Source organism: Eptatretus burgeri, chromosome 14, assembly GCF_056783735.1.
Source record: "Eptatretus burgeri isolate ZD-2024b chromosome 14, Ebu_testis_v1, whole genome shotgun sequence".
NCBI classification, from domain to species: domain Eukaryota; kingdom Metazoa; phylum Chordata; class Myxini; order Myxiniformes; family Myxinidae; genus Eptatretus; species Eptatretus burgeri.
Genome location: NC_140974.1, coordinates 70,615,326 through 70,748,942, shown reverse-complemented (window position 1 = coordinate 70,748,942; position 133,617 = coordinate 70,615,326). Strand labels below are relative to the sequence as shown.

At 43.6% G+C, this 133,617-nt stretch overlaps 1 protein-coding gene across 1 annotated transcript; it reads right to left on the bottom strand.

The window, feature by feature from the left end:
• Positions 1 to 12,842: 12,842 nt before the first annotated feature.
• Positions 12,843 to 112,889, bottom strand: LOC147013564 (membrane-bound glycerophospholipid O-acyltransferase 1-like). The gene is given in 14 exon segments (XM_085855476.1): positions 12,843 to 13,419; positions 13,422 to 13,669; positions 19,297 to 19,448; positions 39,502 to 39,634; positions 40,807 to 40,871; positions 42,202 to 42,305; positions 48,143 to 48,335; positions 48,863 to 49,040; positions 57,234 to 57,288; positions 63,592 to 63,647; positions 75,602 to 75,697; positions 78,619 to 78,696; positions 90,474 to 90,619; positions 112,726 to 112,889. Coding segments are annotated over 14 exon segments (1,602 nt in total). The 5' UTR covers positions 112,798 to 112,889; the 3' UTR covers positions 12,843 to 13,393.
• Positions 112,890 to 133,617: the final 20,728 nt, after the last annotated feature.

Here is a 133,617-nt window from a genome sequence, read left to right as displayed (position 1 = left end):
GTTATTGAGGGGTGGTTCTGTGTTCCCGAAGTCGTCCCGCAGAAATCGCTACTTACACTTGGTTGTTTGCCATTGTGTTCCCAACGGTGGTCATGACATTAATTTGTAATTTGTCGCAGGTGCCGGTGAAGGCTCACCTACTCTTCGTCAAAATGCTTCAAGTAGGATCTCCCTTGTTGATCAAGTAATGAGAGGAGCTCAATCCTCAGCCTGAAATCTTCTTCTTCGTTTTTCTTGTGCAGCACATGGCTGCGGGTGGCATAATTGGTTGAGGGTGCGGCTGTGCTGCTGATGCAGTGCCCTCTGTCGCATCAGGAAGGAATTTGGCCAGGGTGCAGGCGACAGCTCACCTCCTCTTCGCGAAGGTTGAAGTCCACTCATCGGTTGATGTACTCGTTGATGCGACACCTTGCCTGTAAAGCACCAATGCATCAGTTCATAGCGATAGGTTCAGGAATCTAACCATAACTAGATAAGACGACTCAAAGGTAGATGCGCTACTGCGGTACCATCCCGTCGGACACCCAGAGGTCAAGGGCAATCTTAAACATCAACAATCGTCTGATACAGGACATAACTCATCCATTTGTTGGAACTAGCGATCAGTTTATCCATTTCAGATCAGATCAACACATCGATAGCATGTCCGTACATGGTGTGAACACGCTTAAATAACTATTCGTGGAGTAACTGATGAAGTGTCAAAGAATATGAAGATGAGAAAAAGCAAATTGGGAGGAATTAATTAAAGCATGTGAGAAGGTGAAAGATGGACGCCATCACTATGATGCTTGCAGCTCCAGTAACATCAGTTCTTCAAGCCTGTCTGTGTCGCCAGGATTGAAATTATATCCTTTGTGTAATGCATATAGAAACCTATTTGGGGATTAAAATGACTCCTTATCCCGAGGGAATGGAGGAAGGTAAGCTTTCATGGTTAACAATCGAACACAATTGCATTTAACTGCAGCAAATGAATCATATCCCGGACATAAACCAAAGTGTCAGTGTCAGCAATGGCATATCCTATAAGAGGTAAGCCACATCGTACAAGAGGCAGGCCACATCCTATAAGAGGTAGGCCACATCCTATAAGAGGTAAGACTATAACCTATAAGAGGAAAGACTATACCCCATAAGAGGTAAGACTATACCCTGTAAGAGGTAAGACTATAACCTATAAGAGGTAAGCCATATCCTACAAGAAATATGAAATATCCTTTAGGAGGGAGGCCATATCCTATAAGAGGTAAGAATATCTGATAGGTTCCCATCGTGTGCTGCCTTTTTGCTTCTGGTTGCATCATTGGTTCAGGGCATAGCTATGCCGCTGATGCAGTGCCCCTATTACCAGTATACTGGCGCTCATTTCACCGACCTTGGAAGGATGACAGGCTGAGTCAACCCCCTTAGTGTTAATTCAGTGGCTAACGATGCTCGAACTCAGGACCCTAGGATCCCAAGCAACCACCCTATCCGCTAAGCAATCACCAGGCTCAATAAGAGGTAAGCCATATCCTATAAGAGGAAGGTCATATCCTTTAAGATGTAGGCCATAATCGCAGGAACAACAGAGCTCGGCCACATCCTATAAGAGGTAGGCCTTATCCTACAGTAACGATCCCTTGAAAAAGATCTTCCAAGACTTTTCATCAGCATCTGATGAGAGTCCCATCAAACTTTACAAAAAAAAAAAATCACGAAACGTTTGGTAACGGATGCTTCCTTGACAGTGGTTTAGCTTGGATTGGTTGTCCGAGTCTTGCGGTCTATCACAGGCATGCGTTCACCACCCTCTCCCGAAAAATGCATTTAAGATTCAAGCACACGTGATGGGTTTTAGACCCTGACAAAGGCTACTCTCTGTGACTGAATCAAACTTTCCAAGCCTTGGACCATTTTTTGAGAGTGGGGAGAGGGGGGTGGGGGGGGGTGAAATCCTCAAGTTCATTTCACCTTTATCATTCTTCATGCTCCGGTTCTCGGGTCTTTATTTGATTTTTTGAAGTTATGGATTCTCTCAACTATAAACTGTCACTTGTGGCAGTTGTGAAATGAAGGATCTTACAGTTAATAGGACCACCACGATGTGGGATTTCCAAAACCACGTGATGCCATATACTGTACAAACATGAGGAAGGAATTTGCTGCAACAATGACTTCAATGCAAAGGTAATCAACCGAAATGTGTCACGGGAACAAAAGGACAGTCGTTTCGCTTTGGTTCTTGGGACATTATATCCAACATGATGCTGTCTGGATCATGGAGATGTCCGATTGTATGAAGTCGTATTGTCTTCCTCAAATCCAGATCTTATTTTTCATGATGTGTTTGTGTTGAAGATAACCAAGAAAAAAACAGTAAAGTTCCTTTTTGTGTCACGACCACTCGCAAAACTCGATCTAACATACGGCTTGATACCTGGCACTCTGCATTGAGCGAATATTCGTCAAAAGGACATATATATATATATATATATATATATATATATATATATATATATATATATATATATATATATATATATATATATATATATATATATATATATATATATATATATATATATATATATATATATATATATATATATATCACGAAAAATAAATAAATGAAAAACGTACCTTGGCTGTTCAAGTCTGTTCATGGAAAAGTGATATTCATGTCTCTGCTGGATGAGTCAGAGGTCAATAGATGTCTGGGTCGGGCCTGGGGAGTCATGGATTCACTAGACCATGGGGTGTGGCGCTGCCGGTACCTGTGCGGGAGGACGAAAGTCCGAGTCTTCAGGTCCTTGGTACTTCCAGTCTTACTCTATGGATGCGAGACTTGGACTCTGACCAAGGATCTGAGACGGAGACTTAATTCCTTTGGGACCAGGTCTCTTCGGAGAATCCTTGACTATCGCTGGTCGGATTTTGTGTCCAACGAGCGGTTGCTGAGAGAGACTCGGATGAGATTTGTTACCTGCATAGTCCGTGAGCATCAGTTGCGGCTGTATGGACATGTGGCTCGTTTTCCTGACGCTGATCCTGCTCACCACATTCTCTCAGCGAGGGAGTCTCATGAGTGGAGGAGGCCAGTGGGCCGACCACGTGCCTCGTGGTTGCAGCAGGTTGACCATCATCTCAAGGAGATGGGGATGGGCCTGGCATCTGCCTGGGGGATGGCCAGACGGAGGCCCCTGGAGTACCGGCGGAAAGTGGACGCAGCGACGCGCTGTTCTGGCACATGCTCCCATACCTGACACTGACCTGTACCTTGGCCTTTGGCCAAAGGTTATCTTGCCAAAAGACCTTGATTTGAGAGTTTCATTTTTTATGAAAAATCAGTTTTTTCGTCATGACGTCATCAAATGACATCAGAACGACGAAATTTTTATATATCTGAGAAACACTCTTCTTGGGCTTCAATTTGAGGTCCTACTCCATAGTGTTAGTCATAGATTTAAAAATGACCTTCATGAAGGTCAACTTCGACCTCAGGCGCTAACCATGTCAGTCAAGGCCAATCGCCACCAAAAACTAATCAGCTGAGCGCCTATCGATATGCTATATATCCACGAAGTTTGGAGATGATCCGATAAAACTTACTCAAAAGCTAAGGGTTTCGTTGATTTTGATGTTTGACCTTCTGGTGACCTTGACCTTCGAAATTTTGGGCGTCGAAAGCTATTGCGCTCACGAGTATACATGTCAAGTTTGAGAGCCATTGCTTTAGAACTGTGACTTCGAGAGCAAGTTGAAAGTTGAAAATCAATTGTAACAGACAAATATATAAATATATAAACAAAAAAAACAAACAAACCGATCGAGTGACGTATCTTGCAATGGCAAGATAATAAATATATATGTCTATATATCGAAATATATATATATATATATATATATATATATATATATATGTCTATATATCAAGAAAAAATATATATATGTCTATATATATATGTCTATATATATATGTCTATATATATATGTCTATATATATATGTCTATATATATATATGTCTATATATATATATGTCTATATATATATGTCTATATATATGTCTATATATATGTCTATATATATATATATATATATATATATATATATATATATATATATATATATATATATATATGAGGCGCCGCGAGGAGGAGTGATGTCAGGGCCACATCGGCCATTTTGGAGTTAATGCCATATAGCACTATTTTAACCCTTCCCCTATCATCCGAGCCTATCATCATTATATTAAAAAATGTCGCTTGCATCACTCCTCCTCGCCGGACCTCATATATATATATATATATATATATATATATATATATATATATATATATATATATATATATATATATATATATATATAAAAAGCTTGGTGTTGGCACAGTGGTTCGGGCAGCGGCTTGGGATCCAAAAGGTCCTGAGTTCAAGCTCCGTTGGGCCACTGAATTAATACACCAGGGGGTTGACTCAGCCTGTCATCCTTCCGAGGTCGGCAAAATGAGTACCAGTGTACTGGCCCAGTGTATACCCCGGTTAAAATAGGTGTACCATATCCCTGCGTCGTAAGAGGCGACCAGGGTTGTGTCAGGAAGGGCATCCGGTGTAAAACATGTGTCAAGTCACGATGCGGATCATACGGATGATCCGCTGTGGTGACCCCTAATGGGAGCAGCCGAAAGAAGAAGAAGAAATATATATATATATATATATATATATATATACATATATATATATATATATACATACATATATATACATACATATATATACATATATATATACATATATACATATACACATATATATATATATATATATATATATATATATATATATATATATATATATATATATATACATATATATACATATATATACATATACACATATACACATATACACATATACACATATATACATATACACATATACACATATACACATATATATATATATATATATATATATATATATATATATATATATATATATATATATATACATACAGATACATATATATATATATATATATATATATATATATATATATATATATATATATATATATATATATACATATATACATATATACATATACACATATACACATATACACATATATATATATATATATATATATATATATATATATATATATATATACATATACACATATACACATATACACATATATATATACATATATATATATATATATATACATATATATATATATATATATATATATATATATATATACATATATATATATATATATATATACATATATATATACATATATACATATATATATATACATATATATATATATATATATATATATATATATATATATATATATATATATATATATATATATATATACATATATATATATACATATATATATATATATATATATATATATATATATACATATATATATATATATATATATATATATATATATATATATATATATATATATATATATATATATATATATATATATATATATACAGATACATATATATATATATATATATATATATATATATATATATATATATTTCTAACCACTCACTCATTAACTGATATTAAAGGTTGGAACCTTCCAGGTGACGTAGAAAGCTGAAATTTGTGTGCCGATGGACATTGAAGCCGATACACTGGGGAAATCGCAGAATCGTTGGACAACATCCATAAATGAAGATATAAATACTGTAAAAGAAAAAAAAATGAAAGATATTTTAAAAATAAAAATAAAAATAAAAATCTACTTTCAGGTTGTCCCCTGGTCCTATTACTGCCCATTTTGCTGAAAAACTCTTCCACAATGATTTTGTCTATTCCCTTCATTATCTCAATCAAATCCCATCGTAAGAGAATCACCTCCTTTCTAACGTGTAAACCCTGTTGTTGGTGTGCTTCCCCACTCCCTCTCTCCACTGATCCTTTTGTTCTGTTCTCTACTGATCCGTTCTCTGTTGTCGCTCCTTTACGATCCTCCACCTTTTACTAAAAAGAAGTCACATCTCCTCCAGCCACTCCTCACAGCTTAGTCTAGCAAGGCCTATAATCAATCTCACCATTCTCTGCTGAGCCTTCTGTATCACAGCTATATCCATCCGAAGACGTTGTGACCAGAACTGTATACAACATTTGAGATGAAGCAATCACTGAATTCCTATACAATGTTAACCTCTTTGGAAGGGGTGGTGGAGGATGGTAAGGGGAAGGGTTTGGAAGGATTGGGGGGGGGATTGGAGAAGGGTTGTCCTGCCATTAATCTCCAGATGACCGGAGACAAAACCATCAAAGTTTAAAAGTCAATGACTGGAGGTTAACTGGGGTGAAGCCAAAAACCAAAATTAAAAGACTCACGTGACATCTCAGGAAGAGGATAGCAGGCAATTTGTCCTTCTTTTTTAAACCCCAAAACGTGTATTATATATTGATGGGATGTCCCCCACACATAGCACGAGAGGGGTTGTGTATATTTCAAGACATTACTCAAACCTTTCCTATGAAAGTGACATAAATATTCTGTAAACAAAGTAATGAGAACCCATTCCAGCTGTGAAAATATCACACACACACACACACACACACACACACACACACACACACACACACACACACACACACACACACACACACAGACACACACACACACACACACACACACACACACACACACACACACACACACACACACAATCACCCCTTGGGGAAAACACCATCATGAAAGTGGAAAACTAGAGGCCACATCAACTCTGACGATCAATCTGCAAAAACAAACCTTTTTCAACACTGTCTGAGGCTCGTATGGGATTTGATACGCAAATCGCAAACACACCTGGACAAATACACGAGACAACACCAGACAGCTTCAGACAAACACAGCCAGTGAGCTTGCGGTAGTGACATCACTTCCTGGAGCACTCTGGGTACTCGCAACGGCATTTTCATGACGTCACTTTTCTCTCCACACTCAGTGGAGACGTGAAAGAGGAATTTCCTCCTCCCCATGGAAACCAACCTTTGGGGTTTGTTCACTATCTATCCTTTAAATGCTGAGTGTCAAGCAATGTTGAGAAGCAGCACATTCTATTTTTTAACGTCTGGGGCATGAATCGGCTGGAGTGGGAATCGAACCACTGACCTCGCAGACTCAGAGCGGGTGCCCTAACCAATATGCCACCGATTCTGACAGCATAGGAAGAGAACCATGCGAAGGAGCACATCAAAGGAAACGTGACGTTCCTCGCATCAAATCTCGATGTAACAATAGTTTGCTATCATTGGGACCTCAGGCAAAAACCAGCTCGATTCGTCAAGCCTCGCATTCCAGGCAATACAATGGACGAACAGCTGCGTACAATGCTTTGCTCAATGTGGTCAACGCACAGGTATCCTGGGGCTTTGAATGATGGAAACAGATTTTGTGGGACAATGAATCCAAACACACATTGTTCAGGTTTTATGGCTGGGATTGTGCGACGGGTTGGAACACCATTATGCTTACAAGCTTGATGACGACAACGATGACGACGACTACAAAACTCCAAACCAATCAGAAAAAGAAAACTATGTGAGGAATGGAAGAGAAATTGATCAAAAACCAGGAGCAGATGTTGGAGTAATCAGGTTGTGACGGGATCAGGCGATGATTAGACCACAGGGAGGCCCCAAATAAAAGTGTCCCAAGAGTTCAGTGAGACATATGAAGCTTGTCAACAGGAACTTTTAGAAATTGTTCACACTGGTTGCAACAATATGTTCAAGCGAGATGAACGACCATCCCATAGGAATGACCATTTTCAAATTTTAACCTCCCATTGTTGCGAGTCTTCGCGCAATCCTGGCTCATCATCTTCACCATCTTGGGTCATCCTCCATCCCTCCCTCCTGTGATATTTTCTGTACTCATTAACCTCCCTCTCCATTCCCCAGTCCAAGTTCATTCATTTATTTATTCATTTGCTCACTGCACGTACGTACACGTTGTCCCACTGTTGGTGTTACCCTCTGTCACAAGGTAAGATTTTCGCCAAAAAAGGCAAAAGAAGAATGTTGAGAGTGAAAAGGTAACGATGCTGCCAATTTAGCTTCTTTTTTCATAAAATATCTACATGGAAAAATAAATATATATAACCTCAAAATTTAATTTTTATAATAAAAAAAACAAATAACAACCAAGGCCAACTTTGGGTATGACTTTTGCCCATGCATGTACTTAATAATAATAATAATAATAATAATAATAATAATGATAACAGTAAATTGTTGGAGTATCCTCCTGGGCGACCGTTACCTGTTCGACTCCGGCCACACAATACGCAGGGGATGTTGTGGTGAACGATCTCCCTCTAGCGGCAGGTGCGGCGTAGAGTACGTGATGGGAAACATGCTGATCGTGCATTCAGGGGAAAAGAAAAGGGCATTGTAGTTGTGGATGTGGAACTGCTGCAAGGAATGAATAATTCACTGTCAACGGATAACAAGTGTGAATGGGAAAACTTTCTTGTTGGAAACAAATGCTTGGACAAGCAGAATGTCAGCACCTTACGATCCACTTAAAATGCAGAAACCTTAGAGAAGAGACGAGGCCTTTTGGCCTTCATCAATAATTTTTCTTCATAAGTTCCTTATTTCTGCCTCTTCATAGTTTTAATCACAATCCATTGTCGTAGGCACCTGGCATTTTACAAGCCGTGGATTTTTTTTCAGGTTCCTCCACTACTCTCATCGCACGATTGATGTTTTTTGTATCTTGTGTTTCATCGATTCAAGAGTGGAAAATAATAAACTGAATTGACCTTTATTTAAAGGGTTACAAAAGGCAGGTGCAACAGGGCTGAAAATGAAATGAAATTAAAAAAAAAAAAAAAAAAATCGCCAACGCACAAATCCTCTTGACGGAAGGCAAAACATGGCGTTTCCCCGTGTGATCGATGAAAGCAGACAGCCGTTAACAACAGCAAAGAGTAAAATGAAAAAGAGGGGGGAGAGAAGTGGAGAACTGAAGAATCCTTCAACCTTTCCGACACCGAGACAAACAACTGCAACTATGACTTGTGAATAATACAAACAATTACCATTCTTAAGGCAAACTTGCATTTATACCGATATCCAATAACTATGACACCCAGTAGAGTGCATACCTCCACCAGGCTGAAAGGTTAACATTTTGTATCACACTGATTGGTCGGATCTGGATCCGGATCTTAACCAAAATCCAATCAGCTTGTTCTCGTCACCTACCCAACTCATCGACCAAGTTTCGTCCGAATCCATCAACAACTTTTTGAAATATCTTGCTATACTAGTGCGTGCCCGTACGTGCAAAAAAATTAAATAAATAACAATTTCAAAACGCATGCCAGAAGCTACCACACAGGCCGTTCCTTCGCTCTCGCATGCCCGTACGTGCGTGGCTGTACATGCGTGCCCATACGTGCATGGCCTTATGTGCAAACCAAAAAAAAATTCAAACAACCACACAGGCCGTTCCTTCGCTCTCGTAAACGACGACTGGATTGGGGCATTGTGCTTATCTATAAATGCACATAAGAAATCGAGAAATTATTAGAATACAGTCAGTCATCACTATCCGGAAGTGGTGCGTGCCCGTACGGAATGTTCACATACATTCCACGAATTATCGCTTGCATTGAAGTAACAACTGCTGTGATACTTTCACACACAGAGGTAATTAAAATCCAAATTAAAATCAAGTTTACCTCCCTGTCTTTGCTTGCCATGACATTCGCTGCCATCGACCATTGCCACCCCTACGCCACGGTAACTAAATGGCGCCCTTTCCCCATCGGCCACGCCTACGCAGCAACGTGTCTTGTCATTGGTTTGGTAAATAAATGGCCGCAGCAACATGTCTTGTCATTGGTTTGGTAAATAAATGGCCATAACTTGGGAAGCACTTGTCCGATTGATATCAAACCTTGAAAAGGCACATTCACAGGTCCCCGCAATATAGCTGGCAAGTTTCAATTAGATCGGACCAGTGGTTGTCGAGAAACAGCAGAGACACACACACACACACACACACACACACACACACACACACACACACACACACACACACACACACACACACACACACACACACACACACACACACACACACACACACCTGGAATTATAGATAGATATCGTTTTGGGCTCCATCTCAATGGTGAAGAATCACTTAAAAATAAAAAATTAAATTACAGCATCTGGATCTTTACCAAAATCGAATCAATTCGTCCTCGTCACAAACCCAACCTGTCCACCAAGTTTCGTCCAAATCCGCCCATAACATGTTTTTTTGAGATATCCTGCTCACAGACAAACAAATGCACAGGGGTGAAAGCACGACCTCTGTCCACCTCCGGTGGCGGAGGTAACAATTAATCGGCCTGGGCAATTGACTTACTGTCCGATTGAATGGCTCATCGGATCAACATCTGGAGACTGTTCATCATCGAGGTTTCAACCAATTAATCCCAAACCATTTCTAAGTGGGTCCACAACCTGAGGTTGTGTTAAAAGTTTTTTTTCCAATCAGGCAGCGGAGTGAAACCAGAGACAGTGAGAGAGCTCGGTGCTTTCATTTCGAGGATAAAGTTGGATTTTCACATCGCAAACATTCACTCAGATTTAATCACTGTGCTCATAACAACCACCAAGCACGTCCCTCCTCCTGGGTACCACCGCACCGAGCAAGTGTGGCTCACATACCAATCACAATGCCCTCAAGGACACACGATGAAGGCATCAAATGAGACAGTTAGTTCATAGCAAATTGGATGGGTATGACTTTACACTCAAATTGCACAAGTTCTTCTTCAGCATCATCTTTACATCAGTTATCAACACCAAAAACCAAAAAGAAGTGCAAATTATCAATAATTATTAATTTTGATATTTCATAATGCTACAACAATAACTACTTTAATTGGCCAAATTTTCCCACTTTCCTTGTAAGGTTGGCAGGGGAAAGTTTCTGGTCAAAGTCTTTCACTAACCAGCTGGCCGTGCCCAAAGTTCGACTGAAAGTGATTTGGGAAGAGATTGGTAATTTGCTTCGGGTGCCGGCGGTAACTTGCCTCCTCTTGGCAAAAGACAACGTGAGCTCTTTAACATCCACCAGTTGATGCCAGCAAACAGGATACCCAGCTCGCTTAATGTCCATTCAACGGACGGCACCCTTTGTGATGCAAGACTCCATCTGAGACGCGCCGATCTGACAGTTTACAGTTGGATCGGTAATAATCAAACACAAACTAGACAGCTCAGAGCTACGTATGCAACCTCTGCACCAATGTGTCAAGCCCAGCATCAACAAAGGAAAGCTGCGTTCGCTTTCCTGACGACTAAGCTCACACGATTCGTAATCAAATACAAGAGGCCCTTTGTTGTCATCTGATCAGCGTAAACAGAGTTGTCCATTGCTGCTCCTTGGAACCATCGATGTTGACCCAACCCGACTCGTATCGGAAGACGCTTTGCATTCAATATTTGTAAGGTGGCTTTGATTTGAGGCCAGTGATTTATCCCACTTCAACAACAAAAACAAAACAACAATTTCGCTTGGAAAATCCCAAGTGTTCAAGTTAGTACTTGTTGCACAAAAGGCCACAATTGCGACGAAGAAAAGATGCACATGCATTCGTAATTTGATTCAGCGAGTTCAACGACAAAAATGCACCCTGATGATTATTACAACCCAAACTAGAACGGTACTCAGTGGAGCACATACCTCCGCCAGGCTGAACAGTTTATGTTTTGTATTCTACCGATATACCGGATCTGGATCCGGACCTGAACCAAAATCGAATCGGCTTGTTCTTTTCACATATCCAACTCATCCACCCAGTTTTGCAATCATCCCTCCGTAACTTTTGGAGATATCATGCTACATATCATTTTTGGCCTCATCTCTCAATGGTGAAGAATCACTTTAAAAAAAAAAAAATTGTTTCCATATCTTCGACAAAATCTAGTCAATTGATCCTTGTCAAACACCCAACCTATCCACCAAATTTCATCCGAATCCGAAAATAATTTTTTGAAATATCCTGCTCACAGACAAACAAACAGACAAACAAGCGGGTGAAAACACAACCTCCGACCACCTTCAGTCTGAGATACAACCTTCGGTGGCGAAGGGAATTAGACTGATGTTTAACGGTTCAACAATGAAATTTGAACTTTTCCTGTTCCTTTAAGAGAATATCCAGTAAATATTGGTTTGCTATCATCGGTTAATTTTTTTAAGATCTTTCGGTGACTCGGTGACCTCACCTGGGAACATCACAAGTGAAAATGTGTGACACGGCTTCCTTGCCTTGGTTGCCAATTTGGTTTACAACCATGCACTTCCTGAAGTTTCCGTTCGATATTGCTCATGAAACAGACAAATTTGATTATCTCAATAAAGCATTAGGTAAAGGGCATCTCCAATCTCTTACTACCGCCTATTCAACGACTGCCCAAGGGGAACCAAAGGAAATGGGATAGAATGAAAAAATAAAAATCAAGATGGCCAATTATGTCATAAAAGCTGATTCTCGAAACAGAAATGAGATGAAAGTCTTTCTCCCCATAAAAGTAATGCCAATATATCTTGTTCATAAAACTTTGTCAGCAGACTCGCACACCGCTTCAAGCTTCTGCCCATGGTGGCAAACTCGCACGTGCAGTAAAGAGGTTTGGGAGTTTCCTTTACGTCCTCGACTCCGCGGCGATTTCTTGGCCACAATCCTTTAACATAGATCTGACTGTTGTTTCGGCACCCACTACTACCTCCACCCAACTTCAAGAAGAAAAAAAAACTTCAACTTCCGAAAACGTTCCAAAGATGGAGACCAAAACGACCTTTTTTTATCATAAACACAATCTTCATGCTTTATCCAAAGTGGTAAAAAAAGGTACAACCTCCAATTCATGGTTTCCACCGTGAGCAACAAACAACAAACCTCAAGATGATGCACAAAGTGAGCATTCCAAAGTGAAATTTGCCAAATTCTTATGAGCCACCAATCTTCTCTGCACCAAGTTCTCATGTGTCAATGGAACGCACACTACGCAGCTTGTACAGCATTCTATTCAAGTGCGAAGACATGACGTCATAACTGTACCGCGCCTTGATACGCCGGCGCACTTTTGAAATAGCCGCTATTTTTTTTATAACATTCGGTTTTTGATTTCCAAGAAGTTTCTTTAAAGTTGGGCATCATGTTATGAAACAGTACCTGGATAGAACAGCAGTGTTCACTCTGAAAATACAAAAGTGATAAAAACAAACAAACAAAGCTTTCAAACCTTAACCCAACGGACAGGATGCGAACAGATGGAGGTTCTTTTCTTTTTTTTCCCAAACAGTTGTCAAAAAGGATATCACAGCTTCAACCTTGAGGCCAGGCACTTCCATTATGGCTGCTGGCACACACCTCTACATCTTGGTTACTGTGTGTACAAAGCTCATCGTCATTGTGGATTGGGCAAGGCCTGGTATCCACAGGTGAAGGCCCAGTCACAGAGTCTTTGTGTTTGCCTAGAATAGTGGCCTTCGTTACTGGCAGCTGTGAATGTGTCGAGCCAATATGTCCAAACGTCCTTGGCAGCAATAGCAGGGTCAAGACCACCATGATGTGGAGGAAAAAATTCAATGAGCTGGGAAGACAAGGAGATAAAGGAAGAAATTAAAAATGCAAAGTTTCAAACCTGCCATGCAGTCAAGGATGAAAGGTGAAGTCAGTCATTTGCATAAGGCTGACAGGATGGCCTAGAGGTATGCGCACTCGCCTCGAAGCTGTCTAGCCTGGGTTGGAATCCCGACCCAGCGATAAACTGTATTCCCAGTGTTTCACAGGCAGCGTGATTCAGCAATGTGTGTACCGTTCCTCGGATGGACGTTAACCGCAGGCATCCCGTCTGCCAGCATTCGTTGGTGGATGGAAAACATCCCACGGTATCCTTTGCGAAAAGAAGCTGAGCTTTTGCTGGCACCATGAACAAATTCCAAATTCCTGCCCGAACCAGCAGAGGGCACTGCACCAGTGGCACAGCCGTGCCCTCAGCCAATGATGCTACCCCGCAGCCATATACTGCATACGAATGAAGGAGTAATGTCCATTGAAGGGATACATGTTTTGCAGTTTGATTGTCCCTTCAACAATGCCTTATTCTACCAAACAAGAATGCAACTACACATTATGAAAGAAACAATCAAATTCAGAGCATATAAGCAACAGTTCCATGTAGAGTCCTCAATTTGACGAAGACAAGCACTGTGACCGTCCATCCCATATTTTACGAGATCATCCCATTTTATACCAGTCTCGCTTCCTGTGTCATACCTTTCTGGGGATGCCATTTGTCACGTGCTTAATATTTTGGCTTATTTTTGGTCGTGATTAAAATATCCATGATGAACAATATTTCTGCAACAAAAACTTCACAGATTTCATCAACAACAAACCAAAACAAATTTCAAACAAATCTGACTGCCTAAATCTCAGTCAGTACTTTCTTCATTTGTAATTTCTTCAAGATGGTAGCGATAACTTGCCAACTCTTTGTGAAAAAAAAAACACTGTGGGCTGTTTAACATCCAGTTACGAGCAAACCAGTCACAAGGCTTAACATCTATCCGATGGAGAGCATAAACATTGATGTATCACCCTGCATAACTGGGTCGAGATTAAAACTCAGGATAAAGAGCTTGAAGGCGAGTGCACATACCTCCAAGCTATCCTTGCAGCTATTTCATCTCTATATACAATGGAGTAGATGTTTGTATGTATGTATGTATGTATGTATGTATGTCTGACTGTATGTGTGTAGGTAGTGGACAAAAAATAAAATAAACCAATGTCACCCACAGGGTGACCCGTATCTTGCCAAAAGGTGACCACGTGTGACTTCTTTAAGGTCACACTGAGGTGAACAGAGCTGCTATCCACCAGGAGCGACTCCTTGAGGAATATCTGCCTACGAGAGATTCCGATGAGAATCGTTCTACAGAGTAACCATGAAAAATATGCTTTTGCCTCATAACGTCACCAAATGACATCATAATGTCTCAAGCTTGACATATCTAGAAAGCACTCATCGAGGTGTTCAATTTGAGGTACTACACGATATGGTTCCTAAAACTTGAAAATTTGACCTTGGGGTCAAATATGTTTGACCTGAGGCACTAACCATGAAGGTCAAGGCCAATCGCCACCAAAAATTAATCAGCTGAGCGCCAGACCATGAACTATATTCCCATGAAGTTTGAAGACGATCCGATCAAAATTACTCAAAATATAAGGGTTTCGTCGACTCCCCTGATTTGCGACAAAGTGACCTTGACCTTTGACCTTGACCTTCAAAATTTTGTGCACTGAAAGGGACCTCTATAGGCCTCTGATATGCGAAGTTACAAAAAATTTCCAATGATAACTGTGCTCTGCAGAATTTTTTATACGTGATTACAGACAAACAAAAAAAAAAATAAAATAAAAAAAAACATACAAGCTGACTAACATATCATGCAAACACTTCGTTTTGGCAAGATAAAAATGGAGACACCAATGTAAAGTCACTTAATAGGGCATTGGGCCACCACTTCCAGCCAGTACGGCCTTTATGCACCGTGGCATAGAGTCCAACAGCGTCTGGAATTTTGCAGGAGGGATACGGAATCATTCTTCCACGAGAAAGTCAATTAACTCACAACTGTTTGATGGAGGTGGAAAACGCTGTCTCAAGCGTCATTCGAGAATATCGTATAAATGTTCGATTGGGTTCACATCTGGTGATTGAGAAGGCCAAGACATATGGATAACATCAGTGTCATGCTCATCAACCCATTGAGTGACCCACAAATGCTCTGGATGGGGGCATTGTCATCCTGGAAGACACCCTCCCAACAGGAAAGAAATGCTGCAACATGGGGTGAAGATGATCACTCGATACTATTTAGTAGCGACTAGTATTGACCTTGCCTTTTAAAGGAATGACTGCACTGAAATCATGGCAGGAACATGCACCCCACAACATTACCGAACCAACCGAACCCTTCACTGTTGGAACCAAGCACTCAGGGTTGTGGAGTTCTCAAGGTTGATGCCACACGTGCATTCGTCCGTTTGTCGAGAACATGGTGAAGGATGATTTATCTGACCATATCACAATTCTCCACTGCTCGGTAGTCCATTGCCTGTGCTCTTTGCACCACTGGATTCGCAAACATGCATTGCAACCCAACTATGTTATCCCGGTCTGTGGAGTTCTCGGCAGACCGTTTCGATGAAACTGGCTGCTCGCACCCCAGGTTGAAATGTCGTCGATTGATCTGCAGTTGCTCACCTGCTTTGCCTTGCACTTCAACTTTATGCATGGCTATCACAATCCTGGAGTATGCGCTTCTGCCCCCCTGTTACCCTTTGCTGATGATGTCTTTCCCTCGGAGTTCCATGCCGACATCACCTTACCCACCGTTGCTCGTAAACCATCAGTAGGTAGTGTTTGGCAGGAGCCTCGGTGACAGACGGCTCATCCCAACAATCACCCCTCTTTCAAAATCACTGAGGTCTCTTCTTGCAGCCATGCTTGCCACAATTATAGGCAAACAGGCCTGTGCAGCATTTTTATACACGACTCAAAACATGCTGGGATGTTATTTGCTTAATTAACACATGGACCACACCTGTGTGGAAGCTGTTGCTTTCAATATACGTAGGGGCTCTCATTTACCTCGGTGTTTCCATTTTTTCCACTACCTGTATGTATGTATGTACGTCTGTATGTCCACTCGATACCCATTGGTTGGACAGCTGATCTGACACCACCCACAAATGTAACCTGCAAAAAAACAAAACTTATACGTCCCGCATTTTGGTGTGATGGTAATTCTAAGACATCGTGGGAAGTGTCTTATTCACAATCGCCATGCCCTCCATACAAGTTTTCCGTTCAATGTAAAACAACCTAAGCGACTGTTGGAAGGATCATCAAATATCAAAAGGTTGGAGCTGATACGAGTCACGGAACTTGTGAAGGTGACAGTACATGTCGGCCTTAGGCTTCAGGTATTTGGTGTCAGCCTATGACCAAGGGCAATGGGAATTATCCAAGCTCCATAACCACGATGTATTATATATGCACATAAACGGTACGCATGTTTCTACTTCATGTACGTAATCTGGGGGTTTTTTTTGTATTGTCGGGAGTGATCGAGGCGGTGGTCTGAGCCTATACATCACCCAAATAAAAAGAGATGCGTCAGAAGAACTTGTTGCATGCTTGGAACAAGATTGCCCGTAGGATGGGTATTCTGCTAGTTTAGATAATACTGGCGAATAACCTGTCCTTATATATGGGTTACTTCCTTAACTTCTATGCCTGATGTTGGCTTAGTAGTTCGGATCCCAGGGTCCTCAGTTCAAATCCCGCTCAGCTGTTGAATTAATACCAGGTGGGGTTAACTCAGCCTGTCATCCTTCCGAGGTCGGCAAAATGAGTACCAGGATGCTGGTATACCGTCAGAGCGGCGACCCATCCAGGATTGTGCCCAACGGCCAAGGAGACTGCTTAAGCAGCACCAACGCTCTGCACAGAGTATGGTCCCAATCTCCTCCTATGGTTTTCATGCAAAGAACTGAACTACCCACTCCCATCAAGTGGTGCTATTTACATAGAATTGGAATATTCACCCCACCCGAACACTGGGGGCTATGAAATTAGATTTTTCCTCCTTAAAACCTTCCCAAGTTAGAATGATACAATGAATGGAATGCAAGCCTTCACCCATCATTCGTTGACTTTGAAAAGGAATTGGACAGTGTGGAGAGAGCAGCAATGTGGGAGATACTGAGACTATGGGGTACATGTTGTCTGCATTATTGTGTTAGTGGTGTTGGACTGGGTGTTGCGGAAAAACAACTGAGCAGAGAAGGAACGGGACGTGCCACGGGGGAACCAAGTAGAGCAGCCAGAGGAACTCTGCTTTGCAGGTGATACAGTATACCTGATATCACAATTCTTACACAGCATGCAGGAGAAAGTAAATAAGCTATTGGAGTACGTAGTGTAAGTGGGGCTGAAAATTAACAAGGTCAAAAGAGAAAGCATGAACGTCCAACAATTCACCAATTATAGAGGTTAACAAGTTCAGATATCTGGGGTCCATGGTTAACATAACAAGAGGGGAGATGCAGATGTACTACAACGGATATAAAAGGTAAGGAGGTACATTAATAAAAGTCAAGGAAATTTGGAAATCAAAGTAGTGTAAAACGAAAACTAAGCTGAAGATCTTTGACAGCAACATGAAGTCAGTCCTCTTATTTGGAAGTGAATGTTGGAAAATGCCATAACAAATAACATGGAAACAGGATGCTTCATCTACAGCAGCCTGAATAAAATATTGAGAATCTTCTGGCTTGACACCGCGAGTAAAAAATTGGAAGGAAAAAAACATCACCGAAGAGATCAAAATATACCGAAAAGAACAATATGCTCGGCACCTGATGTGAAAACTAATAAAGCCAAGAACACCTTTCACCCATGCAATGGAATACAACCCCCCCCCACTCCCTCTCAAATACAACCAGCAGTTTTCAACTCATTACATCCAACGGTTTAGGAATGCATAAAAGTCAAACACAAAAACCCCACAAAAAGAAACAAAACAAGCACTTCACAAATTATACATACTCGCAGAGTATCCGCCCTACGTGCGATCTCGTTCCAAGCATGCAACACATTCTTCTGACACCCACCTTCATTTGGGTGGTGCTGCCTCAATCATGTCTGAAAATAATAATAATAGAAAATAACTCGGGCTACGTACATGAAGCGAAAACATACAGCTACTGCTTGTAATTCAAAACACCCGGCTGCACTGGAAAACGTAGGGAAAGGAATACGAAGGGTGGAACTTGTAATACTCTTCCCCCACCTGGAGCGGCACTACGCGATGCACATTTACATAGAGAATTTGCATCCCCGCCCCCATCCCCGCCCCCATCCCCTCCCCCTCCAAGATCACTGGCAAAGATAAAAACACCCCTATACATTAATTGAGGTCATGCTGATACTCTGCAGCAAGTCTGGATGTAATTGGCCCAGAACTGGAGGAGAAGTAGCGCGACAAACAAACAAACACACACCAGTCCGTGAATTGCAGTAAGGATAATGATTACACTTACATTACAAGATCATTGAAAGGAGATAATGTACATAGACAATGAAAGTTGGAAAAGAAGAGGAAAGCAAAACAGAAGCTGATAAAATATTTCCTCATTCACCTGTAAAATCGAAGACTTGGTTCCACTGCTAGAAGTAGAAACGGAAGGACCACGTACGCAACTGTGAACTGTGTAACCAACCAGCTAACGATGACGCGAGAGAGTTGTGGGGGTGTCCAACCTAAATGCAATTGCCTGAAAAAATGGCGTGCCTGGGAGGAAGATCAAAACAGCAGAAGTCAGCATCATAGACACCAGTTGTCAGTCATTCTTCAATATTCTTTAAGATTGCTCAAGTTAATTAATCAAATTGTTGGACTGAGTTGTGTCAAACCTAAATACCTTCGTCTCACAAAACATCACGACATCTTTTCTCAAATGTCCTAATAAGTGCCGATTTGTAAGTTGGCAAAAGCCTTGGAGAGAGGGACGATAGATATGAAATTGTTGTTCTCACAACAGAGCGCCACAAATTTGATGCAAACATTTTTTCTTGAGTCTGAAGTCAGCGATTGTAAAAATGTATCCTGTTGGCTGTTAGAAACAATGATGGAAGGTCCTCATTGAGGACACAGCAGCCACCAACCGCACCTTAAAAATGGAACGTCCATTTTTTACATTTATATAAATCTCCAAATACATAAATAAATAAATAAATGTAGAAAAGTGAATGGTATTTAAATAAATAATTGAAGGTAAAATGTAGGGACCAATGATGGATGGTAAGATCCCCATGGATTGTTATGCCGTTGAGTGACTGAGGATAAGCTCTAAATGTGCATGAAATACTCCAATGGCTCAGCATGCCTGGTGTTGCCTTAATGGTTAGGGTGATGGCCTCGGGATCCTCGGGTCCTGAGTTCAAATGCCATTCGGCAATTGAATTAATACCAGGTGGGGTTGACTCAGCCTGTCATCCGTCTGAGGTTGGCAAAATGAGTACCAGCTTGCTGGGATGATTGAGCCATTTGAGTATCCTGCATTGGAGTGGTGACCCATCCAGGATTGTGCCCAATCGCCCAGGAGACTGCTTAAGCAGCACCAACGCTCTGTACAGAGTGTGGTCCCGATGGAGGGAATTGCTCAGCGTCTCAAACAGCCTCCGATAGTGTAGCCTCACACTGCCATTCTCCTGGCGGGGTTGTTTCTACTAATGGGTGTAGAGATGAAAGACGAATTACTGGCACCTTAAAACCAGTTACTTTGGGCAGATGAGGCTCCTCAACCTTGGTTGGCCATTCATCGAGGAGAAGAAACTCTGAATCCAAATCCGCCGCTGCCTTGCGGTTCAGGTTTTGAAACCAAGGGCTAAGGGTTTAACGGGGTAAAGGCAACAATCCTTCAAGGAGGTGGAATTGCATTTGTTAACCCATGGGCCACTCTAGGGCAAGGTGTACAACCCCATTCTAGCCTCCCAATCAGGGTTACCTGAAGCGAGCAGGTGGTGGATAGCCATATCGGCAGCTGGCAATAATGGCGGCATGGCTTTGATGCTAGGCAGTGGATTCTCTTATGGAGAACAATGCCTAGGATCACCCATCAAGTAAAGACAGTGTGGAAGAAGGCAGTGGCAAAACCACTTCCGTACTTGCCAAGAAAACAATGATAAGATGGGGTAAAGGCTGCAACAAAGCTGTTTCTGTCAGAGCTTCAGGAAGAATCACAGGATAGGGATGTTTTGAGAAATCTGATAATGAATGTCACCAGAAGTTGGACATGACTTGATTAGTGATTAAGTGTATCTAAATAAAGAATTCAAGGTTTTATGTGGGTAGCGGTGATGGTGTATATAAATAAATAAATAAACAATTTAATGTTGCGTGTTGGTAGTGGAGATGGTAAAGTGTATATAAATAAATAAATAAATAAATAAATAAATAATGGTGCCCCCCATAAAATTAAAAAGGAAATTGCCAAAATTCAGAAAAAAAAAAATTGTGTCCCCGATGATTTTGACCCAAATCCCCAAAAAATTTGACGTGCCCGAGAGTGGCCCATATGTTATTGCACACACGTGCCAAATATGAAAGGAATGTGTCCAGTCATTCGAGTCGAGGCTCCGGATGGAAGGACGTAAAGCAGACAAAATGAAAGTCTCCAGCCGGGCCGACGCTGGGGTTAAAAAAAAACAAAAAAACATTTAACTTCAAAATAACAATCTGAGTGAGAATGTTAAATTTCAAGGATCCAGAGAAGAAATGGGAAACTATAGACCTGTTTGTTTGACTTCAATTGTGGGGAAGGTGTTGGAGATATTCATTAGGGACAAGATGAGGAACCATTTAAACAAATACAAACTAATTAAAGGTAGTCAGCATGGGTTTACCAAAGGTAGTTCCTGTTTAACAAATCTTTTCGAGTTCTATGAAGCAGTGTCCGATTGGATGGATGAGGGAAAGGCAGTGGACATAGTATATCTAGACTTTAAGAAGGTATTTGATAAGGTACCACATATGAGGTTGTTAACCAAAGTGAGGGCTTGTGGAGCGGCTGGTCAGGTAGATAATTGGATTGTAAACTAGTTTAGTGATAGGAAGCAAAGAGTGACTGTGAGTGGGAGGATGTCTTGCTGGGAGGAGGTAGGTAGTGGGGTAACTCGGGGATCAGTTTTCGGACCATTACTATTCATTATTTTTTATCAACGATTTGGATAGTGGGGTAAAGAGTAAGCTTTCAAATTTGCAGATGATACAAAGGTTGGAGGTGAGGTGGATAGCAGAGAGGGTGGTGATCAGATTCAGGAAAGTATTGATACTTGTATAGATTGGGCAAAATATTGGCAGATGGAATTTAACCTGAGCAAGTGTCAGGTGTTGGTGATGGGAAAGAACAATGAAAATAGAGATTACAGGATGTAAGGGGTAATTTTGGAGCGTGTCACACAGGAGAAGGATCTGGGGGTGGCCATAGATACGGGAGGTAAGGAGGCAGCACAGAGCCAGGCAGCTATCAGTAAAGCAAATTGGGTTTTAGGCTGTATCAGGAGGGGGATCAATTATGAATGAAGAGGTGGTGTTAACATTGTATAGGAAGTTAGTGTGGGCCACATCTAGAATATTGTGTGTAGTTTTGGTCACCATGACTCAGGAAGGACATAGATGCCATAGGGAGGGTTCAGTACAGGGATACGAGATTGATTCTGGGCCGAGCTAGACTCAGCGATGAGGAGCGGCTGAAGGAGACAGGGCTTTATTCATGAGAAAGGAGGCGGTTACGAGGAGATATGATAGATATGTTTAAGATAATGAGGGGTCGAGATAAAATCAGTGAAGATGAATTCTTCAACAGAGTAGACAGTGACAGAACCAGGGGCCATAGCTTGAGAGTAAAGAAGAGGAGAGTTAAGACGGTAGTAAGGTAGGGGACTTTTACTCAGAGAGTAGTTAATGCATGGAATGGCCTGCCTGGAAAGGTAGTGGCAGCAGAAAAAGTAGATAACTTTAAATTAGAATTAGATAGGTACCTGGAAGTTATGGAGATGGAGGGGTATGGGGATGTTGACATGACTTGTAGGTAGTTTGAGCATTGATGGGTGATTGTGTACGGAGTGCTGTTGGTGAGGGTCTTGTCAAGGGGGGTTGTGTGGTTGATGTCGTGTGTTTTTATCCAACCCCATGCCCCCTCCCTAAGTAGAAGAAAAGAAAAAAAAAGAAAAACATACAAAAACTACAAAAACAAACAAAACAAAACAACCCTCCCCCCCCAAAAAAAACAATTTTTTTATTTCATTAATTAAAAACTTTTTTTGCATTTTCTTCCTTGGATCTTGTGTAGATGGGTTAGTATGGTGTTTGCACATGCATGATGGGGTGAATAGCCTCCACCTGTGTTAGATTTCGTTTGCTTGCAATAAAAACGTAAAATCATAAAATGGCACAAAATTAAATAAACAGAGGCACAATATATTTATTTCCCCATTTCTCTCCCCCACCCCCCCCACCCACACACACACACCCAAAGTATTAGTTTTACCCCAAGCCCAGAGTCTAAAATAAACAAATCAATATTTACATGCACTGCCTCTTTCACCATTTAAGTAACAGCAGAGCAAAGTCGATGGCATACCATTGCAAATCCCCACGATTCCCACCTAAAGCAAACATTGAAAGGTGACAAAAAGTTCCAACAGGAATGACACGATTCCCAATGACACAATATTAAATTTTGAGTATTAAAAACAAAAAAAAATCTGCTGTTTTGACACCTGTGACCCTATGGGGCATGAACCCGGGGGTCAAATCCAAAACATCATCACATATTTCATGTGACCCAAGGTTGATTGCATATTCTAAGTTTCATTTTAAAATGTTTAAAAATGTACCCGTGCTTGCATTTTTTGGTACTTGACCTTTTGGCCCCACCCCAGGGCAGGGCCAAAAATGATACTGCTCTTGTGTCTACCTGCCATGTGGTGATGATAACCACCAAGTTTGGTGATTTCCTGCACAACCGTTTAGGAAGACATAGCGTGACGGACAGATGGACGGAGCCGATTACAATATCTGCCCGTTTATTATTTAAAGGAAGGTGAAAAGATGGAAGGTTGATATATGGGGAGGCCACCAGGTCATTCATACCTGTACATTTTAACAATATCCCTGTACCCCACTAACCCCAAAGCTTTGAGGTACCTATCCAATTCCAATGTAAAACTATCTATCCCCTCTGCTGCCACTGTCTTTCCAGTGAGAATATTCCATTCATCAAGTGCTCTCTGAGTGAAGGTCCAATGTCTTAATGTGGTTCTAACCTCCTCTTCACTCTCAAGATATAGATCCTCGTCATATCATGGTCTATTCTGCTGAAAAACACTTCCACACATATTTTGTTGATACCCTTCATTATCTGAAACATCTCAATCATCTCCCCTCGTAATCGCCTGCTTTCTAATATATAAAGTCATGTCTCCTTCAACCGCTCCTCATCGCTAAGTCCAGCTAGACCTAGAACCAATCTCGTAGCTCTACACTGAACCGTCTATGTAGCAGCTACAGTGACCTGCAAAAGTATTCACCCCCTCCCAATAATGCCACATTTAGATGAATTATGAATTACGTCGAACCAATTTTTCCAAATTAACTATTTTATTCATAACGGAAGAAATAAACAAAACACTGCGTTAGTTGAAGAAGGTTACGTGTCAGGAATACCTGCAAAAAAACATGTGCAAATCAAAATTCACTGGTTGTAAAAAATATTCAGCCCCTTAAGTCAGTACTTGGTGGAAACATATTTTACAGCAATGACTCATATGAGTCATTTTGGCTCAGTCTCTACCAGCTTTGTTCAGTGACATGGTGAAATCTTTGCCCATTCTTCACGTGAAAATTGCTCAAGTTCTGCCAAGTTTGATGGGGATCGTCGATGGACTGCAATCTTCAATTCTCACCATCAATGTCCAATTGGGTTCAAGTCAGGACTTTGACTGGGCCACTCAATAACATTTATTTTCTTCTTATTCAGCTACTCCAGTGTGGCTTTAAGGCCCTGTCACACCTTGACGATTTAGCCAGCGTATACCTGACGTATGAAAAATTTGGCTAAAACGCTGGCATACGTCGTAGTACGCTGGCATTCGTCGTAGTATGCCGAGCTGTTAGACAAATTTTCCATGCTTGAAATTTTTCGACGTATGCCAGCGTATGACTCACACGCTCCGCATAACGCTGGGCATAAGTTGTAGGCACGTTACGCGATCGTTGACACACGTCGACAAAAGTTACTTGTAAGTTATTCATAAGTCGAAACACGTCGAGGTAATGTTTAGCGTACCTGAAACTTATTTCTAACCGATGAGTAATGTGTCGTAGGCACGTTACGCGATCGTTGACACACGTCCACACACGTTGCTTGTAAGTTACTCATAAGTCGAAACACGTCAAGGTAATGTTTAGCGTCAATGTTCCAGACTCCATGTTTTTTTTTGTTTTTTTTTTTCCTTCGGTATGACGGTGATGTTGACACTTCGATTTCTAGTGCGGTTATTATATAATATAATTAATAGGCTGCCGCTCAACGATTTACATCATAACCGCACTAGAAATCGAAGTGCCAACATCACTGTCATACCGAAGAAACCCCCCCCCCAAAAAAAAACCAGGGAGTCTGGAACACTGAGGCTAACCATTACCTCGACGTGTTTCGACTTATGAGTAACGTACAAGTAACGTGTGTCGACGTGTGTCAACAATCGCGTAACGTGCCTACAACTTATGGCCAGCGTATGCGGAACGTGTGTCATACGCCGAGTACGTCGAGAAATTTTCAGCATGCTGAAAATTTCTCGACGTACTCGGCGTATGCCAGCGTACTACGACATATGCCAGCGTGCTATTAACGTACACACATTAACTTACTCATAACGTATTCGACGTGTGCCAGCTTGGTTCGGCAAATTTTTCATACGTCGACATATGCTGGCTAAAACGTCAAGGTGTGACAGCGGCTTTACACTTCGATGTCTAGTGCGGTTATGATTTGAATCGTCGAGCCGCAGCCTATGAATAGCCTACGCCACGTGATCGTCGTGATGATGCCTACGCCACGTGATGCATAAGTTAGACTATCGTTGGGCATAGGTTGTGAACGCTGACAACACGCTCAGCATTCATTGGTATAAGTTATCTATATGTGATTGAAACGTTCTGTGTGCGTTACTAATACATTATGCATACGTCCAACACGTTATTATATGCCCAAAACTTAAAAAAACATCAATAGTTCATCGTATGCCAGCGTTTTACATACATTTTGAGACCTTGCCATACGCTGGCTAAAACGTCAAGGTGTGACAGCCCCTTTAGCTTTGTGCTTCGGATAATTGTCATGCTGAAATGTGAATCTCCTTCCCAGTTTCAGATTCATGGCTGACTCAAACAGGTTTTCATCAAGGATTCTCCAGGACTTTACACTGTCCATTGTCCCTTCTATCCTGACTAGTTTGCCAGTCCCTGCTGATGAAAAGCAGCCCCATAGCATGATGCTACCACCACCATGCTTGACAGTAGGGATGGTGTTGACTGGGTGATGTACAGTGTTAGGCTTGCACCAGACGTAATGCTTTGAATTTAGACCAAAAAGTTCAATTTTTGTCTCGTTTGACCACAAAACGTTCCTCCACAAGCCTGCAGTATCATTAAAGTGCTTTTTCACAAACTCCAGATGAGATTTTAGACGAGTCCTTTTCAGTAATGGATGAGTCCTTGCCACCTGTCCATAGAGACGAGCTTTGTGAAGGGAATGGGATATTGACCCCCATCTCGGACATCGATGTTTCTCAGACATAAAGCCTTGCAGATCTTTCAAAGTCATTGTTGGATTCACAGTGACATCCCAAACCAGTTTCCTGCTTGCCCGGCTGCTGAGTTTGGACTGGCGACCTGATCTGGGTCGAGTCTGGGTGGCATAATATGTCTTCCACTTCTTAATGATGGATTTCACCGTACTTAAAGGGCAAACGAGTAACTTTGAAATCTTCTTATAACCCTCTCCTGAACGGTCCTTCTCCACCACTCTATTCTGTCTTCTTTGGAAAGCTCCTTGGTCTTCATGTTTGCTTTGTTGGTTGATCAAGTAGGTTTCACCATAAAACTCCTTAGATAAGTGGGGGAGTTTATTTTTTAAATTAAACCACTGGGATTACATACAGGTGAAACATATTACACTTATTTTGTAACCTTTCAAACAAATAATATGCTCCGGAAGTGATTTAGGGTTAATTAGGCAAAGATTTCATCGAATACTTGTGAATCATTCGATTTTTCTCTTTTAATCTATTTAATTCACATTTTATCTTCATTTTTTAGCTTTATCACTTGAGTAGTTTGTGAAGACTCTATCCTATATCAAGAATGATTGGAAAGCATCAGGGAATAAGCTCAGGTGGCATCAAAATGTGACAACTTTGGGGGGGGGGGGGTGGGGGGATGAATATTTTTGCAGGCCACTCTACATCCCTCCTGAGCTATGGTGACAACTGCACACAATATTCTGCATGAGGCAATCAGTGAATTCCTATACAGTGTTAAACTACCTCTTTTGATATATAATTTACTCGGAAAAGTATCCGTCCCCAGTGAAGGGAAAAATTTAGCGTAATCTATAAATTTAAATTATTTAATGGACTTTCAGAAGGTCAATTGTGTTTCACTCTTGGTTTTACTCAGAGCCAAAGCTCTGAGCTACTTGCACCGCTCATCACAAAATGGTGGTGCAACATCGGGTGGTTGGATTTGTCTAAAAAGAGAACAAAATATTGACTAGGAAATCAAAGTTGGAATCAACATCATTCATGCCTGTTCTCTTCTTCATTTCAAAAGTGAATGATCAGCTATTTAAACGCAGGGCGGGAAGCGGCTGCCAAAAACCGGAGACAGAGGAACACATACACAGATAGCACAGTTTCCAATATGTAATGGAGGACGTCCCTTCCACGGAACTTCAACAAAGAAAGAGACCATTCAGTCCATCAAGCCTGCGCAACAGTTGCCAACCTATGATAGTTTTTTTATTTTGTATACAGTCAAGGCTTGTGGAAGAAGTAGAACAATGAATGGATAAATATGCAACAGGACAAAAGGAACAATAGAGAGAGGACACCAACACGAACAGCAGGGACACCAACAGCAGAGTTGAAGGACAAAATGGAGGGGGACTTTGGGCAAACAATGGAGTGGGTAGGATGGATACAGAAGGAAACTTGTTCCACCTCCCTCTCCCTCCCCCCTCCTCCCTCTCCACAATCTCCCCCCCCCCCATCCCCTTCCCCTGTCTCCCCCTTCTCTCTACATGTCAGTGCTCTATCCTTTTGAGTGGATGCTTTAACTCTGAAATTACATCAGAGTCCACCAGGTCAGGTCAGGTATGGGAGCATGTGCCAGAACAGCGCGTCGCTGCGTCCACTTTCCGCCGGTACTCCAGGGGCCTCCGTCTGGCCATCCCCCAGGCAGATGCCAGGCCCATCCCCATCTCCTTGAGATGATGGTCAACCTGCTGCAACCATGAGGCACGTGGTCGGCCCACTGGCCTCCTCCACTCATGAGACTCCCTCGCTGAGAGAATCTGGTGAGCAGGATCAGCGTCAGGAAAACGAGCCACATGTCCATACAGCCGCAGCTGACGCTCACGGACTATGCAGGTAACAAATCTCATCCGAGTCTCTCTCAGCAACCGCTCGTTGGACACAAAATCCGACCAGCGATAGCCAAGGATTCTCCGAAGAGACCTGGTACCAAAGGAATTAAGTCTCCGTCTCAGATCCTTGGTCAAAGTCCAAGTCTCGCACCCATAGAGCAAGACTGGAAGTACCAAGGACCTGAAGACTCGGACTTTCGTCCTTCCGCACAGGTACCGGCAGCGCCACACCCCATGATCCAGTGAATCCATGACTCCCCAGGCCCGACCCAGACGTCTATTGACCTCCGGCTCACAACCTGCGGAGACATGAATATCACTGCCAAGGTAAGTGAATCTATCCACGACCTCAACATCCTCACCACAAACAGACACAGACAGGACAGCAGCATCCAAGATGTCACCGAAAGCCTGGATCTTTGTTTTGACCCAAGAAATCCGTAATCCCAACGGCTCCGACTCCTCATTCAGCACCTCGAGGGCCCTCAAGAGGATGTCTAAAGTCTCCGCAAAGATGACTGCATCATCTGCAAAATCAAGGTCCGAGATCTTGACATTGCCAAACGATGCACCGCAACTTGATCTCTCCGACATCCTCCCAAAAATCCAGTCCATACAAGTGCTGAAAAGTGTGGGGGCAAGTACACATCCCTGACGAACTCCAGTAACAACTGGAAATAAGTCAGAGGCGGTACCACCACACTTCACAGCACTCTCAGTACCAGAGTAGAGTTCAGACATCAGATCGATCAGTTTCGGTGGCACCCCACGAAGACCAAGAATCCTCCAGAGGACATCCCGATTCACTGAATCGAACGCTTTACAGAGATCAACATAGGCTGCAAGCAGCCCCTGCCGAAACTCTCGTCTGCGTTCGGTGAGGACACGAAGTGCAAGGATACGGTCAATCGTTGACCTCTTTGGTGTAAAGCCTGACTGCTCTGGACGCTGGTGCTCAAGCAGATGGTGGCGAACCCTATCAAGAATTATCCGAGCAAAGACCTTGCCCGGCACTGAGAGCAGCGTCACCCTCGGTAGTTGTTGCAGTCTTGGCGATCACCCTTCCCTTTCCAGAGAGGGACAACAAGGCCCCTCTTCCAGTCAGTTGGGATGATGCCTGTGTTCCAGGCAGAGCACAAAACTGCATGCAACGGCGCGAGTGCAGCATTTCCACCAGCCTTGAGAAGTTCGGCATGGATGCCACAGATCCCTGGAGCTTTGCCCCGTTTCAACTGGTTCACCGCAGCCCGTGTTTCCACAAGCGATGGTGGACCACAGTTGATTCGAGGGTCAGCAACAGGGATTGTAACACCCTTGACGTCCAACTCGACAGCTGGGGGATCAGCCTGGTACAACCGCTCAAAGTAACCGGCCCAGCGGGCCTTCACTTCAGACTCCTCTGTCAAGAGCCTACCACTCTCTGCTCGAACTGCAGTGCTCCGAGGGATGGGCTTGGATGAACGTAATGCGCGAATTCCCCTGTAAGCGGGACGAGAATCACCTGTCCACAGGTGATGCTCTACCCCTCACAGATTCCTCGCACATAGGCCTCCTTGTCCACCCTCAGTGCACGTACAGTTTTACGCCTCAGCTCCCTGAACAGCTCAGCTCTGCCATTCAGCCTGGCCCTGCGACTCTGGTCAATGGTATCCAGTGTCCCTTGAGAGACAAAATTCTTCTTTGCCCTGCGGTGAACTCCAAGGCATCCACCGGCAACATCAAGGACGGTGGTCTTGAAGGTGCTCCACAACTCTTCAGGACCCCCCAAAGCACCCAGACCCCCCAAGTGTCCACTCAGCCTGTTCGCAAACTCCTCAGCTACTCTCTCATCCCTGAGCTTGGCAACATCCAGCCTAGGCTGGGATGGTACCATTCTCCAGGATTTAAGGTGCAGCTTTAGAGTTGCTACAACAAGCCTGTGGTCAGTATTGAGGAACTGAGCACTCCGGTAGACCCTGCAGTTCTGGATCATCCTCCAACGACCGTCAATGAGGACATGGTCAATCTCCTTTGCCACACCGCCAGCGTTGGAATACCAAGTCCAGCGATGAGCTTGCGGGCGCTGAAACCATGAACCAGCCACCCTAAGTCCCTGACTTCTTGCAAAGTCAAGGAACTTAGTGCTATTCTGGTTCATAGTTCCTGACCCATGGGGACCAACACACACCTCATAACCATCCCTATCAGTTCCAGTCGATGCATTGAAATCCCCCAAGACTAGAAGTGTATCTCGTCTGGGGCACTGATCAACCACAGACTCGAGTGTGGCGTAGAATGTGTCCTTCACGGTAAGATCACTCGCCTCAGTCGGAGCATAAATAGAGACCAGGAAAATGACACCTAAGGAGTGACGAATCCTTAATCTCATAATACGCTCGTTTTATGAGATCTCATAATACGAGTCCACCAATAATTACATTTAAGTTTATTTTGGACCTTTTGAAGTTTATTATTAAACAACTATTTTTGGGTTGCAATGTTAATTGAAGGTTTTTCTTCCCTTGCATTGATAGCCTTGCACTGCAACCTTTGTTCCAAGACTTTGCATCTAGGGTACTGATATTAACAACGTCGATATGGTTTGTTCACCTTTGTGATAATCTGTCACAGAGCATCGGTGCCGCCAAAGCAGCTGCCTGAGTAAAGGTTATAGCGGGTGGTTTGCCATTGCCTTTCCAGCAGTAGTTTGGGCAGGAATTTGCAATTTGTTAATGGTGCTGCCGATAGCTCACCCACTCTTCGTGAAGGACACCGTGGGGATTTTTAAATGAGTACTGTTGGCCACGATCGTGGCCCACATCATTGTTCAACAGTCTGTGTTGTTTTTACTGTATTAGCGTTTGTTTCTATAGTTGCCTCCTATGGCTGTCTTATAAATAATACAGACATTCTATTCAGTTTTCCTGAAAAATACTATATTTCCATATTGCATACTGGAAAAATTCAGCAGTCAAACAGTTAATGTCCACCAACTAATATTGGTAGATGGGACAAACAGCTTAACATGCATTGGAGGAACAGCACACACATTGATGATTTACCCCATTTGCAAAACATGGGGATGACAGTTTATAGCTGGGCCTAGATTTGAACAATGGCGAGACAGCCGAGAGGAGAGTGTGCATATCAAGAGGCCATCCTGTCAGTCTCGGTCATCTCTTAACGCACTGTTAAGTGAACTGATTCCATGTTGTATTTATACATTTAAAATGTATCTCGTTTTGTATCATGTTATTCTTCTGGCTGAATGGTGAGCTTTGCCAGTGTGAAATTTTTTCAAATGCAGGGTGGGAAGTGTGAGATGGCCGAATATACTGTTACGAATTCTGATCCGCCTGGGGTGCGATCGGCCGCGTACCTCTAATGGCAGCCGCGTCGCCCACCGGACGAACAATTCAGTCATGACCCTCCTGGAACTACCGCCAGGAGCTAGTCATGGGTGGGGGTTTAACCTCATCACAACCCAGTCCACATTCCACCCGCGCGAAATAGGGTGAATCGCCGAATGTTGATATACCTAAATACCCGCGCGGGTAACCTACCGAGGGGTTGCACCATGCTGCAGGTCGGCTTAGGACACGAACTGCTTAAGCGGTTCGTTCCGTGCTACAGGGATAATCGAGCGGTGATATCGCCGACCTCGACGGTTCAGATTATTTATCGGGTGTTTAAAACCCACTACCAATCATTCCACGATTCAAGATGGCCCTTTCAAAAGAGAGGGAAGGACGCAATGAACGGGAAACATTTCACAAGCACATTTATTACACATATAACACAAATAAGCAAGGGCAGTCATGCAATATGTACAGCAAGAAATGAAAGACGTTGCGACCAACTATAGCATTAAATGTACAGGCACTTAAACAGGTTTACTTCATGGACTGGAGCCACAAACACACATACAAAAGCCCAAAGAAAAGAAAACCTCCCTTCTGAGGCCGGTGAACCCTCTCCGGCACTCTCCTCGTCCGCACACGCAGGTTCACCACAGACCGCCTGCGGCGCCTCCCGTCCGCGTCTCCGAGGCGTCGCCCGGACTCGCCACCGGCCCGCGCCTTCACCGACAGGTCGCTCAACGCCAAGACGAGAGGGAGAGAGAGAGAACTCGACCTCGACGACAAAGAAAGAGAGAGATCCAGCATGACCCCGACAAAGAGGATGACATCGATGACCCAGACAAAAAAAGGACTTGACCTCGACCACCAAGAGAGAGAGAGCCCGACCCCGACCACCAAGAGAGAGAGAGAGAGAGAGCCCGACCCCCAAGAGAGAGCGAGCCCCACGTGCGGTCCGCCTTATATAGCGCGGGGCTCCACCCTTCGCTCCTCCCCGTTTTCGGCTCCGCCTCCCTTCGAGAAGGTTCCCGAAAAGGGGCGTTCCCTCACCCCGACCGCCTCACGCCATGCATCCACCAATCAGCAGCGAGCTGCCCCCCCTTTCCCTTCACACCAAGGGCAGGGAAAATAGGCAGTAAAAACCCCACAGGCTTCACAAGAGCTTTTGTTCTGCCAATCCTTCGGAAACCGTCTTACCGTGGTCCGCGGAGGATGGCGTTCGTAAGCGGGTGTAGTGGCGAAGATGGTGGTGATTGTTGTGGGGGTGGTCTGAGCGTGGTGGGCGTTGTGGCGTAGTTGGTGGTGGTTGTTTGCGTGGAGGTTTGTTGCAATGGTGGCTCAAAATAATGAGAGATAAAGAGAAACGGGTATCTCAAAGAGTCGCAGCCTGGTGAACACGAAGAATACTCTTTAAACAATGGTGGGGACCAACCTGCACATAAACTTAGCGTCATAACTGATCTAAGGAACCTTTATCGTGTATTGCGAATTTCCACAGCCGTAACAATACGAACACACGGACAGACGTCACTTCACATTGTATATTTTATCTATCTATGAATACAACCGAAAATCCTGTTAGCTTTATCGAAAGCTGCCTGGCACTGCCCCGTCTGCTTACCTCCCATATGTATTACCACCCCCAGATCCTACTCCTGTATGACACTCTCCAAAATTACCCCTTGCATCCTGTAATTTCTATTTTCATTATTCTTTCCCATCCCCAACACCTTACACTTGCTCAGGTTAAATTCCATCTTCCAATATTTTGCCCAATCTATGCAAGTATCAATACTTTCCTGAATCTGATCACCACCCCCCTCTGCTATTCACCTCACCTCCAAGCTTTGTGTCATCTGCAAATATGGAAAGCCTACTCTTCACCCCATTATCCAAATAGTTGATATAAATAATGGTCTGAGTACTGATCCCTGAGGTACCCCACTACATACATCCTCCAAGCAAGACATCCTCCCACTCACAGCCACTCTTTGCTTCCTATCACTAAGCCAGTTTGCAATCCAATTAGCTACCTGACCAACCACTCCACAAGCCCTGGATATATTTCCATATTGCATCCTCAGGGTAGCATTGCCGTGAAGCAAACCAAATTTTGAGGTTCTATCTCAACTAATAATCTCAACTCAACTAATAATCTCAACAACTAATTCTATCTCAACTAAAAAAAGTTTTGCCAAAATCTGGCACCGCCTCACCCCCACTCCTCTCTGTAATGTTCCATAATGCTAGACCAGAGGCAGGCATCCCCTAAGATATTATGTAAAGATCACCGACAGACCAATATCTAACGTTATAATTATTATTGATTGATAGCCTTCGATATTATTTGGCTAACTTTGGCTAACAACCTCCGATGTGATACCTTATCAAATTCCTTCTTAAAGTCTAGAAAAACTATGTCCACCACCATTTCCACATCAACCCAATCAGACACTGCTTCATAGAACTCTAAAAGATTTGTTAGACAGGAACTACCTTTGGTAAATCCATGCTGACTACCTTTAATTTGTTTGTATTTATTTAAATGGTTCTTCATCTGGTCCCTAATTAATGTCTCCACCACCTTCCCCACAACTGAAGTCAAACTAACAGACCTATAGTTTCCCAATTCTTCTCTGGATCCTTTCTTAAATAATGGTGTTACATTTGCTACTCTCAAATCCTCCGGTATATAATTTGCTAATTCTCCGGTACCTGGCCTGACTCCAGTGAACTCTGAAAAAAATCTATTAACATCTCGCTTACCTGCTTAGCCATATCCCTTAAACTCTCGGTTGCATATTATCTGGCTCCGGAGCTTCATCTACTATTACATTTCCTCACTGTTCCTTTACTTCTTCCTCTCCGACCTGGATCCCCTTTAAGCACCCTTCCTCACCTCCTTGATAGATACTCTCAGACATTGTTAATTCTCCCGTCTGTTCTTGTGTAAAAGTTGAAGAAAAAAAAGAACCATTTACTACTTAGCCTGCCATCTCACTTTCATCACCAACCAATCTTCCTCATTACACCCAAATTTCTTTGAAGCAGTTCTTTACCCTTTACGTACTTAAAGAATACCTTTTCAAGGTAAGACTGGATTTTTCAAAATGGTAAATACTAGTGATGTGGGATTCGACTCCGGACTCGAATCCACTTTTTGAGGGACTCAGACTCGCACTCAACTCTTGAGGACTCGGACAAAGTGTACAGGAAAACTTTTAGGGTACAGTAGAAATTTAAAAAAAGTGTACAGTAAAACTTTTAGTGCACAGCAGCAAGAACCCGCACGTACAGTAACCAAGCCTAATTGGTTTCCTGCAAAAACGCTCATTTCGTGCAACCGTAAAGAAGGTGATTATAAAGGATTAAAGGACAGAATTAAACAATCCTGCGCAGAGGAAAATCAAAACAACCCACAAAATAACCAATTTGTTTTTTTGTATTTTTTGGAAAAACCAATTAAAAATAAGCAATTATATCGCACTCCTGATTGGCTGAGACGATGTCTCACTCCACACCTCCATTATTAGTTGAGATAGAACCTCAAAATTTGGTTTGCTTCATGGCAATGCTACCCTGAGGATGTTGTTAAAATCTGAGTGCCATCGTATGTCGGGAATCAAAACTACAGCGGTTTCTGAACTGTTCGGGTTTTTCATTTTATATTTTTTTCGAAAAAAAATATCATATCACAGTGTGAAGGGGATTGTTTTGAGTACAGAAAGTGGTCGGAATGCCAAATGTGACAAAAAGTGAATGGAACAGAGCTTTTCCACTAATTCTTTTCACTCTATTTCAAACACAATTTTAGGCTAAAAATAAGCTACCGAATCGCCTACATGAGGTTGGAATCGGTTTCCTCGACAAAAAGTAACATAAAAATGTTTGTTGTAATACTAGTTTATATTTTTAAAACTTTTTTTATTCAAAATTGGAATTGGAAAACCGGAGTTTGATTTCTCTGTTCAGAGTTCACTGCACTTATTTTTTTTTGCTACATTTATGTCAAACTCTAATGTCCTTAATCAAACTCACATGTAAGATGGTATTTATGTCCTCATTTTTTTCAATATATAAAATGTTCACAAATATAATATATATTTGCAATAAGTATGTAATTTGTGTGATTTATTGAAGTTAAAGTGATGCATAGTCATGGAGCACTCATTTCTACATATATATATATATATATATATATATATATATATATATATATATATATATATATATATATATTTGAAGGTTCTCAGAAAGCCATTATTGGTTATTTTTATTGTACTAAGGGTTAAGGAATATTTGTGACATCGGTCTTATTACCCAAAATGTTCCTTTTGTTGACTATAAAAGCACTGTAAATGAGGTGTAATCTTTCAATGAAATGCAAAGTAATTTCTCCTTTAATCACATGTTAAACTTTAATATTTAATGTTGAATTTGATTTGAACACATGGAGTTGACACATTTGTTTAATTCCTTTTCTGTTTAATTTATATATCAACTGTTTTTAATAACAAGGCCAATACTAGTCGATAACGTTCTTAAATATGTTAATATATCAGTTTATCCTTCAGTTACATTATTGAAAGGGAAACTACAGGGTACAGACTGAGGTTAATGTTGATGTTAAGATATGATTAGCGATGTGATAAAACATCAAAATTATAAATTTTAGTATTTGATTCACGTTTGTGTTTAATGTCGTTAATAATTGAGGGAAAATTTCCCAACGTCGAAATCAAGATCTAACGTCACCGCAACGTCGAGGCGACGTTGCTGAGAAGAACAGGTGTCCACATCAACTTATACGATGTAAAATAAATGAAATGCAGTCGCTGGGACGTTTGGACCAACATTTGCACAGCACAATTAACAATGTCTGCATGAGTACATGCTTGGGCTCAGAGGTTGTCGCTTTTAAAAACTCCATTTCCATTTTATGTTATACCGCAATCATTGCTGTTTCTATTGCAATTTATTATATAACTAAACATGATTAAGGTCCGAAAAAGTAATCAAACATTTTATACAAGGTGGTGTAAAAGACTGTGGTTTGAAATGGTGGTAAATTATCTGTGATTGCCAATGATTTATAAGGGGCCGTTAAAACATTAATTAACGCTAGTTTTGCCAAAATCTGGCACCGCCTCACCCCCACTCCTCTCTGTAATGTTCCATAATGCTAGACCAGAGGCAGGCATCCCCTAAGATATTATGTAAAGATCACCGACAGACCAATATCTAACGTTATAATCATTATTGATTGATAGCCTTCAATATTATTTCCCTGAAAAGAGTAGTTACTATAATTTACTAAATTGCTATACGACCGAGTACCCATCTGGTACCGAAGTGAAGATGCACCCAATTGATAATATAATGAGACAGAAAGAAGTAATTCCACAGTGTGCTGACTGCCGATGACGTCAGTCCGGCACATCCAGTGGCCACGTGATGATCGACCATTACGGCTGCTTGCCTTGGCCTTTGAGGTGTCTCTTCTCATTTGTCAGCTGTGACTGTTGAGAATTGAGATGAAGCAAAAGTCATGGTGGCTATTACTCGTGTAATTGTGTTTGGTTTTGACAACTATAAAGAGTTTGTGTGTCCCAAGAAACAGAAGAGAAAACACACGGCGAAATGTCGATTTGGTTGCGGTGCCGTTGGCCAGATAGTCGACGTCTGTGGGACTACGTCAAATTTTACCCGACACCTCCAACTAGCCCACAAAGCAAAGTAAGCTTGCTTAACCGATCCAACAATTATACATTATAGTTATAAATTTACAATACTGTACTACTAAGCAGTAAGTACTAAATACCTGATGATAATTATCATCATTCTGCATTTTAAGTGAATGGGAAAAATCTTAACTGCGGGGTTTTTTTTCAGTTGTAAAATAAAGGAGAGAAAATGGATCGGACCGGTGCGAATAGTGAGTGCCTGAGTGGTGCTGTACTGTGTAATGTTTTTCTGCATAACCATGACCAAAGAACATAGACCCCTTTCACAGGAGAAGCTTGCCTGGCTCGGCCTCAAGCATCGGCCCACCGCCTCCCGAACGTGTGTTGGACTTGATCGTGATCCGTCGATTGTATTTCCAACTTCTGTACTTTGGTCCCACAAATTAATTTTGAGCTGTGTTAAGTGCATTTCACATACGTCATACACCCATACAAGTACATATTATCGATACAGAACAGAATAACTCAAACCCCATTATTATTGACTATGCACAGACTTAAACAGTCAAACGATTTTTCTATAGACACCAAAAAATTGATATAAACTGTGTGAATTCAGAGTTAAACGATTTGTAAAATACAGTATTTGACGAGATCGTGGTGAGTGCCTCATTTGAAATTGCACGCTTCACGAGTCTGCCTTGTTGCAGTGCATTATGGCATTATTGTGTGATGCTGTTTTGGACTTTCATAACTTTGACAATTGACAATAAATGCAAATTTGTACTACCATATTTTCTAGACAAGATTCGTATGCTATCAGAAACTTTGTAGTCTGAAAGGAATGAGCAAACTCCAGCAAGAGGGCCATGATATGGAATAAAATGTTGATACAAGTCACATGTTACACTGTTACTCAGTTTTGATATTTCATCGTCTTCGTTGACGTTTATCTATATATTACTAAAACTCTCATCTTGTATATATGTATGTATGTATGTATGTATGTATGCTCCCGAAATACAGCCAAAACGGTACACGACAGTGCAAACATTTTCAGCCCACCTTACTCAACATTCTCCTGTGGTGTGCAGTATCAAGTTTCGTTAAAATTGGGCAACTAAAAAATTATTTAAAAATCAATTCCAGATTCAGTCAAGTTCTCTTCGGGATAATTTGATCAATGCAAACAACCTCAGTGGTATAGCTCGCTGGAGCTATCTTTTGTCTTTATTTTTTGAAATGATTTTTTTCATCAACCGCTGTCACAATGGGAACCCAACAGGTTCACGGTTCATCTAGTGATGCATAAAGACAAATAAATTCGTTTTTTTTTTGTTTTTTTTCTCCCCACTTTCCAAAACAGGTTCAGCACAGAACTTGGACTGCCAAGTACTCAGACTCGGGACTGCTGGACTCGGATTCAGACCTTACGACTCGCATGACTAGACTGCAACTCTGCTAAATACCTGTTAATTATTATGGTACAAAATCTGTGTTTGTTTGTTTGTTCGTTTGTGTGTATTTTATAGACATAATCATATTCCATACCTTGTAGATGGACTGTTCTAATAGTATGTACTTTGTAGATGTGCTCACATTATAATTGTACATAGCTTATATTAGAGGTCCTGATTGAAAAAAAGAAAAGAAAAAGATAACTTGTAATACTGTCTACCACCAGGTGGCACTTGTGGCCTACCACAAACAGCCCCAAATGAATTCCTTATAGTGAGGGACATAAAATACGCAAGGCATCCGAGACGTGAGGGAATTCACTCGTCCACGAGCGCGGGTTCATTGCTAGTTAATAAAATTGAGAAAATGTTTCAAGCTTGGTATAATGTCATTTATTTTTTAACATTCCAACTTTTATTATTCGCAAGCTTTTTGAAAAAAAAATGTGGGGGGGGGGGCTAGATTTAGCCCCAGATTCATGCTCCAAGGGCTGGGGATTTGGGGTCACAGGGTTCAAAGCAGAGAAAAAAAAAATTTAACTCAAAATTTGATACTGTGTCATTCCTGGTGGAACAGTGAACCGAGGTTGCCTGGGACCTTTGCAGACACACAGGCAAAGTGTGTAAGTGGCACTCAAGAGTATCATGGCTTACCCTCCTGCTGGCATGGATAAAAAGTACTCCACAAGAGAAAGTCATGTAGTATCCGGGATAAACTCCGTGCCAAGCTGCAGAAAGGGCAAATGTTGCTGCTGTGGGATAAACTGGGACGCGTGTGTAGCAAACCCTAAAAAGGAGACACATCAATGTTAAAAAGAACTGTTAAAAGGGGAAATTAGAGTTGCTTCCGCTGCAACGAGCCGTGCAGCGCTGCATTGAAAGGGGGTTGGGCAGGGAATGCGAGGAGGTATAGGAAAATACCATTCTTATACAAAAATAAAAATTGGACGATGGTCACATCGAGTGAAAATGAGGGGAGAGAGAGGTTCAACAGACCATGCTGTACAAGGCAGATAATCATGAGGATGTATTTTTTGGTTGGGGGTGATAGTACATGTTACATATGAAACCAAGGAGAGAGGTTAAATTGAGAAATGTAAGGAGGGGAGGATAGTGAAGAAAACTGGTCACACAAGTTGGCAGGAGAAGGAGGAGGAAAGGAGGTCGATTCAGAACGGATAAAGGTAAGGGGAATAAAGGATGCATGGAACACACAGTGAGGACTTTTATAAGGTCATGATCTGAACACATGTGTCATGATGCAGGAATCATGTACTGAGCTGATTTGTCCATTCAAAGATTTTCACAAAAATTTAGCGTTGAAGGTTCAGCGTAAAGATGTCACGCAACCCCCCCCCCCGCCCCCTTCCCCCTCCACCCACACACACACACACACACACACACACACACACACACACACACACACACACACACACACACACACACACACACACACACACACACACACACACACACACACACACACACACACACACGACATAGGACTTCACTTCAGACAAACACAACCTTGGAGGAAGTGATGCAACTTTGTGTGGCACTGTGGGCGACAGTCTTGTGACATCGCTTTCTATCCTTAGTCTAAGGGGCAATTAAAGAAAAAAAATCTCCGACAAGCGATAATGCTTCTCCAGAAGACTTGTGAAAAAGGAATGGAGGAATTGTGGAACTCGGAGTCTCGCACCACGAGGCGTGGCATCTTAAGTACAAATCAAATTAATGAATATTAGACCTCCAAACACTCATCAAAATCTGACAAAGACACTTACCCAACAAGACTACCCCGTTACATCAACATGTTTTATGCCTATAATGCAGGAAAGAGGGATACAGCAAACATCTTCATCTTTTAATTCATTTGAAGACTACAATCCAAATGTGGTCATTAAAAATGAAAAAAAAGAAAAGAAATAATTTGCTGTTCATAAAATAAAAACACACCTTTTCAGCCAGAGAGATGTCTGGATGTTCCAATTATTGACAATAGACTTTATATCAGTTGCAGTCTGGGGGGGAAGTGGAAAGGGAGGGGGAGGGGGTGGGGAAGAATAAACATGCCTTCAATGTTTCTTCAAAGTAGAATTGTTTTTTTTTAAGCTTGTTTGATCAAATGATTTGTAGTCTTACGTCCGAACGGTTTTGCTTTGTTTATTGCATATTGAAGGCATTCATAAAAATAAATAAATAAAGTAACTGAAAACGTGAATAAATAAATAAAATCAGGAAATATAGAATTAAATAAACTTCCATCCAAAAAAAGAATCTTTTCTACACCCGTTAAACCACCCCTCTACCCCAAAAAATTGTTCTGCTTCTGTATCCATTTTGTCCATCCCTTGCATTCTCCCATACACCTCATTGTTACCCACATCCCTTGTTTATCCATCTCTGTCCTCCCTTGACCCTGCTGTTGGCATTTCGCCCCTCTCTTTCTGTTGTTCCTTTTGTCATGTTGCGTCCCGATCCGTTCTGTCTTCCAGCTCTTCCATGAGCCTCGACTCCGTATGTATGTATAACTCAATAAATCAATCAATCATACTCAATCAAGGAACAACTGTTAAATTAGTCAAATTTTTCCACTGGAGTAATTCTCTTGCAAAACTAGTGTCGGGCGTCAGGTCACGTGGCCATATTGCAACGTGTTTCACACAATTCACAAATCTTCTGGCAGCTTGAGTAAGGGCTCAACGGTGTCTTTTTTTTCTCCCCAGTACTGAGTCACCGTTTCAATAAAATATCTGTCGATTGCAGAAACAGTTCTTCTGTACATCTTCTATCATTTTTGCCTTTAACCACTTTCTCCTCTTCCACAATGATTAATACCCCTTGATTGAAACGCTGTACCAAATGCACATTTCTTCAGCATAGGGGAAAAGGAAAAGGGTGGAAAGAGGTGAAGATGACGTGTTCGTACAATACAGCAACTGAATTGTCATACATGTGGATGACACGTGTGCACAGGCATGCACGGCCACAATGGCATATGCGATGACATCCAGCAGCTGCACAATTAAAGACGTCATTGTGGTACGCCGTGGGTCGACCATTCAAGCGCAACTTTGGGTCAATGTTGTGAAAACAGATGAATATCCCACCTCCTTCCCCCAAAACAAAATGCAGAGATTATATGCCTCAAATTACACTTCTCTTTTATAAGGCAGCTTTAAGCCTGGCCTGAACAGCACACATTAGATGCAACATGAAAATATTCCGAACAATCACATGATCAGTCATTAATCAGTTCACCTTCACCGAAGGACTGCGTGACATGTTCCATAAGGTGCTGTGTTGTGAATAAACAGCCTCAACTCTTAAAGCAAAACAATCATGTCATACCTCAATCTTCCAGATGTTGAGATTGGAAATGAGATCCCAGCGACTCCGCCCGTTCTCGTCATATCCATTGAAGCCAAAGCCAGCTGCATTGTTTATTGCATCAGCTGAAACAACATCCACAACTCCAACAGCTTGATATACGAATCAAATCAGGCACAGTGGCTTGCACAAGTATTAACTCCCTTCCAAAGTTTTCACATTTTGATGCCACCTGATCTTATTTCATGATGCTTTCAAATCAAACTTAATATATGGTCTTCACAAACCACTCCAAAGTGATGAAGGTAAAAAAAAAATGTAGATAAAATGCGAATAAGTTTGATTAACAGAGAAAATCGGATGATTCTCAGTTGCATAAGTATTCAAACCCTTTGCCTAATTAACCTTAAATTACTTCAGCAGCAAATTATTTGTTTGAAAGGTTACAAAATACATGTAATAGGTTTCACCTGTATGTAATCAGTGGATTAAAATTAATCTCCCCCACTTATCTAAGGAGTTTTAAGGTGAAACTCACTTGGTCAACCAACAAGGCAAACATGAAGACCAAGGAGCTTTCTAAAGAAGTCAGACATAGAGTGGTGGAGAAGCACCGTTCAGGAGAGGGTTATAAGTACATTTAAAAGTCACTCATTATTCCTTTGATAATGATGAAATCTATTATTAAGAAGTGGAAGACGTGTCATACCACACAGACTCTATGCAGATCAGGTCGTCCATCCAAGCAGGAAATGTCATTGTAAATCCAACAATTCCTTTGTAAGATCTGCAAGGCCCTATGTACGAAATGGAGGTCATTTTCCTATTACCTTCACAAAGCTGGCCTCTATTAGCAAAGAAGAAGCCATTCCTGACAAAGACTCATCTAAAATCTCGTATGGAGTTTGTGAAAAAGCATCTTAATGATACTGCGGGCTTGTGGAGAAACGTTTTGTGGTCAAACGAGACAACAATTGAACTTTTTGGTCTATATTCAAAGTATTACGTCTGGTGCAACCCTAAAACTGTACATCACCCAGTCAACACCATCCCTACTGTCAAGCATGGTGGTGGTAGCATCATGCTATGGGGCTGCTTTTCATCAGCAGGGACTGGCAAACTAGTCAGGATAGAAGGGACAATGGACAGTGTAAAGTACTGGAGAATCCTTGATGAAAACCTGTTTGAGTCAGCCATGAATCTGAAACTGGGAAGGAGATTCACATTTCAACATGACAATGATCCGAAGCACAAAGCTAAAGCCACACTGGAGTAACTGAATAAGAAGAAAATAAATGTTCTTGAGTGGCCCACTCAAAGTCCTGACTTGAACCAAATTGAACATTGATGGTGAGAATTGAAGATTGCAGTCCATCGACGATCCCCATCAAACTTGGCAGAACGAGAGCAATTTTCACGTGAAGAATGGGCAAAGATTTCACCATGTCACTGTACAAAGCTGGCAGAGACCTTCCCAAAAAAAGACTCGTAGCAGTCATTGCTGTAAAAGGTGTTTCGACCAAGTACTGACCTAATGGGCTGAATACTTTTACAACCAGTGAATTTTGATTTGTACATGTTTTTTTTTTGTTTTTTTTTACAGGTATTCCTGACATATAACCACCTTCAACTATAACAGTGTTTAGTTTGATCTCTTCAGTTACGAATAAAAAAAGTAAATGTGGAAAAATTGTTTCTACTTAATTTGCAATTCATCTAAATGTGGCATTATTGGGAGGGGCTGAATACTTCAGCAGGCCACTGTATGCATCATCATTCATGATACAAGTCATTTGATTTTAACCCTCTTATCCCCCCATTTTGTCACCCATACAAAGTGTGAAAGAACTACTTTGACAGAAACCAGAAGTCAGCTCTACTCATAAAGATATTATTTATATTCATAATATTTTGGCATTACAGGTCCAAGGCTGAACAGCAGCTTATTTGATTGATTGCACGCACGCACGCACGCACACACACACCAAGTCTGGGTTTGATCATCAACAGGGCTTAAGCAGTCTGAGAAGGTGCTGCATCTTATCTCATCTGCATTTAAGTTGATGATGCTACACTTCTTTTTTTGTTGTTTTGTACATCATGTTGAGGCTCGTGTAAGAGCTAATAAACAGAAACATGGAACAAGGCAGGAGACAAGAGGGGCAGGAGAGGGAAGCACAAAATACTGGGGGACAGAGACAATAGGATATCTGTGGAAGGGAGAGGGATGGGGTGGGGAACATGGGGTATACAAAATGGTACTAAAGGGAATTTCAGGAAAGAAAACAGGGAATTTAAAGGAGGTGGATTTGGGGTGGATTCATGGGGGTAGAAAAGATCAAGATTTTGGATGGGCGAAGATAAGAGATGGCGGTGAACAGCCATTTTGAAGACCTGGAGGAAGGAGTGGGATTGAAGAAGGTGTGGGAGTTTGTTCCAGAGGTGGGGAAAAAAAAAAAAAGAGATGAAAGAGTGAAGGTGAGTGGTGATTCTTGATTTTGTTCGTTTTTGGTGGACCCTAAGCACCCTGAGGAAATATAGGGGGGGGGGACAGATGATAAACAAAGCAGGGGGGGCAAGGCCAGAGAGGAGAGGTAGAAGACAGAAAGGCCACCGACCTCCTCCTGAGAAAGGCCTCCAGTGAGAGAGTGGGAGAGCTAAAGACTCAGCTTCATCGCGGGAGATACGAATGATCCTAAAAGCCTTGGTTTCCACAGCGTGAAGTCGAATTAGGTGTGAGGCAGGAGCACCACCCTAGAGAGGAGAGCAGTACTCCATCAGACTGCGGATGTAAGCTTTGTAAGCGGTTGGAAGCTCAGGTGTGCCAAGGAAGGACTTTGCATGACGTAGGATGCCCAGTCGGTGACTGGCTTTGGAGGCCAGCTTGGAGATGCGGCTCGTTCGTACGCAGCGCAAGGCATAATTGGCTGAGGGCAAGACTGTGCTGCTGGTGAGGGTAGGATTTTGTCATTTGTTCAAAGTGCCGGCAATAGTTCACCTACTCTTCGACAAGGACACCGTGGGATCTTTAACGTGCACCAACTAATATGTCGGCAGCCGAGACACCCATTCAATGTCTATCCGAGGGATGGCAGACACATTGATGCATCACCCTGCATGTGAAACACCGGGATGAAAGTTTATAGCTGGGTCGGGATTCAAACCCAGGGTAGACAGCTTAGAAGCGAGTACGCATATCTCTCGGCCGTCCTGCCAGCCCAATGATGCTACAGATTCCACCCATGGCATGCTTTAAAGTGTGCCAGTAGCAAGCTAATTCCTTGCTTCAGGTTTTGCTGTGTAATTCGTGATACCTGCAGTACATGGGATATACATACCTGTTACCTAGTGTTGCAAGTACCGCTCTATTCAACACAATTATATATTTTTCTATTTCATCATGGTATAAATAAGCACAAACAGCTAGAAGAAACACAACTCCACCCATTTCTTATAATCCCATAACCTTCTCGACTGAAAGGCAAAAAATTCACCACCGTTTACAATCACCAGTCACAGCACGTAGGCCTGTGCGCATCCCGCTGTGGGTGCCGACATTTATCGGTCGGTTGCAGCGATAGTGCAATTTCTTTACTTGACCATGGAGTCACATTGGGAATTGCAATTCGGTAAAAGCAAAGTAGAACAGAAAACCTAGCCAATCAACACGCCCCCCAAACCCCCTTTCCCTTCCATTTACAAGAAAAAAAAAACACAAAACAGAGAAGTTTCCTTTGGCAGAATTCTGTGGGAAATATCATAAGAACTGCATCATTCCCTACCGCCCCCATCTTCAGAATAACTCCTGGTTTATCTAACATTTTCCATCCAATAACATATTATGAGAAACTGCTATGACAGTGAAACACTTGGCCATAAATCTATATAAGCTGGTCATTCGTGAACTGTACAATGCTGGGGTGGAGGGGGAGGGGGCATCAAAAGCATGCGCTGCAGCAAATATTTCAACAAATCCTATTTACAAGTGTGGATTTTTTTTTTTAAACCTTCCCAATGGAGTCAAACAGAGTGAGCAAAAAAAGTTTTCAGGACAAACAAAAATGCCAGCAGAGGATAAAATAAGCCCAACTGCTGCCTTCCACCGCTTAATTAGTCTCGAGACAGACAAACCCCTTATTGTCCGCATGTAAAATTTTGGGGCAATGTGTATGACAGGGTGTCATCACCTGGGAATAACTGTAAATCACCAAATGTAAGGCCTGGAATTGCAATTATTTATGCAAGTAACTGTCAGTAGAATCCTGCTTGTACATCACCCAATTACGAGCTCCACAAATCAAACTCCTTCACTCTTAATGGGTTCACAATCTGACTCTAATTCGACAGACTAGTAAAGAACCCATCCACCCAATTTCTATGATGTTTGTGGTCTTCAGATGGAGAATTGTCACATTTTTGTACGATTTGTAATACACCCCCCCCAACAGGAGCAGCACTATCCAGACATTTACGGAGAGAGAATGGGCGACATCCCCAACTTTCAACCTCCTGGGCGATGATTTTTTTTTCCCCCTTTTTAAGTGTCCAAAACATTCGAGTGGACGCCAAGTCAAACTAGCAGTTTTCAACCCAGGGCTCCCGCGAGCAAGCGTGGACTTGCAATGCGTACACATCATGTACATAGAGGTATATAAAATTTGTAGATGGTCACATATGAGTGTGGGTATATGGCCCTCAGGGTTCCTGCAAGCGAGCACTCTCTGGAATTTTTGGGAATTGGTACGGTCAGACGGCCTGCGGATACCAACAGGGGCGCCGCTCATTCACGAGGTCCAGGAGGTCATGCTGAATGACTCCACTACCAGCAGGTGAGGCTATCTGATACACATTTACATCGAGAGAATTGGGGGTCCTCCCTGCACCTGAACCCCTCGGCTCCGAATTCAATTTTTCTGCCAAAAACCTTCTCGTGCACACCCTGAGTAGAGCCACCAGTTTTCAACTCATTCCGTCCAGCGGTTCAGCAATGCATGGAAGTCAAATGCGCGTGCACGCACACACCTCTCAAATGATATACAGTACGGTACAATTCCTGCACAAATGTAGCACAAAGAAGTACGTACCGTATAGCACGTGCAAGATAAATTAGGAGAAATCATTCACTCATGAAGTAAATACAGGAACATGCCAGACATGAAACAAAATTGGTCATGCACTAGTACATGTATGCAATAACAAAGGTTTGTAAAAGTGATGCTTTTTAGATTGTTTACATTGACACAAGATCGAGGCTCATAAAAGAGTGAGATGAGAGAGGGTAAAAAGGCTAAATAGTGACAGTGGGGCAGTGAGGCCACGGTGGACAAAAAGAAAGCAACCAAATGAAGGAACAGGAAAAAAATTAAAAAAAATTAAAAGAGAAAGAGAATAGTGGGTGGAAAGCATAGATTTTGGGAGTTTAACCAAGAGAAGATTCCTGGAGGAATGTTGTGTGTCCTGGAGGAGAGGGGATGGTCAGATGGCTGAGGATAGAGAGAACTAGACCGGAGTAGTGATGGTAAAAAACGAGGAGACGACATCAACCTGTCTGCTATGTGAGAATAAGCCTTTTGCTTCAGCCTCGTAACAGGAGATACCAATAATCCTTTAGATTCCACAAAATCCAGGAAAAACAGCCATGATGCTGGAGCACCTATCCTGCTGCCCCTCCCTTGCTCTCATTCTTACCCTCACCCTTTCTTTCTGCACATTCCCCTCCGTTGCGTCCCTCGACCAGGCTATTTTCACTGCTTTACACTATGTTGTTGCTCTTTCACGAGCCTTGACTTTGAAAACAGAATTTTTAAAAAGACAGTATACATGAAATGATGCAATCAGCAAAGACCCTATGGGATGAAAAATGCACAATTTTAAAATGAGAAGCAAGAGTTTAAGAGCACATCTCCCAGAGTCGTCATAACTTATCCACAATGAATATTCAAAAGGCCTCAAAGCGACGTACCTAGAGTCCATGCAAAGTAGTACTTGGGCCGTACAGCCTGCACAGACACAAGGAGGTAACACAGGCGGGTAGACAGCGATGCACTTGCGATGAACTCAGCATCAGCATTGCGGGCAGCTGGGAAGGTCTTGGAGAGCGTCACAAAGAGTACCGAACAGGAAGCAACGATGAGGAGTTTCTTCCACACGACCGGCTGTTGAAGATTAATAGGTCGGAACAATTGCAAATTAAAATTATAAACAGTAAAAGCAAGGCATCATGACAATGGACGAAGATTCCGCTCACATACCGAACTATCGAATGAAAAGATAACAAATAGAAGGACAAACGTTCAGCCCTCAAATGGTTAACTCTCCTGGGCCCAAAGAATGCAATGAGATTGTTAAAATAATTTGGAATTTTGTTGTGCTACTTTAAGGCTGCCAGAAGGGTGCGACGGCGGGCCATTTTAAATTATTATTTTTGTTTTATATTTTAAAACGTTGTTTTCTGCTTTATTTAGGTGTGCCCTCATTGAAAGGTGTGTCAAGTAATCATTTTTCAGAAACATTCCACTGCGTCGGCCTCAAGGGCGACAAGCCTCATGATTAACGTCTCATTCTACATTTCAATAAATGGTTGCCAGAAGTCTGCAAATGTGGAATCAAATAACGTTGAAAAGACAGATAAAAGCAACAAGTCCAAGGAAGTATTTTCAGCAGAAACAATTTAATAGTTCACCAGTGGAGATGGCTCGATTCTTCCAGGAAGGCATTTCCCATCAAACTTCGTTTCTTTGATCCAAAAGTTCCTGCCCTCAATAAAGGCGATGTAATCCTTGTAGCAGGTGCAAGGCCCGGCCAGGATGCTCATGAAGTTGAGGGTGTAGCTAAGAAACTCCAAAAACGATGGCCGGGCTCTGGAAAAATGTGGATCAGATGAAGACCGTCAATTTGCTTTGGAGAAACATTTCGGAAATCTCACGGACCAAGTGTAAACATATGACCTGACCCAGGCATTTCACTCACGGACCACGTGTAAACATGTGATCTGAGCCAGGCATTTTTCTCACGGACCACGTGTAAACATGTGATCTGACCCAGGCATTTCTCTCATGGACCACGTGTAAACATGTGATCTGACCCAGGCATTTCACTCAAGGACCACGTGTAAACATGTGATCTGAGCCAGGCATTTCTCTCACGGACCACGTGTAAACATGTGATCTGACCCAGGCATTTCTCTCATGGACCACGTGTAAACATGTGACCTGACCCAGGCATTTCTCTCATGGACCACGTGTAAACATGTGATCTGACCCAGGCATTTCACTCAAGGACCACGTGTAAACATGCGGCCTGACCTAGGCATTTCACTCACGGACCACGTGTAAACAGGTGATCTGACCCAGGCATTTCACTCAAGGACCACGTGTAAACATGCGATCTGAGCCAGGCATTTCTCTCACGGACCACGTGTAAACATGTGACCTGACCCAGGCATTTCACTCACGGACCACGTGTAAACATGTGATCTGACCCAGGCATTTCTCTCACGGACCATGTGTAAACGTGACCTGACCCAGGCATTTCACTCACGGACCACGTGTAAACATGTGATCTGACCCAGGCATTTCACGAAAGGACCACGTGTAAACAGGTGATCTGACCCAGGCATTTCCCTCAAGGACCACGTGTAAACATGCGATCTGAGCCAGGCATTTCTCTCACGGACCACGTGTAAACATGTGACCTGACCCAGGCATTTCTCTCACGGACCATGTGTAAACATGTGACCTGACCCAGGCATTTCACTCACGGACCACGTGTAAACATGTGACCTGACCCAGGCATTTTACTCACGGACCACGTGTAAACATGCGGCCTGACCTAGGCATTTCACTCACGGACCACGTGTAAACAGGTGATCTGACCCAGGCATTTCCCTCAAGGACCACGTGTAAACATGCGATCTGAGCCAGGCATTTCTCTCACGGACCACGTGTAAACATGTGACCTGACCCAGGCATTTCTCTCACGGACCATGTGTAAACATGTGACCTGACCCAGGCATTTCACTCACGGACCACGTGTAAACATGTGACCTGACCCAGGCATTTTACTCACGGACCACGTATAAACATGTGATCTGACCCAGGCATTTCACTCATGGACCAAGTATAAACATGTGATCTGACCCAGGCATTTCACCCACGGACCAAGTATAAACATGTGACCTGACCCAGGCATTTCACTCATGGACCAAGTATAAACATGTGACCTGACCCAGGCATTTCACTCACGGACCAGGTAAAAACATGTGACCTGACCCAGGCATTTCACCCACGGACCACGTGTAAACATGTGACCTGACCCAGGCATTTCACTCACGGACCACTTGTAAACATGTGACCTGGCCCAGGCATTTCACCCACGGACCACGTGTAAACATGTGACCTGACCCAGGCATTTCACCCACGGACCACGTGTAAACATGTGACCTGACCCAGGCATTTCACTCACGGACCACTTGTAAACATGTGACCTGACCCAGGCATTTCTCACAGACCATGTGTAAACATGTGACCTGTGACCTGACCCAGGCATTTCACTCATGGACCAAGTATAAACATGTGATCTGACCCAGGCATTTCACCCACGGACCAAGTATAAACATGTGACCTGACCCAGGCGTTTTACTCAAGGACCAAGTATAAACATGTGACCTGACCCAGGCGTTTTACTCAAGGACCAAGTATAAACATGTGATCTGACCCAGGCATTTCACTCATGGACCAGGTAAAAACATGTGACCTGACCCAGGCATTTCACCCACGGACCACGTGTAAACATGTGACCTGACCCAGGCATTTCACTCACGGACCAGGTATAAACATGTGACCTGACCCAGGCATTTTACTCACGGACCACGTGTAAACATGCGACCTGACCTAGGCATTTCACTCATGGACCACGTGTAAACATGTGATCTGACCCAGGCATTTAACTCACGTACCACGTATAAACATGTGACCTGACCCAGGCATTTCACTCATGGACCAAGTATAAACATGTGATCTGACCCAGGCATTTCACCCACGGACCAAGTATAAACATGTGACCTGACCCAGGCATTTCACTCATGGACCACGTGTAAACATGTGGCCTGACCCAGGCATTTCACTCACGGACCACTTGTAAACATGTGACCTGACCCAGGCATTTCACCCACGGACCACGTGTAAACATGTGACCTGACCCAGGCATTTCACCCACGGACCACGTGTAAACATGTGACCTGACCCAGGCATTTCACTCACGGACCACTTGTAAACATGTGACCTGACCCAGGCATTTCTCACAGACCACGTGTAAACATGTGACCTGTGACCTGACCCAGGCATTTCACTCATGGACCAAGTATAAACATGTGATCTGACCCAGGCATTTCACCCACGGACCAAGTATAAACATGTGACCTGACCCAGGCATTTCACTCATGGACCAGGTAAAAACATGTGACCTGACCCAGGCATTTCACCCACGGACCACGTGTAAACATGTGACCTGACCCAGGCATTTCACTCACGGACCAGGTATAAACATGTGACCTGACCCAGGCATTTTACTCACGGACCACGTGTAAACATGCGACCTGACCTAGGCATTTCACTCATGGACCACGTGTAAACATGTGATCTGACCCAGGCATTTAACTCACGTACCACGTATAAACATGTGACCTGACCCAGGCATTTCACTCATGGACCAAGTATAAACATGTGACCTGACCCAGGCATTTTACTCACGGACCACGTGTAAACATGCGACCTGACCTAGGCATTTCACTCATGGACCACGTGTAAACATGTGATCTGACCCAGGCATTTAACTCACGTACCACGTATAAACATGTGACCTGACCCAGGCATTTCACTCATGGACCAAGTATAAACATGTGATCTGACCCAGGCATTTTACCCACGGACCACGTATAAACATGTGATCTGACCCAGGCATTTCACTCATGGACCACGTGTAAACATGTGACCTGACCCAGGCATTTCACTCACGGACCACTTGTAAACATGTGACCTGACCCAGGCATTTCAATGTCATTTTGATATTGCTTAGTGTCATCATACAAATTACTACTCATTCCCATAAAAATGTATATATATATATATATATATATATATATATATATATATATATATATATATATATATATATATATATATATATATATATATATATATATACATATATATATATATATATATATATACATATATATATATATATATATACATATATATATACATATATATATATATATATATATATATATATACATATATATATATATATATATATACATATATATATATATATATATACATATATATATATATATATATATATATATACATATATATATATATATATATATATATATATATATATACATATATATATATATATATATATACATATATATATATATATATACATATATATATATATATATATATATATATATATATATATATATATATATATATATATATATATATATGACATAATTATAATATGCAATGTATCACTGTTGTGCTGATCATGGAAATCACTTTCCAATTCATCAAAAACTAGTTCTAAGAATATCATGCCAAGATCAAATTACAAACAATCCTAATTAGATATCTGGGATCTCAAAGTGATTGCCAAGGGTAAGCGGTCCCATGACTTACCGTTGGCCCGCGATCCTTTATGGCATTTTTTTGGATCAGCATACAACTTGGACTTTCAACATTTAGGGATAGAGTGTAAATTAAAAAAACATGTCCCATTCTCGAATCTATCCATAAAACTCAACTTCACGAAAAGTGAAGGAAAATTATTCAAGTTATGATCAAAAGGGTGGTTTTTGTTAATTAGGTCATGATCTGAACAAAGTAGGTCAAGGACACTATAGTGGGGCGGCTTAGCCCAAATATTCAAAAGAATTGTGCATTTTGTGATACAAGCACCAAATTTGGCACAAATGTACATTAATATGTTGCGAACATTTTCAGATCTTGGGCCACTTGAAATTCTCTCTTGATGTCCGCCATATTGGATTTCAAAATGGCCGCCACTTGAAATCTACATTTGCTATTATCTCTGGACGTAATGCAGCTATTGACTTGATTCTGGTATCTAAATGTATGTTTTTGGGGGCAAGGAATCCAATGGTACCATTTTCAACTTAATATTATCTATCACAGTCTGTTATATAATTTTATTTGGAAATTATCGAGGGAAATATTGGATTCAACACAATACTTTGAAAATAATGTCTTAGTTCTGTAAATATAAAAAAAAAAAACTATACTAAATCACTAGTAACAACTCAGAGAAGCTCATATATACTGGCAGTCTAAAATATAAATTCACATCAAGTGACTGCAGCAGCACTGTACATCCTGCAACACCGTGCCTACAACCACTACTGTCTGGAAGAAACCAGGGATGCAGAGGACCTTCCGGAGTTTGAAGACTGGTGTTGCCAGAGAGAAGACATCCCCCAGTTTCACTACTGGGCAACCGTGCTGGAACTAGAACTGTTGGATCTAGTGTATGTGCGTTCTCTCAGGCAGGGATCGTTAATGATGTACCTCGATGCTCTGACAGAGCTGGTCCCCTGGTTCCATACACTAGATCACACCCACTATGCTAGGTGGGTACCAGTGCACCTGAAGGACATGGCCGAACTCACCATCAAACAGCCAGATGTAGCCAGGAAATTCAGGGAAAGCCACTTCACCGTTCAGAAAACACAGAAGGTGTTCTCTTCAATCCCGATTGAAGAGGGATCCCGATTGAACCAGGCACATGAGCAGAATAATGCCTGCATCAAAGGAGACGGCGGAGCAGTTGGGCTCACTGACAACCCTAGTGCCCTACGTCGCTGGATGGTTGCGGGACCAGAAGTTGCCAGGGTGATCGAAGAATTCCAGGATGGGAACCAACACTGGAGACGGCAAACAGCAGACACACGTCATCATGATCAGACGCCAAGTGTACAGGCCTCATTTGTGAAAGAGGTTCGCTCTCTCGTCGGTGTCATAGAGGAGATGGGCAACCCATTCGAGGAGGAGAGTCAGGATGTAGTCAAACTGGACACAAAGGAGATTGCAGATCCTGCTGCTGTGGAGACCGTGATGAATGCCAAGAGGATTGGCCAAGAGCAGTTCGAGGCTTTCACCAGAGAGTGTCTGTTGGACAGAACAAAGGCATTGGACGCACCCATTCCTCGTAACAAGCTGAAGGTGTTCAGCACTTCCACTCCAAGAAGCCAGAGCATAGGTCAGCAACAGCTCGCCTCCATCAAGAATGACCGTGAACTCTTCGCACGCCTGTATATTGGCTGCCAGACGAGGGATGGAAACCTTGAGGAGTTCTTTTGTCACGAGAATCAGGCATGTCCTCCTGCATTGTCCGATGGTGGAAGCCTCTGCACTGGTACCAAGAGTGATCTCCTCACATGCTTGGAAGAAGTTTCCGACGCAAAGATAGAGACTCCTGTCACGACCTGTATTGTGCTTGATGGAGCAGCCATCGTCCAAATGCTGAAGCCGGCTGCATCAAAGACCTTTGAAGAGTATGCACAACAGATCTTCATCCCATATATGTCCACGAAGCTGCAAACAGTGTCACGCCTGGATCTGGTCTGGGATACTTACCTTGCTGATTCACTGAAAGGTAGTACACGTGCAAAGCGGGGACAAGGTGTGCGGAGACTTGTGGTGGCTGCCGCAGCCATACCAGGAAACTGGCAGAGCTTCCTACGAGTGGACAGCAACAAGACCGAGCTGTTCAGGTTCCTCTCAGCAGCTCTCATGGAATGGTTTGACCAGGAGGACAAGCAACTCGTCATTACTGATGGAGAGGCAGTGCTCAGCAAGCCACTACTGCCAGATCTGACCTCACTCGCCCCATGTAACCATGAAGAAGCTGACAGTCGGATGTTGCTGCATGCATCTCACGCAGTCCAGCATGGACACCATGCAATACTCATCCGGACTGTAGACACCGATGTTGTGGTGCTGGCAGTGTCCCTGGCACAGGAGTTGCAACCAGAAGACAAACTGTGGCTGGCATTTGGAACAGGCCAGAGTTTCCGATACCGAGCAGCACACGAAATAGCAGCTGGATTGGGACGAGAGAAGGCTCGTGCACTGCCAATGTTCCACGCTCTAACTGGATGTGACACTGTGTCTAGTTTTCATAGGCATGGCAAGAAGACTGCGTGGGCAGTCTGGACGGTACTGCCAGAACTCACTGAGGCGCTGCTGCTGCTGTCCTCTGCACCTCATGACATACCAGACAATGCAATGCGCATCATCGAGAGGTTCGTGATCCTGTTGTATGATCGAACCAGCAAATGCACAGACATTGACAAGGCCAGGAGGAAACTCTTCGCAAGAAGAACAATGTGCAGCTCATCCCTCCAACGAAGGCAGCTCTGGAGGAACATGTCAAGAGGGCAGTGTATCAAGGTGGACATGTGTGGGGTCATATACTGCTGCCAGCACCAGAGCTCCCTCCACCAACCAACTGGGGTTGGTCAAGGACTGGAGAAGGACAGTACACACCTTACTGGACCAGGCTAACTGAGGCAGCTCACAGCTGCATTGAGCTGGTTTCTTGCAAGTGCAAGAAAGGGTGTGTGAGGCACTGCAAGTGCAAAAAGGCTGCCCTTCAGTGCACAGCCCTCTGTGTGTGTGAAGGGGGCTGCACATGACGATGAGTCAACAACATTCATGTACTTGTGGCAATGCTGAACTTGTTAACATGACACTGTTTATGTACATGTATCTTCAGTACCGGTATATACCTAGCCTCAGATACCAGTACACCGAGCCTCAAATACTAGACCATGCAGCATGTCAGTATTATACCTAAGACATTAACAGAACTAAGACATTCTTTTCAAAGTATTGTGTTGAATCCAATATTTGCCTAGATAATTTCCAAATAAAATTATATAACAGACTGTGATAGATAATATTAAGTTGAAAATGGTACCATTGGATTCCTTGCCCCCAAAAACATACATTTAGATACCAGAATCAAGTCAATAGCTGCATTACATCCAGAGATAATAGCAAATGTAGATTTCAAGTGGCGGCCATTTTGAAATCCAATATGGCGGACATAAAGAGAGAATTTCAAGTGGCCCAATATCTGAAAATGTTCACAACATATTAATGTACATTTGTGCCAAATTTGGTGCTTGTATCACAAAATGCACAACAGGTTTGCTATGCTGCTACACTACTAAACAAATATCAGGTGAACAACTTCAGTGCAGGTACACTTTATGAAGCAAAAACATCTTAGAAGGACAAGAGGTCTTTGAAATTCGCATTGGCAAAATTGAGCGATGACAGAAAACGCGTTATTTTATGCAGATCACCATTTCACCTTGACCTTTCACCTGGAGGGTTATGATACAAGTTAAGCATAAATGCACCTTGCTCTGGGCTATCGAGAGCATGCAATTTCATTCTGATCGGACAAGCCTTAGTTGAGTTTTTGTAAAATAAAAAAAAAAGTTAAAATGTCTATAATCGGGTCATTGGACCTTAAAATTAGGTCAAGGTCAAAAGAAATTAAGTCAACCCCATATACTTTTTACTCCCATTATTGATGCAAAATTTAATTCTGAAAGTCCAAGCCGGCACTGAGATACAGCTCAGAAATTGGTGGGGAGGAAGAACTAGGAGAAGATGAAGAAGGAAGAAATAATAATAATAATTTAAAAAAGAAAACCTAAAAGGTGGTTAAGTCCTCGGGTTGTAAGAAACTGATACCATTAAAAATTGACACCACCAATTACAACAGGTATAAGCCTCCCCCTGCCCTACAGGGGGAGGCTTAACAAGTACAAGGTTAGATTACCATCTTAAAGAATAATAGAAAGGGATATCTTAAAGAATAAATCATAAAGAATACATAATAAAGGATAATAATAACACTTCTTTTAGGAACGTGTAAAGGTAGGAGACCACCGAGTACGTTGTTTTCACGATATCCACGAATCGCCCTGGGTTAAATCCCTGACTCACCTCACGGCGAATCGCTGTTGGTCGACTGTGAGATCTGCTTCTTCCTTGGCAAGGCCTTGGAATACAACACAACATGCAATGAGGCTACGCACGATGGATGTGCACATGTTGGACTGGCTCAGTAAGTTTTCGGCGTTTCATGCGCGTGTAGTTGATGGCATTATTACTCGCAGAATCAATAACATGCAAAAGTGTCACATAATGGGTGCTTTGGTGCAACAACTTTGAAAAATGATTACAGGATTCAAAGTTTTGCCTCCACAGCCATTCTCCTTCGTTTATACAGAATGACTTCCCTTCGAAGGAACTTCATCGCCAGAGGCCATTAGGCCCATCAAAGCCTGCAGCAGTGTTGCCAACTTACGGTTCTTTGTCCGTGCTCTATTCCTTTTAAATGCTGAGCGTCAAGCAAGGAAGCAGCACATGCCATTTTTATTTTCAAAAGAAGTCTTTGGGACGACACGACCGGGGTTTGAACCACTGACCTCCCAGATGCAGAGCAGATGCTCGAACCATTACGTCACCGAGTCTGGTTTTACAAATCATCCAATTAACCGCAGAGCTCGTGAAGACATCCAGATCGGAAGTGATAAATTATAGCCAGATAAATAATGAAAGCCAACAACAACAAAGAAACAATATTGTCTTAATAATCGGCATTGTATGAAAGAAAGGCTTGTGACACATTCACAACTTTGCAGCAAATGTTTTGTTTGCTTCAATTCCTCTTTCATCTCATTTTCAGAGCTGGTAACATTTTTTTTCGGAAAGGCCAAAATGGAGGAAGCAGTCAGGCACCGGAACCAGGATCTTTGCGGTGAAGTATGTGAGGCATCAAACTTATTTTTCAAAGAGAGTTATCTCATTCATGTCGAGCCATGTCTAACTTCTGGTGACATTCATGATCAGATTTCTCCAAACATCCCAAACCTGCACTGCTTCTCGAAGCTCTGGCAGAGACAGCTTGGCTACATCCTTCACCTCATCCATCCAGCACGTACAAGGCCTGCCTCTTCCTTTTCTTCCCTCAACCCTACGCAGCATTGTTGATTTCTCCAGACTTTCGTTTTCTGCACGCATGACGTGTCCAAAGTATGACGGTTTGTGTTTTATCAGTGATTTTCATGTAAATTGTCCAATTTATTCAATCACCGATTTGTTTGTTGTTGTTCTTCCAGTTCATGGAATTTGGAACATTCATCTCCCAAAACCACATTTCAAAACTGTCAATCTTCTTCCTTCCTTCCTTCCTTTCTCACTGTACATGATTCACATTCACACATTGCAACTGAAAATACCAGATCATTCACCAACCTCATCTTGGTTTGTTTTGTCACATTTTTGTCTTTCTACATATTTGTCAATCCTGACATTTCTGTACTCCCCAATGATTACCATCTATTAAACTCTCCTCTACATTCTCCATTCACTTCTATCTTAGAACACAGGAAAATGAAACTTTGCACAATTTCCATGTGATCGTCTCCCAATCGGAACACGTCTATCTTCTCAGGTGACAAGATTTTAACCTGAGATCCTTGGGTTAACCTGAGGCGGTCCCTTCGGGTGGGTGCCTGGAATGTCCTATACCTAAGAGAGGATGACCACCTGTCTCTGTTATCATGTGAGCTCAAGCGTTTGGACATCGGTATTGCAGCTCTCTCTGAGGTTCGGAGACCGGATTGCGGCGAGATCATGGTGGGTGGTTATACCTACTATCGGTCTGGTCGCTCTGATGGTTACCATTCCCACGGAGTTGCTGTCGCTATGTCCAATAATCTGACTCCAATTTTAATTGAGGTAACACCGGTCAACGAGCGTATTATGAGATAAGGATTCGTCACTCCTTGGGTGTCATTTCCCTGGTCTCTGTTTATGCTCCGACTGAGGTGAGTGATTTCACTGTGAAGGATGCATCCTACACCACGCTCGAGTCTGTGGTTGATCAGTGCCCCAGAGGAGAGACACTTCCAGTCTTGGGGGATTTCAATGCATCAACTGGAACTGATAGGGATGGTTATGAGACATGTGTTGGTCCCTGTGGGTCAGGAACTATGAACCAGAATAGCACCAAGTTCCTTGACTTTGCAAGAAGTCATGGACTTAGGGTGGCTGGTTCATGGTTTCAGCGCCCACAAGCTCATCGCTGGACTTGGTATTCCAACGCTGGTGGTGTGGCAAAGGAGATTGACCAAGTCACCGTTGATGGTCACTGGAGGATGATCCAGAACTGCAGGGTCTACCGGAGTGCTCAGTTCCTCCATACTGACCACCGACCGGCTTGTTGTAGCAACTCTGAAGTTGCACCTTAAATCCAGGAGAATGGTACCATCCCAGCCTAGGCTGGATGTTGGCAAGCTCAAGGATGAGAGGGTAGCTGAGGAGTTTGCGAACAAGTTGAGTAGAGATTTGGGGGGTCCTGAAGAGTTGTGGAGTGCCTTCAAGACCACCGTCCTTGATGTTGCCGGTGGATGCCTTGGAACTCACCGGAGGGCAAAGAAGAATTTTGTCTCTCAAGGGACACTGGATATCATTGACCAGAGTCGCAGGGCCAGGCTGAATGGCAGAGCTGAGCTGTTCAGGGAGCTGAGGCGTAAAACTGTACGTGCACTGAGGGTGGACAAGGAGGCCAATGTGCGAGGAATCTGTGAGGGGGTAGAGCATCACCTGTGGTCAAGGGATTCTCGTTCTGCTTACAGGGGAATTCGCGCATTGCGTTCATCCAAGCCCATCCCTGGGTGTACTGCAGTTAGAGCAGAGAGTGGAAGGCTCTTGACAGAGGAGTCTGAAGTGAAGGCCCGCTGGGCCGGTTACTTTGAGCGGCTGTACCAGGCTGATCCACCAGCTGTCGAGTTGGACGTCAGGGGTGTTACAATCCCTGGTGCTGACCCTCCAATCAACTGTGGTCCACCTTCGCTTGTGGAAACACAGGCTGCGGTGAACCGGTTGAAATGGGGTAAAGCTCCAGGGATCTGTGGCATCCATGCTGAACTTCTCAAGGCTGGTGGAAATGCTGCACTCGTGTCGTTGCATGCAGTTCTGTGCTCTGCCTGGAACACAGGCATCATCCCAACTGACTGGAAGAGGGGTCTTGTTGTCCCTCTCTGGAAAGGGAAGGGTGATCGCCAAGACTGCATCAACAACTACCGAGGGGTGACGCTGCTCTCAGTGCCGGGCAAGGTCTTCGCTCGGATAATTCTTGATAGGGTTCGCCACCATCTGATTGAGCACCAGCGTCCAGAGCAGTCAGGCTTTACACCAAAGAGGTCAACGATTGACCGTATCCTTGCCCTTCGTGTCCTCACCGTAAGCAGATGAGAGTTTCGGCAGGGGCTACTTGCAGCCTATGTTGATCTCTGTAAAGCGTTCGATTCAGTGAATCGGGAGGCCCTCTGGAGGATTCTTGGTCTTTGTGGGGTGCCACCAAAACTGACCAATCTGATGTCTGAACTCTACTCTGGTACTGAGAGTGCTGCGAAATGTGGTGGTACCATCTCTGACTTATTTCCAGTTGTAACTGGAGTTTGTCAGGGGTGTGTGCTGGCACCACACTTTTCAGCACTTGTATGGACTGGATTTTAGGGAGGATGTCGGAGAGATCAAGCTGCGGTGCATCGTTTGGGAATGTCAAGATCTCTGACCTTGATTTCGCAGATAATGCAGTCATCTTTGCGGAGACTTTAGATATCCTTTTGGGGGCCCTCGATGTGCTGAATGAGGAGTTGGATCCGCTGGGATTACGGGTTATCTGGGTCAAAATTAAGTTCCAGGCTTTCAATGACATCTTGGATGCTGCTGTCCTGTCTGTGCCTGTTTGTGGTGAGGATGTTGAGGTCGTGGAGAGATTCACTTACCTTGGCAGTGATATTCACCTCTCTGCTGGCTGTGAGTCAGAGGTCAATAGACGTCTGGGTCAGGCCTGGGGAGTCATGGTTTCACTGGATCATGGGGTGTGGCGCTGCCGGTACCTGTGCGGGAGGACGAAAGTCCGAGTCTTCAGGTTCTTGGTGCTTCCAGTCTTGCTCGATAGATGAAAGACTTGGACTCTGACCAAGGATCTGAGATGGAGACTTAATTCCTTTGGTACCAGGTCTCTTCGGAGAATCCTTGGCTATCGCTGGTCGGACTTTGTGTGCGATCGGTTGCTGAGAGACTCAAAAAAGATTTGTTACCTGCATAGTCTGTGATTGTCAGCTGCGGCTGTATGGACATGTGGCTCATTTTCCTGACGCTGATCCCACTCACCAGATTCTCTCAGAGAGGGAGTCTCGTGAGTGGAGGAGGCCAATGGGCCGACCACATGCCTCGTGGTTGCAGCAGGTTGATCGGCATCTCAAGGAGATGGGGATGGACCAGGCATCTGCCTGGGGGATGGCCAGACGGAGGCCCCTGGAGTACCGGCGGAAAGTGGACGCAGCGACGCGCTGTTCTGGCACACGCTCCCACACCTGACCTGACCTTGAGATCTTGGGGTCTTGAATTTGACCCCCTGTCTGACATTACATTAACACAAGGTGGGGTTGACTCAGCCTGTCATCCTTCTGAGGTCAGCAAAATGAGTACCCGTGTACTGGCGCGATAGAAGGCATTGCATTAGCTGCACAGCCGTGCCCCCACAAAATGATGTTACCAGCAGCCACAGGCTGCACACAATTATATTTAAACATATACACACATACATATCCAATATACATGCATAACTTTAATAATATCGACACGATTAGACACATCCTGATGATCGGAGCAAATATTGGTGCAAAACAATAATGAAGGCCAAAATGGGGAAGTGTTCCATGGCGAATAATTCCTGAGTGAGCGGCAATAGTTCAGAAAGGGGGCGATGGATTCGCACAAGGAGAGGGAGAGGGAGAGGGAAAGAGAGAGCGCAAAAGGAAATTGGCTAAAATTCACGAATCTAGGAGAAAGATAAGGATTTAATTATTTTCCATTTGTCCTGGAAGATCACTTGTCAACAAAAAGGGTGCATCAATATATCCTCTCAACTGCAGACCAGTGAGCTCATTTCAAGCTCTGGACATGCTGATGGTCCTCTCTCAGCAATGGTTGGAGGCTCTAAATCTCAACCAAGAGTTGAGGATCGCCTTCCTGGACATATCTCGGACATTCAACACAGTCTGGCATTCTGCTTTGCTCGCCAAGCTCTCTGAAGGTGGCATTCAAGACCGCATTCATTCCTGCATTTCTGACTTCCTCCACTCACGCAGTCAATGTATTACCATCAATGAACCCTCTCTCTTCCCCTCTCCCAGTGGAGGTTGCAGTTCTACAAGGCAATGTTTTGGGCCCAGTCTTGTTCTTCATTTATATTGATGATCTCTCTGATGCTCTGGAAAACCCTCTCTTCCTTTTTGCAGATGACTCCACATTGTGTTATACAGTACCCCCATCTCACTGCTAGGCATAATGCAGTTGCATCTCTCTCTGCTGGACTTGGAGACTATTCGATTCTGGTCTCATAAATGTAACAGGTCTTTCAATCCTGGAAAAATCTCACCATCTCAACCTGTCACTCTGGGAGGATTATCAAACTAACCTGCCTGTCTATTTCCATGGTCAATCTCTTGAACTACTTGGCCTCATCATTAGTCATGACCTCTCCTGGACTAACCGCATATCAAAGCTGACCTCTGCAGTCAGTCACAGACTACACATCCTCCGTCGATCCATGCGTTTCCGTGGAAAAGTAGAGCTACTAACAATCTACAAGGCCTTTGTCCAGAGTTAAATGGAGTAACGCTCTCTCCATTGGACTGGCTTTTCACCGTACAAACAACAACCAAGCTACCAGTTCAGTTCCTATTTTGTTAACCCTTTATCTTCAGCTTCAAGAGAATGAAGGGTGGGGGGATAGGGTGTGGTGGAGAAAGTGGCAGTTGGAGAGTTGATTCTTGTGACAGCTGCCAACAATGTTGTGCAAACAAACTATTCCCAAATCTCTTTTGTTATCTGCTTTTCCACCATTTTTTTCTACTCAGTCTTAAATTTTTGCTGCAATCTCCCACTGCATCCTGTTCTGCGTTTTCAGATAAATTTCCGAGTGACATAAATGTTCACATGAAAACTCCAGACTTGAGAGTCATGCCACAACCCGAACCCACCAACAGGCTCCGATGATGGATTCATACCATTGTGCTTGCGTCCATGAAAATGCACACATTTCCTTTCCACATCGATTTTTGTTTATGGATCCTGCTCGGATACACATTTGTGAATCGTGGTCGTATTCGAACTCATCAAAAAAAAAAAAAATCACCCATTGTGCAATCCTAGCAACATACAATCTGCTTTCCCATAATGATGACATCATATGTAAGATTATCGATGTTCTATAGCATACCGTCATGAATTTGAAACGCCAGGCTTGTCACCTTCTGAGTCATGAGCATCAACGGTCTGCAAAAGGTTAAACAAGTCAAAACATGAACAAAATCTGTGCTTTGACATTTTATATGCGACTGGCTCAGTACTCAAGCCCTCTTTGCCATTAAGTGAAACAACTCGCATGAAAATCTATCTCTGTTTTGGTGATTGTTGCCAATGCAACTTGAGGTGACATTCTGGATTCCCAAATTAAAAGACAATCCAACTTGTGATGGTCTCCTAAACTAATGACCGCACGCTCACAATATTGACCTTAGTTTCCAAAGTTGATGCCAATAACAATGAGCTGAAAGTACTCATAATTGCACGCCTGAGATACAAACCTAAAATTTGATTGTGTTCAATTATTTTTCCCTTAAAAAATAAATTATAGAACATGGATGTTTGCAAAGTCAATACTTTTGTTGAAAAAAAAAAGACAAATGTCAGGAGAATGGATGCCCTCACATGGCATACGCGACCACTACTAATTCAGCAAAGACGGTTTAGAAAGCTCAAATCAATCTCCCATACAGTCTAGATTTGTTACCTTTTGATATTTACCCTTTTTGGACCACTTAAAGACCATGTGTAGCATTAAGTTAACAGGGGATGAAGACGTCAAATCACATGCCCTAAAATGGGCTGTGAACCCATCCCAAAGATTTATAAGTGGATGGTATCAAGGCGCTACCATAATCGATGGGACAAGTGTGCATTGTGTAGTTTTGGAACAGCTTGAGAAATAGGTAACGTTACATCAACTTCCCTGTATTTGTTTGTGCTTTGCAGGAGCAAGGCAGAACTGACAGAGGGACAAACATCAAGGGAATGAATGAACAGGAAGAGGGGAGAGGGAGGAAACAAACACACAAGATGGTTGGGTTTGGAAAAGTGAATGCGTGCAATAAAGCTCATGGGTCAGAATTGTGTTTGACAGAGATGCCGGTCCACCGTGAGAATCCTGAGATGGAAGAGCAAGACAAGGCATCCTTTGGAAGGTGGTTCCATAGATGTGAGAAGTGAGGAAAATCGAGTTGAGATCCGCTTTTTGATTTTCAACATAAAAAAGTCCACAACCTTGAATTACAGATATACATGTCAAATGGTACCTCTTCGATGGAATGGTGACCATGAACCCTCATCTCATACAAGCAATTGCTGCAAGAGGTCTGATTAATAAGGGGGTACCCTGTCATGCATCCACCATATTGAGGCATCCATTACAATTAAATGTATGAGGGGTTTTTTATTCAGCCGGAAAATAACATTTCACCATGAAAAAAGGTTCTCCCGGCTTCAGCTGTAGAGAGAGTGGAAAGTGGAGAGTGGAGAGTGGAGAGTGAGAGAGAACCACCCACTGCAAACAAATGAAGAGGTACTCTGCTATTTATATCACAATCGTACAGCCTGACAGCTCAAATGTTGAGGGGAATCCAATCCATGCTGATAAAGCCAGTGAGTGAGAAACGTGTCCATAGATCAATTCCCAAGGGATGAGCTGCAAAAAGGTTGGCTGACTGATCAGGGAACCGCAGTGCAGCAAGAGACACACTACAATTTATCAGAGGGTGGTTGGGTGTCTCACAGACTGAAGCTCAGCCCTGAAGTACCTTTAAATATTACTGACACGTGCACTTGACAAATGAATTTTTAAAAATTAAAACACAGGACAACATAAATGGAAAATCCCTTTAAAAAGATCGACCAACAAAATAAATAATAAATAAATACACACCAGTTCAGAAAGTAAAAGTATTTAAGGTGCCACAGTCACATCCTCTTTCATGCATATGAACCAGACCAGGTTTAAGTTGAATGCCCTACAAGCGTGGTGGACCGAAGATCTGCAGCCCTGGGATCATATGCGCTGCAGGTGATAGCGAGAGTAAGCTGCACCATATCCTCTGTCGGTTCGAGGCAAGAAGCTAACAACCAGTCACGTGATGAGGAGAAGAGCCAGGTGAAGAAGAGAAGAGTAGAGAGACTGTCTTCCCCCATTGCTGCCCCCTTTATTGGCCCTGGAATGTTCTCGCCTTCCTTGATGCCACATCCTGCCCACTTAGAGGCACTGTACCCAATAGCCAAGGAGACTGCTTAGGCAGCACCAACGCTCTGCACAGAGTATGGTCCCAATCTCCTCTCCTCTCCTCCTTGAGGCACTGTCCAACAGCGTTGGCATTGGTGAATGGCAGCAGCCAATCACACTCATCATGGATGTGCCTGCCAGGCAGTTTTGGGGCCAATGGGGTCTCTGCTTACAGAGCTGCTCTCCTTTACCAATCACAAGGTAGGTGTCAGGAACTACGAAAGCACCAATCACCAATCCATTCTGGAATGGAGCCGCCATGTTAGAGGGTAAACTTGGTCTGTCTCCAATCCATTTCAGACAGGAAGGAAGCCAAGGTGAGGCATCCTTACCCTACATAGCACTCATTTGGACCAAGGCCATACTCACAAACAGGCTATGCATCAGATAACCTCACTCTGAAATACATGAAAACAAAAAATAATGCTGAACCCCACATAAGCACACAGACCTGATAAAGTCATACCCCCGTCCCCTGTGAATGTAAAAACAACAAATTATATATATTATGGCCTGAACTTTGTTCAAGTCGATAGATATATTCAGTGACAGTGCGAATGCTTTTGCCACGCATGGCCTTGGCTTGGAAACAAACATTCAAGCAGCTTCTATAGCGCTCGCCAAGTGACTTAAGCACTCAAGCAAGCACTCCAACAAAATGATTGATAAGGAACAGCTGGCTTGGCAAGCGATTATTGAAATAACACCGTGCACCCGGAGATGCCCAGAATGTTAAGCAATGCCCGAATTGGACAAATGAACACTTTCTTAGCAGAAGGAACTGCTGCTGAAGTCAGTTTATAAGTTTAAATTTTGAAATTCGGCTCAGATTAAGAGGTTATGGCATGTGTGGAAATGAAATAAAGCCAAGAATGCTGGCGACTCCGGGTGTTTATAAGCGTTGCAATGTGTCTAGTGATTCATAGGAATCATGAACAGGCGTTCGATAATATGAGTGAGGAAAGCAAAAGAAAAAAAAAAAAAAACTTTATCGCTAAGAAACCATTGCGGCCAATTCCAAGTCAAGGCATTGTTGAGCATGCCCAAAAAACAAAATATATGGTTTTATTCTCATAAAACCTATTTTCTATTTGGTTTTATTCTCGCTCCGACTGACTCGCTCACTTCCAATCACCCACGCATGTGTAAATTGTGTTTCATTTGGAAAACAAAAATATCTGTTTGTGCTTTCATGAGACGTGCGACTGGCGTGTGAAAGTCTGAAGAGTTTGTTTGCTCATCTTCATATGAAGATCATGGTAAATAAAGGGATTAGGATAAAGATCGCCGTTTAACTGCCTGGTTATCTTGCGAGTCAAATTACTTGTGTGACAGTGGCTGCTACTTTGGGTTCATTGACATTTTCTAAATTCCTGCATCTCCGTGATGCCTGCCATACAGCACCCATACGTGTTCCAAAAAAGAATTATGTCCAGATGAAATTATGTCGGGACCAAATAAAATTCCTTTCCAAAAGATCAAACCATCTGCTTGAATGTCAGGCAACATCACTGCATTACAGAAGGTGCAAAAACTGATCTCCTTAACTGCAGACCGATTAGCTTATTTCCAATCATGAGCAAGATCATGGAATCCATCATCCTTCCTTTTCTCCAACAACCTCATCTCAGGTCACCAATTTCGAATCGTACCAAGTCATGCCACCTTGTACTCTCCCCACAATGGATGGAGGCCCTCAATGTCAGACATGAGATCAGGGTCATCTCTCTGGACATATCTCATGCTTTTGATACGGTTTGGCATCTTGACTTGCTCTCCAAACTCTCTGCCGATGGCATCCAAGGCCAACTCCATACATTAATTCCTGACTTCCTCCACTCTCATACACATGTGGCTTTCACTGGAATCCTTTCATCTCCACTCCTGTCAAGGGTGGAGTACCTCAAGGCAAAGTCCTGGGCCCAGTCCTATTCCTGATCTTGATGATCTCTCTGACTCTCTGGAAAATCCTCTTTATCTATTTGCTGGTAACTTCACCCTTTTTTTTTTTTTTTTTTTTTTTTTGTATACCTTGGTCGAGGCTCGTATGAGAGCTAACACACAACTCACAGCAAGGAGGCATGAGACAAGAGGGGTGGGAGTGGAAGGGACAAAACATTGGGGAACAGACACAGGTGAACTGTGGAAGGGAGAGGGATGGGGATGGGAAGGGGAACATGGCGAGGAGAAGATGGACATTACAGGGACTTTCAGGAAGGAAAGCAGGAGAATTGAAGGAAGTGGGCTTGGGTGGATTATCGGGGGTAGAAAAGATCGAGGATTTGGATGGGGGAAGATAAGAGGTGGTGGTGAACAGCTGTTTTGAAAGCCTGGATGGAAGAATGGGAAAGAATAGAGTGAGGAAGTTTATTCCAAAGGCGGGAAAAAAGAGGAATGAAAGAGTGAAGATGAGCAGTGATTCGTGATTTTGGTAGTTTTACCAGAAGGGGGTTGTTGGCGGACCTTGAGCGCCCTGTGGAAATGTGGTTGGGACAAATCGCAGAGAGAGCAGGGGGGCAAGGCTGGAGAGAGTCGGTAGAAGACAGAAAGACCACCGACCAACCTGCGGTGATTGAGTGAGAGGCCCAAAGACTCAGCTTCATTGCGGGAGATGCCAATGATCTTAAAAGCCCTGGTTTCGACAGCGTGAAGTCGAGAAAGGTGGGAGGCAGGAGCACCAGCCCAGAGGGGAGAGCAGTACTCCATCAGGCTACGGACAAAAGCTTTGTAAGTAGTCAGGAGCTCAAGAGGGCCGAGGAAGGACTTTGCACGACGGAGGATTCCCAGTCGGCGACTGGCTTTTGAGGCGAGGTTGGAAATGTGACTTTCCCAGGAAAGGTCATGGCAGATAGTGAGACCCAGAAGCTTGAAAGAAAAGACTTCTTCCAGAGGATTGTTGAGAAAGTGGATGGGGGGGTTTTGTAAACGGTCCTTTCGAAGAGACATAGTGAGAGTGTGAGATTTGTGTGGATTGAAAGACATGTTCCACGTGTTGGACCAGTTTGTGATTTTATCCAGATCTGCAGTGAGCGAAGAAGCTGCTGCTTGCCGGTCTGAGGGATGACAGATGGTACGGCAGAGGGTGGAGTCATCGGCAAAGAGAAATAGAGGATTTTCCAGAGAGTCCGAGAGATCATTGATGAAAACCAGAAAAAGAACAGGGCCCAGAACGCTACCTTGAGGAACTCCAGCCTGCACAGGAAGAGGGATGAAAGAACTCCATTTAGGGCCACACGTTGACTGCGACAGGAGAGGAAGTCTGCGAGAGCCATGAGTGGAGATGGCCTTGAATACCATGGGAAGAGAGTTTGGTGAGTAGGGCAGGGTGCCAGACTGTGTCAAAAGCACGTGATATGTCCAGGGATACGGCTCGGATTTCCTGTCTGGCATTGAGGACCTCCATCCATTGATGGGAGAGCAGTAGCAGCATATCCAGGGTAGAGTGACCTGGTCTGAAACCAAATTGATGATTGGAAATCAAGCCATTGGAGAAGAGGAAGGATTTCATGTCTGAAGCAATGATGGATTCCATAACCTTGCTGATGATTGGGAGAAGGCTGATTGGTCTGTAGTTACAGGGATCTGTTTTTGCACCTTTTTTATGCAGGGCAGTGATGTTAGCAGATTTCCAAGCAGATGGCAGATGACCTTGGGAAAATGAGAGGGTGAATAGAACAGAGAGAGGGTGAGCAAGAGCAGAAGAGCAGGCTTTGAGGACACGTGGGCTGATGCCGTCTGGACCGGTTGCAGAATCTGACTCGAGGTTTGAAAGCAAGCTCTCCACCTTGTCAGGAGAAAAGGATACAGAGTCCAGGGACAGTTGGGTGCGACTGGGTAAAGTGGGTAGAGATAGTGATGGGTTTGGGACACAAGATTTAGCTGCAAACACCGAGTTTAGACATTCAGCTTTATCACGTGTGGAATCAGCAGTGCGGCCATTTGAGGTAAGGGAGGGGATGGAGGGGGAACATACACCAGAAACAGATTTGATTAAACGCCACCAGGATTTTGAGGAGGGAGAGAGGTTTGAGAGTTCAGACTTGAGATGAGAAAGATGTTGTTTTCTGGCTCTCCTGAGGGTAGATACACACTTGTTCCGAGCTTTGTGGAAAGAACTGAGATTGCCCTCAGTTGGGTTTGCTTTCCATGAGGCAAAGGCAAGTTGTTTCAGGACAACTGCCTCGCCACAAGCTTCAGTAAACCAAGGGCGGGAGGAAGGGTAAGACAACTGAACACGAGAGGGGATAAATCTGTGCATGAGGGAGAGCAAGTTTCTTTGAAAGAATTCCCAGGATGAGTTGATGTTTGAGAAAGTAGTGATAGGAGACCAGTCTGTAAGTTTGATGGCTGCTCGGAGACCCTGCCAGTCGGCTTGAGTGAAATGCCAGACTCGACGGCGGTGAGGTGGTTCTCTGATGACAGCCAGAGAGATGTCCACTTTAACAAGGACGTGGTCAGAAGAACCAATTGGAGCGAAGGAAGAGCAGCAGATATTGTCAGGGAAATTTGTCAAAATCAGATCCAGAAGAGATGGAGTACCATTGGTTGAGATCCGGGTCGGGAAGTTGACCGATTGAGTCAGTCCCAATGAGTCACAGAAAGCTTTTGCTGATGTCCCATGGCAGGTGAGAGAGGTACCCACACCTAGCCAACTGGCGTGATGACAATTGAAGTCGCCACATAAGAGGAAGAGAGAGTTTGGATGAGAAGATAGAAGATGGTCCATGTTTTCGGAGAGTGAGGTGTAGATGGAGTCATCACTGTTCGGTGGACGGTACAGTACACATATAAACATGAGGTGGGAGTGGAGGGGAAGCCGAAGCCAGAGGTATTCCTGGGGGTGTGGGGGAGTGAGAGCAGTGCAGGGAGAGTGAGGAATAGAGTCTTTGATGAAGAGAGCAACACCTCCACCAGGACGAGGCTCAGGTCTGTCATACCGTAAGAGGGAGTAACCAGGGAGAGATACTTGGGAGTCAGACACGTCTTGGGAGAGGAAAGTTTCTGTTAGGCAGATAATGTCTGGTTTGTCAGTGTCACCCTCTGCAATTGACATCCCTCATCTTTCAGACAGGCAGGTTGCAGCCTCTTCCCTCTTTCAGACCTTGACCAAAAAAAAATCACAAGCTCATCAAACACTTGGAATATGTCTTTCAGTCCTGACAAATCTCACACCCTCACTATCTGTCTCTGAAAGGACCATCTTGTACATGCTGCTCGTACTCTCCCAACAATGGATGGAGGCCCTCAATGTCAGATATGAGATCAGGGCTGTCTCTCTAGACAAATCTCAAACCTTCTATACAGTCTGGCATTCACCTTGCTCACAAAACCTTCCGCCAAGGGAATCCCAGGCCAGCTCCACTCTTGAATTATTCACTTACTCAACTCTTGTCATAAAGGTGTGGTTTTCGATGGAATTATTTATTCTCCTTAATCTATCAAAGCTGCAGTGCACCCTCAAGGCAGTGTTCTAGGCCCAGTCCTATTCTTTATCATCATCATCATCATCAACGATATCTGACTCTGGAAAATCCTGATGGAATTATTTATTCTCCTTAATCTATCAAAGCTGCAGTGCGCCCTCAAGGCAGTGTTCTGGGCCCAGTCCTATTCTTTATCATCATCATCATCATCAACGATCTCTGACTCTGGAAAATCCTCTTGCCTCTTCAATGATGACTCCACCCTCTGCCATGGCATCACTCATTCTTCACATAGGCAGGCAGCACAGCCTCTTCCCTCTCTTCAGATCACAAGCTGGTAAAACACTTGGAATATGTCTTTCAATAAAGACAACTGTATATATATATATATATATATATATATATATATATATATATATATATATATATATATATATATATATGTTTGCGGGCCGGGGGTCGGGTGAGATGACCACCAGGTGGGGGGAAGCTATCTCGGATCCTATCAGACTCCCCAGAATTGCAGGCCGTTGCACACGGATAATTCCGTGACGCGGCGGGTTGCTAACTGACCGTGAACGCCAATAACTCAACCGCGTGACCCAGGGTCCTCAAGTCTATGAGTTAATCGGGTTACCTAATTAATCACGTGACCTAATTAGCTGGGGACACGCCCTCGGTACGCTTTGTCCGAACCGGATCACTTTACCGGATCAGATGCAGCCGAGCGACACTGCCAATGACGTACCGGCGAAAAGGAAAGGATCGTTAGGAATAAAGTCCCGGCTAAGTTAGGATATGGATCATGCTGGATCATTGAAAGAAAGGACGAAAATGAGCTGGGAACATTTCTACAAAAGATATATTTACAGGCAGGCGAGGGAAGGTATGTGGCACAGTAAATGTTGTTTATTGTTGTCTGTAGCAGGAATAGAAAGAAATGTGAGAGGTGCGGCAATATACAAGCAACTTGTATATTGTACACGTGGTCAGCATGCGGGTCAGCCCACCATCGAGCATGGTGTTCGCGGTTATCAGAGGCGATGGGATGCACGGTGCCAGCCCTGATCTGTGTCGGGGAATTGAGGGAAAGGATTGGATATAATTATTAGATGGACATTCGGATTAAAAAGGGGACAGATATATTTATTAATGGAGATTTGGATTGAAGAAGAGTGCGCCACGTGCACTCTGTATGTTGTTAGCATTTGATGTGTTGGTTATGCCTCTGATTGCCTGAACAGTGGGTGGGGGGGTCATCGTTGTGCTGCACACGCTCCGTGCAGCGCAGGCATTTATTGTTGGCTTCGACTGCTGCCCTTTGTCTTCTGTGAGGACGCATTCTTACGCGAAGGGTGCAACTGGTGTTTTTCCCGATGGGTGTCCGAGCGAAATGCCTGCCGGCCTCGCGAGGACCCCTTGCTTGGATTTACCTCAGGAATAGAGAAAAAGGCAGAGTCAGAATGAAGTTCAGAGGTTTAATCAGACCTAACTATGAGATTTACACAACGTACTGTTCCGTTCGACCCACTAGACACAAGAAGGAAGGGACTATCTGAACATACATTAATGAAATAACTGACTGGGGACCATTGTATGTTGGCTGCTGTTGGTGTTGGAGGGATGCTGTTTACAGAACCGCAACAATATATATATATATATATATATATATATATATATATATATATATATATATATGCACACAGTATATACTGTATATACACACACACACATATAGTCAGGTGTGGACTGTGTCCAATGGGTATCAGCAGAGTGCTCGTCACACTCCACATGTTTCGATGTATACATACATATATATATATATATATATATATATATATATATATATATATATATATATATATATATATATATATATATATATCCACATCCCTCTCTCCAAGCACCGTACCACAAACCCTCCCATCTACTTTCTTAATCCTCTTAAAAAAGTTCAATCATGAAAACTTTTGGGTCTCACTCTCAGCCATGATCTTTCTTGGGCAAACCACATTTCAAAATTGGCATCCAAAGCCAATCTGGGTATCCTCCGTTATGCAAGGTCCTTCCTTGGCACATTTGAACTCTTATCCTCCTTCAAGGCCTTCATATGCAGCTTGGAGTAATTCTGTCCCCTCTGGGCTGGCATCCCTGCCTCTTGCACTTTGTTTAGATTGACACTGTGGAAACTTTCAAGATTATTAGAATCACCAGCGATGAAGCTGAGTCATCACTTTGTCATCGCAAGGTTGGTGGTTTCTGTCTTCTTTTAGGTCTTGCACTCTCTGCTCTCTCTGTGCTTTCTCACTATCAACGAGATCATTATCAGGTCAGGCCAGATCAAATCTGCGACTTGCTACAGGTAGCAAACAAACCAGTACTAACCTGTTTCATGGTCGGGTTTTCAGCAACGAGGGTGTATGGATATGGGCACCCAGCAAGATTAAAAACAAAACCTGTCAAAGGGAAGAGAATCTCCTTGTCAGCCAACGGCCATCCATATCTAGGGCCCAACTGTGTGTGCGGACATCCTCCTGCAGTTGGGTACCTCTTTCTAGGAGGTTGGTGGCAGGATTTGCACTCCAGCTACCGTAAAACTCTTTATTCCGAAATATGCACAAAAACACACAAATAAAACAAAGAAAAAAACCTACTCTTTCGGAGTACCTCTTGTGCAGCTGCCGTTCACTGAGCAGCTCACCAAATGACACGATTGGGGCAAAGCCTTCAGGACCCCAATTCTTTGATCGGAAGAAAACCACAGGGAAAACTTGCTGGGTCAGGTTATGGTGGTGTGTGTTGTGGTGGTGGCGCTGAGGTGTCGTCCACCAGACAGTGGTCTCCTCGGGTTAACTTGAGGTGGTCCCTTCAGGTGTGTGCCTGGAATGTCCTCACTCTAAGAGAGGATGATCACATGTCTCTGCTGTCATCTGAGCTCCAGCGTTTGAACATCGGGATTGCAGCACTCTGAGGTTCGGAGATTGGATAGTGGTGAGCTCATGGTGGGTGGTTACACCTACTATTGGTCTGATTGCTCTCATGGTTACCACACCCAAGGAGTTGCTATAGCTGTGTCCCCCAGGTGAGATATTCCACTAGTCTTGGGGGATTTTAATGCATCGACTGGCACTGTTAGGGATGGCTATGAGACACATGTCGGTCCCCATAGGTCTGCAACTGTAAACCAGATTATCGCTTAGTTCCTTGACTTTGGGAGAAGTTGTGGACTTGCAGTGGCTGGATCATGGTTTCAGTGCCCACAGGCTCATCGCTGGACTTGGTATTCTAACGCTGGTGGTGTGGCAAAGTAGATTGACCATATACTTGTTAATAGTCACTGGAGGGTCTACCAGAGTTCAGTTCCTCAATACTGACTACAGGCTTGTTGCAGCAACTCTGAAGTTGCAGTTCAAATCCAGGATAATGGTACTATCCCAGCGTAGGATGGATTTTGGCAAACTCAAGCATGAGAGAGTAGCTGAGAAGTTTGCAAACAAGTTATGTGGGGAACTAGAGGGTCTGGGTGTTTCGGGGGGGGGGGGATCCTGCAAAGTTGTGGGGTACCTTCAAGACCACCATCTTAGATGTTGCCGTAGGTGCCTTGGAACCCACCGTCAGGAAAAGAGGAACTTTGTCTGCCAAGGGACACTGTACACCATTAACCAGAGTCATATGGCCAGGTTTACATCGGCAAAAATAGCATTCCTTTCCTGTAATAATTATCTGCAGACTACTGTAGTTGGACCTGTTACCAACTCTAGTATACGAGAGTACTCCTCTCATAAACTATAGTTGTAATTGTAGCATTTTTGCCTGGGCTAATGGCGGAACTGAGCTGTTCAGGGAGCCGAGGCGTAAAACTGTATGTTCGTTGATAGCGGACAAGGAGGCCTATGTGTGAGGAATCTGTGAGGGGGTAGAGCATCACATGTAGTCAAGTGATTTTCATCTTGCTTACAGGGGAATTCATGCATTGCATTCCTCCAAACCTGGTCCAGGTCCAGGCTTTCAATGACATTGGATGCCGGTATCTTGTCTGTACCCGTTTGTGGCGAGGATGTTGAAATCACAGAGTTCAACACCATCTCGGATCATCCCCATCAAAAATAAAGATCTTTTTCACCGGTAAACCACACCACCCGCCAAATTTGCAGATTTTCGATCTTGAGAGTTTGCTCATGTATCTATCTTATCCACCCCGTGCGTCCACCCCTTCCCCTCATTGCTATTCGCATCCCTTGTTTGTCCATCTCCGTTTATTTTCTCCCCCAGCCCTGCTGATACTGTTTCTCCTTTCTCTTTCTGCTGTTCAATTTGTTCTGTTACATACTGGTCAGTTCTGTGTTGTAGCTCTTCCACGAGCCGTGACGACGTATTACAAAATAAAACAGTTACCAATGAACACCAATTAAAAGCTTTGCCTTCCTTTATCATTCACTTGTATAAGTTAACCGACATTTAGAGATTTCTCTTACCCGGAAAAGTCCGTTGAGAAGAGTCCATAGCCAAAGACGTAAATTCGACTCACTTGAATGAGCATGAGGTAACCCATAGAAAGCACAAAAATGAACCTGAGCAGACACAAACACATGACATAAGCCTTACAGAGATGTATGGTTCACAATTTTAGTCGTTTTGACATCGACCACCAAAGGTCCCTTCTTTCTTTGCTCTGACGAAGGGTTAAGCCCGAAACATTAACTCCTCTTTTATTCACGGCAAAATATAACACTAACAGCTGGTGTTGGCTTAATGGTTAGGGTGGTGGGCTTGGGATCCAAGGACCCCGAGCTCAAATTCCACTTGGCTGTTGACTCTGCCTGTCATCCTTCCGAGGTAGGCAAAATGAGTGCCGGCTTGCTGGTATCCTGTGTCGGAGTGGCGACCCGTCCAGGATTGTGTCCATTAGCCAAGGAGACTGCTTAGGCAGCACCAACGCTCTGCAGAGTATGGTCCCAATGGATGGATGGAAAATGTTCTACAGCATGTTCAAGGCGAAGCCATGCCTTTCAAGTTGGAACTGAGTGCGGTATGTCGAGTTTTTAACCTCAAATTCCAATTTATATCATTCCGGTTTCAGGCATCCCTGGCAGCATGGCCAAAAGTGACAACTTTCCTCCCAAACTGCACAACCATTTTTAACCTTGCAGAATAAATCCACATTTTTGTTACTACCCTCTCCCGACATCATTGGTGTCCCAGCAAGGTCTGCAAAGGGATTGGATCTGTATGAGGTTCCAACACCACAATAAACATTATAATTTAATCAATTTGTACAAAAGTCAAAATATTAAAAAATAATAATAATAAAGATCCATCTCTCTATATCTCTCGACACATCTCGACACATCTCTCTCTCCTCGCCCATTCCCAAAGCGACAGGATGGGCTACTATAAATCATCTGTGTGTCAGTGAATGTATGTGCAAGTCCTTACACAAATAAATGTTGAAAATACTGGAGATCATTCTTTCTCAAATGTAATGTAATCTATATACATTTACTCAAGTGGTTGAAGATGTGTTTATATATTCACTAATTGGTGCGGGTTCGATTCTCATAACTGCTTGCTCTTGCCAACTGGTACTGGGAAAGCGTAATGAGTGTTAACACCCTGTTCCACATGAGTCGAGGAAGACCTTTCATCCAGCACTTTACAGTTGAAATTGAAACGAAGTTGTAAGATTTGAATCACAAGCGAAGAATGCACAGATTCTGTGCAGCAGCAGTGGCCACAGCAAGTTGTGTTTTCAACCAACATTCACGGCATACCTCAAATCATAGGCTCAAAGAACATGACGGGTGACCCGAATTGGGATCATTTTCACGTCCAATTTAACAATCACAAGTTGATTCTATACATTGAATGCGGATTATATCCAACTGAGCCACACTCGTTCCTGAGGGTGCGTTTGTTGACAACCAAATCTGCTGTAATCTATAACCATTCATTCAAAGGCATTTAAAATGACTTTGCTGAAAAAGAAAAGGTGTTTCATCTATAAGGAGGCTTGGTTGTGTGAAAGGGGTCACCTTCACAAATAGCCAAGTGAGGTTCTGCTTTGTTAAATGCACGGTCTTGGTTCCCTCCACCAAAGGTGAACGAAGGCTACGTTTTCACCCGTTTGTTTCTTGTGAAAAATCAAAGATTTTTCAAGTACTGGAATACTGGTGCACGTTATTCTGTTTGTCTGTATGTCAAATCGCCTACAGGTAACAATTTTAAACCAATCTTCACTAAACTTCATCACCTGGTAGAGTTCATCAGAAGCAAGGAGCTTATCGTTTTGAAGGTCAACACTGACAGGATGTCAAATTTCTAAAATGCTCAATTTTCATCCGATTTACCTGACATTTGAAGAGGATTTGTATATTTGTTCATTGAATTCAACCACCAATTATTTTTGAGGTCAACATCTTCGGTATGATTTCCAAAATGCTCAATTTTCATCCGATTTACTTGAAATTTGAAGAGGATTTGCACGTCAGATTGTTGACTTCAACCACCAACTTTTTTATGGTAAAATTTGTTTTAGGGATTTCGCAAGTATTGTGCTCCGCACTATGTCTTTCTTGGTCGTTTGTGAACAGGATATCTCAAAAACATATGGACGGATTCGGACGAAAGTTGGTGGACAGGTTGGGTGTGTAACAAGGACGAATTGATTCAATTTTGTTCAACATTGGCCAACATTGTACTCTTCAAGTACATCGAATTTAACATGAACTTTGTTCCCTTCGTATCATTTAAAGCGTTCAACAATCTTCATTTCCTTAATCTCACTGCTTTGCTCGTCCAACTTGGCTTTAAAAAAAACAAACCCTCAAAACCCTTAATCCCTAATTTTTATTGCAAATGTAGAAAGCAGGGGAGAGAAAATTGCAACAAATAATGTGAAGCTCACACAAAATTGGTATTTCATGCTCTCAATATTGCACGTTCAGTATTTGTATAAAACTCTTGAATGCAGTTCAAGCATTCGGATAAACCTTTTTATGATCAACATTTTGCATCAACAACTGGTAGCAACACCTCCCTCTGTAGCTCCTGAAGACTGACAGCTCCAACAACTATAGCTTCCTCATATATTGCCTGTACCGTCATCCTTGGATAGTGGTTTTCCACTATCACTTCCTATCCCAGACACTGTGACAGGCTGGGAAGCACTGCAGAGATTTCATGTTTTATTTAACCACTCTGAGATGCTATCCCACTTCTGACAAAATGTCATGTGACTGAGGGTCAAAATGTCTCAAGGGAAGTTGAGAATGTTAAGTCATATCCAACTTGGCCTCCTTCTGTGTCCATATTCATTGGATAACCAACAAAAGAAATTCATCATCCGAGAAGAAAAACAAGAAAAAAAAAATGTAAAGGTAAGAGAGAATAATTTTCAAAAATATAAAAAGGCAATAAATAAATAAATAAATAACTTTTTTGTCTTTTTAGTTTGCTTTAGATAACAGACACAGTAAGCACAGGCAGAACTCACTTGTGAATATTTCCAACACTTGCAAATGTCAGCACTGCGTAGCAGAGCAGCACTTGTACGAAACAGTGTGTTGCATACCTAGAGAGCAGGAGAGGAGGAAATGACAGTAAACAGACCTCATCAAGCAGTTTGCAAATTTACCATTACAAAGCCGTTCCACATTTCCTTTGGTTCTCTATTACGACGGTCTACCTCATATTTCCGCGGCAGTCTCCTGGCGAGGATTACACCGAGTGGTTTTTCCCTCCACCTTTGAGCAGTAGCCGGAGCAGGAATTTGGAATTTGCTCAGAATGCCATGCCGTAGCTCGACTGACGAGGTGGACTATACTCTTGAACAGAGCATTGGAACTGCCAAAGCAGTTTATCCTTGGCTATTTGGCACAATCTTGGATGGGTCGCCACTCCGACCATTTATTGGAGCACAACTGTGCCACTGATGCTGTGCCCCTCTACCAGTACACTGGTACTCAATTTGCTGACCTCAGGATAACAGGCTGAGTCAACCCCACCTGTTATTAATTCAGCAGCCAACAGGGACTCGAGGATCCCAAGCCAGCCACCCTAACCACCAAGCCAACACCAGGCTTCCGTAGCTCAACTACTCTTCATCAAAAGACTTTATACATTCTTTTGCATCAAACAGCTCATGCTTCCAGACGCGACGCCAAACTCAATGTCCATCCGAAGGACAGTACACTGTGTGATGCAACACCTGACCTGCAAAACACCCATTCAACATTTAATAGTTGGGTCAGGAATCAAACCCATGTTAGAAAACTCAAAGGTAAGTGCACCACCTCTGCACAATCCTGTTGGACTTTTATTTTGTTGGTCTACCTTAAAAACTATGGAAACCATTAGTGAAATACCAATATGAATGGCTCAAATGGAAGAAGAAAAAGAAGAAAAAGAAGAAAAAGAAAAAGAAAAAGAAGAAGAAGAAGAAGACAAAAACAAACAAAAAAAATTATAATACAAAAACTTAAAATAAATAAATTTTAAAAACACACAAAAACACGTGAAAAATAAATAAATCAAATTTGCATTTTCTTCTTTTGATCTTGTGTTGATAACTTGGTGTGGTAGCCTGGTGTTGGCGCAGTGGTTAGGGCAGCGGCTTGGGATCCAAAAGGTCCTGAGTTCAAGCCCCGTTGAGCCACTGAATTAATACACCAGGGGGTTGACTCAGCCTGTCATCCTTCCGAGGTCGGCGAAATGAGTACCAGTGTACTGGGCCGGTGTATACCGCGGTTAAAATAGGTGTACCATATCCCTGTGTCGTAAGAGGCGACCAGGGTTGCGTCAGGAAGGGCATCCGGCGTAAAACATGTGCCAAATCTCTATGCGGATCATACAGATGATCCGCTGTGGCGACCCCTAACGGGAGCAGCCGAAAGAAGAAGAAGAAGAAGAAGTTGATAACTTGGTGTGGTGTTGATGTCATGCAGGCATGATGGGCTGAATGGCCTCCACCTGTATCTGATTTCCTTGTATTCCCTTGTTTCAGTGCCTCAAATCAGATCACAGATTTCATCTTGAGGAAATGATTATCACTAATGTGGTAAGGTGCACCACATAACAAGCATTAACTTGGGGTTACCATTATTGTTTTGTACAAGTGATAGCTTGTTCACGGCAAATTTTCAACCAACTGATGTCCTTGAGAGATATTTCATCGTAAAGCTAATGCTGCTCTTCCAATCACTGAATCCCGCTCCAACAGGATCATCATCCTGAGCGAAGTCTTGTGTTTTCTATTGATGGCGGTTACAGTCCGAGTACGTAATGTTCTTACCATAACCCACCTTGCTGTTTTGGAATAAACTAAAAAGGTAAAAGGATTGTGTTTTTATTTCATTTACACCCTATTTATTGTATTTACACGTTTAATTCAATGTTAACATTATTTACATACATATTTTATGTTTATTTCAATTGAGATGTGTTTATTTCTGGATGCCGCCAATCTTCTTCTATATTTTCTGGAAGCCCAAGAACCGAGACATTCTTTCTCCCATTGGCCCTTGGTTTCCATGATCGCAGCATTATCCAGGAATGTAACCTCCACGATATTTGAGGGTTTACTGTACAGCATTAGACAGTGTGGCATGTGTGTCATGGTGAAGAAGATGCCGCCATAATGGCGACGTATGATCATTTCCATGAACCAGTCTTTATCGTCGTCATCAACAATGCAATATTGGATCAGGTTTATAATCATCTATCTATATATTACTAAAACTCTCATTATGTATGTTCCCGAAATACAGCCAAAACGGTACAAGATAGCGCAAAAATTTTAGGGCCAACTTACTCACCATTCCCCTAAGTTCTCCTAAGTCTCCTAAGTGCAGTATCAAGTTTCGTTCAAATCGGGCAACGAAAAAAAATTATTAAAAAATCAATTCCCGTTTCAGTCAAGTACTCTTCGGGAGAATTTGATCGATGCAAACAACCTCAGCGGTATAGTTCGCTGGAGCTATCTTTTTATCATTATTCATTTTTGAAATGTTTTTTTTTTTTTAATCAACCGCTGTCACAACAGGAACCCAACGGGTTTACAGGTCGTCTCGTTATTATTAAAGAACAGTTTCATCATCTTGATTCAAGAAAATAAAAAAAAAACTTTATTTTAGGTTCTTCATGCAGGAAAATAATCCTAGTATTAGCTTAAGGGTTAAGGTGGTTGACCAGATACTTTCTTTTTGAAAACCTTTGTTATTGCAAGTTCAGAAGTTTTGTCACAAAAAGTGACCGTATTTGTATTAATTCTCCTGAATAAGTTAATAATTGTTTATTTTTGTTGTTATTATTTAAAATCAAATTATCTGATCATTTTTGCCACCAGCAAGACATTTTAAAATTACAATGCTTTATGATTTAAAGGTTAAGGTTAAGATCTTAGGGTCTTGAGTTCAGCCCCCTGTCGGACTGTTAAATAACACCAGGTGGGTTGCCTCAGCCGTCACTCTTCCGAGGTCAGCGGAATGAGTACCAGCTTACAGCAAACGGGGCACCAGAAAAGACAAGCTCCCAGCAACCACATTCTGCAAACAAAATAATAATAACACCTCAAGAAAGTAAACTTTATTCTATGTTCTTATTAACTATTTTAGTCATGAAAATAATTGTGCATTGCAAGGCATTGTCGGGCTAAATATTGCGGTGAGGTGATACTCTTCAGAAGTGCTAATCGTGCAGAGATTTGTTCTTTAAGAAGTTTGCTGTGCAACGACACATTGACACCAATTTGATTTCAACGATATTTCAGGTTTTCAGAAGCAAACTTACGTGTGGTTGATTGTTCGTGGTTTCTAAATTTTTTTGGAAACCCTTCTTCCAGTTATGAAATCACACAGACACGAATACGTCATTTGCACAGCGGGCAAGTTCAGCAAGTTTTTGACGAGAAGCATCGGTGAAAGTGTGATCGAGTACCGCACTGATGCCCTGATCAAAATGAAGCCACGGCAAGTCATTGAACCATCGTTGTTAAAACTTCAATTTTCGGTTTGGCAGCGTTTGGACTGGGATTAAACAGACATCACGAGGTTGAAAAGGCCGATCTGGGAAATTTGAAAGCGCAATCTCGAGGTCAACACTCGCACATGCACCCCGATCTGTTGTAATCTCCTCCCCAGAACCCCCCAGTTCTTTCTGTGAACTTGATGTCACTGTGGGAAGAGGACGCGGTTGTTCTCGCTGATGGAGTGGCGAAATTTTTTTCTCATATCTATTTCCTAAAAATAAATCAATTAAATGTATATATAATCAATTATATCGAATCAAAACAACAGCAGTAAGCCTGGTGTTGGCTTAGTGGTTTGGGTGGCTGGTATAGGATCTTAGGGTCCTGAATTTGAGCCCTGTTTGCCGCCGAGTTAACACCAGGTGGGGTTGACTCAGCCTGTCATCCTTCTGAGGTCGGCAAAATGAGCACCATTGTACTGGTGGAGGGGCACAGCATCAGCAGCACAGCCGTGCTTCCAAGAAATGATAGCTACCCCAGCAGCCATGCAAGAACAGAAAACTACAGTATATGGAAGGAAACAGATTAGTTAAGAAAATAATCTTGGCACACAAAAAGGGGATTATGAAAAGGACATAGCCAAAAATATTAAACATAACAGCAAGAGACATTATTTAAGTGAATAAGGGGTAAGGCAAGGGTTAAGGGGACTGTGGCTCCATTGAGGAATAGCACAGGAGGATTGGTGGATAATGAGGGTGAGATGGCAGGTTTATTGAATGCAGGGGATGTCGTGTGAATCTGCACTTTTTGAAGGTATTTGATAAGGCATCACACAGGAGGTTGTTAGCCAAGGTGAAGGGTGCGGCTGGTCACATAGCCACCTAGATTGGAAACTGGGTTCGTGATTGGAAGCAGAGAGTTGCTATGAGTGGGAGGATGTTTTGCTGAGAGGACGGAGGTAGTGGGGTACCTCAGGGATCAGTACTCGGACCATTATTATTCATTATTTACATCAACGATTTGGATAGTGGGGTGAAGAGTAGGCTTTCCAAATTTGGAGATGACACAAAATTTGGAGGGAAGGTGGATATATAAAAGGTAAGGTACATTGCAGAGAGAGTGGTGATCAGATTCAGGAAAGTTGAGATATTTTCGTCTATTTGGGCAAAAGATTGGCAGATGGAATTTAACATAAAGAAATGTAAGATGCTAACCATATCAGATTGGTAAGAATAAAGACAATATACATCATATGATGCAAGGGGCAATATTGGGGCATGTCACATAGGAGAAGGCTATGTGGGGATGGTAATGGATATTGGGGTGGGGAAGTGGGGGGGAGGGTAAGCAGAAAGGACAATGCCAAGCAGCGATAGGTAAAGCAAACAGCGTTTTAGGTTGTATTCATCGGGGGATAAATTATAAATTAAAACAGGGAGTGTTAACAATGTATAGGAATTTAGTGAAGCGTCATCTGGAATATTGTGCGCAGTTTTGGTCACCACAACTCAGGAAGGACGTAGCTGCGATGGAGATGGAGCAGCACAGGGCTACGAGATGGATTCTGGGCCTAACTAGACCAATCTATGGAGGCATGGTGTTGGTATAGCACAGGAATGATGGGCCGAATGGCATCCTTCTGCATCGGATTTCCTTGCTCAAAAGATATAAATCTAAACGATACTCACATCCTGCATTGATCCTCTCCAGCATTTATCATTCATCAAGTTGGTCTGAATGGATAAACACCAGGGGCTTTCACGGGTTTTCGGATCAGCTTGCAGTCCGGACTGATGATGCCTGCCGTCACGATGCGGACCAATGTCCCTCTTTTGAGGACCCTTGGCACTCTAATTAATCATCACAGGTGCAACAATGACTAAATAAAAGCTTTTCTTCCCTTTAAATTCCACTATGGGTGAGAAAAAAGGCTCCTGCAGAAGAGAACCCGAAGCAACGCAGCCCTGCCGTAGAAACGTCTCTCCGTATCAGGAGATACTCACGCACAAGTGATACATTTTCAGCGCATGTGCACCATGCAGTACGTGCTTAGTGCAACTCATAAAATTCAGCAGGACGTGCACAAGCCGATACCGGTGTCTGTTATTAAATAATGGCCACCAGCGCAGTCTTGATTAAAGAGATAATAACAATTTATTTGGGGAAAGTTAATGTTGATTGATGCATTTGGAGAAAATCCACATCCGAGAGCCAGTGTGGATTGTACAGAGCAATGCATTTTATGTTATATTTGAGCAAAAATGTGGGGGAGGGTGACAATCCCCCATCATCAAAAGGGTGGGGAGTGGGAGGGGGCACATGTCCCCCCATTGCCCTCGTCCCCCACCCAGATGCCTAAGGCTCCATATATCGTCCTTTGAGAGCTCGTGCCTCCCTACACGATCCTCCAAGTTGATCTCTGGCCTTCACTTGCAGACCAAAAGCATGCGAGCAAAAATGTTTCTGTCTTCTTTCAGCTCAACCATCTTATCTCCGGCATACATGATAAAATTGCTTCCTCGTGATTTCCTGGTCTGTAGTTTTCGTTTCTTCATTGGGACCCACAGGTTCGGGTCATCACTGATGATGCAGATCAGGACAAATCAATCAAGTCGTTTACTGCCAATTGTCCATTCATCTTTCTTAACCTTCTCAGGCAAGCCTGCTTTTGTCACAAAGTTGAAAAGCTCACCACGTTCCTCTGTGAATAGATGGGTAAACCTCCTCAGATTGGTGGTGAAGACATGAAGAGTCTTCTCTTGTAGCATGAGCACTGATGTTGAGAGTGCATGGTGAAAAATTTGCATAGATGATGATACACCAGCCATCTGTTGAGATTCTCCATGAAGCCTTGCAAGTTCTGGGGAGATGAGGAAGAACTTGGTACGAGTATCTGCACTCAGAATGATTGATACGAGTCAGTCAACCAACTGCTTTCATGGAGCGGATGATGTGTTCCAAGGCATGATCAGCTCCAATGGCAGAGAATGGCACAGGTGGATTCTTGTTCACAATCCAATTGCCATGCAGAAATTGCTGCCGGATATCGATGTGTGACTCCTTCAGTGAATCATTGTCTGCTGGATTAAGTTGGTATAAAATACTCAGATAAATCGCACAAATCAAACGTTTCCTGCACCGACTACTCACCACGACCAGAGCAGATTCCCAGACTACTTGTTTATTATTATTGTTATTCGGGTTCCCCTTAAGACATCTAGACAAATGGCTTGCTTTCATTCCAAAATTCCCATGAGCCTTATGTCCTGGAAAGTGCTCCTCAACTATACGGTAGTGCAAGCATTATGGCAGTGCTGATGGAGTTGCGGTTTGTGAATCTGCAATGTCTAGAGGCATAAAAAAAGGAAACCACAACTATGCTGCATTTTCACAACTGTTGGGAAACAGGAAAACCACACAAAATACTATGTGCAGAAGCTGAAAACAAAAGGAAACCCATTTACTTTCTAATGACATTACCAAAGACTTTTTATTTATTTATAAATAAATGCTCAAAAACAATAGCACCCACATTACAATTAAAGTGCTGGACCCTGCAACTGTTTCAAATAAATAAATAAATAAACAAAATACAATTACATTCGAACGTAGGACCATCCCAATGACAATCAGTGCAACAGTATTACTTTTAAAACAAAGGTTGGCTACAAAACTGGGTGAGCACAAGTTTTCCAAAGTATACATGCTCAGAAAAGCTAAATCCAAAGAGGGTCAAAAATTGCCGGCAAAAGGAATGAAAATGGGATTCCACAGAAGGATGAAACAACTGGTCTTGCCGGTGAAGATTAGTGGCGAGCTGTGTCAAGCAGACAGGTAAAACAATGGATGACATCAACAGGACGCTGATTGAGGTTCACTCATCGCCGTGGGAAGCAAAGAGAAGCCGACATTTTGGGCGTTAACCTTTCATCGGAGCAAAGAGACTTTGCTTATTGCAAATGAGGTCTGATAAAGGGTTGATGCCCAAAACGTCGGCTTCTCTTTGCTTCCCACGGTGGTTGGGATATCTCAATCAACGTCCGGTCGATTCAATCCCAGATTTCTCACAACCCAAACAATAATAATATATCAGTAGAGCAATATGAGAAAATTAAATGTTCAGGAAAAGAAAAACAAAGAAATAATTATGGAAGTGCAAGTTTCATGATGGATGTTTGGGCCAATGCAAACGACGGTAATTGCAAAGAATACAAAGTATTGTATAAATGTCGACAAATGCACATTTCGTTACTGAAACTCTGACTCTCTGGAAAATCCTCTATATCTCTTTGCTGATGACTACACTCTCTGCCAAACAATCTGTCATCCTTCAGATCGGCAAGCTGCAGCCTCTTCACTTTCTGCAGATCTGGATAAGATCACAAGCTGATCCAACATGAGGAACATGTCCTTCCATCCTGACAAATCTCATACTCTCACTGTGTCTCTCCAGATGGACCATCTGGACCCCCACCCCCAATCTACTTTCTCAACAATCCTCTTGAAGTCATTTCATTCAAGCTTTTGGGTCTTACTATCTGCCATGATCTTTCCTGGGAAAGCCACATTTCCAAGCTGGCCTCCAAAGCCAGTCGCCGACTGGGCATCCTCCGTCATGCAAAGTCCTTCTGTGGCCCACCTGAGCTCCTGACCACATAAAAAGCTTTCATCTGCAGCATGGTGGAGTACTGCTCTCCCTTCTGGGCTGGTGCTCCTGCCTCCCACCTTTCTCGGCTTCACGCTGTGGAAATCAAGGCATTTCGGATCATTGGCATCTCCCGTGATGAGGCTGAGTTTTTGGACCTCTCACCGCAGGCAGGTGGGTGGTCTTTCTGTCTTCTACCGTCTCTTCTCTGGCTTTGCTCCCCCCTGCTCTCTCTGCGATATGTCCCCACCATATTTCCGCAGGGCACTCAAGGTCCGCCAGTAACCCCCTTCTGGTAAAATTACCAAAATCTCGAATCACTGCTCACCTTCACCCTTTCATTCCTCTTTTTCCCCACTTTTGGAACAAATTATCACACTCTCTTCAATCCCACTCTTCCCTCCAGGTCTTCAAAACAGCTGTTCACCACCATCTCTTATCTTCCCCTTTCCAAAACCACGATATTTTATACCGCCGTTAATCCACCCCAAACCCACCTACTTCAAATTCCCTGCCTTCCTTCCTGAAAGTCCCTGTAGTGTCCATCTTGTTTACCACGTGTTCCCTGCCTCATCCCTCTCCCTCCCACAGATCTCATGTCTCTGTTCCTCACTGTTTTGTCCTTCCCTCTCCCGCCCCTCGTTGTACGTTCAGTGCCTTAGCTCTCATATGAGCCTCGACATTGCATACAAAAAAAAAGAAGAAACATTCATATAAATCTATATTTATATCTTTAAACAGCCTGCATTTTAAAATAAGAATAAAAGGGAAAAGATGAAATAAGAGATAAATCATGAAACCCAATTATCGACATTTTTGTATCCAGTATTTCATAGTGAAGGGTTGTGCAGCCACTCAAATCCCTGGTTCCACAAAGCCACCCTTGTACATATATTTCATGGCTACAGCGTCCAAAAGGCAAAGTGCAAAACCCAAACAAATAAGATCACCTGAAATTTAAAGTTACAAGCTGGAAAAGAATGAGGAAATCAACTGCAAAATACATCAAATTTAAAAGAGGTAATTATACGCTTTAAATATGCATTAAAAAAAAAGAAGAAGAGGACAAAAAGCCTGGCGTTGCCTTTGCGGTTAGGGTGGCTGGCTTGGGATCCTAGGGTCCTGAGTCCAAGCCACGTGGGAGACTGAATTAACACAAGGTGGGGTTGACTCAACCTGTCATCCTTCTGAGGTTGGTGAAATGAGCACCAGTGTACTGGTAATAGGGGCGCTGCATTAGCGGCATCCCGAACCAATGATACAACCAGCAGCCAAAGGGGTGCGTGTGTGTGTGGGGCATTAAAAATGGAAAGTGCTTCATTGTGTGTTGCAAAAAAGTGAACAAGTCATAAAATGTCGAATATTTTATACTCACACCATGTACAGTAGATCATGTCCTGATCATCAAGTCAAACACAAAATCCTTATGATGTGTGAAGCAAACCTGGGTTCACCCGTTTGATCCAAAGTCATAGCACATGATGCTGGGAATCCCAGGTTCAAATCCATTATCCGATGTCGATTGGTCAATCACTAATGTCCATGGCCTGTATGCAATATGTACAAGCTTCTCCATGAGCCAGAGAGTCAAAATGAAATGGGTACAGTGTTGGCCTCATGGTGAATACAATGGACTAATATCACAGGGGGTTTATCCAATTGAGATTTAAATGAAAACAGCAGTGTTCGACTGTTGTTTTCATTTAGATCTCAGTGTCGCCATCACCATCTCCGAGAGAGATGGTGATTGCGACACTGAGCTGGATGGAATTGCCGGAAGCAGAAGTTAGGTTGGTGGAAAGGATGTACAAGGGAATGAAGGGAAGAGTCTGGTTGATACTGGGTGTCAGAGGAGTTCAGCGTGAGCATCGTTTTTAGGACAAGGAAGTGCTCTCAGCCCACTCACGTTTATTATGGTGATGAAGCTGGTAAGTGGGAGGGTAACCATGAAAGGTATTATGGGGAAGATGCTGTGTGCGGATGATCTGGCTGTTGTGGCCAAGAGTAGACGGGAGATGCAAGAGGTATCGGGGGGGGGGGGGGGAATGGAAGAAGGAATTTGAGAAACATGGGCTGAAGATGAGTATGGAGAGGACTGAGGTGATGTGGGTCAGGCAGGAGAGAAAATAAATAAATAAATAACAGGTGAGAAGAGAAGGAGATCAGGCAGGGAAATAAGTTTGAATATCTGGGGGGAACAGTGACTGGGGATGGGAAGTCTGAGGCAGAGATGAGGAAGAGGATTCAGGTGTGTGTGAACGTGTGGAGGAGGGTGGAGGGAGTAATTGCAGACTGAAAGATATCAAAGAAATTAAAAGTGGAAAGTTATGGTGACATGTGTGATGCTGGCCTACCTTTAACACACACACACACACACACACACACACACACACACACACACACACACACACACACACACACACACACACACACACACACACACACACACACACACACACACCTTCCGTTGTGTGGAGGATGGGCGAATAAGTAATTAACTCACCTTAACCAAAGTATTGAAAAAAAAATTGACAAATTTCTCTCTCCCTGAACAGCCATTCTTACGAAGTTTTTTGAAATTCGTTTGAAAGGAAAAACTTCAGCACAAAATCATAAAGCATTGTAATTTTAAAATATCTTGCTGGTGGCAAAAATGATCAGATAATTTGATTTTAAATAATAACAACAAAAATAAACAATTATTAACTTATTCAGGAGAATTAATACAAATACGGTCACTTTTTGTGACAAAACTTCTGAACTTGCAATAACAAAGGTTTTCAAAAAGAAAGTATCTTCCAATCTTTCTCACTTCCCCACTAACTGCTCGTACAATTTGGTGATATGGGCATTAAAATGACTCCAAAAAAATTTATAAAATCACGTTAAATGTACTACTGACAAATGAAAAACTAAATAAACGAACAAATATACAAATAAATAAATCTTAGCTTGCATGTTCTGAGCAGTGATCTATACTATAAAGCAGGAATGTTATTGGTGCACCAACTCCCAGTTATTGGTTGATATCAACCAAACTTGTCATGTGTAGCAGAAGGGGAGGGGCAGGGGGATGAGCTGGGGGGGAGGGGGGAGAGTTGATGGCAGGTGTCATCCTGAAGGGTTAGGAATCACCAACCTTGGGGGTGGGGGTTGGGGGGGGGTGTAATGGTGGAAAAAGTTCAAACTGTCAAAAGAAGTCAAGTCGGTGGAATGTGCAGCTGTAGAGAGATTCCAAGTAGCAGGAGTTTAAAGAACAGCAAATGGACAAATGGTTTTCAATAGTGTCAAAAGACAAAAACCTCTTAATTCCTTGGGGGAGGGGGGGGGGAAGCAGTAAGAAAGGGAGTTTTAAAGTCCCAAAGATAGGTGAAGCACAATATTTATAAAAACCTTTTTTAAAGGATTGATACAGCATGAAGTGTGTACCCCCTGTTTGTATCTCCTCCGACTACATCCTGATATCCTGTACTGTGTATAGGTGTACCATTTGCTAAGAGGTGTTAAAATAGTGATCATTAAAAAAACATCTGCAATAGTGAATGGAAATTAATTGATGATTGTTAACTCTTCAAGTCAACCACATATTTGATAAACCTCTATTTTGCATTCCATAGCATAACAGAATTGGCAAATATAGTCTCTCCACATTTGATTTCAAAACAAGCTACTTGCACATAAAGGCCTACTCTTATGAAAGGTGGAGGCATAAAATGAGACCTTCTCAGGTACCCACCAGCCAAAGCAGAAAATGATGAGGAAAGTTCCAAGGGAAGCAGCGATAACATGTCGGACCCATGGGCTGGTTTGACTCGGGTGCCAGTACAAGCGGAGCAAGCACGCAGCAATGAAAGCCAGGAATTGACAAGCCACAAAGTTAACCTGGTGAAAAAGAAGGAAAAGGGGAGGGATTAAGATTATATCAAAACAAAGAATATAGAAATAGTTATCTATATACACTACCAGTCAAAAGTTGAAGAACACCCCCATTTTTCCAGTTTTTACTGAAATTTAAGCAGTTCAAGTCCAGTGAATAACATGAAATGGTACAAAGCTAAGCGGTAAACTGCCAGAGGTTAAAAAAGAAGTCTAGGTTACCAAAAACTGAAAAATAATGTACATTTCAGAGTTGTTAAAAAAAATCCCTTTTCAGGGAACAAGTAATGGGTTAGCAACTGCAGCTGCTCTGCAGCAATGGAAGTAAATTAAGCCTTGAAAGTTGATGCAAACAATTCTGACAGGTGTCCCAACTTTTGTTGATGAGTTACAAACCCACTGTCTGTATAAACGCAGCGTTGGAACAGACTGTTGCTACACCCTCTGAAGCATTATTTGGACAATATTGCACTGCAGGAAGTAGTATATTGCTATCATAATGGTGAGAAAAAGACAATTAACAAAGGAAGACAGACAGACCATGATAACCCTGAAAAGTGTAGGTCTTTCCTTCAGAGAAATTGCAAAGTAAGCCAAGGTGTCAGTGAGTACAGTTTCCTACACCATCAAAAGGCACTAGGAAACTGGAGGAAACTCTGACAGGAAGAGGTCTGGCAGACCCAAACCCACAACACAATCAGAAGACAAGTTTCGAGAGTCAACAGCTTGCGTGATCGGCAGCTCACAGGACAGCTTAACACTGGTCGAAGTAAGGAAGTCTGTTTCAACTGTGAAGAGAAGACTTCGAGCTGCAGGTTTGACAGGTCGAGTGGCAGTAAGAAAGGCATTGCTAAGATGGCAAAATAAGAAAAAGAGGCTCGCCTGGGCCATGAAGCACCACCAGTGGACAACTGAAAACTGGAAGAAGGTCTTATGGACCGACGAATCAAAATTTGAAATCTTCGGTTCATTATGCAAGGTTTTTGTACGCCGTCGAGGAGGCGAAAGGATGGTTCCTCAGTGTGTGACACCAACTGTCAAACATAGAGGAGGAAGCGTGATGATCTGGGGCTCTTTTGCTGGATCCAGAGTTGGCGACTTGCACAGAGTGACTGGCACCCTGAACCAAAAGGGCTACCACAGCATTTAGCAGCGCCATGCAATACCCTCTGGTCTATGCCGAGTTGGGCAGAGGTTCATCCTTCAGCAAGATAACGACCCAAAACATACCTCCAGGCTATGACAGAACTACCTTTGAAGAAAAGAACAAGACGGTCGGCTTCAAATCATGGAATGGCCAGCACAGTCTCCAGACTTAAACCCCATCAAGCTGGTTTGGGATGAACTGGACAGAAGGGTGAAAGCAAAGCAACCTACAAGTGCAACACATTTATGGGAACTTCTGCAACAGTGTTGGGAAGAACTTCGAACAATATTTGATTTCCATTGTAGAAAGAATGCCACGAGTATGTTCGGCTATTCTATCTGCAAAAGGTGGCAACTTTGATGAGTCAAAGATTTAGATTAAATTTTGTTCAACAAAACGATTCCATGATTTCTTTTTTATCTGCAATTGTTCATTTGTTCTTTGCTTTAATTTCAGTAAAAACTGGGGGACTTCTAAAACTTTTAACCGGTCATGTATGTACACACACACACACACACCCACACCAAAAGTCATAAGCATCAGTGTCCATGTAGTATTGCGTAGTTGGTTGCGAAGTGTTGGAACGGACTTCCACTGCGTAGGGACTTCAGCAAGATTTTTAAGCTCGTGCAATGCTGGCATAAATGTGTTAAACTTCTGCTTATCAAAACAATGGGAACTTGAGTATTTATTTTTTAGAAAAGAATGCTCCATCAAACCTGAAATATATAAACTTATTAAAAGAGTTAAAAACCTTGTCAATCACTTTGAAGAGTGAATCCCTCACTAATACTAAATCCAAATTTTTATATAAAGTTAAAAAATGAAAAATTTCAACTGACTTGATGTTGAAGCATCAACAACTTTTTGAAATATCATGCGATATATCGTTTTTGGTCCCATCTCTCAACTGTGAAGAATCGCATAAAACGAGAACAGCACTCTTCGACGTCGCAACATCAACAGATTATGCCTCCACCCACATTATTACAATACATATATATATATATATATATATATATATATATATATATATATATATATATATATATATATATATATATATATATATATATATATATATATACATATATATATATATATATATATATATATATATATATATATATATATATATATATATCTATCTTCTTCTCCTTCTTTCTGCTCGCTCCCGTTCGGGGTCGCCACAGCGGATCAACCGTCTCCATTTCGCTCTATCCTTCACATCTTCCATTGACACTCCAACCACCCGCATGTCCGCCCTCACCGTATCCATGAACCTCTTCTTTGGCCTTCCTCTTCTCCTCCTGCCTGGCAGCTCCATCTTCAACATCCTTCTCCCGATATACTCCGCTTCCCTCCTGAGCACATGTCCAAACCATCTCAATCTCGCCTCTCTCACTTTGTCTCCAAACCGTCCTACCTGCGGTGTCCCTCTAATATACTCATTCCTTATCCTGTCCATCCTCGTCACTCCCAATGAGAATCGCAGCATCTTTAACTCTGCGACCTCCAGCTCCGCTTCATGTCTTTGTTAGCGCCACCACCTCCAAACCATACAACATAGCTGGTCTCACTACCGTCTTATATACTTTCCCCTTCACTCTTGCAACTCTTCTCTGTCTTTTTTGTCTCCGTCTTGCCTGCACTCTCTTTTTCACTTCTCTCCCACACTCTCCGTTACTTTGGACAGTTGATCCCAAGTATTTAAACGCATCCACCTTCCCCACCTCAACTCCTTGCAACCGCACCATACCACCACCCTCCCTCTCATTTACGCACATGTACTCCGTCTAACTCCTACTGACTATCATTCCCCTTCTCTCCAGTGCGTACCTCCACCTCTCGAGGCTCACCTCAGCCTGCTCCCTACTCTCCCTACAGATCATGATGTCATCCGCGAACATCATAGCCCATGGGGACTCCAGTCTGATCTCGTTCGTCAACCTGTCCATCACCATTGCAAACAGGAAAGGGCTCAGAGTCGATCCTTGGTGCAATCCCACTTTTACCTTAAACCGGTCCGTCATTCCTACTGCACACCTCACCGCTGTCACACTGTCCTCATACATATCCTGCACGATCCACACATACTTCTCCACCACTCCTGACTTCCTCATGCAATGCCACAACTCCTCTCTTGGCACCCTATCATAAGCTTTCTCTAGATCCACAAACACACAATGTAACTCCTTCTGGCCTTCCCTATACTTCTCCATCAACATTCTCAAAGCAAACATTGCATCAGTGGTGCTCTTTCCTGGCATAAACCCATATTGCTGCTCACAGATCGTCACCTCTCCTCTCAGCCGAGCTTCCACTACTCTTTCCCACAACTTTATGGTGTGGCTTAACAACTTTATCCCTCTGTAATTTCCACAGCTCTGCACATCACCCTTATTCTTGAAAATCGGAACCAGTATACTTCATCTCCACTCCTCCGGCATCCTCTCACTTTCCAAGACTTCATTAAACAATCTGGTTAACAACCCCACTGCCATCTCTCCTAAGCACTTCCATGCCTCCACTGGTATACCATCTGGGCCAACCGCCTTTCCACTTTTCATCTTCTTCATAGCAGTCCTCACTTCATCCTTACTGATCCACCCCACTTCCTGATTCACTATCTCCACCTCTTCCAACCTTCTCTCTCTCTCATTTTCTTCATTCATCAGCTCCTCAAAGTACTCCATCCACCTTCTCAACACACTCTCCTCGCTCGTCAGCACATTCCTATATATATATATATATATATATATATATATATATATATATATATATATATATATATATATATATATATATATATATATATATATATATATATGTACACACACATACATACATGCATATACACCGGGCAAAGTGGCGTGCGCCTGTAATCCGGCTACTCGGAGGCTTGGGTTTGAGGATCGCTTGAGGACGGGTGCTCTGCGCTGGGCCGCGCTATGAAAGGGTGTAGGACAGCCCATTTTCATGGCGAAACCCAATCCTTATTCCCTGTGTCGTAAGAGGCGACCAGGGTTGCGTCAGGAAGGGCATCCGGCGTAAAACCTGTGCCAAATCAGTATGCGGATCATAACGGATGATCCGCTGTGGCGACCCCTAACGGGAGCAGCCGAAAGACAAACAACAACATATATATATATATATATATATATATATATATATATATATATATATATATATATATATATATATATATATATTGTTATGGCTGTGGAAATTCGCAGAACACCATATAGGTTCCTTAGATCAGTTATCCCGGTAAGTCTGTGTTCAGTTTGATTTCCCCACCGTTGTTTAATGGTTATTATTCGTGTTCACCGGGCTGTGACCCTTTGAGATAGTGTTTTTCTTTATATATATCGTTATTTTGAACCACCATTGCAACAAACCTCCACGCCAATAAACCGCCACCACCAACCACGCTACAATCACCATTACAATAACCATCATCTTCGCCATTACACCCGCTTGCGAACGCCATCCTCCACGGACCACGCTACCACCCCCTTTCCGCGTCGGAAACAGTCCGAGAACGCGAGGAGGGAAGCAAGAAGGATCTCCGATGGCGTGCGGCTTCTCCTGCCTGAATTTCCCGCCTGATTTTCCCCGCGCTTGGTGTGGGGGAAGTGCGATCCGAGCCGGGGGTCAAAGGTGAGAAAAGGTGGGGGCCTCTTTTTGGGGGAACAATTCCTTGGACCTGAGCCAAAACAGACTTCCCCCGTCCCCCCGCACGGCGCACAGGGAGGGGGCGAGAGGGCACGCCCCTTTTCGGGAGGATTCTCGAAACGCCTCGAAGGGAGGTGGAGCCGAAAATGGGGTGGAGCAAAGGGCGGAGCCCCACGCTATGAAGGGCGGAGCCCCGTGCTATAAAGGGCGGACTGAACGCGAGGCTCGGGGCTCTCTGAGAGATCTCCCTGTGGTTCATGACTCTCTTCCCCTGTCTCCCGGTGGTCCATGCCCTGCTGCTTATTCCGGCTCGTAGTACACTCGCCTGCCTTTGGTGGTCCGGTGCTCGTGCTTCCTGTGGTTCAGTGCTCCTAGGGTGGTTCAGCTGTTCCTGTGGTCAGGGTCCGGTGGAGGGCCCGTGCATCGGGGACGCGGACGGAAAGTGCAGCTCTGCCGGCTGTGTGGTGTGGACCTGCGCGTCCAGACGAGGAGTGCCGGAGAGAGCTCGCCGGCCGCGCAGGAGGCCCGGAAACCAGGCACATCCACGCTAGCTGTCGGGGGAGCGGCACGTCACGACTCGACGACCACTAAGGGGGGGGGGCAGGTAACCTGCACGGTCTCTGGGGCCCATTCGGTCAGCCAAGGCCTACGTTATAAAGGTCCCCGGACCCCGTCTACCTCCCTATCTATGGGGAGGTCTTTCCTTTTGTTTTTGTATGCATACTGTGGCGCCGTGTGCTGTTAAGTAACGACTGTATAAGTGACTGTGCTTGCAAATAATAATTATAGTCGGTCGTATTGTTTTTGCATTCTATTTGTTACTTGAAAATTGCATGACTGCCCTTGCTCGTTTTGTGCTGTATAGTGAATAAATGTCCTTGTGTGCAATACCCCGTTCGTCGTGTCCTATTTCCCTTCTGAAAAGCCATCTTGCGTCGTTGAATGAGTAGTGGGTTTTGAATGCCCGGTAAAGAGAATCGGATCGGTCGAGGTCGGCAATAACACCGCTCGGTTATCACTGTAGTATGGAACGGACCGCTTAAGCGGTGCGTGTCCCAGGCCGACTTGCGGCATGGTGCAGCCCCTCGGGAGGTTACCCGCGCGGGTACTTAGGTATATCGACATTCGGCGATTCACCCTATTTCGCGTGGGTAGAATGCGGACTGGGCTGTGGTGAGGTTAAACCCCCACCCGTGACTGGTTCTTGGCGGTAGTTCCAGGAGGATCATGACTGAATTATCCGTCCGGTGGGCGACGCGGTTGCGATTGGAGTTACGCGGCCGATCGCACGCCGGCGGGCGCGAATTCGTAACAATATATATATATATATATATATATATATATATATATATATATATATATATATATATATATATATATATATATATATATATATATACACACACAGTAGACTAGGCGTAAGTCGGCAGCGTGTAACTCGTCACTTCGCCTAAGTCGGCAGCGTCTTTATCTCATGTTAAGTACCTATGAATAAAGGGTCATCCCTCTGTAAGTCGTCATCTCGAAGTCGTCACTTAGTCTAAGTCGTCAGATGTTGTCCGTTCCCACGTAATGGAAACTCAAGTAAATTACCACTCCTAACTCGTCACATGGAACTGCTGCCTCGTGAGAATCCCGATTCCATGGAATCGTGATGCTCGCTCATTGGTTTACACCGCCAGTGATAGGCTATTTATAACTGCGTACACACGTTGATCGCACTGCAGGCAGGACAATGGCGACTAAGCGTAAGCTTACAACTAAAACCTACCAAGAAAAATACGGCATTATCCAGTTTTGCGAGGCAAACCCACTGATGAAGAAAACAGCCATAGCTGAGAAGTTGGACATCAAACGGCAGACATTGAACGATATCTTGAAGAATAAGGGCATGATGTTTGGACAAGTGGAGAAGATCGTGGTAAGTGTGGTGGTGGTAAGTGGTAAGTGTGAAACACGTGAGATGTGTGTCCTTTGAAGATGTCGATGACGTGCTCATCATCTGGTTTCGGAAAATGTCGGCTCAGCCAAATATTCGGTTGCACGGTGAAATGTTGCCGCTGAAGGCACGTAAATTCGCTGCGGACCTTGGGCATGATGATGCCGAGACCTTGCCGATGCACTGGATAGACAGATTCAAAGTGAGGTGGGGAATCGGCAAGGTCAAGAAGTGCGGCGAATCAGGCAGCGTGGATTCGGCAGTGGTGCACCACTGGAAGGATGGCAAATTGAAAGACATCTTGGAAAGGTATCAGCCTCGGGACATGTACAATGCCGATGAGACTGGGCATTTCTGGCAGATGCTGCCAGAAAAGTCTCTGGGGTTCGTTGGTCAATCCCATCATCGTGATAAGCAGGCGAAGTTGTTGTCTTACAGTTGTTCATTATCTTTACTTTTGATAAACTGATTCATGAATTCCATCTTTGCTTGACCACTTTCCAACTCACCAATGAACCCCCACCTATGCCCCGAGGATTGTGTTTTCCTTTTGGTACAATAGCCGGCTCTCACACATACGTGTCCAGGCCACGCGCGACTTCATCCTTCACCCCACAGCCATCATGAATGTTCGCATACGCGCAAGTAGTCACATTTCGAAGTCGTCACTTTTTTCTCGGTCCCGATGGTGACGACTTACGCCTAGTCTACTGTATACATATATATATATATATATATATATATATATATATATATATATATATATATATATATATATATATATATATATATACATATATATATATACATATATATACATACATATATATACATATATATATGGGAGCTAGCCGAAAGAAGAAGACATACAAGAGTGGAGGAAAGTGTACACAGGTGGATTACATCTTAAGCAGGAGATGCAACCTGAAAGAGATTAGTGACTGTAAGGTGGTGGCAGGGGAGAGTGTAGCTCGACAGCATCGATTGGTGGTCTGTAGGATGACTTTAGAGGTGAGGTTGAGGAAGAGACCAAGGGCTGAACCAAGGACCAGATGGTGGAAGCTGAAGGAGGAAGACTGTTGCGTGAAATTTAGGGAGGAGGTGAGACAGGCGTTGGATGGTGGTAAAGATGGGTGGGATGATTGGGCAACTACAGCAGAAGTGGTGAGGGAGAATGCTAGGAAGATACTTGGTGTGACATCTGGACAGAGGAAGGAAGATAAGGAGACTTGGTGGTGGAACAAGGAAGTACAGGAAAGTATAAGGAAGAAGGGGTTGGCGAAAAGGAAGTGGGATCGTCAGAGAGATGAAGAAAGTAGGCAGGAGTACAAGGAGTGGCAGCGAAAGGCAAAAAGAGAGGTGGCAAAGGCCAAGGAAAAGGCTTTATACCGATTGGCAAGACAGAGGGACCGAGCTGGGAAGGATGTGCTGCAGGTTCGGGTGATAAAGGACGCAAATGGGAATGTGCTGACGAGCGAAGAGAGTGTGTTGAGAAGGTGGATGGAGCACTTTGAGGAGCTGATGAATTAAGAAAATAAGAGAGAGAGAGAAGGTTGGAAGAGGTGGAGATAGTGAATCTGGATGTGGGGTGGATCAGTAAGGATGAAGTGAGGACTGCTATGAAGAAGATGAAAAGTGGAAAGGCGGTTGGCCCAGATGGTATACCAGTGGAGGCATGGAAGTGTTTAGGAGAGATGGCAGTGGGGTTGTTAACCAGATTGTTTAATAAAGTCTTGGAAAGTGAGAGGAAGCCGGAGGAGTGGAGATTAAGTGTACTGGTTCCGATTTTCAAGAATAAGGGTGATGTGCAGAGCTGTGGAAATTACAGAGGGATAAAGTTGTTAAGCCACACCATGAAGGTGTGGGAAAGAGTAGTGGAAGCTAGGTTGAGAGGAGAGGTGACGATCTGTGAGCAGCAATATGGGTTTATGCCAGAAAAGAGCACCACTGATGCAATGTTTGCTTTGAGAATGTTGATGGAGAAGTATAGGGAAGGCCAGAAGAAGTTACATTGTGTGTTTGTGGATTTAGAGAAAGCTTATGATAGGGTGCCAAGAGAGGAGTTGTGGTATTGTATGAGGAAGTCGGGAGTGGTGGAGAAGTATGTGAGGATCGTGCAGGATATGTATAAGGACAGTGTGACAGCGGTGAGGTGTGCGGTAGGAATGACGGACCGGTTTAAGGTAAAAATGGGATTGCACCAAGGATCGACTCTGAGCCCTTTCCTGTTTGCAATGGTGATTGACAGGTTGACGGACGAGATCAGACTGGAGTCTCCATGGACTATGATGTTCGCAGATGACATCATGATCTGTCGGGAGAGTAGGGAGCAGGCTGAGGCGAGCCTCGAGAGGTGGAGGTACGCACTGGAGAGAAGGGGAATGATAGTCAGTAGGAGTAAGACGGAGTACATGTGCTTAAATGAGAGGGAGGGTGGTGGTACGGTGCGGTCGCAAGGAGTTGAGGTGGGGAAGGTGGATGCGTTTAAATACTTGGGATCAACTGTCCAAAGTAACGGAGTGTGTGGGAGAGAAGTGAAAGAGAGAGTGCAGGCAGGATGGAGTGGTTGGAGAAGAGTTGCAGGAGTGATTTGTGACAGAAGGGTAGCTGCAAGAGTGAAGGGGAAAGTATATAAGAGGGTAGTGAGACCAGCTATGTTGTATGGTTTGGAGGCGGTGGCACTCACAAAAAGACAGGAAGCAGAGCTGGAGGTGGCAGAGTTAAAGATGCTGCGATTCTCGTTGGGAGTGACTCGGATGGATAGGATAAGAAATGAGTATATTAGAGGGACAGCGCAGGTAGGACGGTTTGGAGACAAAGTGAGAGAGGCGAGATTGAGATGGTTTGGACATGTGCTCAGGAGAGAAGCGGAGTATATCGGGAGAAGGATGTTGAAGATGGAGCATCCAGGCAGGAGGAGAAGAGGAAGGCCAAAAAAGAGGTTCATGGAGACGGTGAGGGCGGACATGCGGGTGGTCGGAGTGTCAATGGAAGATGTGGAGGATAGAGCGAAATGGAGACAGTTGATCCGCTGTGGCGACCCCTAACGGGAGCGAGCCAAAAGAAGAAGAAGAAGAAATATATATGTATATATATTTGCACCAAGTTTCATTGAAATCCGTTCAGCTGTATTCAAATATCACATTTTTACTTGACATGATCTTTGACCTTTGACCATCCATTCATCCACTGGGACCATACTCTATGCAGAGTGTTGGTGCTACTTAAGCAGTCTCCTTGGCTATTGGGCACAATCCTGAATGGGTCACCACTCCGACACAGTAAACCAGCATGATGGCACTCATTTTGCCAACCTCAGAAGGGTGACAGGCAGAGTCAACCCCACCTGGTATTAATTCAACAACTGAGTGGGATTTTAAATCAGGATCCCAGGATCCCAAGCCCACAATCCTAACCATTAAGCCAACACCAAGTATACCTTTCACCACTTGATCTCAAAATCAAATCAGTTCATCTTACATCATTCTACATCCTTGTACCAAGTTTGACTTAAATCCCTTCAGCCGTTTTTAAGTTATCGTGGTAACGAAAACCTATCACGAATGCACAGACGGATGCATGGACAACTGGAAAACATATGCCACTGGGCAACTTCATCGTGGAGGCATAAAAAAAAAACCCACATTCAAATAATTAAACAATTCTGGTTGTCATACCCTGCATTGTCATGTTAAAATTTAAAACATATATTCCTCGTGACCACTATTTAATAACTGTGAAGTTTCACTACATTGATGAAGCAGTTCAAGAGAAATAATTTAAAGATTTTCGTTCAACACATCATGGCTGGCAGACCATGTGACTTTAATCATTTGTGAACACCCTGGTATTTCCAAGGCTTGGGGAACATGTGCGTGAAGTTTCTTCTCAATCTGTCAAGCCATTCTGGAGAAGGCGATTTTGAAAGGTTTAATCTTCAAAAATAAAATAAAATAAAAATAAAAAATAAAGCATACTTGCCAGATCATATGACCTATGATGTGAACATTTACACCATATATTCACCAAAGATATTACATTATGTTTCGGATCGATCTTGTAAGCCATTCTGGAGAAGATTTTTGAACGTTTTTATTTTCATTCCGATATGACTGCCGAACCACATGAGTGATGACGTCATAAAATTACATTCCGCCTCTAATTGGGTAGATCAGGTTTGTGAAGTCATGTTATTTGGATAAGGTGCGTTTTTTGAAACAATATAGCTGCCAAACCACACGACTTTGATGCAGCAATGCTGCGAGATGATATTTGTGAAGTTTCACATTGATCGATGAAGCGGTTCAAGAGAAAACTTCTTAAAATATTTTCATTCAATCCAATACGGCTGCCAAACCATGTGACCTACGTCGTCAAAGGAAGGAAACTTTTTGTTCCTCATGGATAGCCGGTCATACCTGCAAAGTTTCCCCTAGATCTGTTCAGATGTTTTGGAGAAGGTTTTTATAAATTAAGATTCAAAAAAAATACTTTTTAATCGGTTGCCAATCCACATGACTGATGACATCACCAATTTATCACCAGATGACCCTTAAAAAATTTCATACTGATCGGATAAAATGTCCTTCGTGTTGAATTTTGGCTGGGAAACCACTTCACTGAGGACATCATGGTAACCAACACTTATTCCCCACAGGGAGTACTTAACATGTCCCAAGTTTAAAATTTTTTTCCATGGAGCAGTTTCAGAGAAACAGAGGTCTGAAGTTTTTCCTTTTTCAAACATGGCTGCTACACAACATGACCTGTGACTATCATAAACATCATTAAAACATTGCACATGGGGAGTCGCACAAATGGTGGAAATTTCATGTCAATTGATAAATGGTTGCAGAGAAAATGAATTTAAAAGGGAATTAGACGGACGGCCGGTCGGATGGACAACCTGAAGACATAACGCCTCCAGCGACTTCGTCGGCACAGGCATTAAATAAATAATATATCGTATCCGGATCCAGATCTTCACCTAAATAAAATCACTTTGTCCTCATCACACTTCCAACATGTCCACCAAATTTTGTGCAATCTGTCCACAACTTTTTAAGATATTCTGCTAAGCCGATGTGAAACTTACAAACATACAGGTCAGGTCAGGTCAGGTATGGGAGCATGTGCCAGAGCAGCACGTCACTGCATCCACTTTCCACCGGTAGGGCCTCCATCTGGCCATCCCTCAGGCAGATGCCTGACCCATCCCCATTTCCTTGAGATGCTGATCAACCTGCTGCAACCACGATGCATGTGGTCAGCCCGTTGGCCTCCTCCACTCATGAGGCAACCTCGCTGAAAGAATCTGGTGGGGAGGATCAGCGTTAGGAAAACGAGCCACATGTCCATACAGTCACAGCTGATGCTCCTGGACTATACAAGCAACAAATCTCATCTGAGTCTCTCAGCAACCGCTCGTTGGACATAAAGTCCAACCAGTGATAGCCAAGGATTCTCCGAAGAGACCTGGTATTGAAGGAGTTGAGTCTCTATCTCAGATCCTTGGTCAGAGTCCAAGTCTCACATCCATAGAGCAAGACTGGAAGCACCAAGGACTTAAAGACTTGGACTTTCGTCCTCCTGCATTAGGTACCGACAGCGCCACAGCCCCATGATCTAGTGAGTCCATGACTCCCCAGGCTCGGCCCAGACGTCTATTGACCTCTGGCTCACAACATGCGGAGACATGAACATCACTGCCAAGGTAAGTGAATTTCTCCATGATCTCAACATCTTTACCACAAACAGGTACAGACAGGACAGCAGCATCCAAGATGTCTTTGAAAGTCTGGATATTAGTTTTAACCCAGGAAACCCGAAATCCCAGCAGCTCCAACGACTCATTCAGCACCTCCAGGAACCCATAAAGATATCCAGAGTCTCTGCAAAGATGACTGAATCATTTGCGAAATCAATGTCAGATCTTGACATTCTCAAACAATGCACCGCAGCTTGATCTCTCCGACATCCTCCCCAGAATGCAGTCCATACAAGCGTTGAAAAGTGTGGGGGCAATTATACACCCCTGACGTATATCACCACACCTCACAGCACTTTCAGTGCCAGAGTATAGTTCAGACATCAGATTGATCAGTTTGCATGCCTGGTGTTGCCTTAATGGCTAGAGTGGTGGGCTTGAGAGCCTAGGGTCATGAGTTAAAATCCCACTTGGTTGTTGAATCAATACCAGGTGGGGTTTACTCAACCTGTCATCCTTCTGAGGTCAGCAAAATGAGTGTCAGCTTGCTGGTATCCTGCGTCTGAGTGGCAACCTGTCCAAGATTGTGCTCAATAGCCCAGGAGACTGCTGAGGCAGCACCAATGCTCTGCACAGAGTATGGTCTCAATCCCTTCTCCTCTCCACAAAGACCAAGAATCCTCCAGGGAGAATGCCGATTCACTGAATCAAATGCTTTGTGGAGATCAACATATGCTGCAAGCAGCCCCTGCTGAAACTCTCGTTTGTGTTCAGCGAGGACCTAAAGAGCAAGGATGCAGTTAATTGTTGACTTCTTTGGTGTAAAGCCTGACTGCTCTGGGCGCTGGTGCTCACGCAGATGGTGGCGAACCCTTTCAATAATTATCCGAGCAAGGACCTTGCCCGGCACCGAGAGCAGCGTCACCCCTCGGTAGCTGTTGCAGTCCTGGCGATCACCCTTCCCTTTCCAGAGAGGGGCAACAAGACCCCTCTTCCAGTCGGTTGGGATGATGCCTGTGCTCCAAACAGAACACAGAACTGCATGCAACGACACGAGTTCAGCATTTCCACCAGTCTTGAGAAGTTCAGCATGGATGCCACAGATCCCAGGAGCTTTACCCCATTTCAACTGGTTCATAGCAGCCCGTGTTTCCACAAACAAACTACAGCTAATTCGATATAGATGCAGTCTGAAGTGTACACTCTTATTCTGTTTGTTTGTCCGTCTTTCTGACAATTCTCTCTGAAACTACTCAACCAGGGACCATCAAACCCATATCATTCCAAAGATCTTTGTCTGAGTAGTTCAGGTTGTGTATTTTTTTTTTCCAAAATACCAATGACCTTGCACGTTTTCTATCATTTGACTCACCTCTGCTATTTTTTACTGAAGAATCACAAACGACATTGTGAATTACACGTTGTTTCATCGTTCCATCATTTTACCTTGTTCTTAAAAAATGGGAACAAGAATGCTGCAAAGAACAGCAAGAAAGGGAGAGGGAGGACAGATCGTTGGCAAAGGGAGGTTGGGTCATCAGAAATGGGGACAGGAGGACAGAGTTGGAAGAGGGGGGTTGAGGACTTGGGTTTGGGAGGGGGGGCTGAGGACTTGAATTGACAATTTACATTACATGGAATTTCCACGGGTCCCTGCTGGTATCATTTTAAAATGTCTGCTAGAAATACAGGTGGTGGCTCAAAATTCCGCATCATCAAAAATAAAATAAATAAATAAAAATACACAGATAAAATACAATATTAAACAGCAACATTAAGGTCTGGCATACACATCTATACCCTTTGCCAAAATATCAACCAATGTAGCAATGAGGTTACGGTCTCTTCCCATTTGGAACAGTCGATACAACATGCTCGACGTGAAATGTTACAAATTGAAGTACTGCAGTGTACCATCAAGGATACGTCAGGCACGCAATACTCTGACGTTTCAGACACACGTGTTAACAATGCTCTTCATCGTAACCGAGTTTTAATGCTTCTTCCATTGTCTTGTGAACGAGCAGTACATATGTTGGCACTTCATGGAAAATAAATAAATAAATAAATAAATAAAAAGGTACGGATCTCAAATTCAAACTAAAATTCTATTATAATTAACGACCGTCAGTATTTACAGGAATTGCGGAAACACGTTGCAAATCAATTAGTAACTAAGCCTTTTTACAGTCATTTTCCTCTGCTGAGCAGGGGTTAGCTTTTTTGTGGGCTCCATGCAATCATGGTTCCCTTCTTGAGGCAATGTTTTATGGCTGGATGCCCTTCCTGTCACCAACCCTGGTCGCCTCTTACGACGCACAGGGATTATGGTACACCTATTCCAACCGGGGCATACACCGAGATCAGTACAGTGGTACTCATTTCGCCGACCTTGGAAGGATGCCAGGCTGAGTCAACCCACGAGTGTTAATTCAGTGGCCAACGGGACTTGAACTCAGGACCCTAGGATCCAAAGCCAGCCACCTTAACCACGAAGCCAACACAAGGCTCAATTAGTAACTAAACACAAATTCAAAACCTTTTAATTACACGGCTTGACCTGATGACCCACCACCCTCACTCCTTATGCAAATTAAGTTGAGATGGTGTACATCATAGGCAAAGAGAGGGTAATAATCATATTTCCTATCATTTAAAGTAATGTTCCGCTTGTGGGGGTGGATGGAGGAATTTAATAGGAAAGTTAGGATTGTATAGAGTTGTTTGGTCCGTGGACATGAAGGAGACAGCTCGATGTAAATTAAGTCGGGAAACTGTGAGCTTAAGTGTTACTTGTCACCACACGGGGGATGGAGCGGTGTTAATTAGATAGGGATTAAGGATAATTTCCCCCAGTATGCAATTGCCCCCCTGTGACCTTTTCCTGCGTTTTTGCATTTACAAGCTAGCAATAGGATCACGTCCTTAAAACAACTACAACCGAGCTGCGTGTCCAAGCAGGTGAGAAGCCCTGCCTTCCTGGTTTTTGTGCGAACAAATCACGCCCCCGGAGTGGATCATTGATAGGCATGACGTCAAAGGGAGATCAGAAGCGAACGCACGAGTGGAGTTCGGCATGAGGGAGGCGATCAGAGAAAACAGAGCGCATCTCGGCAAGAGAACGGGGAGGCAGGTTGTTGCAGGAGAGAGAGACTGTCGGAGATGAAGGTTCGAAGTGGGACAGAAGTGAGAGAGGCAGGACCGGCGGTCGAAAGAGCGGGGCATTACGGCTGGCTTTCATTTGACGCGTGAAGAAGATCGCACGATTCTTGTTTTCGTGTTGAGGCGAGTTTGCCGGCGTGTGGGACCAGCACCAAAGCCTCGTGTGGAGCCATCAGGGGAAAGAGACGATTGCCATTCTGCAAAGCAGAAGATCGACGTCGGTGAGGACGATCGACGAAGAGGCTGCACGGCAGTTGGTGAGCCCTGGCGTTGAATACCGCCTCACGAACCATACTCACGAATTACCGAAGTACGTTCCCAGCCAAGAGAGTGGCTCCACGCCATTCTGAGCGCGTCCTCACATGCAGTGATGAAGCAGTTTGGTGACCCTCAAGCTACTGAGACTACCTCCTGGACCTGAAGCTAAGTGCTGAAATAAAGTAGGGATTTTCTTTGTATTATTCTGTCCTCTTGTTTGTATTTCGGTCTGTGTGGAGGCACCTTAAAATTAGATTTAGATTCAGGTTACCTAACATCTTGATTTGTTCCATTATAACTGTTGATTTTTCCGTTTATTAAATCATTATTTATTTAAGTTGCTGGTGTCCGTGTATCTGTTGTGGGTTCGAGAGTAAAATCCCTGTGCTGTGCGACCGTCCTGGTGAAGCACTTGAATGTTTCTTTCCTGCTCGCACCATAATCTCGTGAGAATCTCGGCTGTAAGCCTCCAATGAAGAACTGTTTGGCCATCCGTCTCGGTAGGGCAGACCCGCTGGACACGACAGTACAATGAAAGTTATACAATAAACAAAACGAACCGTTTCAAATTGAAACTGTGCACTTGGAATGCAATTTTACTTTTTCCGAACTCCACGCACACCCATCCACTTTTCTTCAACAAACAGTTTCACTCTGTACTCTACTTTCTCAAAGCCACAGCCACAACATGCCACTCGCATCACCGGATGCAGAAATACGATCTTCCCAGATTTGAAATGGTAATTAACATTCCAAAAACAAATTGCTCACTTCATGCACTCCTGCCAGAATGCTATTTGACTAGCCCTTCCCATAAGCTCCAAATTAACCTGCAGGACGAAAGCAGCACAAACTAACACAGCTTCCCAGTGAGGTAAGGCTCAGGCACAGTCATCTTCCTCTCTTCTTCTTCCTCCCTTCTACCACCTCCCCAGACTAGCACAATCAGTGCTAAACACATCAGCAACTTCACATTGTTGCTGTCAATTATCATATACAGTACTTCGATGATGCAAAAGCAGTGTCATAGCAGGGAATGTATGAGGTGGATTGGCATTGCTTGATCAGTCGTAGGCAGGATAGGAATTTGGAATTTATCCATTATAAAAGCCTCCTCTTAAAAATTTTTGAAACTTAAATTTTTTTTTTAAAAAAGAAGCTTGTAAAGCACCTTTAATAAAAACCATATGTAATCCTAAAGTGCTAAAAGGCATCACAGGCTCCATAATGTCACCTCTGAAATGACACCATACTCCATGATGCAACGCCTTGCACACGGTGCACCAGACCGAATAATTACAGTCTGATCCTATCCAAACATTGATCAAAATAAGAATATGCACCAGGCTGGAATAACCTGGTGTTGGCTAAGTGGTTCGGGTGGTGGCTTGGGATCATCGGGTCCTGAGTTCAAGTCCCGTTGTCTGCTGAATCAACCCAGGGGGTTGACTCAGCCTGTCATCCTTCCGAGGTCGGCGAAGTGAGTACCAGTGCACCAACCAAAAAGGCTTCACATGAAGGGAAGGGTTATCAACGGATTGATGAAATGTGGTATTGGTGTGGCACAGGCATGATGGGCCGAATGGCCTTCTCCTGTGCCTTAATTCCTTGTAATTGGTTCACGATTCAGTAAGTGACCACTATATTCATTATGGGTGTGTGTCTGTCTGTCTGTCTGTCTGTCCCGAGCATAGCTCCGTGGGTTTTGATCCGATCTTGATAAAATTTGGGTGGGAGGTTTGTTTATATCATGATCTAGTTGTGTTTTCCGGAGAATGGGCGTGCTGCGCCCATTATGGGTGGAGCCACGCCCAAAAAACATGTGTTTTTAGGGGGTAGCCGGTTTCAAGTTCCATCTTCTCCGAGGGGATTGGTCGAATCTGGCAGGAGTTTCAGTATTTGGTTAGCCCAATGGCACCTGCATAGCCCCACGGAGCTCGATTTTTCATTTTCGTCCCAAGGTCAAGGTCAAAAGGTCACGAACTTAGAAAATGTCAAACAAATCAATAAATTGGGCATCGAGCTCCTTGGGTTTTCAACTGTTTCGAATGAACATCACTGCCTCCAGAGTCTAGACTATTGTCCAGCAAAAAGTATTTGAAGTAGAAGCTCCTATATTTCATTTCAGCATAAACATAAGAAGCTCTTACACAATTTCAGTTCTTGCAACTTCAGTTATCTTTCCTACTTAAATTTTTTTTATTATTAAGTGAGACTAACCAATCATGAATGCAGATACTTATAGAATGCTGTTATTAGAGATTTGCATGGTGTTTGTAAGAAGTTGATGTTTATGCACTGGTATTAACATTGAAGTTGGTCTGCTAATTTGTGGAGTCTCTGTGTGTGGCTACATGACGAGTAATCACGTACTGTTGTCACTAGTGGAGTCTTTGTCGAAGCTTGAAGCAATAATTGTTGAAGTGTAAAGGAGACAGTAATGCAGGGATTATGTAACAGCAATACTGTTAGCTACTCTCTCAACCAACATCGTCCCTATTGGTTCACGAGTCAGTAAGTGACCACTATATTCGTTATGGGTGTGTGTCTGTCTGTCTGTCCCGAGCATAGCTCCGTGGGTTTTGATCCGATCTTGATAAAATTAGGGTGCGAGGTTTGTATCATGATCTAGTTGTGTTTTCCGGAGAATGGGCGTGCTGCGCCCATTATGGGCGGAGCCACGCCCAAAAAACGTGTGTTTTTAGGGGGTAGCCGGTTTCAAGTTGCATCTTCTCCGAGGGGGTTGGTCGAATCTGGCAGGAGTTTCAGTATTTGGTTAGCCCAATGGCACCTGCATAGCCCCACGGAGCTCGATTTTTTTTTTCATTTTCGTTCCAAGGTCACAAGGTCACGAACTTAGAAAATGTCAAACAAATCAATAAATTGGGCATCGAGCTCCTTGGGTTTTCAACTGTTTCGAATGAAAGTTGGTGTGCAAGTAGTGCTCTTGGAGTACTACAACTTTCATCATTTACGTTTTTTCCCGATTCCAGCCAGTTTGCCCGTGGCGTCCCCTCAAAGGTCAAAAAATAAAAAAGGCGAACCGTGTACATTGCTTGTGAACCATCGCCTTCTCCAGACTTGTTCCTTGTAAATCCTTGCATACTACATCTGAGCTACGCTACCTGTTAAGACATTCATTCACATACGGGATCAACATTGATGTTAATCATGAATGAAATCTAGAGTGATCCTCCCTTGCGGTTTTGTAAAATAACAAGCTGGCTTATTCAAGACGATTGAAAGGGGAGCTTGTTTGACCTACAGGAATTAAAATATATTTCTTCAATCTCTACAAGTCTCTATGTAGACTGTTACGAGTGAAATTTTCAACAGAGTGGAATAAGCAATTTATTACCGCACGCACACGAAGCAAAAAGCAGTGTGAAGCAATCAGCTTACTTTGTCTGTCTGCAGACGCCAGTCTACGATCACGAAACTAATGAATTTCAATTGACTTTTATATTTTGTACAGTCGACCATGAATCGGAACATGGACCTGCAGTTTAGCAGCACTTCGGCTTTGAATTCGTCCCGATTGTGCGTGCGCACAGAGGAGGAAGGTAATTTTATTTTTACTCTGTCTGCCTGCCTGACAGGTGAACAAAATTGAAAATCATTCCAAACAGGAAACTGACTGTTTTTATGGATGTCATAAAGCACACATTATGACAGGCACGAATAATTAATTTCACGTGTTATATAAGTTGGTGCATCAACCATGGTAAACTTACAAAAACTTTTTTTTTTTAATACAGGCTTTAAAACTTTTATTTCAATTTAATTATACACGTGAACACTGTGCAACACAAATCGCCTTTTTGGCACTTTCAAAAACTTTCACTTTTGCAGTACTTGGACAAAATATTACGCCATGTCGACCAATTAAATTTGCTGTTTGCGCTCACTGACGGGGGGGGGGGGGGGAATATCGAGATTCAGACAAAATGGTGGGTTGTCGGAAATATAGATAATGCTCGAGATGCAAAAAAAAACCCTTCGCATGTCCTTTTCCTCAAGATTGCCTGGGATAAGGTGTTCTCTGAACTCTAGCTACTTCAGTTATTAGCCGAGCAAGCAATAAGAAAAAAAAATAATCCACCAGATTTGCTTATGTAATAAATGGATGAAAACATTGAGTTCAAGATGCTAATGTGAGGGATCTTTGGATCGCTTCTGGAAGATCGATCGGCTATCTCCGTGCTGTGAGTCTATTCGAGCAGAAATGACAGGGGCTAAAATCAACAACAACAACAACAACATGGTAATAATAAACCATGATTTACATTTGTCTTTATTTTTTTTTAATATAAAGTCGAGGCTCGTGTGAAAGCGAGAACACAGAACGGAACAGAATGTAAGACAACAAAAGGTGATGTCAGATGTCAGATGATGTCAGATGTCAGAATGTAAGACAAAAAAACAACAAAAGAATGTAAGAACAGAATGTAAGACAACAGTAAAGAGAAAAAAAAGTGAGGGGGGTACCAACAGTGGAGTTGAAGGACAAAATAGAGGGAGACTTTGACAAACTGGGTGTGGGAAAGAAAAGGGGCAAGACCAGAAAGGAGGCTGTATAAAAGGGAGAAAGAGAGAGATAGAGACCACTGACCTGTCGGTGACGACGAAGTGATAGACTGAAAGATCATGGCTGAGAGTGAGACCCAGGAGTTTGAATGACTAAACTTCAAGAGGCTTGAGAAAGTACTGCATATAGGAGGGTTTGCCAGACGGTCCTTTGAGAGAGAGATTGGTCTGGTTTGAAAGACATATCCCAAGTGTTTGACCATCTTGTGATTTTGTCAAGGTTTGAAGAGAGGGAAGATGTTTGAGGTTGCTGCCTTTCTTATGAATTCAGCAACACAAACAAGTTTGGACATGTTGTAAATCAGGTATTTTGAACCTCACCCCACTCCCATATAATCAATATTATGTGCAAAAATATATTTCCCAGAACAACACTTTCTGTTTGGATGGATATTTGTGTAGAATAGACATATTTGCAATGTTTTTTGTTTTTTAACCTTTATGGTAAACTCACAACCTGTTGAGGGTTCCAATTTATTTCATAATGGGGGGACCGAGCATGGGATAAATTGGTGCACACGTTTGGACATCTGACCCAGGAGGCCAGGAGGTGAAACCACATGTCACGACTCTCCATGGTAGACGGATTATAACCACGCAACACGTGGTTAAAACACGCGCAAGCAACACCAGCTTCGTTCCCAGGAGCGTCCCGAGAGACGACCCATTGCCAGAGCGAGCGTTCCAGCAGTTGTGGAGCACGAACACCAACCGACACCAGGAATGCCTGACTCGGATGCACAGGAGCACACGGCTATATCCACAACCCACCATTGGTCAATAACGTTGATATTTATTTAACCGGCAGTTAACCTACAGTTAACCCTCAAATGGATGTATTTTTCATCAAACATTGTACAGTTATTTATTTATTAACACAAATCTGAGGCTCATGGAGGGGTTTGTACATCATCACTTGCAGGAACAAAGACATCAGGAGTGTACCTGTACTTTCACATGCATTACAAGGATATATGAATAGAGAGAAGTCAAACACGTGTGTGTGTGTGTGTGTGTGTGTGTGTGTGTGTGTGTGTGTGTGTGTGTGTGTGTGTGTGTGTGTGTGTGTGTGTGTGTGTGTGTGTGTGTGTGTGTGTGTGTGTGTGTGTGTGTGTGTGTGTGTGTGCGCAACTCAAACCCAAAACACCATTCACCACAATTAAAAAATAAAGCTAAACAAGGGAGGTGAGAATGATGGGAATGAGCGCTTGGAGTGGGGATGATGTCAGATGTTTGAATCACAAGGAATATGCAAATTGCCAATCACTTGCAGCAAGTTTGTGAATGTATTTAATTAACAAAAAAAGGAACTCTTATGGAATTCCAACAAAGCGGGATTTCCACCAAGCCTGACCATAAATAAACAAGTGAAGGTGTGGTGGTGTGTTCCATGACCAATGGGCTGGGAGGGCGCTCGCCAAGCGGCTTAAGCACTCGAGCAAGCACTACAACGAAACGGTTTAAAAAGGAACGATGAGCTTGGCGAGCTCGAGCAAGCTGATTGGTAATGGAACACACGACACACCGCAGGAAACTCGGATACGAGTCGGGCGACGGGAATTGCCCAAGGAGAACGAAACTCGCCTTTTAAATGGAGACAAAGAGACGACCGGCTTACTGGTTCAGCGACATACCTGATCGAGGGGCAATCCCGACATCCCGCTCAGTGGCAGCAGCAAAGTACTACCTGTAGTTCTCACGTCCATGTTGCTTCAAATCGACGTTGAGGATTCCCAACCCAAAACAAAACTGTTCGGCACCACGACGCGACAAAAGCCCCGCCCACAAACTCACCTCTCGCGTCTCATTGGACACGAGCACTCACAAAAGTTTGCGGATCGCGGGATTGGTTCGATCGTTTTAAAGGCGTGGCTTACGCCCCGAGCCCCGACGCGTCATCAAAAACCTTGATTTTCCATTGGCTGATGCCGGTTGAGTGGCGCGAGATCTTCGCCAAGACCTTGTGGACCCGCTTCTGGAATTTATTTTTGCCTTTCCACGTTATTTTGAACGGATCAAGGACGTAGCTGCTGGTAGGGAGGGGGTTCAGCGTAGGCCAACTCTAGATCGATCCCAGTTATAGCGAGACGAAGCGATGAGGAGCGGCTAGAGAAGAGGAGGAACTTTATACATGAGGAGGTGATTACGAGGGGGATCTGATTTAGGGTGTTTAACATAATGGTGTTTGCAAGAGACAAGACATGCACACTACAGTGGAGTCTGTTTTTTTTTAAAGTAGAATGGACAATGTTAGGACCGGTGGTCACAGCCTGAGAGTGAAAGAAGAGGAGAGTGAGGACATCATTTAACCCTTTAAGGACCATAAACATCTTGAAAGTAATTTTCAGATATAAATCCAATTCAATTATAACAGTAGTTTGTCATCATCATCATCATCATCATCATCATCATCATCATCATCATCATCCAAAACTAACCCAGTGTTACTTACAATGTTTGCCAATCAAGGTACAAACATAAAGTAACCTAAAATTGCAGGGAAATGTCGAAGATACACCACTTTAAAGTTTAGGGACATATGTGTCCCTTGGTCCTTAAATGTTCGTTAAATGGTTAATTTCAGGGGTCTTTCATTCAGAGTATGTAATGCATGGATTGGTCGGTCTCCCACGAAAGGTAGTGGCAGCAGAGGAGGTAGAATGGTAGACAGGTTTAAATTGGAATTATATAGATTGCTGAAAGTGGATTATTTGTAGACGGAGGGGTACAGGGATTTCGGCAGGACTTGGAGGTAGTTTGTGTGTGTGTGTGATGGGTAATAGTTTCTGGGCTTGGTTTAGCGAAGGCATGGTGGACCAAATGGCCTCCTACAGTACTGTGCTGAAGTTCCTTGTGGGGAGTAACACGACACCAGGAAAGAGAAGCCAAGTCCAACACAAGCAAAAGTATTTTGCAAGCGGGGGTTGTTCCCACACAGTAGTGCTCGAAGAAAAATTAACAACCAGACTCGGTGGTGGAATGATTAGAGTGTCCACTCTGAGTGTGCAAGGTTGGTGGTTCGAACCTGGCTGAGTCAAACCAAAGAAGTTAAGAATGGGTCTCATGGTGTAATGGCCTTCTGTGTTGAAGTTCCTTGTTAGGGAACTCGTATGATTATTATCAGACTCGAGCAAAAGACAAAGAGACGACCACCTTGGCAAGAAAAAGGAAGGACCAGCGACCAGCCCTCAATGCCGACGAATCTGGCAGTTCGTTCAGGCAGATTGGTAGGGACTGCACACAGCCATCTCTCTTCAGGACTGGTCTCCTATATCTACTGCCCCTAATGTTAACTCAGCCTGGGAATTCTTCCACAAAAACTTGCTCTCTCATGCACAGATTCATCCTATATCATCTTCAATTATCCTACCCTTCTTCCCACCCAAGATACACTGAATCCTTTGGTGAGGCAGATGCTCTGAAACAACTTGCCTTCTCTTCCTGGAAGGCAAATCCGACCGACGGCAATCTCAGTGCATTCCAAAAAGTCCGCAACAAGTGTGTGTCCACTCTCAGGAGAACCAGAAAAAAAACTTCTGTCCAACCTCAAGAATGAACTTTCAAACTTGTCTCCTTTCTCAAAAACATTGTTGCACCTTGTTACGTCTGTCTCTGATGTATACTCCCCTTCCACCCTTTCCCTCTCTTCAAATGGCACCACAGCCGACTTCGCTCATGAGAAGGCTGAATGCCTCAATTCTGGTTTTTGCTTCCAAATCATGTGTTCCCAACCCCACTCTCGTGGTACCCATCCTTCACTGTCGCAGCTAACTGCTCCTGGACTCTGTGTTTTAGACCTGAGAAGGTGGAGGTTTTTTTCAACCCTCGACTCTAACCCCGCTACTTGACCAGACTGTATCAGCTCACTGATCTGAAAAACACCTGCTCTGCTGCTCTTGCACATCCCATCTCTGGCCTTTTCACCCTGTCATTTTGAGCTCAGTCATCTTTAATCTGCTTGGAAATCAGCCAACATCACTGAATGACATGGCAAAGATGCAAAAACGGATCCCATTCACGACAGACATATCAGTTTACTTCAAATCATCAGCAAGGTCACGGAATCCATCATCGCAGTTGATTTCAAATCATTTCTTTTCTCCAACAACCTCATCCCTGATAACCAATTTGGTTTCAGACCAGGTCACTCCACCTTGGGCTACACCTTCTACTCTCCCAACAATGGATAGAGGCCCTCAATGTCAGACATGAGATCAGGGTCATCTTTCTGGACATATCTGATGCTTTTGATACAGTTTGGCATCCTCACTGACTCTCCAAGCTCTCTGCCGATGGTATCCAAGGTCAACTCCATACATGGCTTCCTGACTTCCTCCACTCTCGTACACATGTGGCTCTCACTGGAACCCTTTCATTTCCACTCCTGTGAAGGGTGGAGTTCCCCAAGGCAATGTCCTGGGCCCAGTCCGATTCCTGATCTTCATCAATGATCTCTCTGATTCTCTGGAAAAACCTCTTTGTCTATTTGATGGTGACTTCACCCTCTGCCTTTCATCCCTCTGCCATCCCTCATCTTTCAGACAGGCAGGTTGCAGCCTCTTCCCTCTTTCAGACCTTGACAAAAAAAAATCGCAAGCTCATCAAACACTTCGAATATATCTTTCAGTCCTGACAAATCTTACACTCTCACTATCTCTCTCTAAAAGAACCATCTGGCAAACACTCGTGTCTACTTTCTTAACAATTCTCTTGAGGAAGGTCAGTTACTCAAACTATTGGGTCTCACTATCAGCCATGATCTTTCTTGGCCGAACCACATTTCACAGTTGGCTTCAAAAGCCAGCCGAAGATTGGGCATCCTCTCTCGTACAAAGTCCTTCCTTGGCACACCTGAACTCCTATCCACCTACAAGGCCTTCATCTACAGTTTGACGGAGGACTGCTCTCCACTCTGGGCTAGCTACACTGCCTCACATCTGGCTCAGCTTGACCCCATGGAAACCAAGGCCATTGGAATCTCCCGTGATGAAGCTGAGTCTACGGGCCTATCACTTCGCCATCACAGACAGGTCGGTGGTCTCTCTGTCTTCTACCGCCTCCTTTCTGGTCTTGCTCCCTCTGCTCTTTCTGTGCTTTGTCCCTCCCATCCCCTGTCTCCCAGGTTTCTGCAGGACTCACATGGTCTACCATCAATCCCTTTCTAATGAAACTACGTAAATCCAGGATCACTGCTCACCTCAGCTCATTTGTTCCTCCTTTTCCTGCCTGTGGAATCAACTTCCACATCCTCTTCAATCCCGTTCTTCCCTCCAGGTCTTCACAACAGCTGTTCACCACCATCTCAGATCATCCCCAATCCAAAACCATAATCTTTTCTACCCTTGATAACCCTACCAAAATCCATCCTCCTAATTTTCCAGTTCTCCCTCCTTGGAGTTTCCTTCCATATCCATATTGTCCAGCCCATGCATGCATGTTTTGTTTCCTGTTTTTGTCTGTTAAGTCCTGATTCGTTCACTAGACTAGATCTTCCATGAGCCTGGACTACGTATACAAAAAAGGGACATGGTGAAATGGCATTTAGTAATTTGTGAATGTGACTTATTTGTAGATACACACCAGGTTTTGACGTTGACATATTACTGACCGTGTTGTGCCTCATCGTCAGGATGGAAGTTGACCTTAATGACCCTGTGCATCCAAAGCAGAAAGCGGGGTTAAAGGGGAACCCAAATGTAAATTTTTGGTTTGACGATCATTAATCACGGTCTAATTTGAAGGAAAAACATTTTTTGAATTTTTTTTTGCCAATCATAAAGTGTTGAAAAAAGCCCTCGAGTGTCGATTTTCGATTTCGCCAGTGACGTCACACTATGAACTCACCTGAATCCAAACGGCGGCTTTACATCGAGAAATAGTGCAGGTCGAGCTGGGATTCCGATATCGATTCCACCATCATTAGTAACTGATGGTTCTCAGCATGTTGAAAGCAATCAGTGGCATTTGAAGAAACTATTGGAGACAAAATTAGTAATGGAAATGCTTTCGGGGAAATTGTGGAGTCGAACGAATCATTTTGAGCTTTTTGCAAGCGATTCAGAGGAAGAAGGCAGAAGTAAAGATGGATGTGTTAAAAATACCAAAATGCTGGGTTGGTGGGTTTTGCTTTTCATTCAATTGACGGTTCTATAAGGGAGGGATTTTGTGTTAATTGATAAATTGGTTTAAACACTATATTACTCGAGCAGGAATCCCATCATCATCCGACAGCATGGACACCATGGACAAAATGTGCGACAAATGCTTTGTCCCACCATCATGGGCTGATGAAGTGTCTTGTATGTTATGGGATCGTCCAATTTCATACTTTCCTCAGATGCCATTTGTATCCGTGCTGTGTCCCACTGTCATGTCCGTGAGGTGTTTATGTCCTGCCCCAGTGGAGGGGGGAGTCGTGCTGTGGTAGAGAAGGGGTGTGGGGTGGTGGTGGGTATTGTTGGGGTGATGGTTGATTGTGGGGGGATATTGGAGGGGGTGGGGAAAGGGTACCCTCAAAGTTGTTATGTCCTCGGTCAAATCCTCTTGGAGGAGTAGATGATACATTCATGCAGTACCTTCTCTCCACTATAAATAGATAGTGGTTCATTTGATTTGTAGAAATTTGTGTTGATAATAGATAATTATTTTCAGGTGCTGTTGTGGTCACTGCCGGACAATGTCAACAGGTGTTTGATTCACCGCTCAAATCGCCCGTGTACATGTGCTGGTAGCTGGGTGGAGGTGGTGTTACAATTTTGAGTGTCGGCTGTTTATCCTGCTTAATCATGGGGATGGCATTCTCTCTCAATTGTGGTGGATAACCACAAGATTTAGCCATCTCTCTTGTTTCATGACAATGCTTTGTAACATGTTCCGAGCACAAAAGCGAATATTTTGTAGGCCCGATCCACACTTGGCTATTGGAAAAACCTCGTGCAATTTATGGCAAGCTTAGGGTCTTTCGGCCATTGGTGTAGTGTGACACCATCTCGATTTGTATTACTACAACCAACAAGGACGCATTCACTCAGCATATTTGTGGAAAATCGAAAATTATTCACCGTTTGAGTGAAATTGTACCGTGATGTAACCCGTAGACAGTATAGATCTGGTGGTCTTCTTCCAGGTGTGACGTCACCGCTAATCTAAAGAAGAAGAAGAAGAAGCAGAGGTAGAATAAGAATAAGAAGAAGATTGACCTTTAATCGCAAATTTACCAACTTTTTAGGTCATCTCTAATGAGATGACCTAATAAAACCAGTCTCGATGTCCATACGTCCGTACGTACGTACGTCCCCATTTTTTTCTTCCGATTTTCTTGATATTTGGTATGTGGGTAGATGTCGATGAGGGATGCACGATGGTATGACCTTTAATCCGATTGAAGGTCAAGGTCAACGTCAAGGTCACTCCAAATTTGCGAAATCGTCCATTTTCAAAATCTATCTCCTCAGCCGTTTATGATCCGATCTTCGAAATTCCTTCAGATTCCGATAATATGGAACAATATTTAAATTTGGTTGGGCTGGTTTTTTAAAATTCGTCCTGGTTATCGAGTCACGTGTCTTCAAAGTTGGAAAAATCCTCGATGTGATACGGTCAAAAAAAAATTCGCCCTATCTTGATGAAACTTGGTATGTAGGTAGGGGTCGATGAGTGATGCACGATGGTATGACTTTTGACACGATTGAAGGTCAAGGTCAAGGCCACTCCAAAGTTGCGAAATTGTCCATTTTCAAAATCTATCTCCTCCGCCGTTTGTGATCCGATCTTCGAAATTTCTTCGGATTCTGATAATATGGAACAATATCGAAATTTAGACAGGCCGTTTTTTTAAATTCGTCCTGGTTATCGAGTCACGTGTCTTCAAAATTGGAAAAATCGTCGATGTGATACGGTCAAAAAAATTTCGCCCGATCTTGATGAAACTTGGTATGTAGGTAGGGGTCGATGAGTGATGCACGACGGTATGACTTTAGACCTGATTGAAGGTCAATGTCAAGGTCACCGATGCTGTAAACTTGTGAAATCATCCATTGTCAAAATATCATCCGCCATATATGACTCAGAAATGCGGTTTGATTTCTGAGGTCCGGTTTCTATCCTTTTGAAGACAAATTGATCATAAATGTTCCAAATCAACCATTTTCAAAATCTATCTCCGCATAACTCAGAAATGTAGTTTGATTTCTGAGGTTTTCTATCCCTTTTACTTCTGGGCTTTCGTCTGTACATTGAACCAAAAGATAAGATGACATCGAAGCCATTCTAAGCCGATCAGAGATCCACATCTACAGAGCTTCAGAGATGACCGTCACCCCCAACCGGAGATAATATTTTTAAATTTAGGAATCCTAAAAACACACGTCATATCTATTTTGTAGGGTACCAAAGGATAGATTAGCATTGAGATGGTCTCAGCGTTTGGGTTCCTCTTTAAAGAATTGGTTCAATTTGTTTGTCTGTCTGTCTGTCTACAAACGTCAGTTTATGATCGAGGAACAACTTCGCGGGAGATGCCAAGGATCCGAAATGCCTTTGTTTCCACAGCGTGAAGCCGAGAAAGGTGAGAGGCAGGAGCACCAGGCCAGAAAGGAGAGCAGTACTCCATCAGGCTGCGGACAAAAGCTTTGTAAGTGGTCAGGAGCTCAGGTGGGCCAAGGAAGAACTTTGCGTGACGGAGAATACCCAGACTGGCTTTGGAGGCCAGGTTGGAAATGTGGCTTTCCCAGGAAAGATCGTGGCAGATCGTGAGACCCAGAAGCTTGAAAGAAAGGTCTTCTTCTAGAGGATTGTTGAGAAAGTGTATGGGGGGGGGGGGGTTCTAAACGGTCGTTTCGGAGAGACAAAGTGAGAGTGTGAGATTTGTCAGGATTGAAAGACATGTTCCATGTGTTGAATAAGTTTGTGATTTTATCCAGATCTGCAATGAGCGAAGAAGCTGCTGCTTGCCGATCTGAGGGATAAAGAGATAAAGAGGATTTTCCAGAGAGTCGGAGAGATCGTTGATGAAAACCAGAAAAAGAACAGGGCCCAGAACGCTGCCTTGAGGAACTCCAGCTTGGACAGGAAGAGGGGATGAAAGAACTCCATTTAGGGCGACATGTTGGCTGCGACAGGAGAGGAAGTCTGCGAGCCATGAGTGGAGATGGCCTTGGATACCATAGGAAGAGAGTTTGGTGAGCAGGGAAGGTGTCAGACCGTGTCAAAAGCACGCGATATGTCAAGGGATATGGCTCTGATTTCATGTCTGGCATTGAGGACCTCCATCCATTGTTGGGAGAGTAGAAGTAGCATATCCAGGGTAGAGTGACCTGGTGTGAAACCAAATTGATTATCGGAAATCAGGACATTGGAGAAGAGGAAGGATTTAATGTCTGAAGTGATGATGGATTCCACAACTTTGCTGATGATTGGGAGAAGGCTGATTGGTCTGTAGTTGCAGGGAACTGTTTTTGCACCTTTTTTTGCAGTAATGTTTGCTGATTTCCAAGCAGATGGCAGATGATCTTGAGCAAATTAGAGTGTGAATAGAACAGAGAGAGGGTGAGCAAGAGCAGAGGAGCAGGTTTTTAGGACACCTGATCTGATGCCATCTGGACCGGTTGAAGAATCTGAGTCAAAGTTTGACAGCAAGCTCTCCACTTTCTCAGGAGAAAAGGTCACAGAGTTCAGGGACAGTTGGGTGCGACTGGGTAAGGTGGGTAGAGAAAGTGATGGGTTTTGGACACAAGATTTAGCTGCAAACACCATGTTTAGGCATTCAGATTTTTCACGTGCGGTATCAGCAGTGCTGCCATTTTGAGGTAAGGGAGGGGATGGAGGGGGAACATACACCAGAAACAGATTTGATTAGAGGCCACCAGGATTTTGAGGAGGGAGGGAGGTTTGAGAGTTCAGACTTGAGATGAGAAAGATGTTGTTTTCTGGCTCTCCTGAGGGGAGATACACACTTGTTCCGAGCTTTATGGAAGGAACTGAGATTACCCTCAGTTGAGTTTACTTTCCAAGAGGCAAAGACAAGTTGTTTCAGGACAACCGCCTCGCCACAAGCTTCAGTGAACCATGGGCGGGAGGAAGTGTAGGCCAACTGAAGATGAGAGGATAAATCTGTGCATGAGGGAGAGCAAGTTTCTTTGAAAGAATTCCCAGGATGAGTTGATGTTTGAGAAAGTAGCGATGGGAGACCAGTCTAGAAGTTTGGTGGCTGCATGGGGACCCTGCCTGTCGGCTTGGATGAAATGCCAGACTCGACGGCGTTGAGGTGGTTCTCTGATAACAGCCAGAGAGATGTCCACTTTCACAAGCACGTGGTCAGAAGAACTGATTGGAGCGGATGAAGAACAGCAGATATTTTCAGGGAAATTCGTCAAAATCAGATCCAGAAGAGACCTCCGTCTCTTCTGGATCTGATTTTGACAAATACCATTGGTTGAGATCCGGGTCGGGAAATTGACCAATTGAGTCAGTCCCAATGAGTCGCAGAAAGCTTTTGCTGAGGTGCCATGACAGGTGAGAGAGGTACCCACACCTAGCCAACTGGCATGATGACAATTGAAGTCACCACATATGAGGAAGAGAGAGTTTGGATGAGAAGATAGAAGTTGGTCCATGTTTTCGGATAGTGAGGTGTAAATGGAGTCATCACTGTTTGGTGGACGGTACAGTACACATATAAACATGAGGTGGTATTCTGCGGTATAGCATAGCCTGTGGTATTCCTGTGGGTGTGGGGGAGTGAGGGAAGTGCATGGAGAGTGAGGAATAGAGTCTTTGATGAAGAGAGCAACTCCTCCACCAGGACGAGGCTCAGGTCTGTCCTACCGGAGGAGGGAGTAACCAGGGAGAGATACTTGGGAGTCAGACACGTCTTTGGGGAGGAAAGTTTCTGTTCGGCAGATTATGTCTGGTTCGGCAACCTGTATGGAAAGATCTGAAAGGTTTGAGTGAAGGCCCCAGATATTTGAGGTCCACACTGTTAATGAAGAGGGAGGGGAGGAGGTTTTGGGTGCAGAGGTGGGAGGGAAGGGAGAGGGTAGGACAAGGGAGGAGGTAAGGAGGGTTGTTGGAAGAGTGTGGGGGATTGAAGAATAGCTTGGTAGGGGGCCGTATGAGGAAGAGAAAAGGCTCTTTGGTGCTAGGGGAGAGGGGGGAGGCAAGAGAAGGCAGTTGAGGATTTGAGGAGGTGGAGTCATGAGAAGGAGGTGAGAGGGCAGGGGAAGGAGGCAGCTTTGTTGATGAGGGGGGGAACTTTGAGAAAGGTGAGTGAGGGGGGTGAATGGTTGGAGAAGGGTGAGTGGGGAGAGTTGAGGGAGAAAGGTGAGCGGGAATGTTTTGAGAAAGGTGAGAAGGAAGCTTGGAGGGAGAAGAGTGTGATGGTTGCTTTGAGAGGGAAAGGTGAGAGGGGTGAGTTGGCACTGAAGTTGGAAAAAACAGAATGGTTGATGGAAAGTGAACATTCATAGCAAACTGGGTTTTTTTTATTTTTAGTTTAGAGATGCGATTAAACACATTTCTTGAGGGATGAAATAAAGGCGAATTCAGAGAATGGAGAGAAGAAACGCTGTAACAGTTGGATTTTTTAGGTAAGGGGTGAATGAAAGTTTGAATTGAGAGTAGTCTTTTGAAATCGTGGAAGAAGAGTGCATTATGATACAGTAATGAGTACCACACATGTGAAAGAGGAAGATTAAGCATTATAAGAGATCGTTTTTATTACAGCGCGGCGACATCGCGCTGTTATATAATTGGCTATTCTGTCCTGTGTCTTCTGTCACACTTATGGCCGTGTACATCCCTTTGATCTGAGGGCTATAAATAGAAATTTGTCCAACATCACAACTCTTCCCATCATGCATGCTAATTCACCGTGTCTACATTTAAATTTTATAACTGCAAAATTGTTTAATCATTCTTAACCTTTTACTGCCCCCAGCTACGCGATATCGAAGTATTTGCTTCTTGTTATTATTATTATTATTATTATTATTATTATTATTATTATTATTGTTATTATTGTTTGAGAGAGTTTTGGCTCTCTGGCTCTGAATTTGTCTCGATCGCATATATAGAGAGAGGAGAGATGTTTCTTTCTTTACTCTATCTGCTTTTCTGGGAATCTAAATTAAAAAATCATTCCAAACAGGAAACTTCCTGTTTTTAAGGATGTCATAAAGGACACAAACAACAAGCTCGAATAACTAATGTAACGTGCTGAATAACGTGGCGTAAAATAAGTTAGGGTTCATCGACGATGATCAAATTCCAATTTATTTATTTTTCCAAGACTTTTAAAACATTTATTCTATTTCAATTGAATTATACACTTCAACATGAAAGAACACAAATTGCCTTTTTGACACTTTCAAAACCCTTTGTTTAGCAGTACTTGGACAAAATATTACGGCATCTTACGTCATCTTGACCAATCAAATTTGCCGCTCGTGGACCTCGTCCACGTCCTTGTTTATCAAGACAGCACGGGGTAAGGTGTTTTATGAACTCTGGTTACATCTGCCATCTGCGATGGATGGAGGTTATGTTTTCACCCCTGTCTGTTATTAAAGCTTAATAACTCACCATGGACCAAGTGTTCATGGAGGATACAGCATATTATTTTTTCCTCTAACAGGGACTTCAGATTTAGGTTAAGCTGTCATGTTTTGTGCACCGTTAGAAGATAGTGTAGTTATCAATGTTAAGGGTGTCATGTGATCTGTCCTTCCAGTCTGAACCAGCGAGGGCCAGGCGATGTAAAATGAAAGGACCTCGGAGAGGGTAATTAATGTGAGGTCACCCAGTCTGCAGCACCAAGTTTTCCCCCTTCTCCCCCCTCCCTCTGGCATCTGTGCGCTCTCTGGGGCATGGGGTCACTGCCGGTGCTGTCAATGTGGTCACTTGGGAAGCACCCCCCCACCCCCATCAAAAAGCTTCAAAAAGAAGCCTCCCACTGCGGTGACAACCCATCTTGCTATTGACCAAACCCGCTGGCTAGGAGAAGTGCTGCAATATGTGACTTTCAAAATTATGTCATCCATCCCAGAATGCTCGGTATGCATGTGCAGAAACCATAGGAAACTTGTGTGTCGGGTGAAAGAAAGTACAGCATGTGTCCGAGATAAATACTTTACCTGAAATGGCTCAAAAAGCTTCAAAAATGAGCCAAAAATAGTTGGAAAAGTACCTGAGAGAAAGGGCTGCACCTTTGCATCACGAAAGACTTAGAGAACTTTCTCAGCTCACCAAACGGGCATCTGCCCTGACTGCAAACTCCCGATCATGTGGTAACTCTGATGTGGTGCAAGGCCCAAGTGAATGGGCGTGTGCTACACAAACCCTGCCAGATTACTACCAGCGAATGGACTGTATCCACGCTAAATTTCTAAACACCGATGGGAAGAACATATCCGGAGCTTGTGAAGTACAGAGTAAGTTTAAAATGATGACATCTACTCTTAATTATGTTCAGAGGGACGGGGCAGAGGTACGGGAGCTGTTAGGGTTGTTATAAACAAGTCAGAAAAAAACATTTTTTAAAAATGAAAAAACATGGAGGGATGGAATCCCCCAAAAAAACAACCAAACATGTACGAAGAATGACACCACAATATAACACAATCCTTTTATAGATTGCCATCATGACATCTTTTGATATTTTTCTGTCTCAATCCCACAACAAATAAAATACACAATTATACAAACCCACATTACAAATCCAAAACCACCTCCAACATCGACATCTTCATACAATTGTTACTCTTGCCATCTATGATAAAAATGTCAAAAGATGTCGTGATCGCAATCCATAAAAGGATTGCAGTGTTGTATTGTGGTGTCATTCCTACCCTGTCATTCTTTCCGCCCTTGTTTGGGTGTTTTTTGCAGATTCCATTCCTTCATGTTTTTTTCATTCGAAAAATAAGTTTTTTCTGACTCGTTTAACTCTATTTTTCCCAATTTCCCAATGACGTCATCATCTCATAAATTATTTTGAGGGGTGTCTACATGGGGAATTCCCCAACCCCCACCCCCTCAGGGATACATCTCATAAAGTCTCTTCCCTAGTTGCCTTAATATCCTGTCCAATATGTCTGTCCCTTCTTTCTCCACTCAAACATTCTTCTACCCTGTTGTGCTTCACTTTTGGAGTCCTTTATTTATTTTGTAGGCCAACATGGCAATTTTTTTATTTTTTTTATTTTTTACCCTCTCTCCTTTCTCTGATCCTTCCCTTCTATTCTATCCCCATACTCCAATATCATCCCAATCTTCCTCCCCTTTGGTTCCAATCTTCACTCAGCTCCTTTCCTTCTCCTACCAAAGCACCAAATTTTTAACTTTTGCACTTCCTTGGAGTTTTCTTAGTATGCATGCAAAGTTTCAGGCTGCTAGGTTTTTTGGTTTTGGAGTTATAGAGGAGAAACACTGACACACACACACACACACACACACACACACACACACACACACACACACACACACACACACACACACACTGACATTTATTAGTATCGATAATAGCAAGGCATTCTTTAAATATATCAGGGAAAAGAACAGGTTGGGGCCAGTGTGGGCCCATTGAGGAATAGCACCGGGAGAGTGGTTTATTTGGTTCTATTTCATTTATTCTTACTTTAGTTAACAGTTAGACCCACCCGATTCAATTCAGTTCTACATTACATCAGAGAGTTTTATTCTAACTTGGTACTTGGTCAGTTCCAAGGAGTACAAGCCACTGAGAAACTATACTTCGTCACATGCTTGCACTGAGAACAATGTGCCTTTCAAAACATTTTATACTTCCATGAGAGAGAGGTTGGGGGATATTCACCCAGACTGTAGACGTGTCTTTTAGACAAAAAGCCACTTCGTACATTTTCTAAGCAAAGGTTCATTTATCAGCTCGGTCACTCTGCTCTAGAACAACACATTTCCTATCATTTAGGGCAAAAGTCTTTTGGCCAGAAAAGACAGCCAATTCAATTTGCAGCATAAAAGTTACATTTCTGAAACTCCATTTGTTACAATTTAAAATACATTCATATAAATTTTTCCCCCACAGTGGTTAGTCAGGAAAGTGAGATGGCAAGCTTATTAAACAGGTATTTTGCTTCAACTTTTTCACTTGAATAGTCAGGAGAATTGCCAATAGCTGAGAGTATATATCAAGGAGGTGAGGAAGGGCTTTTACAGAAGATCCAGGTTGGAGTGGAGGAAGTAAAGGAACAGCGAGGTAATCTAAGAGTAGATAAGGCTCCGGGTCCAGATAATATGCACTTGAGAGTATTGAGAGAGGTGGCTGAGCAGGTAAGCAAGATGTTACCGGATATTTTCAAGAGCTCACTGGAGTCAGAACAGGTACCGGAGGATTGGAGAGTAGCAAATGCAACACCATTATTTAAGCCAAGATGTCCGAATTTGGGAAACTTAGTTTGACTTCAGTTGTGGGGAAAGGTGTTGGAGACATTAATTAGGGACCAGATGAGGAACCATTTAAATAAATACAAACTAATTAAAGGTAGTTCCTGTCAAACAAATCATTTAGTTCAATGAAGCAGTGTCTGATTGGATGGATGAGGGAAAGGCAGTGGACATAGTATATCAAGACTTTAAGAAGGTATTTCATGAGGTACCACATCGGAGGTTGTTAGCCAAAGTGAGGGCTTGAGGAGTGGCTGGTCAGGTAGTGGAAGTTATGGAGATCGAGTGGTAAAGGGATGTTGGCAGGATTTTTAGAAAGCTTGAGCATTGATGGGTGATTGTGTGCATGTGTACGGAGTGCTGTTGGTGGGGGTCTCATCAAAGGGTGTTGTGTGGTTGATGTTGTGTGTTTTTAACCAAGCCCATGCCCCCTCCCCTGGGGGGAAAAATACAAAAACTACAAAAAAAAAAAACACAAAATACTTTAGTTTGATATATATATATATATATATAGTTACGAATTTCGTCCGCCCGGCGTGCGATTGGACACGTAACTCAAATCGCGACGCGTCACCCACTGGAACGGATAATTCAGTCGTGACCCTCCAGGAACTACCGCCAGGAGCCAGTCACGGGTGGGGGTTTAACCTCACCACAATCGTGCCAATCGGCCACCCGCGCAGGATAGGGTTGTTCGCCAAACTCGACCTACCTAAGTACCTGCGCGGGTAGTTAACCGGGCGATCGTACCTCGCCGCTGGCCGGCCGAGGACACGAACTGCTTAAGCGGTCCGTTCCGTGCTTCAGTGATAACCGAGCGGTGTTATCGCTGGCCCCGACGGATGTGATTATTTACCGGGTGCTTACACCCTCTACCTATCCCTTACGTGGTGCAAGATGGAACTTTCAAACGAAGGAAAGGACGCAACGAAACCGGAAACAATTTGACAAGCACTTTTATTTCACACACACATAAGGCAAGCACGTATTCACAGCCATACAGTAAAAACACAACGCAGAGTTACAACCGAATAAAGCAATGTACAAGCACTTATACGGGTTTACTTCATAGACTGGCGCCACACACACACATTTACATCAAAAGTAAAGAAAATACAAGCCATCCTCACAGGCAAGGAGGCAGACAGGTCCGTGGACCAAATGAACGTGGGACCTGGGTGATTGGCCAGGTCCATGAGACCGAAGGGGTCTTACCCGCGCCCTCGTGGCGCGATGGCAGGCTAGCCGCAATGTCCGCGTAACGCGCCTGACTCCGTGCCCCTGGTATGGTCGGTGAGCTCCTTTGGCGTGCGTTGCGCAGGCACGTGTTGGTCGGCACCACGGTTGGGTTGGGGAACGGACGGGGTTACCGGCGCTATCTCAGCGTGGATGGGGGGGGGGGGGAATTGTTGATGCTTGGGGTCAGGAGACCGACTCCGGTGAACTCTCGCCCATGAGTGCTCTTCCGCGTCCCTGCTTCACTCCGCGACTCGTCCCTCGACCCAGCAACGACAACCTCCACGATGACCTTCATCTTGACTTGACCAGCCCAGCCAGCACAGCACCGCACAGCTCAACACAACCCAACACAACACTCGGCACGACGCCCCCTTGACTCGCGCAAGTCACCTTGTGCTCGCGTCTTTATAGACCGGAGGAGGGCGTGTATGCTAATTCGCGGATCAAAACGCGATTGGAGGCGGGGCCACGCCACCCGACGTTTAGCCATTGGTCAGGCAAAGAGGGGCGTGAGCCTCTCCTGATCTGACTTCCCTCCTAAAAGGAGTCCACATGCATCACGCTTGGGGGCGGGGCCACACCACCCAACGTTTAGCCATTGGTCGGGCAAAAAGGGGCGTGAGCCTCTCCTGATCCGATTTCCCTCCTGTAAAGGCATCCATTTGTACTCGCGGCTCGACGCGTTCGGCAAGAATCACCGAACAGGCCCTGGACAGCACGACGTTCGGTGTTGGCAGGTGGTGTGGTTGGCGGTTGTGGAACGATAAAGGCGAAGGTGGTGGGGGGTTTGATGTGGTGGTTTGGTTGTTGGCGGGCGTCGTTTGAGAATGGCGGTGAAGCGATGTTTGCGGGGTGGAGTTGTGGAGGTAAAGAGGCGAAGGTGGTGGTGTTTGTGTTGTTGGCGGGCTTATTGGTCCAAAATAACGATAGAGAAAGAAAAATGGCTAACTCAAAGCGTTCCAGCCCGGATGAATCGCACATATTCCCTCTAAACAACGAGTGTGGACGAACTACACATAAACTTATCGAGATATCTAACCTGAGGACCTTTCTGGTGTATTGCAAATTTCCACAGCTGTAACAATATATGTATATATGTATATATGTATATATATATATATATATATATATATATGTATATATATATATATGTATATATATATATATATGTATATATATATATATATGTATATATTGTTGTGGGCCAGGGGTCGGTGGCGAGAACAACCACTAGGTGAGGAAAGCTTGCGTCGTCTCCCACCAAACTCCCCGGAATTGTAGGCCGTCACTCGGATAACTCCGCAAGCCGGCGGGTCGTTTAACCGACCGTGGACGCCAATATTTCAACCGCGTAGCGTAGGGTCTATTTGTCTATAACCAATTTACCTAATTAACTACGCGATTTCGACTACCGGTGAAACCACGCCCTCGGCAAGTCTCGCTCGAACCGGGTCACTCTACCGACTGCGGTAGAGTTCCAACTACCGACTACCAACTCCTGTGCGGGTGCAGCCAAGCGGAAACTGCCAAAGCTGTGCCGGCTGGAATGAACGGACTATCAGGGATAAAACCCCGCCTAAACTCAGATCCGAACCATGCTGGACAAATTCAAGAAGGGATGGAAACGAACTGGGAACATTTCTAACAAGTTTTATTTGCAGTAAATGAAGACACAAAGCAAGACTTAACGCGAATATGCAAGAAGTATTTACAATGATCCAAAAACACTTATTAAGTTCTACTTACAAGACGGGCCCACACGCAGACACACACACACACAAAATGAAAAGAAACCCAGTCTTTATTGGACCCTCGCAGCCATGGAGAGAGACAAGCTGGGGGTCAGAGTTCGGTTGGGTACCTGGCCGTCGGAGAAATGGGGTGCTCTGCGATGCGGCACCTGACAATGGTCGCTGGTTTGGTCCCCAGTCGCACATGTGGGACTCGAGGTTTATGGCGGAGCTCGGGTGGTGAGTAGCAGGGTCCACGGAGGGGGTGTCAGGGTCACTCTTTCCTTCCTTGTAGAGGGCCAGCAGAGATACGTTCGCTGCCTCGACGACCTTTGTAACAGCAAAAGCCCCTTTTGTGACAGCAAAAACCCTCCAAAACTCTCCACAAAGACCCACCAAAAACTCTTCAAGATCCCAAAAAGACCCCTGCATCAGAGAGTGCTCGGGAATTTATCGACCTCCCTCAGCGGGGAGAGGCCTTGGTGAACACACCTCGCTGTCCGCCTTTGATTGGACAAGGTCCCACGGCATACCTTTCCGTGGCGGGGCCTTGGCCCCTGCCGGGAAACCCCAGCCACTCTTCCACGTGGGTTCATACTTGACGAGTAACAGTATCAATGTTGCAAAGGTTGTCGTGAAAGAGTTACAACGTTCGTGGGAGACGAGAAACCAGAACCGCGAGATCTTGCCTTGGCACGTCAGGGTGCGAGAAGGCAGCTGGTTGGTGGTGGATCGTGATGGGCCGAGGGGTTATGCAGATGGGATGTTTGTTAGATGGCTTGTTAGATGTAACAACCTAACTAAAATAAATCACAACGCACGCCTTTGATTCTCCCACTAGACAAAAGGAAGGGGATCTGACTACACACATACTTAATGACATAACTGACTTTTGCGACATCTGTATGTTGAATTCAAATGGTTTCCAGATCCGTAAAAATATATTGCATTTTCTTCCTTTGCTCTTGTGTTGATAAATTAGTGTGGTGTTGATGTGACGCAGACATGATGGGCTGAATAGCCTCCGCCTGTGTTTAATTTCCTTGTGTGTCTACAGAGCCTCGTGGCTCTGAAAATACCATTAAACACAAAAGAAGAACATCTGGTCTCCCATCAAAAGAAGAATTATTCACAGTAGCTGGAGCCTTTGGGGAGGACACTTGCAGATCGAGTGTATAATGACTTTATTAACACTCCAAATATAGCAAACAAGAAAAACAACAGCTGGAGCGTCCTTCACGTTAATCCATGCACCGAACCTCTCAGAACTCACTCTCAGCTGCACCCGTTTTTGTCCTACCTCGGTGAGAGTGAAAACCCACCAGTTACGTTCGACGAGAGAACGGATGCTATGCAGTCTCTGGAGGGAAAGGACCAAGTTTGTTGGTGCCTTACAAAGAACAAATCTCAGTTTTTCAATAGCGAAGTTGATATTTGTGGTTGAATCATCAAATTAAACCTTATTACCAACACATTAATACATTAATTGTATGATAACATCGAGTTATAATGCCCTCTTGTGGTTAATTCTGGTATTTTCACAATGAATGTGAAATTGTGTGATTTATAACCTTGTGTACATGAATTGTCTCACAAACATGACCTGTGCTGCTCAATAGGGCTTTGTTTAGGTCTTTGCAACTTCGCAAAACTCTTTTGAAATACAAACGGGGAGAATTTACTTGGGAAATAAGACACTAATGAAGGGTCGAATTCAACCTTGACCTGAATCATTATACACTGCAAAATAAGAAGATATGTACAGGATGTCCGAGAGGAGCACACACTAAGCTGTGTAGCCTGGGTTTGAATGCCGACCCAGCTATAAACTGTCATCCTGGTGTTTCAGAGGCCGGGTGATTCATCAATGTGTGTGCTGTCCCTCGGATGGGTGTCCAATCTGCCGACATTACTTGCTGGACATTAAATATCCCATGGAGTTCTTCACAAAGAGTAGGAGAGCTATCACAGGCACCGTGAACAAATTCAAAATTCCTGCCCTAACTACTGCTGGGAGAGGGATGGCAAACCACCCCTTGCCTAGAAACTGCATCGGTAGAACCAACGCTATGTAACAGAGTATGGTATATCGGGGTGAAAGAAGGTATCTAAGGCACCGGTTTTAGGTCATTTTTCGACCATCATGGCAGCAACATATCACCATCTCGGAAATGCGCAAGTCGGGTAAATTCAGCAACAAAGCAGTGGATTGGGTGGGAAACTGCCTTGCATGATGGCCAAGTTCTTTTGAAAGATATTGTAACGGTTGTGGGGGTAGATGGAAGAATTTCATAGGGAATATAGCATTGTGTAGAGTTGGTTGGTCCATGGACGTGTAGGAGGCATCTCAATGGAACGAAGTAGGGAACCTGTGAGCTTAAGTGTTACATGTCACCACACGAGGGGGTGGTGTCATGTTAATTAGCTGGGGTTTAAGAATAAGCTTCCCCAGTAAGTAATTGCCCCTCTGTGATTTTTCCCCATGTTTATATATTTCAAGATCGGCAATAAATTTGGGGAACACATCCCTAAACCCACTACAAGTGGGCAGAAAGCCCCGCCTTCAAAGGGTGACAACAGGCAAAGTCACGCCCCTGAGGCTGATGATTTATGGGCGTGATGTCAGACACTAGCCGAGCAGGCAGAAGTCCCACCTTCCTGGGTTTAGTGCGGGCGAGCCGCACCCCGAAGGCAGAGGATATATAGGCGAGATCGAGAGGAAGGTTGGCTTGGCATTTTGGAGAGCCGTGATCAAAGAGGAAGGAGGTTGCGGATTTTGGAGAGGCAAGAGCGGAGGATGAGTGCAGGCCGAGGAGGACGAGTGCAGGCCGAGGAGGACGACACGACCCTTGTATTCGTGTTGAGGTGATTTGGCTCGCGTGGTGAAGGAAGATGCTGGCCTTTGGTTCTTGGTTGGATCGGTAAGGATGATCGATGCATGAAGCAGCTATATGCCTGAGCCTTGGTGTTGAGTGCCACTCGCACAGTGCCTAGCTTGCACTTGTCCTGCTACGAGAGAAGTGACGGCGCCAGTTGCATGTGTCTCCATGTGCTGCTGGAAGCGCCTCCATTCCAAGTTCCACAAAGACCAGGTCTGGGCCAAGCTAAGTACAAGATTAGTTGAAAGGAAGGGTTTTCATTTTGTTTTGTTTTCCCTTGGTCTCTATTTGAGTCCATGTGAGGAGGTGCCTCGACTGTAGGATTTATTTAGTTCATTATTATCATTACCTTTTGAATTATTGTTCTTTGTAAAGATTCATATATTTTCATTAAATGTATTCCTTTTAATAAACTGTAGCCATGCATTTGTAGTGGGGCTCGAGTATACCCCCCCCCCACCCACTCCCTCTGTGCTGTGCATCCGTTTCATTCCCCGTCCTTCTCCACCCCTCTGCCATTGCCCCATGTCCTTCGAGCAGATGTGATCATCTTCGAGGATCAATGTGTTAGCCTCCTATTAATAAAGCCGCTGTTACACCTTGACGATTTAGCCAGCGTATGCCGATTTATGAAAAATTTGTCTAAAACGCTGGCACACGTCGAATACATTATGGGTACGTTTTGTATACGTTAAGACCACGCTGAAAAACACTGCCATAAGTCGTAGTACGCTGGCTTTAAACGTTGTACTTTTGGGTTGTCCTCAAATTTTTGCATGCTTGAAATTTTACGACATATGCCGGCGTATGACTCACACGTTCCGCTACGCTGGCCATAAGTTGTAGGCACGTTATGCGATCGTTGACACACGTCGACGCACGTTACTTGTAAGTTACTCATAAGTCGAAACACGTCGAGGTAATGTTTAGAGTACCCGAAACTTATTTCTAACCTACGAGTAACGTTTTGTAAGCACGCTACACGAACGTTGTTCACACTTCGCAACACGTTACTTGAAAAAGACGTAGACGTATTTGACGTCTTCAGGATGACAACAGAACTTAATGAACGCGTTTCCAGCTTACAGATACCGTATAATGGCATATTGGCAGCGATGAGGGGAATTGGTATATAAAAAGGGGCTTCGCAGGAGGAACCCATCTTTTTTTTAGACTTTGTGGTGAGTACATGTCCATGTCATTCCGAGAGATGGAGGATATGGCAACGCTGAGACGACAATACCTATCTGTCCTCGAA